Here is a 144,179-nt window from a genome sequence, read left to right as displayed (position 1 = left end):
ATGTAAATTACGTTTATGAATCCGGCCCAGTGATGGGAAACCTACTAAGCTGTAAGAAGTCAGCAAGGCCAAAATAGAGTTTAAAATACTGTTCTCCTTATGAAAAATGGCTGAATGCAAACAATCGGAAACCACTATAATGATCTATTTTGGCTTACGAACTGTGTTATTGATTGATATGCATAATCATAAGTGTTTTGCATAGAGCCGATTTCACACTTTATGGGCACTTTGTAGCACCTGACAATCTGCGTGCGGGAATAATAAGGAGACTTCCATTAAATAGTTTTCAAAATTATATAAATATATGAATCATGCAACTTCTGAAACCATTCCAAAGACTCCACCTTCAAACTCCCTCTATATTTGATATTCGGAAGTGGCCAAGAAAAAATTCTGGAAATGGTCATGCTTTGATGTTTTTTCATTTTGGTCCCACCTAGTCAGTACTTTTGGGTATTTTGGTGTAGGAAAGTGGGTTTTTGATGGGCGGGAGTACCATTCTCAAACAACAACCACAAGCCCTGTGAGGACGAACCACACACGCCAATAAATTAACCTGTGCTTAACCCTTTGTTAGCTTGGCACCAAAGCAGTCATGCTTAATGTAGAGGAAACGTGTAAAGTATTTATACAACACACAACCAGAAACGTGTAAAGTATTTATACAACACACAACCAGTAATAAAGTGAACACACAACACAAGTAAAATCCCACATCAATTTCGAAAAAAATAGATAACATTTGAATAAATAATACAATACCAAAACAAAGTTAATTCAGTCATTAGAACTGGAGGTAAGATGTTTTTTCAATTTTAGTGAAAAATAGTGCCTAAAAAAAATCAAAGTGTTAACCATGGGCATCTCATCGCGTGAGACTGGGACAAAACAGAAAGGGATGGCCAACTGCGATGGAGCGCAGTCTACATACAGGAAGTAGATTGGGCCCAGTCTCAGCTTACCTTTGGTCTTACAATAATTTTTTAAGGAAGACGGCAGAGAAGGTAAAGTTAAGTGGGGCAAGATAGCGAGCTGTGTCTGAGGAGGAGGTGTCATCATCAAGAAGCTGCTGGACGAAGTTGCTGTGACGATTTCTACCTTCAAACAAAGCTGCAGACTATAGTTGATGAGGTTGGATAACCTTCCGAAGAGGAGCCGCTGAATAGTGTTTGCTGCTGCGGAAAAAAAGGTAGCAGGAGCTACTGTGAAGTCAGGTCGACCGGCAATGCATTGTGGGAGAAACTTTAAGCAGGTAGTTCCCGGTCTCCTGTCAGTTCTCAAGCTACTTTTGGTGAAAGTCCGAAGTTTTTGTTTTTGGCTATTGGGCACCTTAAGCACCACATCCAAGAGTCTAGGACTTGGTGTGCACCACTTGGAGGCAAGGACTCACTTCAGGTATGGTCCAGATGCAAAATTCAATTGGTTGGAGATTTTTATGTCCGTGTAGCTCAGAACAGTAAGTTAGTCAACTGGACCTTAGAATTTTGCTTAATCCCTTGCCCAGGCTCCACAAGGTTGAGGGTGACAAAGGGCTGGAGTCAAGTTCTTTGTAAGTGTGCTGAGGCAGACCTTTGAAAAAAAGAGGGGCAGGGAGCAGCTCTGCCCCTCCCCTCTAATTAGGATAGCCCATCCTGCAAACACCCAATTACCCTTTGCCTCCCTGTCTTAGAGGAACACGCAAAGTCCAGCTGCCAACTAATCACAGTCATGTGGCCCAGGACAGAGGCACCAAATGGTTAGGACAAGAAAATGACAACTTTCCAATCTAACTTTAACATTAAAGAGGATTTCCAATTAAAACTCTTTTGAGACCAAACACTACAGCTCTGCCTGTTCCAAAACAAAAGGTATCACATATCAACTTGAATACGGTAACCCAATGTTTTCTGATGAGAGAGGTAAGCTTCACATTAGTGAAAAACAAATTTGGGAGGTTTTTACTACCAGGACATGTAAATTTAAAAGTACATGCCCAACTTTATATATCAACTGCACCCTGCTCTAAGGGCTCTTTTGGCCTACCATGGGGTGATTTATGTCTAATAAATGGAAGTTTAGGCCTGGCAACAGCAGGGCTCGAAAAATTCACCCGCCCACTTGCATTTGCGAGCCAGATTTAATTAGGGTGAGCTATATGTAGGTCCTACTCGCCCTTTCTGGTGAGTAGGAAGACAAACTGACTTTTGACCTCTGTCACTGAAATCAGAGCAAATGTGACAAGATAGCAAGATGTAAAGATATCTTTATTGCTCACAAAGTAAATGAGTAAAAAAAAATGCCTTTAAATCTTATCAGTTTGTCACATTTACTCACAGAGGTCAACTGCATTACAGTTAGGTGGAGTAGATTTTTGAAGTTACTAGTCTTGCAGGTCTAGCAACAATGTTGGGATTTTTCAAGCCCTTAAATGGGTTATCTTTTGAGGTCAAATCGGCATTTTAAAACTGCACAAAGGCTACATTGACAGGCCTGAGACAAAATGGCTACGTAAGCGGGTGGCAAAATAGGTGCTACAGACCCACTAGTAGCATTTAATGGGCAGGCCCTGGGTTCATGTCACACCACATTACTAGGGAGTTAAGTAATTTAAAAGTGGCAATTTGGTGTAAGCCAATTGTATCATGTTTTAAGGAGCAAACACAACCACTTTAGCACTGTATAGCAGTGGATAGCAACTGTGAAGTGTGCAGAGTCCTAATGCTAACAAAAACAAATTCACAAAGCAGGAGAGTGAAGGTCAATTGTGTGGGGATGAAACTGCAGAGAGGGCCAATTCCAACATTTGGCATTTCTCTTCTTCATAGCACTTTGCTTCTCCCCGGACTCTGCTGGGCTAACTTAATGTAGGAATTAGTTGAGCTTTCTTGTTGGTTCTCATTCTCTTCATAAGGGGAATTGGACGCTGAAAAATTCCATGTTATGTTCGGTTCTTGTATGTCTACTTCATCCAGAAAATGAAATAGCTGGTTTTTATTTGTATTGTTCTTGTAAAGGTAGAGTTCTCTTAGTATTTTGTCGTGATGACTATTTGATGAAAGATAGACAGAGTTTATGTCCTATTGTGCTTCATTCTTCTACATTTGGATGGTGGAGTGGAGCACAAAGGCCAGCAAATACTACTTACATTTTTTCTTGTAGTCCCACTTAATACAAGGTTTGAAGGGGTTTGTTGTGTTTCTAAGTAATCAACAGTTCATAAATTCATTATTTTTTAGATGAAGAAAAAAACACAAGAATTTAACTTAAGAAGATCAGTATCATTATCCCACCCTTTTAGTATACAAAATATATAAATGTGAAAAATGCGTCAGGAAGTATGGTCTATTATCCCCAAGAGATTCTTAGGATTTTTCATACGTTTTACACAGATTTATATACAGAACAGAAGCCGGGGGACCACATGAGTAATTTTTGGTTTCAACATGTATTGGAGGAGGTAGATCACAAGGAGGTAGATATGTTGGTGTAGTAATCTGCTAAATCAGATCACGTTTATTCTAATTTACCAATAATTCACATCTATGTAAGTTTATGTATTGTGTATCTTGTTGGAATGGTCTACTGCTGCTTAGTTACTACAGAATGTTAGTGTGGCACTCTTGAGTTGGTGTCTGTTGGAGCTGACTGCTTCCAAGCCTTCTCCTCTCCCATGTAACCAACTAATAAACTTCAAGACATCAACTGTATCCTGGTTGCTTACTACATTTGATTGGCGACGATCCTGGTTACATGGACTACCCAGCGTGCAAGTTCTCTTCAATCTAATTCTCCTTTACCATCAAAATCAAGCTTTCATGTTGTCATAATCTTTATCTACCAAGAATTTAAAGCAGTGCATCAACTCATGACTGGCTACTTTATGACCTACAATTCCAGCTTCATTCTACGATTCCTCAAGAGAGACTTCACGACTGCATCATTTACCAAGCAAGTAATTCTACATTCTTCGTTTTTATTTCACCCTCACTACCCGACATAAAGACTCCCCATGCCAGCGCTTCAGTACTTGTCTGACTACCATTGCGCTCCCCAGCGTATCAAATTTGCTTGGTATCATGTCAACTTTCCCTTGCTCTCTTGAACAATCTTAGCTACCGTCTTCGCATTATTCAAAGCGCATTGCCTTCTACATTCTTACCGGACATTTCTTGTGACGCGTAAAGACATCGCGCGCTCACATCATACACCATTTTATGCAAATCGTATTCTCTTTGTTCCTGCGTGATGAACGTCAACACGTGACAATTCCTTTGCGTCACGATCTCTCTGCGCATGTCTGCCGTCTTTGTTCTTCCTGCTGCCTGGGATCATACAGTGTTCCTAGTTGCTTAGCAACAGAACGACCACGAACATTGAGCACAGACAAAAAGGCTGCAACACTGATGCGCACAGCTCTCTTTCTACAGTAAAGCCACTCGTTATGAGAATTACCACAAATATATTTGTTTTACTGGAATTTACCTGCGCACTGCCTTTGAAATTAACGTTGATGAGCACAGCTTATTCGTCAGTGATTTTGATTACTTTCTTCCTCCATTTTCGTTTGATTCTTGCACAACATTTCAGTACTCAGTGTGTATCCTACGGTGACACACACACCTTGTCCTTGCAGTTGTGTATATCACGGTGATATACACACCTTATTATTATCAACAAACCTATTGTTTAAGTGTGCATTCTACAGTGACACACACCTCATCAGTTTACACTAGTGTACATCACGGTGATGTACACACCTCACTACTAAGTTCTCAGCCAAGAATTAGTCAATTTTGCATCCTCATTGTAACATTGAGTATTACATCATTTTCAGTTTTTATTCTAAATTTTTCTGCCCACTTCAATTCTGATACTCTCCTGCATTTTTTTTAAGTAGCTTATTATCGCTACCATGTGTACTGTTCAGTCCGTTAATCCACCGCCTGCATTTTTAGACTCTCCTGGAGAACCACCGATCAGATGGGAAGTTTGGCACGACGCTTTTGAAACTTATTTAGGCGCTACAGGTGTATCTAGATTTAGCGCAGACAGAAAGAAATATCTGTTACTACATTCTCTAGGTTTCGAAGGAAGATCTGCATTTAAACATTTGCCTGATATACCACAAGACATCGCTTTGCCGAATACAGAGAAACTGTGCTTAAACTCAATCTTCGCTTTGATAAACAACCGAGTCTCATGTTTCTCAGGCATTCTTTCTTTAAGAGAAAACAGTCAGAAGGAGAAGATGTGGATTCTTACATTTCTGTGTTGCGTAGATTAGCAGCAGACTGCAAATTCGAAAACTTTACTGATCAACTCATTAGGGACCAATTTGTATGCCATTGTAGAGACAAAAATATCAGACAAAAATTACTTACCATGGGTGATCCGTCCCTTGATGAGACCATCAAATTAGCTAAAAGTATAGAAATGTCTATGGTTTCTTTGAAAGAATTGGAAGATAAAGTAGTGGAACCTGTTAATGACATGAACCTCAATGCATCTGGCAAATCCACAAAAAACAGTGTTGGTAATGTCAGTAAGTCTTCCAAACCTAGCACTTCAAGTAATGCGGAGCCTACAGTATGTATAATATGTGGGAACCCAACTCATTCTAAAGGGTCACGATGTCCTGCTTCCAATGTCACATGCAACTATTGCAAAAAAGTAGGTCACTTCGCAAAAGTTTCTCTTAAGTTCAAAGGTCAAAAAATGTATAACGAAATCTACTGTATGCATAGTTGAGTCCGAGTCTTCCTCTGACTCTGAGATAGTTTCAGTAGTTTCGGATCACACCACTTGTGATGTTGTTGAAGGTGATCCCAAATCCTGTGTTGACCCTATTGTTGATATTTCTGTTGGTACCAGATGTGTCAAACTCTTAGTGGATTCTGGTGCCAAGATAACCATGGTCACTAAGAAATTTTTTGATGAAACTTGGGAAGGTACTCAACCTCTCTTTACTCCTGATCGCACACCCGTGTCATACGAAGGTCGTAAGATCGACCTCTTGGGTTTTTTTGCAGAAGAGATGTGCTTTAAAGGAAGGAGAATAAAAGGGAAAATCTATGTTGCTGCTACAGGGTTAAACATCCTAGGGTGGTTTCACCAAGGATTGTTTGGAATGATTCTTAAACCTGGAACCAAAGAACAGGTCCTGGTAGTTGGGTGTTCTGATGAAGTACAATCACTCAAAAACAAATTCCCTTCAGTCTTCAATTCTGACTTATGGAAAATTCATGGTTTTAAACACCGAATCATAGTCAAAGAAGGGTCCTTACCAGTAAAACTAAAAACTCAGGGGAGTACCCTATAGTATTAGGGAGGACTTAGAGAAGGAGTTGGCACAGTTATGTCAGAAGGGTGTGTGATTGAGCCAACAGAGTCCTCCCTTTGGCTTTCGCCTTTGGTCGTCGCTAGGAAGAGATGGGGTCAACTCAGGGTATGTGTGGACTTAAGATCACTTAATAAGGAAATCTGGGTTGACTCACATCCCCTTCCAAAAATTAATGACCATTTTGCTTCCACTAAAGGTACCAAATTCTTCACCAAGCTTGACCTGGCCTGCGCATATCACCAGGTTGAGTTGCACCCGGATTCTCGTCATCTCACAGTGTTTGTGTCTCCCCTAGGCACATTTCAATACAGACGCTTGCCCTTTGGGTTAGCATCTGCTGCGTCAGTATTTCTGAGGGTTATGTCCAACATACTTAAAGGGGTTGACGGAGTCTTAGATTTTCAAGATGATGTATTGATATTCGCCAATGATGCTCCTTCACATGACCTCATCTTGCACAAAGTGTTGGGCCTATTCCAACAACATGGGGTTGTCTTAAAACTTGAAAAATGCAAATTCTTTTGTACGGAAGTAGAGTAGTTAGGTCACATTCTCAGTCAAGATGGCGTTAAACGGGGGAGGAGCCAAGATGGCGACCGGGATGGCAGCGTAGGCTCCCGGCTCCGTGAATCTCCGCATCCCGCACAGATATCCTGCATGAGATCCTCAGCCTGCGCTACGTGCCCGTGTTGGTGATTGAGAGTGGCAACCGATCGTGTGATCCTGAAGCTTCTAGCGGCGGTACCGCCCGAGAAATGTTCATTTGAAGTTTGCGGCCTGTGCGGCCCTGGAGCCGGGACCTCGGGTGGACAACATGGCCGGGCGGCAGTTCAACAACAGCGGCCATTGGTGACCGGGTGGAGTCGGAATACCGAAGCGGCGCGAATATTGGCCTGAATCTTGCTGTGGTCGCTCCTATCACCGAGAATAGCGTGACGGGTGCATACCCGGGGTGACGATTCCAGGGGTTATCGGCGATCGCCTGGACCCTCGCCAGTGAACTGATCGGACGCGGCCTGTGGCTCGTCCCGATTTGCGCGGGCTGCTCCTGGTTTTCGCAGACACTGGCCCAGGGGGAGAACGACTGTCACCTGTGACCACACACTGGATACACTTTTTGCCTGCCTCCGGACCCTTGTTTGCAGTGACATGGAACTTGATGCGCTTGTGCCTGAGACCCGGTCCCAATCTGGGGTGGCCCTGCCCTGCGGCCATCTTGATAGGATGGACTCTATCATCCTGTACACTGGGTCGCAGCAAGATTGGGAGTGTGTGGCGCAGAGGAGCGTAGCGGAGCGAGCGCGGGGGGCCGTGCTGGGGTACGGTGACCTTCTCGATGCTCTCGGAGCCCTTCATTCCACCCTGGTTCACGGCGCCCGGGTTTTGGGGAGGAAGCTTGATGGTATTGCGTCAGCGTCGGAACAATTGCGGTCGGCCTGTCCCCAGGTACATAAGGCTCTGTCTCACCTTCCACAGGAGGAAAGTACCGTGAGCGCCTCTGTGAATAAGGGACAGATGGAATCTTTGGACACTGTGGCAGCGTGTGGTCGGCTGGCTGTGGGGTCGGTCTGTTCCGGAGGTTTTGGACTTGAGCGGAAGGTGGTGACTTTGTCCCACGCGCGGCCTCCGGCGATCCAGGCAATCTTCACGCAACGGTCGCCTGCTCTGGCTGATTCCTCCTTCCTGGACCTCGTGTGCGGCGCAGGCCCTGGGGCAGTACTGGGAAAGGTGATCTTCCATGACGATGACTGTGTTGGTGTTCCGAAACGTCCTCCCCACATGTGTGTGTCCCTTCCTGGTCTTCTTTGGACGCTCCTCTTCCTTGTAACCTTGGACATTATAATGGGTCGATGGGTATGCATTGGTGGATTCGCAAAGAGTGGCCAAGGATAAGGCTGATCCTTCAGAGGTTGTCATTTAATAGGCGGGCGGGCTTGGGGGTTGTGTGCTTTCACGATGTAACTAATAGTGTAGTCGGTGAATAATGCTCCCCATTTCTCTTAGATATGGCCGAACTTTTGCTGTTTACTGTTTGCGTTGGGGAGGAAGATATTGTGCGGGAGGGAGAAGCCGGGGGCATGGTTGAAGGCCCTCCTCCAGTTTATTATTACTCTCTCCCCTTTTCTGTTAGGGGGGGTTTCCTCTCTTTCCCCTTTTTCTCTGTTTCTTCTATATTTCGGGTCTGGTTCTGGGGCGACAGGCACGCTGCGGGGGGGGGGCCGTAGTCATCTGCAGAGGTGCAGGGTGGGGGGTTGGGGGAGGGGCTTCTATAGTCCTTTACTTTGTTTCTATGGCCTTCTTTTTCTTCTCTTATTCTTCTTTGTCTTTCTTTTCTGGGGTCAGTGCGGTAGGTTTCCTTCGTGGCCAATCATTGTTTTTCATTTGTGCCCCATTTCCGTGGGGTTTTATGGGTCCTAGGGCAGGAGACTGCAGGCGCAAACGGCTCGTGATATCCCTCCACATCCTGAACCTCCTGTTTCAGCGCCATTGACTTGATAGATTGCTATTTATTGTTGACGTTCACTATTCTGCCTGCTATTTTTCGCTGCTGAGAACTTGATTGGCACCTGATCCTTCTATCCTTTATTGTAAAATGAAAACCTTTTATATCCTGGTTTCCCTCTTGGGCTGTTCAGTGGATAAGAGAATACTAGCATGGAGAATCTGCTTCCCGAGGTGCTGCATGTGATTAGAATCTGCTTGCTGTTACTTTCACTGCTTAGCAACCGGCCCCGAGGGTTGTAGGCCCATACTTGTCTTTATTTGCAATGTCAATAAAGGTTTTTCAAAAAAAAAAAAAAAAAAAAAAAAATAGATGTCGTTAAACCCAGACCTGGTCTTCTGGAGGCAATAACTAATGCTTCCACTCCCACAGACAAAACTGGTGTCAAATCTCTCTTAGGCCTTTGTGAATACTACTCAAGGTTCATTCCCCATTTCGCTACAATAGTCTGTCCCATTAGCAATCTCCTTAAAAAAGGCACTAGATTTGTTTGGAGCAATGAATGTATGTCTGCTTTTGAAAATGTCAAAAATTTTCTAAGCAAAAGTGCTGTACTCAAGCCTTTTGACCCAAGTTTACCTTGTTGTCTAACAGTCGATGCCAGTCAGGTAGGGTTGGGTGCTACCTTGACACAAGTTGAGGATGGAGTTGAAAAAACGATTGGGTTTGCATCCAGAGTCCTGAGATCACCTAAATTGCAATACTCAGTTATTGAGAAGGAGCTATTGGCCTGCTCATGGGCTATTGAAAAGTTTCACCCATATGTGTGGGGAAAGCGTTTTCTGCTTCAGACTGACCACAAGTCCCTTGTCAATATCGTGGGCGGTAGTTTAAGCAAGTGCTGTACTCTCAGAACTATGAGAATGGTTACCAAGTTGTTACAGTATCAATTTGACATCAGACACATCTCTGGGGGTAAGAATGGGAGGGCAGATTTTCTTTCCCGTTTTCCTCCCACAAGTGTTCAAGAGGATGATTTTTCTTTTTCTGACTTTATTGAAGAGGATTGTGAAGATTGTCTTGTGGCAGGTGTTGACATTCCTGAACTAAGATTCTGTTCTGAAGATGAATGGAGAGATGCATTCTCTGATGACTGTTCTCTAAGATGTGTGTAATCTTGTTAGGAGTGGGTGGCCTAGAGAGAAGTTCTTGCCCCTTGCTTTACAACCTTTCTCTAAGATTGAGGATGAAATTTCAATGGAAGATGGAATTTTGTTGCGGAATGACAGACTTATTCCTCTTCATTTGTTTAGGAGAGGGATCATAGTTAGAGCTCATGAAGGGCATTTAGGATCCTCTTTCACTCGAACGCCGCGTTCGCGACATTTATTGGTGGCCAGGAATGGATTCGGAGATTGAGGACTTTGTTTTGAATTGCTGTATTTGCAGTTCATCAGACAAGTCTCTTAAAACTTCAGTTCCTCCTCTCATGCCTGTAGAATGCCCAGACCGTCCTTGGGTCAAACTGGGAGTTGACGTCATGGGACCTTATTCGACTCTCAATGGTAACTCAAGATTTATCTTGGTTTTGGTTGATTAGGCCTCAAAGTGGCCAGAGTACAAACTTGTTAGAGAAGCTGACACTAAGAGCATTATTAACTTTTTGAGAGAGGTTTGGTCTAGAGAGGGGTCTCCCGAAATACTGGTTTCCCATTATCTGAAACAATTTGTAGGGAAGGATTTTGAATCCTTCTTGTCTGTTTCTGGTGTAAAGCATTTGAAAAGTTCCCTCTATCATCCTCAAGGGAATGGCCTCGTCGAAAGGATGAATCGGGTTGTGGGGGACTGTGTGAAATGGGCGAAGGCCAGCAACCAGGATGTTCTCAAATCCCTTGAAAGCATGATAGGGTTTTATAGGACCACTCCACACTCTTCCACCAAAGTGTCTCCTTTCGAGTTAATGAGGGGAAGGAAGCCCATTACGTCTTTTCGTCCAGGGTGGATGTCCAAGTGGATTGATGTAGAATCAGATGTGCGGAAATTGATGTCTTTAGTGAAAGATAATGCTTCTGTCACTCAAGCTAAACATAAAAAAGGCTTTGACACTAAGAAAGGGTCGAAGACTTCTATCCTTAAAATAGGTGATTCTGTTAGAATCAGGAAGTCCGTGAATAGTAATAAAGGTGAAAGCAAATTTGGACCTCCTGTTAAAGTGATTAAGATTATGGGCAATGCCATTCAGGTTGAAGGAGGATTTTGGTGGAACTTATGCAAGGTTGCCAAAGTCAATTCCTCTGTTGGACAAGTTCCATCCAAGGATAGTGATAATCCTTCTCATAGCACAGATTCTGTACCAGATGATGTCAGTAGGAGCTCACGTAATGTGGTTAAACCTGCTAGGTATAGGGAATAAACTTTCATTTTCTTAAATTGCTACATAACTTATTTTAACAGTAATGTTTTTATTATATTACAATTACTATTGTTATTTTGTTTTCTTTGGTTTATTTTGTGTTAGAAGAAGGGGAGGTAATGTAGTAATCTGCTAAGTCAGATTACGTTTATTCTAATTTACCAATCCTTTTAGCCCTATCATAATGGAGGAGTTAGAGTTGGCTATTATTAGCATGACGCAAGGCGGCGGGGCCAGACAAGCTTCCTGTTGAGGTCTATAGGGCCTTCTTTATGGATATTAAAACAGACATGTTGGCCACCTTTCAAGCAGCACAAACTGGGAGGCACCACAATCTTGGGATGAAGCTAGCATTGTTATAGTTAGGAAGAAAGAAACCATAGGACTTGCCAGGCTCTTACCGTCCGATCTCGCTTGTCAACTTTGATGGTAAAATCTATGCTAAGATTCTGGCGAATCGATTGGCTAAGGTCATCTCTTCTCTGGTCTCCCTACAACAACATGGCTTTATTCCTAGCAGAGGGACTGAGTCATATTAGCAGAGTCGTGACCTTATTTGTTATTGTTTGGTGGAGACAAGGGATCTTGGGCTGATTCTTCACGACACCGAAAAGGCGTTAGACTTTGTTGCCCGGGACTTCCTCAGGGGAGTTTTGCAATGGATGGGGTTTGGTCAGGGGTTTATTCAGGCTATACAGCTACTATATCGATCTCCTGTGGACAGGATTTGCTCCATGGGGCTCGTGTCAGACCCTATAAAGAATTCTAGAGGTACACGACAGGGGTGTCCTTTGTTTCCTCCTGCTGTTTGCCCTATATCTTGATCCCTGTTTAAATATGCTGGAAAAAAGCACATTGATAAAACCATTTAGTGTTCAGGGAGATCACTACTCTGTCCTTGCATATGCTGATGATATAGCCATTGTAACATCGGACTCTGTCAGGGCTATGCCTGAAGTGGAACGCTTGGTATATGAGTTTGGAGATATGTCTGGCTATTAGTTCAAAAAATCGTAAACTCTGATCCTGTGCACAAACAACATTATGGCTAATGACTCTAGAGCGGTTAGGGAGGCAACGGATCTGGGAATTAAGGTCCGGGCTTGTTTGAAAGAGCTGGTCAAGGTCAATTGGGGGGCTATTATTGGTAATGTAAAACAATCTCTAGAGAGATGGGATTGTCTACATCTTTTGTTTGTTGGTAGAGCCAACATCCTCAAAATGAATATACTCCCCAGTGTTTTGTACTTCTTTAGATCAGTCCCTATGGAAGTATCTCGTGGTCAATTACAACATCTACAGAAATTGTGTGCTCAATTCCTTTGGGCTCCGGGGAAACCACGTAGGGCGTCACGATTTATGAATCTTGGAAGCTTTTTTTAAGGTGTGGAAAACTATTTAAAAAAATCTACAGATTGAGGGGTTAACTTTTCACACACCTACTAATGCTGCGGGGATACTTCCGTTGATTTTTGGGAACTAAGTCGCGGCTAGCTGGAGATGTAAAAGGTATCTCAAAAATTGGGGACTTTAATGAGGCAGGGGGGTTATACTCTTCCTTCTCTGACCTAGCGACTAAATATAATTTGCCAAAGAAACAGTTTTACATTTTTGTACAGATTTGGGATTTTCTGGGTAAACAGACTACTGTGATGACACCGCCCAAATTGATAGAGGCTATTAGGTACCAGGACAAAATAGGGGTTCTATACTAAATCCTTGTAACCTTTAGGGCAGATGATCGGGAGGAGTATAACCTCAAATGGGCCAATTGTTTGGGAAAACAGACTGTCTCTCTAGAGAAGGCGATTGCCATCACAGGTAAAGATTTCTTATCCGCGAATCTTAAGGCTTAGCACTATAAAACAATGTTCAATCTCTACCACACCCCAGCAAAGATGTTGAAATGGGGAGGGTGAGAATGATGGTAAATGTTTTCGGTGTGGTGTTCATAACGCCGATAGTCTCCATATATTTTATTTATGTGCTAAACTGGCACCATATATAGATCATATGGAGAAGTTCCTGACAGAGGTTACTAGTGTGGCTATTAACATTTCGGACTCTATGATGTTACTTGGGACCGGTGAAGATTTGGAGCAAGGGAGGCCCATGTACGAGTATCTGTATTTGCTCTTTATGGCTACGGCTGTAGCACAGTAATGAGTAGCTTTTCATGGCTGCAGTCTGAAGCACCATCTTTTGAAATGTGGCATACCCGGTTCTATAGCATATTTAATTTGGAGTTTAGTTTGAATTCTGTTAAAGGACCAAGGAAACGCAAATTGGGTCTTTATTTTTTTGGGGGGGGCGATATCTGATCATATGAATTTGTGAATGTGATTTTGCTGTAGTTGGGTATATTTAAACGTGTACATCTTTTGATATTAGATGTGCCTGCACTCAGCGATGTTTTGATACTGTAGAATCATAAAAATATATTTTTTAAAACATTATATCACAACTTTATACACTAACCTGTTAAAACCGAAATACATTCCAAATTATGACTTGAAAATCAGGTTTGAGTCAATTTCATTCAGATTATTCTTATAATCTTCTTTGAAATCCTTATTTTTGTCATTGAATTGAAGCTCTTAAATTCCCAATAATCTAACGCCAGACATTGTATCCAGGGCTTTATTATCTTGATCTTCTAGCAATCTACAGCTGAAGTGAATAAACTGGTACTGCTGATGTAGGCGAGCCTAGTATTTTATCTAAGGCTCTCTTATATAGAACTTCTTTCGAGTAACTGTTACGTTGTGGTTAGGATGAAATTAATTCCAAATTGTTTCAGATAGGTGATGGACTGAAATAAATTACCATTAGACCATTTATTAATTGTAATACAACATATTGTGTGCATCTGATGGTATGTATTTGCGGGAAACAATATGTTCACGCAACAAAATGTGTACTTAAAGAGTCACAATTCAGAATGTATTTCGCTTTCAACTGTCTAATGTATTGTAGTTCCCAGACAGGTCTGCTCCAGAACACAGCTCCCTCTCCTATCACTCATGGACTGTATCCTTCTCTTGTACTCTGTCTGTGCTCTGCATCCTGTTGGATAGGTTTGAGCTTTACAAATACCACATACATACACAGATACATACATGCAGACATACATGTATACATGCAACCATAGTACTCATACATGTGTTTTTCCAGGAAGAGCACAACATTCTCTATGAGGATTTTCTATATTCTCAAACTGCAGGATTGAATTTCTACAAGGAAAAACTAGTTGTGCTGGCATGACCTATAACTCTGTCTTTGGAGGTCAGCAGGAAGCTAGCACCCATAGACTTCAGAATATGTAAATCCAACAGGAAAGCCTTGTAGCTCATTTCCCTTTCCTTTCCGGAGTCTATTTTGAGTCTCCCTTTAAAGTCCAGCCATAGGAGAAATTACGTATGAAGGACAGGAGGCCACCCAAAAATGTTGTTGGCGTCTTGCTGATCACGGAAGACCATATATGGATAACATTTACATGGGGACTTAAGCCAAGCTGCCTCAAATGTGCATGGTTAAAATCACATTACAATTTTGGAGACAGTGGGAAAACATTTTCATTCAATATTGTTGCTTGTCTGGGTTCAATCCTGTCAATATTCGGTAGGTTTCCCTTGGCCCTAAGAGAGCACAGGTATAATGTCTTAGCAAATTGTCCATCTGTCAACATCTGCGTTGAGGCCCATTTTACCCAACAAAGGTGCAGTGTATGAGCATTAGGAACACTTGCTGTAGTATCTGCCTCTGACAATATAGCTATCTGACATATTACTATAATCTTTTAATCCTGCATGAGGGATCTCACCTTCAAGATAACAATCTGCATTGCCATGTGAGTCTTCTCTGTCAGAGTATATTTCTCCTCTGTAGTTGAATATAAATGATATTTCTATGCCACTGAGGTCATTTGTTCCTCATTATAACACAAATATGTGTAGCCTGAAGTGCTGGAAACCCCCCAAATTACTAGGTTTCAGCTAAAATGCCCTGTTTGTAGATATGCAATTTTAAATGTTTGTTTGCAAATCCAACAAAATTACTGTGCCAGGCAAGCATCAGTCCAATTTTTCTCAGAAAAGGTCATTCATGTAATGGTTTCTGCTGCTCAGCATGATGTGGCAGACTCTCTTCTAAAAATGTAAAAACCCCAAAAGGGTTTAATTTTCTTAATGTATTTGGTTGCTGCAAGATTGCAAATTTTGCTAGAACTTTTGTAGCAAACCCCTTACTTTCACTGGATAATTCATGTCCTGAACATATCACATTAAGGAAAGCAATTTTAGACTTCCTAAAACTAAGTTTGTATGCATTCTTAATCAAAATGTTTTTGTCTTCACATTTTAAATGTGCATGGAAGTCATCATTTGTACTATGAATATGATGAATGAATAATAATATGTTCCATAATTATTCTTGAAAATAAACCAGGACTGTTTTATATCCTTGGGTTATTCTCCTATACTGTAACCCCCAAACACGATTCTCATTAAATATTGTGATTCAGATAATGCATGTCTAAAGTTGTTTTATACATTTCACATACTAAATTTGTCATTAGTACTGTACTATACTATGAACATTTTGCACTACATATGGCCTGTGTGCAATTCAATTTTATGCAGGTCAATACCAAACAGTGGGAATTGTCTGGTTTGCCCATCGGAAAGAGGGGAGTGTTCCAAGTTGAGTGACACAGTGCTATCATCACTCCCTGATCTTGTAATTCTGTCTGGATCCCTTGTATGTATTGCTTAGGCTTTAATGGATATTGGGCTTGAACCTGTGGTTCACTACAAAGAAAAATTACATGTGGCATTCAGCCCATATCCTTACCAAAAGATTCCTAACAATTCAGGCACCTGTTTAAATCACATTATTGAACATTGTTTTCCCTGATTTCCTTAGGACCTACATCCCAGAGACGATAATGCTACAAAGATAATATCCTCAACTTGGGGGATATTGTTTACAAAGTGTGGTGGCGTGTCATTCTCAGATAGAGTGATGTCATAGGCTTTTGTAAAAAAATGTGACAAAAATATGTTTATCATGTGCAATATATTTCCCTCTACCTCTGTATCAATGTTGTATAACAAGAGGATTTACATATCCATCTGTTCGAGTTGCCGCCATATACTTCTGGAAAATTATTGTGTTTCTGCTGCACTGCCTGCAGACCCATAGCCAGTTACCTAGAAGAACTCTCATTTTGATTAGTGAGCTTTTGAGTCTGAACGTTTATTTTTCTTCTTTGCACTTTGCTTAGTGTTTGAATGACCACTCCGCCCTTTTTCAGGTTTAAACTGGTATACTTATCTGTTCTCAGATACTTTGGCAGCTTCCTCAGAATGCATCTCTAGGAAAGCCACTATTCTAGAACTCATATGAATAATGTGGGGAATAGTCACATGTATAGTGATTGGGATTTTTCAATGGTTCATGGTTCCTCAAACAATAAGCCTCTCTACATGTTTGCTGTTAAGGTGATCTAGTCAATGTTTTGGTGTATACTTTCTTTCATTATGGGAGTTGAATTTGTTGGTATTCCCAGTTTGGGGTTGTGGCCTAAGTGCATGAATACCTAAGGTATCATGACCTAAGGAGGTATATAATTCTTGATAATTTTAGGTAATTCATCCCTCCACTGGTTGGGTGGCATAGACAAAAGATGCTGGTGTATGCTTGATAGTACCACTTCGATTTGAATATTACTAAAAATAATTGAAGAGACTGCATAACAATTTCCAACAAGTTTCCTGTCCAAGTGAACCACCAGAACATCTTCAGGTTCATTTGGTATTTTATTGGGTCTCTCAGGTAACTCTGTTACAAATAGTTTTATGTGCATCATGTCATATGCACTTACACTACCAAATATAGATCCCTACGTAGTGCACGTCAGTTGATTCTATCATTCCCATCAGAAGACACATAGTCAGTATTATATGTATTTTTGGGCCATTTTCTGACTGCATCCTGCTGCTAATTGATTAGTTTTGTCAGTAATTCAGAAAGGGAATCTTGCTTCTCTTAGCTGCCACTTTAGCCATTACAGAAAACAAAAAAAGTGATGGGGAGATTGTTTGAATTAATCTCAGCATCTGGTTATTACTCTGGACTGCAAAGAAGTCCATTGATTTTTGCTAGCCAAGGTCTGCTTCATGTAGGAACAGACCAGTCTATACTGAAAATCCCAAAGTCCTCTAAATGGGAACACAAGTAGCCCTAGACTGTTTTGGCGTAGTTTGGCCATGTCAGTAGGGTGCAGCTTGAGTCTCATGGACACTCAGCCCAGAACTCATGTATGGGCATACATGTTGCACTTATGACATTGTACTGAGGAAAACGGGACTCAAGTTATTTCTCACTTATGAGGCCTATATAAGCTGAAACTGGTCTGGGCTTGCTTGTGTTCTGTCTGTAGGGGATCTGGCTTGGTAGTTCAGGCTGCATTGTTTCTATTAGAGCAGGGCTAAGACTGATTTGTATATAGCTATGCGCTATTTAGAGTGCAATTGTGTGTGAAAATGATGAATTAGAATGTGGGACCAACCAAACACCATTAATTTCTTTCAGTAGTCACCTTAAATTGACTCAAGCTATAACTCTCTGACATGTCCTAAGTAAATGGAAGTTGTTCAGTGGGTACATTTGCTCCCATCTGGAGGGGACATAATTCGATAGTTAGGGCTGTACTGGTCCTATTGGAGCAGGAGCAAACAATTTACATATGCCTGGTTTCTGCCTAGAGTGGCACAGTGGGGGAAAAACTATGGTCTGGAGTACCAGCCAACAATTGCCAGCAGCTGAGATTAATTCAAGCATTCCTTTTTTCATTTTGTTGTTTGTTGCTTAAATTGCCCTAAGTGTGACAGATATGGGTGCAATTCTCATTGTACAATAAAACTCACATGATAACTTACTAACGAGGACTAAGTCAGCCAAAACCACCCTGGGGTGGCTTGTGTTCCCTTCTGGAAGGGACCTTGCTGGCAGTTCTTACTGGAGCAGGGCCAAGACTGATTTGCAAATGACCTTTTTAAAGTTGCTAAAAACCAATTGACTGGAATCCGGCCCTGAGCGATCATCAGCAAATGAAACCATTCAATTCATTCATTCGTTACAGAACTTTGTTTTTACTTTTGCTATTATCGCATTAGTTGTCTATGGGCTTATTGATGATTCAGGAGCTATGAAGTGACTAGCACATTCACCCCCATTGTCTGTAATACATTTTGTCTAAGAGGCCTATATGCTGTCTTTAATGCTATGAACAATTGCCTGAATTCAAGTTTTGTGGTTTTGGATATGGTAAATATCTCCCTAACAAGGGCCATGTAGGTCTGGGAAGACTTTCAGGTCCCATTCTAACTGACACTACTACATGCACTATCTTCCCAATAAATCAAAGAATATATTTTTAGAAAAGTACAAGTATTTCCAAACTCTCATAAAGTGCTTATCTTGCTGGAATTCGAGATGGATTGTTTTTGGTCAAATGTCTGGTTTCATTTTCATTGGGAGCACATTTCATCCGATCAAATGATTTCAAAAGGATAAGCCTGACTAGCTGTAACAACTCATATTAGTTTGCCCCAGTAGACTGAAGCACTTGCTATGTCATGTATTTAGTCACATGACCCCACACAGTTAGCCTTATTTGAACTTCCATATCCTCCAGTTTACAAAAGATTGAGAAAACAAGTCAAAGTTTATTCAAATACAAAGGAAGCATTTAAATAGGTGAGCTGAACAAGCCTTCCAGCAGAACTGGGGATTCATGGCTGATCAAGGGGAGGATTTTCGGCTCTAGAATGTGGTCCATAACAGTAATCTGTTTGTTAGGGCCACATATGGGGCATCATGTTGAATGTCAGCCGTCAATCCTGACCACACCTGGCAGATTTTCATTGACACTATGCAAAGTGCTGGAATACCAACTTACCATTACAACCATGGAAAATGGAACGGTGGTATCTCTTGAGTCTACCCAGTGAACATTTGCATTAGGAATAACACAATAACAATTGGCAGACATAGAGGCTCATTTACAAGCCCTGTGAGTCTATCGGATGTCACTTTTAATGATGCTCCAGCGGCAGACATGGCAGAGCCATATTTATGAGGCCATGGAAAGCCACACTGTGTGGCTTTTCATTGTCTCGTAGATATGGTGTGAGGAAATGCAGTGCAAGTCACTGTGTTGCCTCAAACTGTGATATGAAGGTGTGCCATGGGTTTTATGGTGGGTGTTCCCACGTAACACGCATGGCATTTGACATGTTCCCAGATTTACAACATGCTGTAAACCTGGGAATGCTTCCCCAGGGGAGGCATAACGGTTGTTTTTTGCACCGTGGTACAAGGGTGCCTTCATTGGTACTAGACAGCTATTTATGCACTAGCACAGTAAAAGAGGACAGAACGCGCCGTATCTGATCGATACAGCGCATTCCTGCCCTTTCCTTTTGAGGTAGGGCTGCACAGCAGGAAAGCTAGCAGCGCTGCCCTATGCCAAAAATAAGCAAATGGGGCCCATTCTCCCAAGAGAACACACAGCAGACGTTTAAGTATTGATTTAAAAGATTTTATAGAAAGTCAATCCATGGCAAAGCATGTTTTGTATTTTGCAGAATATGTTAAAAGACATGTGGTGATTATGATTCTACAGAGACCAAGTATTGCAAACAATACTCAATGTACTATATTTTATGAATTCTCTTCTTGATAACCCCTAACAAAAAAACACGTTGTCCGTCAAGGTCTAGCATCATGAAGGGTGCATAGCATTTTTTGTATACCTGAAATCTAACAGCAGACAGCCTGGAGAAGACTGCAAGGACAGTGTATTTTTCTATGAAGCCAGTGTATTCAAGTCGGTAGCCTTGACAGAACAAAGCATAATCACTGTAAGCTGAAAAATATCCCCTTTCACTGAGGGAACTAAAAATGCTGCTTTTAAATTGATTATCAAAGACACTGTGAGAAAATGTCCTTAAGATTGCTGTTGGAGCATGGGGAAAAAATCATGTGCCATTTTACATAGGCTGTATCTATATACTAATATTAAAAGTATCCCTTATACAAGTATATGAATATGAAATTAAACGCACACTATCAAAACTCATAACACATAAAACACACACTGTAAAGTAATAAGAGTTACAAGCATAGAAACAGAAGCAACAGTCACGATTGAGAAACCGCATCTGAGGTCCTTAGGTCCTCACGGGCTGATACATAATAAGATTAATACCAAAATTATGGCAATCTTACCCCACGGCTTGACTTTGGCAACTATGTAAGCCTTTTGGGCACCTATATATTTAATTTATCAAAGTGTCAGGCATGATGTTTTTATTGTTATTTGTTCTTCATTACCATTTTTTTGGATGCTAAATGGAAACACATACATCACACCAATCATCTCTCATTAAGGTGCATGCTAACACAAAACACGCATACACACTGATCTAGCCCTCTCATACACACACACACAAACGCACACAAACACACACACAAACACATACGCATGCACACATACACCAACACACACCCTTATTCAAGGCCCATAAAGACACAAATATCAGTATTGTGACAGGAATGTCCCTTGCTTAGTGAACAGTCATGCTCTCCTTCCCTGAGTGCCCGACGGTGTGTATTTGGTAACCTGGCTTTTGACTTTGGCCCAGGCATCATGCAAATCTATTGTTTAGACAGATGCCTAGGCCTGCCCCTTGCGTTTAGTGATGTCCTTCGCCTGTCCTGTGACCTGGGGGGGGGAGGTGGGGGTGCCCCAGGCCCACCTTCATTGACATAGTGGGTTAATCTCCCTGTCATGGGTTTAGCATATAGAGGGGTGGTGGTAGCTAATTAGGTTTTGTGAGTCAATAGTTGTGGTCAAACCTTTTTATCTGCGTCACTCATGTAAATTTCCACTTCTATGTGGTTACCCAACTCTTAGCACTAACATTCCGAGTGTATAATGTGCATGTTTGTGTGTGTAGCCTTAGTGATAGTTGGATGGTATGTGTGAGTCATCCAGAGCCTCTGGGATCCATTGAGGTTGTGTCCAGCTTGGCATTTTATACAAGGTGGACATGAGCTTGTTTTCACAGACAATGGAAGCATTTTGCTGGCATTCCTGGAGAAAACTTAGACACTGGAGTGAAGGAAGAAGAGATAATGCTTCAGTGTGTGCCTCTGTTGTGGGTGTTCCAAGCTAGAGAAAATCCTGCTGTGAAAAGCAGCACTCCACTCAACATATAATAGTAGTAATCCACCAGCCCAGTTGCAGATTTAGTTTCGAGTTCCCTTTGATCAAGTAAGGGACCACTCTGCAGAGTGACCGGGGTCTCCTCTCCATCCAGAACTAGTGTGTCTGTCAGCCAGCTTCCTGGAGGAGAATTGGCATCACTTGAGTATATCCCTTGCTGGAAGAGCTGTATACCTGACCTGAAGGACCTAGAAGCTAATCACTCTGTTGAGAGGAGCCAGCCCACCCTGCAGAATGAGTGAACTGTCCAAGAGGAGAAAGGCGCTGCCTAGCCCCAGGTTTGGTGGGTCATGCAGGAGAGGACTGCAGAGAGTGAGCTATGTATCCTGATATCACTCAGTTATAATCCCTCCAACAGCAGTTCTTGGTGGAAACTGAGATGACTCACCTTATGATTGCCAAAGACAAGTCATGGAGTTATTCAAAGTCTAGCCTGGCCTGTACTAAGCTGCAGTGCTTGGAAGAAGTGCAGACTGTACAAAGCCATAGTGCCCAGAGAAAGCATGGCCTGAACTAAGCCACATTGCCCCGAATAAGTTATGCCATTGTGTAGCCTAGCTGACCAAAGATTATCAGAAATGAGACATTCGGAAATTTGCTCCACATGTGGTGGCTCCTCAAGAGGAGATTGGAACCTTGCAGGACTGCAATGATCTCAAACACCTGTTCATTGGTTCCATGTGTGATCCAGTCTTCTATGACATTCCTCTCTGGGTGCCCAAACACCAGCCTGCACAAAGTGAGTAGCGAGGGTTGCCCGAAGGACTTGGCTCATGACTAGGTCCTGCGGTCAACCCTGCCAAGGTAGCCACCCCTTCTGTGTCCAAAGTTTGTGTTCCAAAATGTTTAATATTTTACATTTTGGGAGCTGTTATGCATCAGAGATGAAGGGTAGGGTGAGTAAACAGAAGTCTCGCTCTTCAAATATTTAAAAAATACATTATGCTTCAAATTACTATAAACCTGTACATCTCCTCATGTTTAATCCACTGGTTTCATACATGCATTCACATCTCAATGCTCATTTATATTAGTCTGTTCCTTGGGAAAGGCTTTTAATACAACAGCTCATGCTCCAACAAAATGAAGCTCATGTGTGCCTCACTTTTGTCTTGAAAGCAAAATGTTACCTCTCTGGTTGTTCATTAGAACTACTAGGTGAAGTTGCATTTGATCACTACAGGAGATAACTGACAAACTGCTGCTCATGCTACACTCTGCATGTCAGAATATTTTACTGTCACCCGCCCAAATCATGCAAAGTAGCATAAACGGGGAGCATGGAAAACCCCACTGGAAGAATTGGTGGGGTAACCCGGGTTCTCTAATATTGCATGGTATTGAGCCCATTCACTTGAACAGGTCAAAAGATTAGCAACGCCAACCTCTAAGTATTAAATTCCACCAACTCGTCAAACTATAAGAAACAATCAACAGTACCAAATATAGTTGATAGTGATATAAGAATCCATATCAAAGTGTAGCTAGATCACTGTATTTAGGCAGGCATATACAAGCAGCATTCAAATGTGCATTGAAATCAAGACTATAGCATTGAAAATATTAGCAAATTTCAAAGCTAGACCTCTGTAGATTGTTCTCTGGTTGTTGAATATTTTGTGATGTCAAGATCTTCGGCTTTACAGGATTGTTCGTCGCCAGAGTTACTGGGCCAAGTGCAGAGTACATTTAGAGTTGCCAAAAGGTTGTGGATGGACGTTGCCACTGCTACTGCTCTGCTCAGTTCACCTAGAACCTGAGAGGGGGTGAGTGTCCTCCATCAGGTGCTTCAGCACTGCACATTTCGAACTGTTGCTGAGACCAGAAAAAGTTGCATGGCCACAGAGAAATGAATAGGGGAAGAGAGACATGAGTGCCCTAATCAAAGGCCTCAACTCAATCCCAGGATGATTCATGTCCTGTAAACAAGTGCGAGCACTGAACATCCACAATATGCAGTTTCTCCATAAAAAGCAATGCTTTTTCAGTCCTAGTGACCTCAACCTCTTCTTCACTTGCATAGTGCTTGTGTTGCACTGTGAATGTGTAGTAGGAAAAAAGTGTAACTTTAGCACTTTCCAGCTTGAAACATTCTTTTTTCCAAGCTTCTTTTAGAATAGTGGCTCAATTTTGGTAGTTAATGAGTTTGACTATCATTTGTCTGAGCAGAGATCCTAGAGGCAGCCACAGTGCTGCAACTCTATAGGCTTATTCCACAACAAAATGTGGGCATAAAGAATCCAAGACTATATCATTCTTTAACCAGCTCTTAATGAACCCTGTGCCACTTTTACCTTCAACAGCCTCTGGAAAGCCCCCTATGCAAATGTTATTGCTGCAGAAGCGACCCTCCACATCTTGCAGCCTGCCGTCCATACGGTTCAGCAAGAAGCTTAGGGGTGATTACAACTTTGGTGCAGTTGTGCCGGGTCTCCGCCGGCACGGCTGTGCCAAAGCAGTACAAGGACCACCCGCCTGATTGCGAGTTCAACTCGTGCAGGTGGATGGTCCTTTTGACTTTCCCACAGCAGTGCCCTGAAAAAGGCACAACCTGCAGCACAGAAAATCAAAAACCTCCAACTTGTGTGGGCCCCAGACCTTGCAGGGCAGTGTCATCAGTGATGTCATTTGAGATGTCACTGACCATGTCATGAGTGATGTAATATGTGACGTCATCAGCAGTGCATTGTGGGGGCACGAGTTATAGTTAGCTGAACTAACTATAACAGGGGAATTTCTAGGGTTTTGTACGAGGGAAATGTCCAGCTAACTATAACACCAAGAAACCTATGTTTTTTTCAGTGAATTTCTAAGGTTTTTTAAATGCCAATTCCTAACTATAACGCCCCTGAAACCTTTGGTTTTTTTCAGTGAATTTCAAAGGTTTTTTAAATGCCAATTCCTAACTATAACGTGCATGAAACCTATGTTTTTTTCAGTGAATTTCAAAGGTTTTTTAAATGCTAATTCCTATCTATAACTTATCTCTGAAGATATCATGAAAAGCATTCTTTTTTAAAAGTAGGGTGCACATTAGTTTTGTGGAAAAGCATCTTTGTGATTGGATAAGAAAAAGCAGTTTCAACGTGGAGTACATATCATAGGATAAAATTTGCTCAGCTCAACCACACCTGCTACTTGCATTTGGAAGGCACTGTTCGAACTTAAAACAATCGTCAAATTTTAACCTGCACGTGTCATTAAATGTTCAAGAAAATGTTACAAAAAAATATCGTAAAGTTTTAAAAAATTGATGAACTTTTAACCTGCACGTGTGGAAGAATATTCTAGAAAGTGTGTTGATAGAATACGTTGCACTTCTGACTTCTATGTGTTGTTGAATATTTAAAAAACGGTTCATATGGAAAATTAAAAAGAAACCAATAGAGAAGTTTTGAAACCTAAAAGAATCAAGGAACTATTCTAATTTATTCTTTACATGTATTTATGTGTGCAGCAACAAAATTATAGACACAACAGCACCAGGAAGAGGAAGAAGCAGGGAGTGGGGGGAGGGGGGAGATGGGCAGAATGGCACACATGCACAATTAAGTACAGCACAAGTATAGACAAACAATGTCCAAAATGAAACACACCAACAAGGAGCACAAGTCACACAACCCGCCAACATCACACCACTGAACGAGCATAAAAGTGAAAACCACGCTGCATTCATACAGGATGTGTACAAAGGCCAGTCGTTGGTGTTGTGGGATGTCTTTGACCGTGGTCTTCATGGATGAGATGCCCAGCGTTATGTTGCCAAACGGCTGCTCCTCACTCCCACAAGCCCCCACACTTTTGTACGGTGAGCTGTTGTATCTCGTGCACTCGTATGGCACGCCATTGTAATGCCTATTTGCGCATGTCCTGCTACATTCCAACAACATCACAGTGCCGTTTGGAGGTGGTACATGCCACTTTACAACATCGACTGCTGCGGCTCTTGTAACAGGCCACACCAGAACACAGAGACACACTTACCGCACTTCCTGTACACAGACATGTCCGTGACACCCCGTTCCCCTTGCCGGATAGGCACACCCCTCCAATGACCTGTGAACCCCAGACCAGCACACGCCAGTTGTGCATGCAGGAGGATGCGTACGTAGCTACACATCCAGGCTCACTGGCAAGGCTGAGGTGACAGCACACTGATGTTGCAGGGCTCGTGCCTATCATGCTAAGACAATGACCACAGGGACACACTTACTAAGATATGGGTTTGGGGGGCATTGGCGGTCCTGGAGTTGTTGAGATGAGTTTTCTGGCCCTCATGGGTATCCCTGTATCATGCTCATTGACTCTATGGCACCTGTGGGTGTTCTGGTGTGGCTCTTGGCTGTGTTCCCTTTCATGGTGCAGGTAGTTGTCCTGCTTAACACCAGCAGAAAGCAGGTGTAAAATCCCTGGTGCTAATGTGTCTTATCGACGGAATTTGTTTTGCATTGCAATTAGTGTGAAAGTTGTGATGTGATTTTTTTCGTATGCAGAACAATATACGAACTGAGCAGTGTATCTCGTCAAGATCCAGCACCTGACGCACTATTCCCAATCAATATAAATACAATGAGATTTCTTAATAGATTTCGTGTGTAAACTGTAAGTGCAGCCAATACCTCAGTGCAATACAATACAGGATTTTAGTATTTAGAATAAATCGCAAAGGTGCACCTCATGTCTTTTTGCATGGGAACGGCTACTCTCCATTTCATCATCAGCACTGTAACGGAAGTAAAGTTGAGATAAATCTAACACACTATTCAGAAGTTGGTGCAAACTACAGATATCACTGGTATTCCAGCGATAAGTGCCCCAAAATTTAACACCATGGTGGACTCCATCAAATAACAGTAATAAGAACAAGAAAGAGTCACACAGCAGTTAAGACAACAACCAAAAACATTATTAATTTTTTATTCAAAACTTTATTTTTTATAATAATAAATATATAAACGATAAACTATTTTCAAACTTTATATTTTTATTAACATAAATATAAACAATAAACTAATACTCAAAATGTAACAACAATAATACAAACAACAAAGCAGAACACTTCTGTGGGAACCACGGATGTCGACGACAGACCTGGAAAATCAAAAAGATTGTTAAAAAAAAAACAACATGGTATTCTTAACAAAATACCACAAGAAACAAATCACAGATATAGAAAATGTATACAGCTAACAAAATTTTATAAGTTTAACTTACAAAAACTGTAAATGTTGCCGCTTTAAATTATTTACCGAATCTGAGGAATTTTTTTTGCAGAAGGCACCACGCCCACAACGTTTTTCATCAGTGGTGAAGAAATTTTTCATTTTTTCCAAGGGGCAAACAAAGACCAATAACACCTTCTTCATTCGCAAGATTTGCCAAAGAGTTCTGTTACGAGGGGATCCTAACAAAAAATACTCGTGCAGCACAGCAAGTATGATGAAACACCTAAGGACCCTTCATCCAAACAATCTTGCACTAGAAGAGTGCAAACAGATGAGAAACACTCCTGTTCAGTATCTGTAAAAAAGAATCACAAATAAATGTATATTAATAACTTTCAAATGTATACTATTCCATTACTGTACAAACACATTTTATATAAAAACTGACTAAGAAACTATAGCCCTGAACCACAAGTGTGACGATCGTTAAAACACTACATGCATAGTGCATACTACTTTGAAGCAGTTCATGCCCTAAAGCCTACCTCACTAAAAGACTACATGCTAACTGACTAAATGATTACAGTACTATAAGGAGACACACTGGGTGAGTGACAGGGTGTTTGCTAGAATAGTATGAATACTAACTAGAGAATTGAAGGTGTGAAAGACAACTGTGTAGGTGATTAGAGGCCTGCATCAATACTGGATAGGCATTTTAAGCAGTCCATGTGCTAAGGCCTGGCACACTGCATGACTACTTGGGTACTGACTGAATGATTAGAGTACTGCAAGGAGAGTGCCTGGGTGAATTTATTAGGGTTTGGCACAGTGAATGGATTAGAACATGATGCTGAATGGGTCACTAGAGGAGTGCAAATGGAGTGACAGGGTGTTTTCTGGAAGTGAACGGATACTGACTGGGGAATTGAAGGTGTGAAAAACAAGTGTGTAGGTGCTTAGAGGACTGCATGCATAGTGGATAGAGGTTTGAAGAAGTCCATATGCTAAGACCTGGCTCTGTGCATGAATACTTAGGCAGTGACTGAATCATAAGAGTACTGGAAAGAGAGTGTCTTGGTGAATTTATAAGTGTTTGGGTTTTGGCACAGTGAATGGATTAGTACATGCTGTTGAATGGGTCTCTAGAGGACTGCAAAGGAAGTGACAGGATGTTTCCTGGAAGTGTATGGATACTGACTAGGGAATTGAAGGTGTAAAAGACAAGTGTATAGTATGTTAGAACACTACATGCATACTGCATAGACATTTGAAGCAGTCTATTTGGTACTTAGAAACTGACTAAATAATCAGACTACTTCTAGGACAGTGCTTAGATAAAACTTTTAAATTTTCAGTTCTGCCACAGTGAAGAGAATAGTACATGGTACTGCACCTTAGTGTCAAACCCCGACTCATTTTATCAATGCATAAGCAAAGACTAGCTTCTAATGCTACTAAAACTTGACAACATGAGAGGTTTTAAATTAGTTATCTGTCAGCAAATACACGATGTTACCAAATGCCTCTCTCACAGTGGTTCTCAAATGCACACAGACTCACAGTATGATTCTAGACAAGCACCACTATCCCTAGGAGTTTACCAAAACTCATTCACTACAGTGGAAGTGGTAAGCGAACTGCACACAATCTTCATATTTCAGGACTGCACTTTTATGTCAAAGCCTGACTCATATAATCAAAGCATAAGCAAAGACTGGCTTCTAATGCTACTAAAACTTCACAACATGACCGGTTTTAAAACAGGTATATGTCAGCATATACACGATGTTACCAAATGCTTCTCTCACAATCCTTACCCAAATGCACACAGTCTCACAGTGTGATTTTAGACAAGTAGCACTATCCTAGGAGTTTACCAAAACTCATTCACTACTCTGGAAGAGTTAATGGTACTGCACACAATCTACATATTTAAGTACACCACATCAGTGTCAAAGCATGACTCATTTAATCAACATATAAGCAAAGACTGGATTCTAATCCTACTAAAACTTCACAACATGACAGGTTTTAAAACAGTTATCTGTCAGCAAAAACATGATGTTACCAAATGCTTCTCACAGTGATCCCAAATACACACTAACTCACAGTGTGATTCTAGACAAGCACCACTATCCCTATGAGTTTACCAAAACTCATTCACTACAGTGCAAGTGGTAAGGGAACTGCACACAATCTACATATTTCACGACTGCGCTTTAGTGTCAATGCCCGACTCATTTAATCAACACATAAGCAAAGACTGGCTTCTAATGCTACTAAAACTTGACAACATGACAGGTTTTAAAACAGTTATCTGTCAGTAAATACACAATGTTACCAAATGCTTCTCTCACAATCCTTACCCAAATGCACACAGACTGACAGTGTGATTCTAGACAAGCACCAGTATTCCTAGGAGTTTACCAAAACTCATTCACTACACTGGAAGTGATAAGGGAACTGCACACAATCGTCATTTGAAATGTCATCAGTGATGTCATGAGTGATGTCACTAACCATGTCATGAGTGATGTAATATGTGACGTCATCAGCAGTGCATTGCGGGCACGCGAGTTATAGTTAGCTGAACTAACTATAACGGGGGAATTTCAATGGTTTTGTACGAGTAAAAAGTCCAGCTAACTATAACGCCCCTGAAACCTATGGCTTTTTCCGTGAATTTCAAAGGTTTTTTAAATGCTAATTTGTAACTATGCCTACAGATATAGGACATGTGAAGAAAGAAGAAAAAACGCACAGAAAGAAAAAAAGAAGTGCAGAAAGAAGCAACAGAAGTCCTCAAATACGAAGAAAAGTGCAGGAAGAAGGATAACGTGCAGAAAGAACAAACAGAAGAGCAGAAAGAAGCCTTGTTGCTAAATCATCCTGTACCCTCAAATTTTTCAGAAGGATACTGGTGGTAACTGAGTCTGACTAACCAGTCCTAGAGCCAGTGCTATATTAAAAGACACTCAGAATACAGTGAAAACACCTACATACACTAGGGAACACTATGTGTTGGGGTCCCCCTGTGATTAGCATGACCTCCTCTGTAGGCCCCTAATACATAATAGGGCAGGGGATTAAAACTACCTCTTAAAACGCGCCACAGGGCGTGTTTGCACACATCACCTCAGGCCCCGGCCCCTCACTTCCCCACTGTGTAAACACGCCCTGTGGCCATTTTAAGTTGGGAGATTAAGTCCCTTTGAATCCTGAGGGTCCCTAGGATCCAACTAGACCACTAGGTACCTCCAGTATGCGCCACAGAGCTGCGTTGCAGAGAGATGTAAAAAGGGGCACGGCCTAGACCACCTCTCTGCAACGCAGCGCAGTGGCGCTTACTGGTAGCACCTGGTAGGCTAGTTGGCCCCCAGGGTCCATCAGGATTGAAGGGGAATTATTTCCCCAACTTAAATCGCGCCACAGGGTTTGTTTGCACACGTTAACTCAGGCCCCGTCCCCTCCCTTCACCACTGTGTAAACACGCCCTGTGGCCGTTTTTAGTTGGGAGATTAAGTTCATTTGAATCCTGAGGGTCCCTAGGGTCCAACTAGCCCACTAGGTACCCCCAGTAAGCGCCACAGAACTGCGTTGCAGAGAGTTGTAAAAAGTGGCACGGCCTACACCACCTCTCTGTAACGCAGCTCAGTGGCGCTTACTGGAAGCACCTGGTGGGCTAGTTAGCCCCCTGGGGCCCTCAGGATTGAAGGGGAATTATTTCCCCTACTTAAAACACGGCATACGGCGTGTTTGCATATGTCACCTCAGGCCCCGTCCCCTCCCCACTGTGTAAACACACCCCGTGGCCGTTTAAGTTGGGAGATTAAGTCCCCTTGAATCTTGAGGGTCCCTAGGGGCAAAATAGCCCACTAGGTACGTCCAGTAAGCGCCATTGCAGAGATGTGTAAAAAAGGGGCACGGCCTGCACCACCTCTCTGCAACGCAGAGCAGTGGCACTTACTGGAAGCACCTGGTGGGCTAGTTGGCCCCCAGGGTCCCTCAGGATTGAAATGGAATTATTTCCCCAACTTAAAACGCACCACAGGGCGTCTTTGCACACGTCACCTCAGGCCCTGTCCCCTGCCTTCACCACTGTGTAAACGCGCCCTGTGGCCGTTCTAAGTTGAGAGATTAAGTCCCCTTGAATCCTTAGGGTCCCTAGGGTCAAACTAGCCCACTAAGTACCTCCAGTAGGCGCCACAGAGCTGCGTTGCATAGAGGTGTAAAAAGGGGCGTGGCCTCAGAACACCTGTCTGCAACGCAGCTCCCTGGCGCATACTGGAGATACCTGTTGGGCTAGTTGGCCCTCAGGGACCCTCAGTATTGAAGGGGAATTAATTCCCAAATTTCCAACTGGCCAGGGGGCGCGTTTGCAGAGTGCTACAAGTAGGGGGCATGGCCTCCGGTACGATGCCGGTCTTTTTTAAAAAAAAATTAAGAAGGAGGGCTGTGTGGCCCCCCTTCTTTTTCTAATTTATTGGCCCTGGGGACCCCATCCCCCAGGGCCTGCACCCTAATTTCTTTAGTTGAAAAAAATAAATTTGGCCCTCCCAAGGTCTTAATCGGCCCCGGGGACCCCAACCCCTGGGTCATGGCCTTTTTTTTGTTTTTATTCTTTAGGAGGGGGGCTGCGTTGCCCCCCTCCTCAGGCCACTTATGGCCCCGGGGACCCCATCCCCCGGGGTCAGCCTTTGTTTTTTATCATTTAAAAAAAATATATATTTATAGAAACACCTAGGACACGCTGGACAAACCGTATGTACCTATCACCATGACGATTTGCGTGATATTCATTAAAAGGCGACTATGCATACAATAAATCCACGTGGAATGTATTTACACCGCTAGTGAAGCTCTGACGTGTCTGACGCCCTACCGTGCCTAATCCTGTCGCCCCCGCTGGTGGGTACTCTCCAAGTAGACACCCTTGTCGTTTATTTATACAAACATGGGTAGCTATTGACGGGCACATTTAATACACACGCACACCAAGCCATTCAAACGGGACTCAACGAAAATTCGACCAAACTATGCAAGAAACCCCCCTCACGGTTAATAAAACACACATCCACCACCGGATGTGTAATACTTTTTATTTTACTCTCTGGATAGGAGACGAACCTCACTTGAGGGCCACAGCGTGCTCCTGGCTGAGCCCAATGCTGTGTTACACCCACCAGTGCCCGCCGAGTGCCACACACCTCTGTGTTGTATTCCACCAGCTACTGCGTATGCTATGACACTCTCTAGCCCATGTGCACTGTAACACAACCCCGTGAATATGTCATGCCACACTTGCCTTCGCACGGGTTATATTGCCCCATCTAACGTGCCTTCCTCGATGCCTATGTTATAACGCACAGCGCTATGCCATACATATTACAATCTGGGATCCATATCTTTGTCACAGTGCATATGCAACGTTACACTCCCAGCACATATTTTATATTACAACTTTACAGACTAGTTAGGTTACACAACACTGCCCTGTACACATTACACTCCAAGGCGCATATCGCATAACGCACGCTAGTGCCTGTGCTATCTCGCGTTCTCCAATTAATCTGTCATTGCGCGCAATGTATTGCATATTATATTTCACGCCCCGGTTCATCTTATATTACACTTTTTGGTGCATAGTTTATACCATATCTAGTTTATTTTCAATCGTGCTCTCAGGACTATGTTATATATAACACTGCGTCCACCTACCCTTTTCACGGGCATTACATTTTGCGATGGGGGTGGAGGGTCAGGGGGTGTTTCTGCCAGAGTCACAGTCACAAATGTCCTCTTCTTCTTGAATAAAAGTGAGATTATGCTGCATACTCGTTCATATTTTAAGTAGTTCGCACAGGCACACATTTTAAAAATAATAAAATTCCTAATCCCCACCTTCTCTGAACAGTTAGCTTGCTGCCCCATCCACCTCCTCCCTATCCTCTGTTGTCTGAATCCATGGACTAGCCTCCTCCCTCTTGCCATGCATGGTCTGATGTGCTGCCACTGCCCTCCATTTAGCATGATGTACCAGTCCACTCCTCCTGCCCTCCATTGTCCAATTCTATGGCCCATCATTGACCTCCTGCTTGGCCTCTGTGCTTAGCTTGCTGCCCCTATTCTCCTTCCCCCTGCCCTCCGATGTCTTTGTGCATGCCCCTGCTCCATCCTTTTTGCCCACCATGTTCCATGGACCTGCCACTCCTATCTACTCTGAGTGTTCTGTTGAGCTGCCACTTCCCTCCCACCTGCCTAGCATTGTCAGATGACTGTAACCTGTCCCTGCCACCTCCACCCTGCCTGTCCACATGCCATGCCCCTATCCCCTTCCTCCTGTCCTTCATGGTCCATTTTACTGCCACACCCTTATGCCCTCCCTGGTCTGTTGTGCTGCAACTGCTCCTCCTGCCTGCCCCGGGTGGTCTGTTGTGAGGCTCCTTCCCCTGAACTCTCTTGTCTGTGCCCAGGTCCTGACCCTCCCTTCTATCCTCCATGGTCCTTTGTGCATGCCCCTGCACCCTCCTTCTTGCCCATCATAGCCATTGTGCTGCCACTAACCCTCTCGCTTGCCATGCATGGTCTTCTGTGCTGCCATGGCCCCTCCCACCTTCCCTGTGTGGTCAGCTAGCTGCCCCTGACCACCTCCCACCTTCCCTCCATGGTCTGAGTGTATGCCATCATAGTCTCATTGTTGCTCTCCGTGGTGTGTCTTGTTTCTAGTGCCCATCCTGCCTGACCTCCATGGTCATCTTGCTGCCCCTGCCCTGCCCTGCCCCCTTGCCCCCAGCCCTCTGTTTCCAAGTGCAGACCCCTATTCCCTCCCTCCTGGCTTGTCTGTTCCATTGTAATGCCCCGGATCCGTCCCTCCTGCCCTTTATGGTCTGTTATGCTGCAGCTTTCTCTCCTGTCTATCCATTATGGTCAGCTAGCTACCATTGCCTCTTTCCCCTCTGTTCTCTGTTGTCCATGTGCATGGTCCTGTCCCCTCCCTATTGCTTTCTATGGATTGTTGTGCTGCACTCCCGTCCCGCATGCCCTGTGTGGTGTATTGTGCTGCTGCAAACCCTGATGCCTGCCCTGTAGGGTCAGTTTGGTGCACCTCTCCATGTCCCTCCTGTCCTCTACTATCCGAGTCCATATCTCTACCCCAATTCCTCCTGCCTACCATGATCCAATGTACCATACTTGCGAACATTTTGAACTTGGTTAGAGGGAGATTTTGAAAAAAAATGGGGTATTGATTTTCCCCTTTGAGTTACATTGAAAAAGAGGAGATCAGGAGACAGATCAAATAAAGCCCATTTGAGCTAAAAAACATTGGACGTTTCCTGGCTGAAACGGGTCTGTTGGCATGTAAGGTTGTACTACGACTGCCTCTACCTTCTGCCCACAATGGTCTATTATATTGCCACAGCCTCTCCTGCCAGTCCTGTATTGTTGGTTTGTTGCCCCTGCCCCCCTTTCTACTGCCCTACATAGTCTGTTGTGCTGCCACTGCCCTTCCTGCCTGCCCAGTGTGGTTAAATTGTTGCCTCTGCACTCTCCTACCTTCCTTCAATTTTCAGAGTCCGTGCCCCTGGCCTCTGCCTCTCAACAGTATCCCAATGAACAACTAGATTGCTAACATTCTATATTTATTACAAAAGTGTGGAACACCTGATGTCATCTTGATGTAATCAAAACTGTAATACTTAGAGCATTTCCTTTAGAAATTACATATATGAGAGGGTCTTATTTGCATCACAATTATGGTTAGTGCTCTAAAAAACTAAAACGAGGACATATTTTCTGAGTTTTCAAATAGCGACAAAGAACTTTTAAATTATTTGTAATATTTATGTTTTTTTATCTAGTTGACCACTTGATTAAATGTTGCACCTAGGGGAGAGGATGTGGTGTTACTTCCAGAGCTGCAGACTTTGCAACTGGGGAACCGGGTTAGAGTTTCTGCTTCAGCTCAACATTCTGTGATTCTGGTCAAATCACTTATTCTCCCCATATCTACAACCAAAATGAATTTGATCTTGTGTGATGTAACCTATGCTCATGTAAAGCACTCCAATACCTGACAAGTCTGCACTATATAAAACTGCAAATACCCCAAAAATAAGTGTTTTGCACACTTCTGTCATTGGGCTACATGTGGGCAACATCTGGGTGATATTTGTGTTGCATTTGGGCTCTTTTGTCTCTGGTGGCCATCTTGGGAGATTTATTTGTTATGAAGTTTCCTAATTTCCTCATTTACTGCAGTCTCCTCAATAGGAAATGCTTTCAGTTTTATACTTTGATTCCATCAAGAAGGTATTCAGATATGTCACACATTTGCCATATATTCTGAATGTTAGCACTCTAGTTGCTCATTAGATCACTGTAGTAAAGCTACTGCTCACCACGGAAGTCTGCAGCTGGCATTAAAAGTGCATGTTTCAGTCTGCATATCAAAATTTGTTAATGAAATAGAAGAGGATTTGAGAAGTCACTCAAAATGTGCCCTAATTTTTCTTTTTTCAGCACTAATTATAATTTCTATGGCGAAATGAACCCCCTCCTTGTGTTCCTTTTTAAATTAAATGTTTTCAGTGTTACCAGTTTATTCCAATCAAGATGGCTTCAGGTGTGCCATACGTTTATCATAAGTAGGACTGTTAGCGCTGTAGTTGTTCTATGGAACACTCTGGGAAGCTGCAGTAGAACACAAAGGAATCAACTGACAGTATCTGCCCTCCTTGGATGTACTTGTTTTACTGAGAATGTCAGACTTCATTCTCACATGACTGAGAAAGATAATGTGAATTTACAGAAAATATGCTCTCAGTTTAGCTTATAGATCACCTTCCAAACCTCTGTGGGAAAAGCATGAGAAAATAGTTCTCTCAAACATGATTCATGATATCCCAGCAGAAGGCTTTTTCACATGGTAAATATCACCTTAGAACACACCACAATTCCTAAAATGAGTATGGTACCATCAACAAATGATTTATAATGTAACTAAAGTCTTAAAACCTTCTATTAACTGCAATGCTTTTTAATGAGGTGCTATCATGTATATTGGTCCCAAGATGGCGTCCAACACTTCTTGGATGAAGTGCTGACAGCCAATCAGATCTCACGGTGAGATGTGTGGTTAGACTCCGCCCAGATATACATGTGATTTTACTTTTGATTTTCTCAGGAACTACTGATCGGATTTACACCATTTCAGCAAAAGGCATAACCCTGAACCAAGGGCTACCTTTTCTGCCAAATTTGGTGTAATTTCGTTCAGCAGTTCGGGCTGTAGCTGCGACTAAAGGTCCCTATGGAAAATTGCATGGGGAAAACACTTTTTGGGACCCCTTTTTTCTCAGTCCCTGCTTTACAATTCACCCTGAGACTTTCGGGATAGGAGCGGACCGGAGCGGGCCACGAGTTTTGAAAATTTCGCGAAGATTCGTCAACCGGCGCCAAAGTTATTCTACATAGAATGTTGCGGATTTCCTATGGATAATAGGTCCTAACTATAACTACCTGCCAGTAGGTAATATATATGTATATATATATATATATATATATATTTCTCCTCCGTTTGCTCAGGTATGCCCACCGCCTCAAAACCAGAGGGCGCGTAGACGAACAGACCTCCCAAGCACGGTCCGATAATATTAAGCAAAACTTCCTCCCAAAGTAGGAAAGCCGACGCCGTGTCTTATGCGCAGAGTTTTCTTTATTCAGTCAGCTAAAACGTTAGACGCGTTTCGCTTGTCCCGCAAGCTTGTTCACTAACAATTTACATAAAGTTTTTCCGCCATTTTAAGTGCTTAGTGCGTGCGTAATACGTGTAAAACTACTAAACAATAAAAAGTGACAACAGACTCGTAGTTCCAAGTTAACAAGGACTGCTAGGCAACTCAAAACGAAATAATCATGAATTCATCTCATATTGGTACAATCAATCTGCCCTTATCTTTGAAGTCAATTACAATTCTAAAATAAAATTGTTGACAATCTTTGTGTATAATACAAATTGTAGTATAAAATGGAAAAATAATTAGACTTGGGTGAGTATAAGCGCTGCTCAGTGGGCCAATTCTCCGTACACAATAATCCTACAATAGTTACATAGTGAGTACTGTTATTGTAACTATTGTAGGATTATTGTGTACGGAGAATTGGCCCACTGGGGCACAGCGTGCGCTTATGAGCAGCGCTTATACTCACCCAAGTCTAATTATTTTTCCATTTTATACTACAATTTGTATTATACACAAAGATTGTCAACAATTTTATTTTAGAATTGTAATTGACTTCAAAGATAAGGGCAGATTGATTGTACCAATATGAGATGAATTCATGATTATTTCGTTTTGAGTTGCCTAGCAGTCCTTGTTAACTTGGAACTACGAGTCTGTTGTCACTTTTTATTGTTTAGTGGTTTTACACGTATTACGCACGCACTAAGCACTTAAAATGGCAGAAAAACTTTATGTAAATTGTTAGTGAACAAGCTTGCGGGACAAGCGAAACGCGTCTAACGTTTTAGCTGACTGAATAAAGAAAACTCAGCGCATAAGACACGGCGTCGGCTTTCCTACTTTGGGAGGAACTTTTGCTATATATATATATATATATATATATATATATATATATATATATATATATATATATTACCTACTGGCGGTCGCCAGTAGGTAGTTATAGTTAGGACCACGTTTCCATAGGAAATCCGCAACATTCTATTTTGAATAACTTTGGCGCCGGTTGACGAATCCTCGCGAATTTTTCAAAATAGGTGGGGCGCTACGCTCCGCTCCTACCCTGAAAGTCTCGGGGGGATTCGTCAAGCGGGGGCTGAGATAAAAGGGGGGTCCCAAAACGCGTTTTTCCCATGCATTTTTCCATAGGACCTTTAGACACAGCTACAGCCCGAACGGCTGAACAGAATTACTTGAAATTTGGCAGAGAGGTAGTCCTCAGGTCAAGGAAGTGCCTTTTGTAGGTTTGGTGTAAATCTGTTCAGTAGATCCTGAGAAAATAGCATTTAAAAGCATATATATATGTGGGCGGAGCCTAACCACACATCTCATCCTGAGATCTGATTGGCTGTCAGCACTTCATCCAAGAAGTGTTGGCAGCCATCTTGGGACCAATATACATGATAGCACCTCATTAAAAAGCATTGCAGTTAATAGAAGGTTTTAAGACTTTAGTTACATTATAAATCATTTGTTGATGGTACCATACTCATTTTAGGAATTGTGGTATGTTCTAAGGTGATTTCACCATGTGAAAAAGCCTTCTGCTGGGATATCATGATTGAGAGAAAAATATTTTCTCATGCTTTTACCACAGAGGTTTGGAAGGTGATCTATAGGCTAAACGGAGAGCTTATTTTCTGTAAATTCACATTATCTTTCTCAGTCATGTGAGAATGAAGTCTGACATTCTCAGTAAAACATGTACATCCAACAAGGGCAGAGACTGTCAGTTGATTCCTTTGTGTTCTACTGCAGCTTCCCAGAGTGTTCCAAAGAACTACTAGAGCGCTAACAGTCCTACTTATGATAAACGTATGGCACACCTGAAGCCATCTTGCTTGGATTAAAGTGGTAACTCTTAAAACATTTAATTTAAAAAGGAACAAAATGAGGGGGTTCATTTTTCAATAAAAAGTATGATTAGTGCTGCAGAAAGAAAAATTAGGGCACATTTTGAGTGACTTCTCAAATCCTCTTCTATTTCATTAAAAAATTCTGACATGCAGACTGAAACATGCACTTTCAATACCAGCAGCAGTTTTCCCTGGTGAGCAGTAGCTTTACTACAGTGATCTAATGAGCAAAAAGAGTGCTAACATTCTGAATTTATGGCAAATGTGTGACACATCTGAATGCCTTCTTGATGGAATCAAAGTAAAAAACTGAAAGTATTTCCTACTGAGGAGACTGCAGTAAATGAGGAAATTAGGAAACTTCATAACAAATAAGTCTCCCAAGATGGCCACCAGAGACAAAAGAGCCCAAATGTAGCCCAAATATCACCCAGATGTAGCCCAAGTATAGCCCAATGACAGAATGTCCCAGAATGTTCTTAAAAACAACTAGAGCGCTTACTGTCTTCATTATGACAAAAGTAAGGCACACCTGAAGCCATCTTGATTGGAATAAACTGGTAACACTTAAAACATTTAATTTAAAAAGGAACACAATGAGGAGGTTCATTTTGCCATAGAAATTATGATTAATGCTGAAGAAAGAAAATGAGGGCACATTTTGAGTGACTTCTCAAATCCTCTTCTATTTCATTAAAAAAATTCTGACATGCAGACTGAAACATGCACTTTTAATACCAGGAGCAGACTTCCATGGTGCAGTAGTTTTACTACAATGATCTAATGAGCAACTAGAGTGCTAACATTCAGAATTCATGGCAAATGTGTGACATATCTGAATACCTTCATGATGGAATCAAAGTAAAAAACTGAAAGCATTTCCTACTGAGGAGACTGCAGTACATGAGGAAATTAGGAAACTTCATAACAAATAAATCTCCCAAGATGGCCACCGGAGACAAAAGAGCCCAAATGTAGCCCAAAATCACCCAGATGTAGCCCAAATATAGCCCAATGACAGAAGTGTGCAAAACACTTATTATTTTGTGTTTTTGCAGTGTTATATAGTGCAGACTTGTCAGGTATTGGAGTGCTTTACATGAGCATTGGTTACATCACACAAGAACACATTCATTTTGGTTGTAGACATGTGGAGACTAAGTGATTTGACCAGAATCACAGAATGTCGAGCTGAAGCAGAAACTTCAACCTGGTTCCCCAGTTGCAAAGTCTGCAGTTCTGGAAGTAACACCACATCATCTCCCCTAAGTGCAACATTTAATCAAGTGGTCAACTGGATAAAAAAACATAAAGATAACAAATAATTTAAAAGTGCTTTGTCGCTATTTGAAAACTCAGAAAATATGTCCTTATTTTAGTTTTTTAGAGCACTAACCATAATTTTGATGCCAATAAGACCCTCTCATATATGTAATTTCTAAAGGAAATGCTCTAGGTACTACAGTTTTGATTACATCAAGATGACGTCAGGCTTTCCACACTTTTGTAATAAATATAGAATGTTAGCAATCTAGTTGTTCATTAGGATACTGTTGAGAGGCAGAGGCCAGGGGCACAGACTCTGAAAATTGAAGGCAGGTAGGAGGGTGCAAAGGCAACAATTTAACCACACTGAGCAGGCAGGAAGGGCCGTGGAAGCACAACAGACTATGGAGGGCAGTGGAAAGGGGGGCAGGGGCAACAAACCAACAATACAGGACTTGCAAGAGAGGCTGTGGCAATGTAATAGACCATTGTGGGCAGAAGTAAGAGGCAATGGTAGTACAACCATACATGCCAACAGACCCGATTCAGCCAGGAAACGTCCAATGTTTTTAAGCTCAAATGGGCTTTATTTGATCTGTCTCCTGTCTACAATCTCCTCTTTTTCAATGTAACTCAAAGGGGAAAATCAATACCCCAGTTTTTTTTCAAAATCTCCCTCTTACCAAGTTCAAAATGTTCGCAAGTATGGTACATTGGATCATGGAAGGAAATGTGGTAGGGACATGGACTTGGATAACAGAGGACAGGAGGGACATGGAGAGGTGCACCAAACTGACCCTGCAGGGCCGGCATCAGGGTTTGCAGCAGCACAATACAACACACAGGGCATGCGGGACGGGAGTGCAGCACAACAATCCATAAAAAGCAAGAGGGAGGGGCCAGGACCATGCACATGGACAACAGAGAACAGAGGGGGAAGAGGCAGGACCATAATGGACAGACAGGAGAGAAAGCTGCAGCATAACAGACCATAAAGGGCAGGAGGGATGGATCAGGGGCATTACAATGGAACAGACAAGCCAGAAGGGAGGGAGTAGGGGTCTGCACATGTAAACAGAGGGCTGGGGGCAAGGGGGCAGGGCAGGAGCAGCAAGATAGCCATGGAGGTCAGGCAGGATGGGCACTAGAAGCAAGACACACCATGAAGAGCAACAGTGAGACTGTGATGGCATACACACAGACCATGGAGGGAAGGTTGGAGGGGTTCAGGAGCAGCTAACTGACCACACAGGGAAGGTGGGAGGGGCCATGGCAGCACAGAAGACCATGCATGGCAAGTGGGAGGGTTAGTGGTAGCACAATGGCTATGATGGGCAAGAAGGAGGGTGCAGGGGCATGCACAAAGGACGATGGAGGATAGAAGGGAGGGTCAGAACCTGTGCACAGACAAGAAAGTTGAGGGGAAGGGGCCTCACAACAGACCGCACGGGGCAGGCAGGAGGAGCAGTTGCAGCACAACAGACCAGGGAGGGCAGAAGGGTGTGGCAGTACAATGGACCATGTAGGACAGGAGGAAGAGGATAGGGGCATGGCATGTGGACAGGCAGGGTGAAGGTGGCAGGGACAGGTTACAGTCATCTGACAATGCTAGGCAGGTGGGAGGGTAGTGGCAGCTCAACAGAACACTCAGAGTAGATAGGAGTGGCAGGTCCATGGAACATGGTGGGCAAAAAGGATGGAGCAGGGGCATACACAAAGACATCGGAGAGCAGGGGGAAGGAGAATAGGGGCAGCAAGCTAAGCACAGAGTTTAAGCAGGAGGTCAATGATGGGGCATAGAATTGGGCAATGGAGGGCAGGAGGAGTGGACTGGTACATCATACTAAATTGAGGGCAGTGGCAGCACATCAGACCATGCATGGCAGGAGGGAGGAGGCTAGTCCATGGATTCACACAACAGAGGATAGGGAGGAGGGGGATGGGGCAGCAAGCTAACTGTTCAGAGAAGGCGGGTATTAGGAACTTTGTTTTTAAAACGTGTGTCTGTGCGAACTACTTAAAATATGAACAAGTATGCAGCATAATCTCACTTTTATTCAGGAAGAAGAGGACGTTTGTGACTGACTCCGGGTTCACTTGGCAGAAACACCCCCTGACCCTCCACCCCCTATCGCAAAATGTAATGCCCGTGAAAAGGGTAGGTGAACACAGTGTTATATAGAACATAGTCCTGAGAGCACGATTGAAAATGAAAACTAGATATAGTGTATGGTATAAACTATGCACCAAAAAGTGTGATATAAGATGAACCGGGCGTGAAATATAATACGCAATACATTGTGCGCAATGACAGATTCATTGGAGAGAGCGAAATAGCACAGGCACTAGCGCGTGCTATGCGATATGCGCCTTGGAGTGTAATATGCACAGGGCAGTGTTGTGTAACCTAACTAGTCTCTAAAGTTGTAATATAAAATATGTGCTGGGGAGTGTAACAATGCATATGCACTGTGACAAAGATATGGATCCCAGATTGTAATATGTATGGCATAGCACTGTGCGTTATAACATAGGCATCGAGGAAGGCACGTTAGATGGGGCAATATAACCCGTGCGAAGGCAAGTGTGACATGACATATTCACGGGGTGGTGTTACAGTGCACATGGGCTAGAGAGTGTCATAGCATATGCACTAGCTAGTGGAATACAACACAGAGGTGTGTGGCACTCAGCAGGCAATGGTGGGTGTAACACAGCATTGGGCTCTGCCAGGAGCGCGCTGTGACTCTCAAGTGATGTTCGTCCCCTTTCCAGAGAGTAAAATAAAAAGTATTACACATCCGGCAGTGGATGTGTGTTTTATTAACCGTGAGGGGGGTTTCTTGCATAGTTCTGGTCAAATTTTTGTCGAATCCCCTTTGAATGGCTTGGTGTGCATGTGTATTAAATGTGCCCGTCAATAGCTACCCATGTTTGTATAAATAAACGACAAGGGTGTCTACCGGGATTAGGCACGGTAGGGCATCAGACATGTCAGAGCTTCACTAGTGGTGTAAATACATTCCACGTGGATTCATTGCATGCATAGTCGCCTTTTAATGAATATCACGCAAATCGTCATGGTGATAGGACATGCTGGACAAACCGTACGTACCTAGGTGTGTCTATAAATATATATTTTTTAAAAATAATAAAAAACAGTGGCCGGCCCTGGGGATTGGGGTAAAAAAAATATAATTAGGAGACAGGCCCTGGGGGATGGGGTCATCAGGGCCAATAAATTAGAATAAGAAGGGGAACCACACAGCCCCCCTTCTTAAAAAATTTAAATAAATAAATGACTGGAATCGTGCCAGAGGCCACGCCCCCTCCTTGCAGCACTCTGCAAACACGCCCCCTGGCGAGTTGTAAGTTGGGGAATTAATTCCTCTTCAATACTGAGGGTCCCTGAGGGCCAACTAGCCCAACAGGCATCTCCAGTATGCACCAGGGAGCTGCGCTGCAGACAGGTGTTCTGAGGCCAAGCCCCTTTTTACACCTCTCTGAAACGCAGCTCTGTGGCGCTTACTGGAGGTACCTAGTGGTCTAGTGTGACCCTAGGGACCCTTAGGATTCAAGGGGACTTAATTTCTCAACTTAGAACAGCCACAGGGCGCGTTTACACAGTGGTGAAGGGAGGGGACGGGGCCTGAGGTGACGTGTGCAAACACGCACTATGGCACGTTTTAAATTGGGGATATAATTTTCCTTCAATACTGAGGGCCTCTGGGGGCTAACTAGCCCACCAAGTGCTTCCAGTAAGCGCCACTGAGCTGCATTGCAGAGAGGTGGTCCAGGCCGTGCCACTTTTTACACCTCTCTGCAACGCAGCTCTGTGGCACTTACTGGAAGCACTTGGTGGGCTAGTTAGCCCCCAGGGGCCCTCAGTATTGAAGGAAAATTATATCCCCAATTTAAAACGTGCCATAGTGCGTGTTTGCACACGTCACCTCAGGCCCCGTCCCCACTAGGGACCTAGTGGGCTAGTTGGACCCTAGGGACCCTCAGGATTCAAATAAACTTAATCTCCCAACTAAAAACGGACACAGGGCGTGTTTACACAGTGGTGAAGGGAGGGGACGGGGCCTGAGTTAACGTGTGCAAAAACGCCCTGTGGCCTGTTTTAAGAGGTAGTTTTAATCCCCCTGCCCTATTATATACTAGGGGCTTACAGAGGAGGGCATGCTAATCACAGGGGGACCCCAACGGATAATGTTCCCTAGTGTATGTAGGTGTTTTCACTGTATTCTAATTGTCTTTTAACATAGCACTGGCTCTAGGACTGGTTAGTCAGACTCAGTTACCACCAGTATCCATCTGAAAAAGTTGAGGGTACAGGATGATTTTGCAACAAGGCTTCTTTCTGCTCTTCTTTTTGTTCTTTCTGCACGTTATCCTTCTTCCTGCACTTTTCTTCGTCTTTGAGGACTTCTGTTGCTTCTTTCTGCACTTCTTTTTTTCTTTCTGTGCATTTTTTCTTCTTTCTTCACATGTCCTATCTCTGTAGGCATAGTTAGAAATTAGCATTTAAAAAACCTTTGAAATTCACAGAAAAAAAACATAGGTTTCAGGCACGTTATAGTTAGGAATTAGCATTTAAAAAACCTCAGAAATTCACTGAAAAAAACCATAGGTTTCAGGGGTGTTATAGTTAGCTGGACTTTTCACTTGTACAAAACCATTGAAATTCCCCCGTTATAGTTAGTTCAGCTAACTATAACTCGCGCGCCCGCAATGCAATGATGACGTCACATATTACATCACTCATGACATGGTCAGTGACATCACTGATGACATCCCTGATGACATCATCCTTGTGATAGAGTGGCAGACCTCCTCTCACCCTAATATAACCTTTGATACACACAGAGACTAAACTTTTCAAAACAATTGACATACCAATACCAGTTACAACAACCTCTTCAGTAATTCTAAGATCCACATACACATACACTCATTCACCAACAGTCCTATACAGTCACTCATACATGTATTCACTCATCATATGTACTCATACACCTATACATCCTGTTACACAATGCCACTCATCCATAGAGTTACTCACACATATAGTCACTCATGCTAATAAAGAATCAAACATACATTTATTTGCTTATACAGTTATACACACACCACCACACTTACTTCTACGGAAACTTACACATACTTAGTCTTTTAAACAATCACTTATAGAAACCCATACTTATTCATACAGGAACTCTTTCAATCTACCACTCTCACATATACTCACTTATATACACCAATCGTCACATATACTAGTTTAAAATATATGTAGTTACTCATAAAGACACTATTGAGACAGTCATTCACTCACTAACACACCCACACACACTCATCCACCCATAGTCCTGCACACATGCTGTCTTCAACACATACAACGAGTGAGTCACTCATTCATGCACCTATGCACTTCGTAATACCCCCCACCGAACCATGCAGACACTCAGACTGATACTCAAAAAAACAACTAATAACCTATATAGACACCCATGTAGCTACTCACCAACCCATGCAGCCACTTATACACAAAGTGAGAGACTGATACAGATATTTACATATTTAAACATTACTCACTAAGCCATGTATTCACTATGATACACTTAATCAGTCAGTTACACAATCAATTTTTCAAAAACAAATCATCCATTTAGACACTTATATACCCATGTATTCTTCCATCGACCTTGAGATATACATATATAAAACATATTTAATTTTCAGAAAAACACACATTCACTGGATGATGTCATTTGAGATGTCATCAGTGATGTCATGAGTGATGTCACTGACCATGTCATGAGTGATGTAATATGTGACGTCATCATTGCATTGCGGGCGCGCGAGTTATAGTTAGCTGAACTAACTATAACGGGGGAATTTCAATGGTTTTGTACAAGTGAAAAGTCCAGCTAACTATAACACCCCTGAAACCTATGGTTTTTTCAGTGAATTTCTGAGGTTTTTTAAATGCTAATTCCTAACTATAACGTGCCTGAAACCTATGTTTTTTTTCTGTGAATATATATATATATATATATATATATATAAAACATCTACTGGCGGTCGGCAGTAGATAGTTATAGTAGTTATAGTTAGAACCTAGTTTCCATAGGAAAAGCATTTTTGATGTGCTTATAACTTTAGCGTTGTTTGATGTATCTTTACGAACTTTTCCAAAAACATTCTTCTCTTCAGATCGGCTCCTATCTTGAAAGTTTAAGGGTGATTCGTCAAGGGGGGGGGCTGAGAATAAAGGAGGGTCCCAAAACGTATTTTCTCCATGCAATTTCCATAGGAAACTTTAGACAAGGCTACAGGTCAAACTGCTGAACGGAATTATGCCAAATTTGACAGGGAGAAAGGTCTTGGTCCAGAAAGCACACTTTTGCTGACATGGTGTAAATCCATTCAGTAGTTTTTGAGATATTAAAGGAAAATATATATGACTTCTACTCCCTTTCACGCAATCGTTTTTGCCACTGCAGGTAGGAGCCCGGACCACAATTTAGTGCTTAAGATTCGTTTAAATGTCTGCTCACAAGCACAGCACAGCCATTACACGTTTGGAGCCCACAGGCCCTTGATCACATGACGCAAATAGCAGTCTCTGCTGGGTTTTTCACCATTTTTTTCTTTTTTTCAAAAAAGTGCATTTTTTCTCTTTTAAAGTGACAAGTGCTTTCAACAAACAATAGTGGTATCGCATTTGAAATGGTTATGGACATAGAGTTACTTAATACACAGACCCATACGTACAATACATAAATTAGTACTCAGTTATAAAGTCAGTGTGACAATAAATATATAAAAATATATAAAAAGTGCCATAGACTTGATTATAATAGATAAATAACAATTTAAGAACTGCTTAAAATGTCTTGTGGCTAATCCCCTTTTGGGCTGCGGTTTTGTATCTGACATAGTGTCATAATTCGAGACATTTGGCCCTTGTGTGTGATGTGGGTATTTGCCAACAATAAACTTGGATATTAATAGATGCAACTATGTTGATAAATTGAACTGTATGGTTAGAATCATTCACAAGATGTTTGTATTTGCTATGGCCCTATCCTGATTTTGCATCATATTCATAACCAATATCACTAAAGAAGTTTTTTTATATATAAGTGTATATATTGTGACGTGTGCATTTGTGAATAAATAAATAAACTAATATCACCTACTATTAAAAACCCATAAGTGTGACTGTGATAGGCTCAAAGAGGCAGTTGTCATTTTTTACTGTTAGCAGCAATATTTCTTAATTCTCTTTTCTGATCGAAAGTGAGACTCTTACTCCTATAACTGTTATTAACAGGTGTAGAGATCCTCAGTTCCATTGAGACCCAAAGGTTGTTTGCTGTCTAATTGCAAAATATACCTGGTTTCCAGCAGTCTTAAGGCATTTTTTCTATTGCCCCCTCTTTTGTTGTATGGCACGCAATCAATCAAAAAGTATTTTAGGCCTTTGGGATCCCCATTGTGTGTTTCTTCAAAATGGCGTGCTACGGGGTATGTGTGATCTTTGTTTTTTATGGCTCTCAAGTGCTGGAGTATCCTTTTGTGGCCTTGGAGAACCGTGCTCCCAACGTATTGAAGGTCACATGGAGACTCCAGCACATAGATCACATATTCAGTTTTGCATGTCAGATTTCTATGTATAGAAATCTCTTTGTCACTGAAAGGAGTGCTGTATGCAATTTTATTTACTCCTTATTGACAAGCTTTTCATGATGTACACTTGAAAAAGCCTTTTCGCTGGTTTAACCAAGTGGTTTTTTTGCAATCCCAAGGCTCATTGTTGACCAGTTCATCTTTCATGGAGGGCCCCTTACTGTAAGTAATGGCTGGTTCGGTTGGCAAAATATGACCGATAATCGGATCACTTAGTATAAGCGGCCAGTTGTTCTTAATGATTTTCTGGATGGCTTTCGCTTGTTTTCCATATTCCATTATGAATCTGAATGTATCCACATGTACAGATTCTTGTTGGGTGTTACTGTCAGTTGTGGTATCATTAATGATCTGTGTTGTCAAAAGGCTATCTCGGCTGATTTTAATACTTCTCTTGATAGCCATTTCTATAGTTTTTTTGGAATACTCCCTCTCCAAAAAACGTTGGGTGCTGGCCACCTGGGCCTTGTGTAGATCATCCTCATTGCTACTAATGCGTTTTAATCTGAGCATCTCACCTTAGGGTATACTTTGTATGAGATGTTTAGGATGAGCGCTGGTGGCGTGTAAAATGGCATTGCCTGCAGTTTTTTTGCGATGTAGTTTGGTGGCTATAGTTCAATTTTTTATGTACACCTGTACATCTAGAAATTCCACCACATGAGCACTTATGTTGGCTGTAAATTCCAAGTTTAGATTATTGGTATGGAGATCACTTACGAATTCCTCCGCCTCCGGCCGGGTCCCCTGCCAGATGACGAAAAGTTTGTCAATGAATCTTAGCCAGATTTTAATCTTAGTAATGACTGTGTGTTCATGTTTTTTAGAGAGGACCAGCTCCTCCCACCAACCCATGTGTAGACATGCATAGCTGGGGGAGAAGCTAGCCCCCATCGCTACACCTCGCAGTTGTTGATACAGAGTGTTTCTATACATAAAGATATTGTTATTCAAACAAAATTCTGTCATATATTTAAGCATTTTGTTATGGTGTAAACAATGTGAGGGTCTCTGATCAAGATAATGTTGTAATGCCCTAATGCCATCATAGTGATTGATTGACGTATAGAGCGAGGAAACATCTAATGTAATTAACAAATAGTCATTGTTCCAATTGAAGTCCTTAATCCTGGATAAAAAAAGTCACCCGTATCACGAATATAAGATGGTAGCTGTTGCACAAAGTGTTGAAGAAAATAGTCCACATATATGGAAGTTCGTTCCAATAAACTGTTTCGTGCCAAGATAATGGGTCTCCCCGGTGGATTTTTGGGGTCTTTATGTATTTTAGGAATTTAGTATATGATCGGAGTTGTCGGATGACCATTACGTAAAAAGGAATGTTCATCTTGGGTCAATAATCCTGCATTTTTCCAGGCAATCAACTTCATTCTGTAGATGTTATAAGTATTTCTGAGTGTTAGTTGATCACTGTTGCAGTAGCAGTTTTTGTCTTGTAGTCGTTTCATTGCCTCATTATTGTAATCCGATTTTGTCCATAGAACTAAGTTGCCGCCTTTGTCTGAGTTGCGAATTACAAGGTCGGGGTTGTTATTTAATTTCTTCATCAATGAATGATATTGAATCTCATTGGTATTTTTCTTAGTTCTCATAGTTCTTTGTACTCTGTGATTGAGTTTCTTTATTTCTCCCACAACTTGTTCATGGAATATTTCGATTGCATCACGGGGCATTATTGGGTTGAAGGTAGAGGTTGGTTTAAACCTGGTAATTACCTCGTCCAACCACAGAACCCTACTGCACTCGACGCTGGAAAGCGTAGAGTGCAGTAGGGTTCTGTGGATGGACGAGGGACCCCGTGAGGAAGTGAAATTCCTGGCACAACGGAGGTTTGAACTTTTGTGATGACAGTGAATATTTATGTGAAGATCGCGCATGGAAGGGTCATGCCCATACAGAGGACATTGAATTGAATAATGGAGCCATGGAGGCATGATATGCTTAATTTCCCTCATGCGCTTTATCGGACTCGAAATCCCGGAATGCAACATGGGGATTGGACATCGGTCTAGAGAAAGCAGTCCTCTTTTACTGTCAAGTCGTCACATCCAATCACAATAGACTTACCTGTTAAAAACCGACATTATGACACAATGTGCAAGTGTTTATAACAAGCGGATGAAGGCAGCACGCCGAAAACGCGTTCCTTGTTAATAAAGACACTTCTGCTGGGGTCCCGTGAGTGCGGCGCTTCTTCTTTGAAACTGGAGCTTTGATATTGATATGGATCACCGCCATACTAGCTGCACCCGCGCACAAGAATGCGAATATTGCCCTTACGGTGAACTTTGGGAGCTTGATTTAAACCGGCAATTGCACCGCCATGCAGGAATCAGTGTACCGCCGCCGACCGATGTCGACAGTAATTCATACTGTTGGGGATGTGGCCTTTTGACCAGCTCCAGCGTCGAGTGCAGTAGGGTTCTGTGGTTGGACGAGGGACCCCGTGAGGAAGTGAAATTCCTGGCACAATGGAGGTTTGAACTTTTGTGATGACAGTGAATATTTATGTAAAGATCGCGCATGGAAGGGTCAAGCCCATACAGAGGACATTGAATTGAATAATGGAGCCATGGAGGCAGGATATGCTTAATTTCCCTCATGCGCTTTATCGGACTCGAAATCCCAGAATGCAACATGGGGATTGGACAGCGGTCTCGAGAAAGCAGTCCTCTTTTACTGTCAAGTCGTCACATCCAATCACAATAGACTTACCTGTTTAAAACCGACATTATGACACAATGTGCAAGTGTTTTTAACAAGCTGATGAAGGCAGCATGCCGAAAACGCGTTCCTTGTTAATAAAGACACTTCTGATGGGGTCCCGTGAGTGCGGCGTTTCTTCTTTGAAACTGGAGCTTTGATATTGATATGGATCACCGCCATACTAGCTGCACCCGCCCACAAGAGTGCGAATATTGCCCTTACAGTGAACTTTGGGAGCTTGATATATATATATATATATATATATTTATATTATCTACTGCCGGTTGCCAGTAGATAGTTATAGTTAGGACCGTGTTTCCATAGGAAATCCGCAACATTCTATTTGGAATAACTTTGTCGCCGGTTGATGAATCCTCGCGAAATTTTCAAAATAGGTGGGGCGCTCCGCTCTGCTCCTACCCTGAAAGTCTCGGGGGGATTCGTCAAGCGGGGGCTGAGAAAAAAGCGGGGTCCCAAAACGTGTTTTCCCCATGCAATTTTCCATAGGGACCTTTAGTCCAAGGTACAGCCCGAACGGCTGAACAGAATTACTTGAAATTTGGCAAAGAGGTAGTCCTCAGGTCAGGCATGTGCCTTTTGCATATATGGTGTCAATCTGTTCAGTAGTTCCTGAGAAAATCAAAAGTAAAATCACATACATATCTGGGCGGAGCCTAACCACACATCTCATCATGAGATCTGATTGGCTGTCAGTACTTCATCCAAGAAGTGTTGGCAGCCATCTTGGGACCAATATACATGATAACACCTCCTTAAAAAGCATTGCAGTTAATAGAAGGTTTTAAGACTTTAGTTACATTATAAATCATTTGTTGATGGTACCATACTCATTTTAGGAATTGTGGTGTGTTCTAAGGTGATTTTACCATGTGAAATAGCCTTCTGCTGTGATATCACGAACCATGTTTGAGAGAAAACTGTTTTCTCATACTTTTCCCACAGAGGTTTAGAAGGTGATCTATAAGCTAAACTGAGAGCATATTTTCTGTAAATTCACATTATCTTTCTCAGTCATGTAAGAATGAAGTCTGACATTCTAAGTAAAACATGTACATCCAACAAGTCCAGAGACTGTCAGTTGATTCCTTTGTGTTCTACTGCAGCTTCCCAGAGTGCTCTAAAGAACAACTAGAGCGCTAACAGTCTTACTTATGACAAAAGTATGGCACACCTGAAGCCATCTTGATTGGAATAAAGTGGTAACACTTAAGACATTTAATTTACAAAGGAACAAAATGAGGGGGTTCATTTTGCCATATAAATTATGATTAGTGCTGCAGAAAGAAAAACTAGGGCACATTTTGACTTCTGAAACACTCTTTTATTTCATAAAAACATTCTGACATGCAGACTGAAACATGCACTTTGAATACCAGCAGCAGACTTGCCTGGTGAGCAGTAGCTTTACTACAGTGATCTAATGAGCAACTAGAGTGCTAACATTCAGAATTTATGGAAAATGTGTGACACATCTGAATGCCTTCTTGATGGAATCAAAGTAAAAAACTGAAAGTATTTCCTACTGAGGAGACAGCAGTAAATGAGGAAATTAGGAAACTTCATAACAAATAAATCTCCCAAGATGGCCACCAGAGACAAAAGAGCCAAAATGTAGCCCAAATATCAGCCAGCTGTAGCCCAAGTATAGCCCAATGACAGAATGTCCCAGAGTGTTCTTAAGAACAACTAGAGCGCTTACTGTCTTACTTATGACAAAAGTATGGCGCACCTGAAGCAATCCTGATTGGAATAAACTGGTAACACTTAAAACATTTAATTTACAAAAGGAACACAATGAGGTGGTTGATTTTGACATAGAAATTATGATTAGTGCTGAAGAAAGAAACATCAGGGCACATTTTGAGTGACTTTTCAAATCCTCTTCTATTTCATTAAAAAATTCTGATATGCAGACTGAAACATGCACTTCTAATACTAGCAGCAGACTTCCGTGGTGAGCAGTAGCTTTACTACAGTGATCTAATGAGCAACTAGAGTGCTAACATTCAGAATCTATGGCAAATGTGTGACATATCTGAATACCTTCTTGATGGAATCAAAGTAAAAAACAGAAATCATTTCCTACTGAGGAGACTGCAGTAAATGAGGAAATTAGGAAACTTCATAACAAATACATCTCCTAAAATGGCCACCAGAGACAAGAGAGCCCAAATGTAGCCCAAATATCACCCAAATGTAGCCCAATGACAGAAGTGTGCAAAACACTTATTTTTTGTGTATTTGCAGTTTTATATAGTGCAGACTTGTCAGGTATTGGAGTGCTTTACATGAACATTGGTTACATCACACAAGATCAAATTCATTTTGGTTGTAGACATGGGGAGATTAAGTGATTTGACCAGAATCACAGAATGTTGAGCTGAAGCAAACTCCAACCTGGTTCCCCAGTTGCAAAGTCTGCAGCTCTGGAAGTAACACCACAGCCTCTCCCCTAAGTGCAACATTTAATCAAGTGGTCAACTAGATAAAAAAACATAAAGATTACAAATAATTTAAAAGTTCTTTGTCGCTATTTGAAAACTCAGAAAATATGTCCTCGTTTTAGTTTTTTAGAGCACTAACCATAATTTTGATGCAAATAAGACCCTCTCGTATATGTAATTTATAAAGGAAATGCTCTAGGCATTACAGTTTTGATTACATCAAGATGACGTCAGGCATTCCACACTTTTGTAATAAATATAGAATGTTAGCAATCTAGTTGTTCATTGGGATACTGTTGAGAGGCAGAGGCCAGGGGCACGGACTCTGAAAATTGAAGGCAGGTAGGAGAGTGCAGAGGCAACAATCTGACCACACTTGGCAGGCAGGAAGGGCAGTGGCAGCACAACAGACTATGGAGGGCAGTGGAAAGGGAGGCAGGGGCAACAAACCAACAATACAGGACTGGCAAGAGAGGCTGTGGCAATATAATAGACCATTGTGGGCAGAAGGAAGAGGCAGTGGTCATACAACCATACATGCCAACAGACCCGTTTCAGCCAGGAAACGTCCAATGTTTTTAAGCTCAATTGGGCTTTACTTGATCTGTTTCCTGTCTACAATCTTCTCTTTTTCAATTTAACTCAAAGGGGAAAATCAATACCCCAGTTTTATTTCAAAATCTCCCTCTTACCAAGTTCAAAATATTCGCAAGTATGGTACATTGGATCATGGTAGGCAGGAGGAATTGGGGTAGGGACATGGACTCGGATAACAGAGGACAGGAGAGACATTGAGAGGTGCACCAAACTGACCCTACAGGGCAGGCATCAGGGTTTGCAGCAGCACAATACACCATACAGGGCATGCGGGACAGGAGTGCAGCACAACAATCCATAGAAAGCAATAGGGAGGGGACAGGACCATGCACGTGGACAACAGACAACAGAGGGGAAAGAGGCAATGGTAGCTAGCTGACCATAATGGACAGACAGGAGAGAAAGCTGCAGCATAACAGACCATAAAGGGCAGGAGGGACGGATCAGGGGCATTACAATGGAACCGACAAGCCAGGAGGGAGGGAATAGGGGTCTGCACATGGAAACAGAGGGCTGGGGGCAAGGGGGCAGGGCAGGAGCAGCAAGAGGACCATGGAGGTCAGGCAGGATGGGCACTAGAAACAAGACACCATGGAGACCAACAGTGAGACTATGATGGCATACACACAGACCATGGAGGGAAAGTGGGAGGGGGTCAGGAGCAGCTAGCTGACCACACAGGGAAGGTGGGAGGGGCCATGGCAGCACAGAAGACCATGCATGGCAAGCGGGAGGGTTAGTGGCAGCACAATGGCTATGATGGGCAAGAAGGAGGGTGCAGGGGCATGCACAAAGGACCATGGAGGATAGAAGGGAGGATCAGGACCTGGGCACAGACAAGAGAGTTCAGGGGAAGGGGCCTCACAACAGACCGCGCGGGGCAGGCAGGAGGAGAAGTTGCAGCACAACAGACCAGGGAGGGCAGAAGGGTGTGGCAGTAAAATGGACCATGGAGGACAGGAAGAAGGGGATAGGAGCATGGCATGTGGACAGGCAGGGTGGAGGTGGCAGGGACAGGTTACAGTCATCTGACAATGCTAGGCAGGTGGTAGGGGAGTGGCAGCTCAACAGAACACTTAGAGTAGATTGGAGGGGCAGGTCCATGGAACATGGTGGTCAAAAAGGATGGAGCAGGGGCATGCACAAAGACATCGGAGGGCAGGGGGAAGGAGAATAGGGGCAGCAAGCAAAGCACAGAGGCTAAGCAGGAGGTCAATGATGGGCCATAGAATTAGGCAATGGAGGGCAGGATGAGTGGACTGGTACATCATGCTAAATGGAGGGCAGTGGCAGCATATCAGACCATGCATGGCAGGTGGGAGGAGGCTAGTCCATGGATTCAGACAACAGAGGATAGGGAGGAGGTGGATGGGGCAGCAAGCTAACTGTTCTTAGAAGGTGGGTATTAGGAACTTTATTGTTTTTAAAATGTGTGTCTGTGCGAACTACTTAAAATATGAACAAGTATGCAGCATAATCTCACTTTTATTCAGGAAGAAGAGAACGTTTGGGACTGTGACTCCGGGCTCACTTGGCAGAAACATCCCCTGACCCTCCACCCCCCATCGCAAAATGTAATGCCCATGAAAACGGTAGGTGGACGCAGTGTTATATAGAACATAGTCCTGAGAGCACGATTGAAAATGAAAACTAGATATAGTATATGGTATAAACTATGCACCAAAAAGTGTGATATAAGATGAACCGGGGCGTGAAATATAATATTCAATACATTGTGCGCAATGAGAGATTCATTGGAGAGTGCGAGATAGCACAGGCATTAGCGCTTGCTATGTGATATGCGCCTTGGAGTGTAATATGCACAGGGCAGTGTTGTGTAACCTAAGTAGTCTCTAAAGTTGTAATATAAAATATGTGCTGGGTAGTGTAACATTGCATATGCACTGTGGCAAAGATATGGATCCCAGATTGTAATATGTATGGCATAGCGCTGTGCTTTATAACATAGGCATCGAGGAAGGCACGTTAGATGGGGCAATATAACCCGTGCGAAGGCAAGTGTGGCATGACATATTCACGGGGTGGTGTTACAGTGCACATGGGCTAGAGAGTGTCATAGCATATGCACTAGCTGGTGGAATACAACATAGAGGTGTGTGGCACTCGGTGGGCACTGGTGGGTGTAACACAGCATTGGGTTCAGCCAGGAGCACGCTGTGACTCTCAAGTGAGGTTTGTCTCCTTTCCAGAGAGTAAAATAAAAAGTATTACACATCCAGTGGTGGATGTGTGTTTTATTAAACCGTGAGGGGGTTTCTTGCATAGTTTGGTCGAATTTTTGTCGAATCCCCTTTGAATGGCTTGGTGTGCATGTGTATTAAATGTGCCCGTCAATAGCTACCCATGTTTGTATAAATAAATGACAAGGGTGTCTACTTGGAGAGTACCCACCAGCGTGGGGGCCGTGATTAGGCACGGTAGGGTGTCAGACATGTCAGAGCTTCACTAGCGGTGTGAATACATTCTACGTGGATTCATTGTATGCATAGTCGCCTTTTAATGAATATCACGCAAATCGTCATGGTGATAGGTACATACGGTTTGTCCAGCATGTCCTAGGTGTTTCTATAAATATATATAGATTTTTTTTTAATTAAAAACAAAGGCCGGCCCCGGGGGATGGCGTCCCCGGGGCCATAAGTGGCCTGAGGAGGGGGGCAACACAGCCCCCCTCCTAAAGAATAAAAAAAAGGCCATGACCTGGGGGTTGGGGTCCCTAGGGCCGATTAAGGCCTTGGGAGGGCTAAATTAATTTTCAACAAATACAGTGACTGTATAGGACTGTTGGTGAATGAGTGGATGTGGATCTTACAATTACTGAATAGGTTGTTGTAACTGGTATTGGTATGTCCATTGTTTTGAAAATTTTAATTTCTATTTTTGAATGTGTGTATCAAAGGTTATATTAGGGGGAGAGGAGGTCTGCCACTCTATCACAAGGATGATGTCATCAGTGATGTCACTGACCGATGTCATGAGTGATGTAATCTGTGACGTCATCAGCAGTGCATTGCGGGCGCGCGAATCATAGTAAGCTGAAGTAACTATAACGGGGGAATTTCTATGGTTTTGTACGAGTGAAAAGTCCAGCTAACTATAACGCCCCTGAAACCTATGGTTTTTACAGTGAATATATATATATATATATATATATATATATATATATATATATATATATATATACACAGTGAAAAAACCATAGGTTTCACACACGTTATAGTTAGCTGTACATTTCACTCGTAAAAACCCATTGAAATTCCCCCGTTATAGTTAGTTAAGCTAACTATAACTCGCGCACCCGCAATCCACTGCTGATGACGTCACATATTACATCACTCATGACATGGTCAGTGACATCACTCATGACATCACTGATGGCATCTCAAATGACATCACTGATGACATCATCCAGTGAATGTGTATTTTTCTGAAAATTAAATATGTTTTATATATGTATATCTCACGGACGATGGAAGAATAAATGGGTATATAAGTGTCTAAATGGATGATTTGTTTTTGAAAAATTGATTGTATAACTGACTGATTAAGTGTATCTTAGTGAATATATGGCTTACTGAGTAATGTTTAAATATGTAATTATCTGTATCAGTCTCTCACTTTGTGTATAAGTGGCTGCATGGGTTGGTGAGCAGCTACATGGGTGTTTATATAGGATATTAGGTGGTTTTTTGAGTATCAGTCTGAGTGTCTGCATGGTTCGGTGGGGGGTATTACATAGTGCACAGGTGCATGAATGAGTGACTCACTGGTTGTATGTGTTGAACACAACATGTGTGCAGGACTGTATGGCTGGATGAGTGTGTGTATGGGTGTGTTAGTGAGTGAATGACTGTCTCAATATTGTCTTTATGAGTAACTACTTATGTTTTAAACTAGTACATGTGACTATTGGTGTATATAAGTGAGTATATGTGAGAGTGAGAGATTGAAAGAGTTCCTGTATGAATAAGTATGTGTTTCTATAAGTGATTGTTTAAAAGACTAAGTATGTGTAAGTTTCCGTAGAAGTAAGTGTGGTGGTGTGTGTATAACTGTATATGCAAATAAATCTATGTTTGATTCTTTATTTTCATGAGTGAGTATGTGTGTCAGTAAGTCTGTGGATGAGTGGCATTGTGTAGCAGGATGTATAGGTGTATGAGTACATATGATGAATGAGTACATGTATGAGTGACTGTACAGGACTGTTCGTGAATGTGTGGATGTGTATGTGGATCTTAGAATTACTGAAGAGGTTGTTGTAACTGGTATTGGTATGTCCATTTTTTTGAAAATTTTAGTCTCTATTTTTGAATGTGTGTTTCAAAGGTTATATTAGGGTGAGAGGAGGTCTGCCACTCTGTCACAAGGATGATGTCATCAGTGATGTCATTTGATATGTCATCAGTGATGTCATGAGTGATGTCACTGACCATGTCATGAGTGATGTAATATGTGACGTCATCAGCAGTGGATTGCGGGTGCGCGAGTTATAGTTAGCTTAACTAACTATAACGGGGGAATTTCAATGGTTTTTTACGAGTGAAATGTCCAGCTAACTATAACGTGTGTGAAACCTATGGTTTTTTCACTGAATTTGCAAAGTTTTTTAAATGCTAATTCCTAACCATAACGTGTGTGAAACCCATGGTTTTTTCAGTGAATTTGTACGGTTTTTTAAATGCTAATTCTTACCTATAATGTGTGTGAAACCCATGGTTTTTTCAGTGATTTTGTATGGTTTTTTAAATACAAATTCTTATATTAAACGTGTGATTTTTTTTTTTAATTTGCAAGGTTTTGTACATTTTTTTTTTTACTTTATATTCTCTTTAAACACTATGCTTACATTTTAAAAACTCTGCAATATTTTATTTTTTCTCATTTTTTTTTTACCAAACAGGTAAGATATATTAGTATAACACAGTGATTCTTTTTTTCAATTTTTTTTTTTTTTTTTTTTTTTTTAACGTGCGCGTACGGTAAGCTTACGGTAAGCGTACGGTTTGCATAATGTACGTAATATTTCTACTCTTTTTGCGTATGGTTACGCAATTTCTGTAGCCGTGCGTACTGCGAACGCGGCGCGTAAGCGCATACGCTACACGCGCACGTTACGCGGAAGTGTTGGGGCGTGCCTGTTATGCGCATGCGCGCGTGCGCGTGTCTTTTACCGTAAGCGCTCCGTAAGCGTAACGTACGCGCACGGTGGGTCATGTGATCAAGAAACAAAACTTTTGATTGGTTTAAAGTAGTTTCAGTTCTAGAACTCTCCTACACCACACCCATTCCCCTCATTTCTGCTTGTGATCCCTTAGGAGAAGGAGCTGAGTTGTCTTTGGGATACAATGGCAGACCAGCACTCCTCTTCTGAGAGTGAGGCTAGCAGCACCACCATCAGGCAGAGAAGGAGGAAACAGAAGAGCTCTTTTATATGGGAGTATTTTACTTTTCCTGAGGGCGAGAAAAAAGTAAATGCTGCTTTAGTGACTTGCAAGCTGTGCCAGCGTGTACTTTCTAGAGGTAATCCTAACAAGAAGTATTCCTTTGGGAATCACACTATGTTAAGACACCTTGAGGATGTACACCCTAGGACACATGCTCGACATACTAGAGGAAACCCTTCAGTAAGTCGAGCAAGCACATCCACAGCAGCTCAGCCGAGTCCATCTTCGGCAGCTCAGCTGAGCCCTTCATCTGTGGGGGCAGATTCACCTTTTTCTGGTCCTCTGGAAACTAACCATCGATTTGCGAGGGTTACAATGCGGTGCTCAAATTGCCATGGTCTAATTGTTCGTGGGGAGACCAGTGTTCCCCTAATTAACAACAGAATAGACCAGCACATTTGTCCTACCAGCTAATATTCCCATTCTTCCTTTCCTCTGTCCCTGCATGAACACAACGGCTCTTTTAAGAGCCAACCTTACCTCTCAACTTTTTTAAATTTTTTCTTTAAAACTTTTTTTTTTTTTTTACCGTACTGTAAGCGTATTTTTTTTTTTTTTTTTTTTTTTTAAAAACACTAAAAAACAATTACCACATTACAAGGTCCTTGAGGGATTAATAACGAAATACTGAAAATCAGTTTGAGGAGAAGTGGAAAAAAGGGACCATCTAATTTCTGACTTACCTGTCCCACCCAAAAATTTAATTATCAATTTAAATTTAATTGAAATTGCTTGTAAAAATGGTTTTATTTTTCGAAAATTTTCTTTCTCAATCTGAAAAAAAAAGAAAAAAGTATTAATATTTAATAAAACATTTTATAATACAGTACATGTATTTACATATTTTCAAAAAACAATTTTTGGCCATTTTTTTGCTGTTTTCAGAATATATTGCATTTCACTATAAATCGTGAAAGCAATTGCATTCATCACTTAACAGCGGGCAAAAAAAAAATAACAATCTCAAAGATTGTTTTAAAAAAGCCCAGAATCTCTTCTCACTTAAACATAACATTATAGAAATGCAAAATATTCAAAAAAAATATCATCTAATAACAATAACTATTTCTAAAAAATACCGTCTGACTTTTTTGTTTCAGAAGCATAATCACAAAAATAATATATCTTAAATAACTCCACAATACATCTGGTTACCTTTCCTTTAGGCCAAATGGTAATTTTAAAATTCTTTTTTGATTAAATTTCCAATGGTAATCCAATAAAATTCCAAAATTTAAATTGTACAGATGTTACCGATTCTCTCTAAAATTTTGGTTTCCGAAAGATTAATTAGGAATTAAATAAGTCCACAATACAATCGGTTACCTTTCCTTTAGGCCAAATGGTAATTTGAAAAATCTTTTTATTTGAAAATTTCAATGGTAATCCAATAAAATGGTAAAATTGTTTTGTACAGATGTTGCCAATTCTCTCTAAAATTTAGGTTTCAGGAAGATTAGATAGGAATTTGCTAAATCAAAAGGCAAACGTTGCTTAAAAACCAATTGACAATCATTACACATTGTCCAGCCTTTTTTACATTTTAGATAAACTGTGTAATGACCAGAAGTTACAGTAGGTCCATCATGGAAAATTATTGCAAAAGTTTTCCCTGAAATTGATAATTGCTGTCCTATAAACTTCTTTATTAAAGTATCCAATTTTGAACCATCAGCTCTACATCGTTGCATCAATAAAATTACATACTCTCCGTATTCCTTTAAAATTAACGTTGAAAACATGTCAGATTTACACTCACCGCATTCCATGCTATGATTAGCATCTTTAACTAATTTAGCAAAAGTGACTGTTTTACTCTCTGGCAATGATAAATAAATAAACCTTTCAGAATCAACATTAGAGCCACATGTATTGAAACAGTTTTCACAACTATGTTCCCATTTATAAGAGACACCAAACATATTTTCAATTTGTACCCCTTCTTCTTCCAGTACCTGAAGAAAATACATCAAGAATTCCTGTGCGTCTTGCTGTACATTTTGAGAAAACTGTGTACATCCTGAACAAACATCTAAAAGTTTTCTAATTTCAGTAGCACTTTCTATTTTAGTTTTATCATTACTCAGCTTTTCAAAAAGGAGACTCAACTCAGAACAGAATCTTTTTCTCTGATTTACTATTATCTGCTCTTGCAAACTTTCAAGATAAAATACAACATTCAGCACTACATTAGCGTAGCAGTTGACACCAGAGCTATTTTCAAAATGACAACCAACAACCTCTTTAACATTTTCCTTTTTCTTTTTGCTTGCAATTACATCACTCCTCTTTTTTTTCTCTTCTCTACATCCTCATTACAGACATTCTCAATTCTCCTTTTCCGAGAAACAACACGTTTTTCCAACACAGGATACTGACCTAAATGAGGAGCATAGGTTCTTCTTAATCTATTATACTCCTTTACACAATTTGCATCAGCACTAACTTTTGAGTCATCAAAGTCTATCATAAATAAACCAGATAATGTTTTCACTCGTGACAAAGCAACATAAGCCATACCTTCTTTGAACACAGTTGAACCAATGTTCACAAAAGCACAATCTACAGTCAATCCTTGAGACTTGTGAATAGTTACAGCATATGCTAGAGAAAACGGAAACTGTTTCCTACGTACATATAAGTCTTTCACAAGCATGAAATGAACTGTACAACGACAAATGTCTATAACTTCTTCTATCTGATCAAATTTTATTTATAAACATTCAATTCCATCTTTTTTCTGGTAATTAATAAAACCCACAACTCTTCCCATAGCTCCATTCACTAAACCTTTTTCAACATCCAAATTTCTCCTTAAAAATACTCTACAGTTCATGCAAACATATAGATTTTTTTCTAATCCAGCAGTTTTGGAAATGTTCTTCTCTAGTGAATCCAATTTATTTTTCAGTTTGCCTGTTAATGTAATAGTAATTCTTTCATGCTGAATTTTGTCCACTGCTTCCAATTTCCTAATCTCTTCCTTTTCCAATTTCAAAAGTTCCTCATTGAATATTGAGCATTCACGTAGAGTTGGCATTAAGCAGATGACACTTTTCTTTTCTGCAATGTTCTTGTATATTTTCTCTGCAACTATTTCTTCCTTTGGGAATAAATTATGTAGCAACCGACTCTGTAATGCTTTCGTGCCGGCTTCAGTGAGTAGTCCAATTCTGATATCTTTCAGAATACTTCCATATTCTTCATCGTTTGCTTGCCTCATATTAGTAGTAAGTTCCTTGTACTCAAAGAAGGACCAAATATTTGCATTACCAATGCTTCCCAATGACTTCTTTGTGTCTTCATGTGTCACAGTATTAAACACTGGTTGTCCTTTAACTGGAGTAAGCTGTAGAAGATCCCCAAAAACTATAACATGTTTTCCACCAAATAACACGTCATAGTCTGTCCTTAGAATTTGCTGCATTCTTAAATGCACAAAGGCAAGCATTAAGTTTGATACCATGCTCACCTCATCAATAATTAGAACTTGCATCTTCTTCAATACTCTTGAAACTTCCAAGCATGCTTCTCCAGTTAGCTTGTGGTATTGTGTTTTGTTCTCATGCTCCACTGGTAACATTAGCAAACGATGTAAGGTGATTCCTTTTATGTTATATGCTGCTAACCCAGTTGGAGCAGTAACCACACAAGACAAAGGTGAATCCGCTTTTTGCTGTAGGTAGCTTCTGATGACTTATATTAAGAAACTTTTTCCAGTTCCAGCTTGTCCGCTTACATACATCCTGATTGGTTGAAATGATGTGCATGAGCACTCTTTTTTTTCATGTAGTAATCCGTGATCAATTTTGTTTCTGATCTCTTCATAAATTTGTTGCTGCTCTTCATTCAGTTGTCTTTCCAAATTTGGTAAGTCTATTAATTCTTCTTGAGCTTGATTCATAGCCGTTTCCACTTCAGTCATAGCTATTGCAGCTTCATTTTCAACGATTGGTTGTCCTAGGGGATCTTGACTGAGTGTTCCAGAACTTTGGCTGTCTTGAGAACTGTCTCTAGCTACTTCAGCTGCAATTGTAGTTTCCTGTTCAATTTCTTCATTTAACATTTGCACATAATTTGTGAAAGTACTGCATTCCATGCTGTCTTTGCAAGTATTATAGGAATCTTCATAGGTTTGAAATTCTCCCAGTAGTTCGTCCTCTGAACGCCATGGTTTAAACAGTTGTAAAGAGCCAAGTAGTGAAATTCCTTTTTGTCAGTAGTTTCGCAACTGAGCTTCCTGTGATTAATCAAACTTCCTTTTGTTTGCTTCACCAAACATCCTTCCTCACCAATGACTTTATATTTTCCATTGTTGATGTCTTCTGTGGCTTTCCGTGAATAAATGTAGTTCTGCAGCACTTCATAGAGACACATGTTCTCTAGATGAAGACTTCTCTTTGGGTAATATGTGTCCAACATGTTTGTTTTCAAAATATCTGTACTTTCTGGGTCATTCTCGGCCAAATATTCAATTTCCCCAACAGATGTCAGTACCCGATTTCTCATTGCTGCAAGGCCTAAACTTGCCCAAATTATTCTTCTTGATTTCGAGTAGAGATTTGCAGAAGATAACCTATCTGAACATTCGTAGGATCCAATTTCTCGATGCGATAACATCTTTAAACTGAAACTGTATAGCTTCTTACTGACAGTCTTCTCGTGAGAAATCTCTTCCCACATTTCTTTCAATTCAGTTTTTTCTGATTTAGTAAGGTAAGACGTTACATATCGAGCAACAGCAATGGAATTGTCAGCTACATACTGTATATCCATGTTAGCATTCCACATGGATAAAAGGACTGGGTTGTAGTCATTTATATTTTTTGATTCTTCTTTTCTTTTTAGGTTGTAGGTATTCTTAGGTGATTTTCTTGTAATAGTATGTCTCACAGCTGACATAAAACTGTTTACTCTTCCTTTTGAAAGAACAGGTCTAGGAAATCCAAATCGACATTTAGTGTAGAATTTATCTTTGCTCTTGTATTTCCGTCGACAGTATTTTCCACACCGATGACTTTGGAAACGTAAAACTTGCTCCTTTAACTTTTTCTCTTCTGTGCTTTTTGGTATAGCACATGTTGCATATTCTTCAATGAAAGATAACACTGCTTCATCAGTATCTGTTCCAAACTTTGGGGCATCCTTGATCCACAACAGCATATGAATATGAGGAGCACCTCTTGCCTGGTACTCTTTTCTCCAAAAGAAATCCACAACTTCTCCAAGAGGTGGATTTTTTTTATTGCAGATGAAGGACATCATGGCCTCAAATCTATGATTGAAATATCTGCAAACATTAACCGGATCCAATGAGCACAGTTCTCCTGCTGTCTTGTATTCGATGTTTTTAATGTTTGAATTTGCCTCTCGTAGAAAATCCAGTAAATCATCCCAAGCGTACTCGGCACAGCTTAGGGTAAGGAACCATGTTGGAGTTCCTAAATTCCGTAACATGCATTTTAATTCACCATGGCATCGGTACCAATATTCATTTGTCCCACGCTGACAAGCCATCAGATTGATCAGTTGTGTTTCCAAATGATCATCTCGGTGCTGCACTTTCTCTATAAAATCCTTAGCAGACACATTTTGTAAATGTACTCCACTTTTTAAAATGTGATTTACTGCATAAGATAATGCAGACAAGTCGCTTTCAAATAAAAGATGGAACAAATAAGGAATACTTTGTCGAAATCTTGGATCTTCTGCATATAGTCTTGTAGTCCGATACTCAGAAGCTTGAATCTGTTCTGGACGTTCATCGTATCGTCCTCCTTTTCCTGTAGGAAACAGCTGGGGAAAACATAGAGCTTCCAAGCTCTCCTCCCATACACTCACGGGAGTTCCTTTTGCTTTCTTCATCTGAAACAGATCAATAGTGTCTCCCATAACTTCTTTTGAATGAAGAGGATATATGCTAAAATGTTCATAAATTTCTTCTTCCTTTGACTGGTCCACTTTTTCAATTTGTCCAGTTGGTGTTTCTGTGTCTTCTTGTAAATCTTCTTCTTCATCTTCTATATAAATTGATTCATACCATTTGTTATTCCTTTTCAAATACAAATTTGCTCTTTGTACTTTCCGTACATCTACCAGCTCCTGCCAAATCTTCTTATTTTTTGAAGGTACACCATTAACCAGAATAACTAATGGTTCAGTTTCCAAAGTATCTGCATCAATAGTTTCCATGTTTTTTTTCAAATCCAAGGGCAAATACACCACTCTACCTTTTAAACCTCTCAGTAAATCTGAAGGAGGTAATTTACCAGTTTTGGGCTCCATACGTACTATGGTCTGGAACGGATGAACACATTGAATGAGTATAGACTCATATGTATTTAATTCAGAAAGTTCGGCAGGAATAGCATCCAATTCTAAATTATTATGTACAGCTCTGGTTGGCATTCTATTTTCTTCTAACTTATTATAACAGTATTTACAAATACTCTGATCTTCACCCAATTCAAAACAATTTTCAAGAAATATATATGTGGCAAAATCCTTCCACTTATAATTATCTTCATTTTCACTTTATCTGTAGAGATCAACATTCCGGGTTTGTTTTTTATAATGAGTTCTGCGGCAACAAATACAAGTAATATTTGGTCTTTCATTAGAGATTATTGCAAATTTTGTCATGTGATTATTACATTTCTTACTTACAGAGGGTTCTACATTCTCTTCCACTTCTTCCTCAATAACTGTGTCATTACCTGCACTGTCTTGTTCTGGACCAAAGTAACTAAACTAAATTTCATCAGTAACCTTCTCTACATCTGATACTGATCCACGGAACAGAGCCCTATTCAATTCATCTAACTTTATTGCTGGACTTTTAGCAAAATACAATCGTCTCACAAACTTTCTCATTTCAGTATGATGAACAGCCAGCATCCTAAAATGATGAAAAACACTTTTACACACTTTTCTAGATAGACAAGCCAGAGAATGTCTCTGCAAACCAGTATTCTCTCTCACTCTGCATGGATCTAGACTTTGAAGCACCTTAATCTTGTGTTTAACACTTTTTTTACTATATTCTCTTAGAAACTCACAAAATTTATCAATAGATTCCTGACGCACAGTGCAAATACTACTACAATTCCAAGTATACACTGGGGCTTTAGGACGTCTCCCCATAGCCTCATCCGCCATCACTTGTTCCTCATCTCTTGGAACCATTTTCTCCTTCTCCATTATACAACCATTTTTCACTTCATAAGCACGACCTCTGGTGTCAACTGCATGCAGCAAACTATTACTTTGAAGATAACTCTCTTCATTAAAAAAAGGTTCACTACTTGAACTATGCATCCATTCTCCTAAAAACACTTTACAAAAGTTTGTTCTTTTCACTAGTCTTTTCCTTTTGCTTTGTGATTTCAGTACATTGACCATTTTATCTAATGTACGCATCCTGTTCAAAATTAAAATGAATAGTTTCCTTTTTAATTCTAAAGCCTTTGCTACAATGGCTTCAATTTCTTTTTTTCTCTTGGAAAATTTTGCTTTTTTCTTATATTTCTTCACATCCTTTATCAAATTGGACATAACTCTTCTCTGAAACATTTTTCTACGAATCTCTTTAAACGCTGTTTTTCTTTTTAAGTTAATCTTTATTGTTTCTGAAGGTATATTTGCATTAACTAAATGCTCAATGTTTTCCTGTTGTTTTCTATTTAAAACATTATTTCCAGTACAGACATTTTGTACATTTTTCCTTTTTTTGAAGATATTGTTTAAAAAATCTTTTGTCTGCTTACCAGAAGACTTTCTCTTTTTCCCAACATGAGCATCTCTAACTAACTTAGGTCCTCCAGTTGTCTTCAAATATAGATTTTTTTGTGGTTTTTCCTTAGTCTGGATTTTGTAGGCATCTTAAATTTTGTTCACTGCTCTTCAGCAATACCTGAAAAAAGCTAAAAAAAAAAATCCTTTATTTTATTTAAATATATTACTATATTTTTTATGATCTTTTCAAATCTTAAAATACTATGTACCCCTTTCCTACAAGTGAAAATCACAAAAACACCATCACAAATTAAATATCTAAAAACAATTCCTGTGTACACACAGAGTCATGATTTGATATTAGGCAGAAAACGAAATTTCTTTGCCAATTTGAAAGCACACTTACTACTCTTTTTTTGGCAAGTGATAAGTACTTTTACAGTCTGACACATTTTCAATCCACTTTTCAGATTCTGAAAACAGCACATGTCCAAACAGCTTTTTGAGACCAGGAACATGTGTAACCTGGGTGACTGACTACACTCCAGCAAGGGCAACCAGCCTTAGTGATGCTGAATGTATTTGCATTACTGACTGCAACCTCAAACCCCACTCGGTTGTGAATACTATGCATGATTCTACAGGATAAGCAGCTGGGTGTGTGCTAAGAGTCTGCTTCTGCAGAAAAATAGCTGCCCCTTTCCTACTAATGCAAATCTAAAATTACCAGAGTAATACACAATAAATGTCTGTCTATAATTCCTCTTTGCACACAGAGTCATGGTTTGATATTAGGCAGAAAACGAAATTTCTTTGCCAATTTGAAAGCACACTTACTACTCTTTTTTTGGCAAGTGATAAGTACTTTTACAGTCTGACACATTTTCAATCCACTTTTCAGATTCTGAAAACAGCACATGTCCAAACAGCTTTTTGAGACCAGGAACATGTGTAACCTGGGTGAATGACTACACTCCAGCAAGGGCAACCAGCCTTAGTGATGTTGAATGTATTTGCATTACTGACTGCAACCTCAAACCCCACTCAGTTGTGAATACTATGCATGATTCTACAGGATAAGCAGCTGGGTGTGTGGTAAGAGTCTGCTTCTGCAGAAAAATAGCTGCCCCTTTCCTACTAATGCAAATGTAAAATTACCAGAGTAATACGCAATAAATGTCTGTCAACAATTCCTCTTTGCACACAGAGTCATGGTTTGATATTAGGCAGAAAACGAAATTTCTTTGCCAATTTGAAAGCACACTTACTACTCTTTTTTTGGCAAGTGATAAGTACTTTTACAGTCTGACACATTTTCAATCCACTTTTCAGATTCTGAAAACAGCACATGTCCAAACAGCTTTTTGAGTCCAGGAACATGTGTAACCTGGGTGACTGACTACACTCCAGCAAAAGCAACCAGCCTTATTGATGTTGAATGTATTTGCATTACTCGCTGCAACCTCAAACCCCACTCGGTTGTGAATACTATGCATGATTCTACAGGATACGCAGCTGGGTGTGTGCTAAGAGTCCCAAAACACAAAATGATAAACACAACTTCAACAAAAGGAATTCCAATTCTATTATTCATTTCTTAATTTACCACATACATCCCCTCTCAAACTCATAACTCACCTTTAAAATTAGTTAGTTGTGAAAGAAATGTGGCACTCAAACAGCAGATTATCAGAGCCAGGATCTCTGTTCTGTACACCTCTCTCCTCTCAGCAGAACCAGATAATGGCAATGTTTCCCTCTCTTTTTCCACATATATACATGTTAATTTCAAATCTCAGTGCTTCCCCCTTTTTTTCAAATGTAATCACACATTTCTATTGGTTGAAAACCAACCCTTTTCCAAAAGTACCCTTCCCCCCAACTTGACTTCTGCCTAGTACCCTTCCCCCAACTTGACTTCTGCCTGCTACCATAGCAACAGCTCATGGAACACTGCTGTGTGAAGTCAGGTCAGAAGTTCACCACACAATGTTTCATTTCCAAAGAGCAAGAGTGCTTGACTTTTCTAACCTAACAGCAAATCCATAGTAATGTTCTTTGGTAACACATTTTTCTGTACCAATACAAAACATGCTTCTATAAATTGACACATACAGCCTAGTTTTTAGTGTAGAATGGTATGAAACAGCCAATGAGTTCTTTTTATTTTAAAAAAATATGTATGCCTCCATTTCCAAACTGTCTTTCATTTCTTTTTCCCATTCTACTGAAATACACCTCCTGAGTGCATCCAGATCTCCTTTGAAGATGTTCACAGTGTGGATTGTAGGGCACAGCTATGTCTTCTGGAGTGAAAAGTATGCAGAGAAAACAGGTATGGTGAGAGACCTTGCTTTGCCAAATGTAGACATTAAATGGATTGGTCAGAGAGGGTTAAAGTGGCACCAATTGATGCCATTGGTGAAATCCTTCATGCAAATCCAACACCCTGACCTCATAATAGTGCACTGTGGTGGCAATGACCTAGGCACTTTGACTGGGGCAGGTCTGGAAATGCTTATGAAGGAGACCTTTGCACAACTGTTTTCACTTTTCCCTAAAACTGCCTTTGTGTATTCTAACATATGCCAAAGGCAAAAATGGAACTGGTCCAATCATTTTTGTCCGCAGATTGACAAAGCAAGAAAGCACGTCAACAAATCTGTTTCTGCTTTCCTCCGAGACTATGGTATGGGTTCCATTTACCACAACAACTTGCATTACGACATGCAAGACATTTATAGAGGAGATGGTGTACACTTCACTGATGAAGGGAACAGAGTCTTCCTCTTGAACCTTAGACTCTGCATCGGTACTTACTTGTAGGTACCACTAAAAAATCACTTCATAAACACAACGGCTCTTTTTAGAGCCCCCTAATATCTAAACACTTAAATCTGAATTTTATTTCTTTTTTTATTTATTTTTTCTACCGTACGCGTACGGTAAGCTTACCGTACGCGTACTCCGCGTTTTTTTTTTTAAATTAATAAATGTTTTTTTTGTACTTTTGTGTCCTTCTTTGACCCCCTTTCAAATGTTAGGGGGTCTGTAACTCTTCCTTGCCCCCTTTTCACGTTATCTCCCTTTTTTTTTCTGTGTGAAACACACGAAATGGCGGCCGACACTTCCTGATTTCGTCCGATTCGAATGTTTACAGTCATGTGACAACCAATCAGATTTGAGCTCGCGCACGGCACCGTACGCGTACGGTAAGCTTACGGTAAGCTTACGGTAAGCGCACGGAGCGCGCTTACAGATATATATATTGATTTAAATGCTATTTTCTCAGGAACTACTGAACAGATTTACACCAGACCTACAAAAGGCACATCCTTGACCTGCGGACTACCTCTCTGCCAAATTACAAGTAATTCTGTTCAGCCGTTCGGGCTGTCGCTGTGTCTAAAGGTCCTATGGAAAAATGCATGGGGAAAATGCGTTTTGGGACCCCCCTTTTTTCTCAGCCCCCACTTGACGAATCCCCCCGAGACTTTCAGGGTAGGAGCGGAGCGTAGCGCCCCATTAGTTTTGAAAATTTCGCGAGGATTCGTTGACCGGCGCCAAAGTTATTCCAAATAGAATGTTGCGGATTTCCTATGGAAACAGGGTCCTAACTATAACTACCTACTGGCGACCGCCAGTAGGTAATATATATATATATATATATATGTGGAGCCTAACTCCCGGGCACGAGCTTGCCTCTGATTGGCTGCTAACACTTCAAACCAGGAATTGTTAGCAGACATCTTGTGCCTCGCATCGAGTCAAAATAAAACAAAGGTCCCGGGGGCAATTTAATATACCGGAGCTCTGTCTGTGCAAGATACTCCTTTCATGCTCCCTCTCCCCACATCAGCAGCTCGCAGCTATGCCTTTAGAAGCCAGTCCGTCGGCTCGCAGCTCTCTACCTCTGCGAGCCAGTACGCTGCTGTGCCTTTGCGAATGGACGGCCCGTAGCTCTCCCTCTGCGAGTAGAGCCCACGGGCCGCAGCTCTCCCTCTGCGAGCCTGGGAGCAAACTGTTGAAACTTGGAACTGTTGGCAGCTATTTTCTGATTCAGTCCACGTCAGCTTGCATCTCTCCATCTACAAGACATCGAGTCCGTAGTTCTACCTCTGCGAGGCAACTCTGAAAACATGCAGGAGCTCTGTCTGTGCGAGATACCCCTTTCACACTCCCTGTCTCCACATCACCAGCTAGCAGCTATGCCTTTCGAAGCTAGTCCGTAGGCTCGCAGCTCTGCGTCTGAGAGCCGTAGGGCACGCAGCTCTACCTCTGTGAGTCAGCCCAGTAGCTTCTTAGCTGTGTGTCTGCCAACAGGCCCATCGGCCCGTTGCTCTCTCTGTGCGAGTTAGATCACAGCTCTCTGAAGCATAACCCCCAACAACCTTCTCGGGCCCATAACTCTCCCTCTGCGAACCACCGGTCGGCTCGCAGCTCTTCGTGTGCGAGTTCTCAGGCCCGCAGTTGTATCTCTGAAGCCAAGACTGGAAATATACTGCAGGTCTCTCTATGCGAGATACCCCCTTCACACTCCCTCTATACCCACATCACTGTCCCGCAAGTAAAAAAAACAGTACTAATGACAAATAGCAGAATAGTAGTTTAATATTTAAAAAACCTTTTTGAAATTCAATGAAAAAACCATAGGTTTCAGGGACGTTATAGTTAGAAATTAGCATTTAAAAAACCTTTGAAATTTACAGAAAAAACCATAGGTTTCAGGGATATTTATAGCTAAATGGACATTTCACTCGTACAAAACCAGAGAAATTCCACCATTATAGTTAGTTCAGCTAACTATAACCCACACCCCCTCAATGCACTGCTGATGATGTCACATATTACATCATTCATGATATGGTCAGTGACATCACTGATGACATCACTGATGACATCTCAAATGACATCACTGATGACATCACTGATGACATCATCCACGTAAAAATCTAATGCACCTCCTCACCTAAATATAACCTTTGATACACCCACTCTAAAATACAGACTACCTTTTTCGAAAAAATAGACACATCAATAACAGTTACAAAATACGCACTCACTGACTGGTTCATAGGTCTACACACACATCCACTCATTCACCCATACAATCACTCATATATGCAGTAACTCATTAATGCAACACTATCATATGCACTCATACACCTATACAGACTCTCACACACTGCCACATATCCTGAGTTACTCACACAGCTAGTCAGTCATGCAAAGAATCAATCACACTTCCATTTACTCACCTATACAGTTATACAGACACCAGCTCACTTATTCATACAGATACTAACACATAATTACTCTGTTACAGAATCACTGATACAAATGCACACTCATCCATGCAGCCACTCTCACAATGATGTCATCAGTGATGTCATTTGAGATATCAGTGATGTCATTTGAGATGTCATCAGTGATGTCACTGACCATGTCATGAATGATGTCATCTGTGACTTATCAGCAGTGCATTGCGGAGGCATGAGTTATAGTTAGCGGAACTAACTATAACAGTGGAATTTCTCTGGTTTTGTATGAGTGTAATGTCCAATTAACTATAATGTCCTTGAAACCTATTGTTTTTTCTGCGAATTTCAAAGGTTTTTTAAATGCTAATTTCTAACTATAACGTCCCTGAAACCTATGGTTTTCTTCAGTGAATATATATGTAGACAGGATTAATTAATAATAGAAATGGATTGTACACTCAATAAATTCTGATCCCGAGGATGTTGGACTTTCATAATTATCACCAGAGCAATCATAGCTGGGGACTTTGTACTCAAATTGTTGGAAGATACAATGAGAGGAAAAATTATTTAACATGATATACTCATGTGATGCCAATCTAATGCCTCAATATTTCTGAGTTATTGATGGACCAGGAAATAGAATATAAGAGAAATGGAACATTGTTCTGTTCTACAAGCAGTTATGGCTGACCTTTGTCCTTCATATGTGAGAAAGTGGGTCATTATATGCGGTGGATTGATATCTATCAGAAGTAAAAATGCCAGTATTCTTGTTAGCTCCAGTAATAGTTTCAGTAATTCAAACCTAAGCTCAACTTCTGGGAGCTATGGCACAGAGCAGGCAGTCTTAACCTAATAAAGTGTGTAAAGTTCCAAACTGTTATAAAGTCTAAACCACAACAGAATAAAAATTCCTATCTAATGTATTGAAATAGAGAATATTATAATGAACAAAAGGACACCAAAATGAGAAAAATGCTACAAGGGGAAGCAGAGCTATAGATTTTTATTTAAGTTAAAAAAATAAATGCACCATAAATCGCAAAGCACGAATATGACCCTTGTGGCCGAATGTGATAGAACAGATACAAGCACCAGGTTGGTCCCAGTGAAGAAGTTACCTTCAGACGTAGACACTTGTACGGAGAAAAAGTTGTCGTCAATAAGTCCTCAGTGGGACAAGCTGCATCGTGGATCCTAAGCAGGGACAATGACAGCAAGTTTCTGAAGATGGAGTCCTAGTGCAGTTATTGATAAAGGCATGAAAGCTACAAGCAGGTGAATTCTGCAGTCTGTATCCGGCAAGGCCTTGACATCCATTGATGGTGCTCGATGTCGGTCATGGTGAAGCCCCCTATGTTTGGACTCAGATCTCCTTCAGCTGTGCAAGCTTACGAGTTGAGGTGAACCGCTGATTCAAAATAAATGGCTGGAGCTTCTGTGGCAACCCAAGACACTGTCAGTTTTCGAGGCAGAAATTTGCAGTTTGGGGACGGGGACAAGTAGAGTACATCCTGACACTAGCCAAATGTCCAGTGCCTGAGGGCACCACTTGGGTTTTACGGCTCAGTCCAACAGAAGCAACTAGTAGTATTCAAGGTAAGTCCATATATAACTAGTCATCTGTGCTCCTTCCAGGAAAGGGGCTTCTTACATCTTTTGTGTTCCTTTAGGAGAGCAGGAGGTCAGCCAACTGACCGTTGGATTCCCCTTTTTTTGTCCTTGGTACAAATGGAAGCAAGTCCAACCATTAGGTTCCTCCTCAAAGGAGTGCCCAGGGGTGCATGTTTATGCCTGGCACTAACTTGAGGTTAGGGTGAAACCTGGTCCCTCCCTAACCAATATGGAAAAGGTTGCATAGGGTAACCTTACCCACTTTGCAGCAGTTCCTGTGTGTCCTGCTGTAAACAATTCCACAGTGTCCCTCACTTCCCCTGTGCAGAGCCCCTTTGACAACCATTGAGTTGTAGCCGGGAAAATGAGAAAACCCTCCTCTGTAGTCACTCAAATACTCTTCTGAGGGAAGATTAACTCCCACTAGGATTGGATCCTGGCTGGCTAGGTAGACAAAAGGGTGGCAGGTCCAGGTGTTGGGTACATCTGCCAATGGCAGGGTGGCATCCTCCTACCTTTGAGTATATGCAACGAGATGTTCATAGCCCCAGACCATCCTCTTAGGGGAATGTCAACTTCTCCCAACACCCAAGGTATTTGTCTCAGCTCTGTGAGCCAATTCACAGCACCCAGGAGCTACACAGCTCAAGTGTGACAGTTGGAAGCTCAGGCAAATGGACTTCTAGAGACTTTAAGAAGGTTAAAAGTAATGTTTTAAAAGTATCTTTTGTAGAATATTCAGTACAAATCCTACTTTACCAATGAATTGGATTTGTAATAAATATTTTTAAAAGCACAAAAATTTACTTTTTATTTGGCTCCTAGGTGGACAGAACTTAATTACCTTTAATAAAGTATCTCAATGCTTTCCTGTGGAACAGCCAATCCTCCTACAGTGAAAATATTTTGACTTTTATTGAAGTATTTAAATATCATGCACTCTGCCGTATGGGCATTTAGAGCCTAATTAGGGGTGTCTTAATAATATTTAATATGTCCTGCAGTCCACAACCGGTGTACCCCTTTGGCAATACCACCCGCCCCGGTTAGTGAGCCCCCTGAAGGTGCCTTTTTGGGATGTACTGCACAGGTTCTGCGAGAACCCATGGAGCTCTTAGGGGAGCTGCAAACACAAACTTTTAACTGGGAAGGTTGGGTGCATACCGACGCTCCAAAGTCAGGCCTCTCTGTGTTTAGTTAAAGACAAAGCAGTGGCTTAAATTCACTGCTTTCTCCTCTAATGCGGTGTTCTTCCTAAGGCAACACGATCTCGTCGAGTTTGCGCTTGTGGGGTACTTTTTTAGAAATCTTGGTCCATGATCTAGTCTACCGTAAGTACATAACCTCAGCATGTGTTGCAGCATAGATCACAACTATGCGCTCGGTTGCTAAAATTCCACTTGCTCTCTCGTCCATGTTCATAGATAGCCTGACAGCTCTTAAGGGTCTTATAACTCTGTGCAGACTGTGCAAATGAGTTTCCTGAACTGCCATGTTTATGTGGGTCTTAGGGTTACCATCACTGATGCCCATGATCGAAGCAAGAGGCAGTCGTCATTGGTCCGGATCGCTATGATGGTATGTTGCTCTTCGCTGTTTTTCTGAATCACACTGTACTGGATTTTTATTTTAAGGTTGCGTTTTCAGTTTTTGTTGTAAGCCAGCACAGATATAAAGCTGGCAAAGAATTCTAGTGGGTCCTAAGTAGACTCCTCAAGTCCACACAAAAGTAAAGGTGCGTGTTTAAAGTTGAAACAGGCTGGTTGAAAAAAAAAGTAATAATCTTGCTTGACCTTGGGTGAAACAGCTTCCTCTTTGCAATCATAGAATGGTGTCATGTTTTATCTTCTTTCGAACTCTGCCCTTTCGACGTTTCTAAAATTCGAGGATTGCTCTAGCAAACTACATGTTTCTGAAGAGAAATAACTGCACCAGACACTTGGAAGGAATTGTCTTTGATTTTCAAAAGTTTCACTGTAAGGCGCAGTAATTTAAGCCCAAATCTGAGCATCACGTTATGGTCCTAAACTTTGAGGTCTTCTCTGTACTCCCAATCAATGTATAGATATTTATTGGAACCATTAACGCTCATTAATCAGATTGCCGCGAGTGAAAAAATGTAAAACAATTATAACTCATTTTAGCTTAAAAATATCCTGTAGAGAAAATTAGTATATCAACTCCTCCCAATATTTGCGAGATAGACTGTGCTGACTATGGATTTTGTTTTCAAATATTTGACTTTTATTGAAGCATTTAATTTAGGAAAGTTGTATTGAAAATAGCCTTATGGTGATTTTAAGATGTTATTTTCAGCTGTTAATGTGTCCACTGACCAATGCAGTATATGAAAGGCATTTACGTCACATTCTTACTGAAAATGACAAATAGTTTTCCTTATATAAATATTCTATATCAACTAATTGCCAATTTGTTTCCATGAAAAAATAGTTCAGCATCAAATTATTTCGCAATCATAAGTTGCTATCTGTTCCCAGTGCAATTAATCTGTGTCTTAATTTACCATCTTTTGAATGCTTCACGAAATTTCTGTCCTAAATTTTGTACATTACAATTGTAGAAATGTATGTACCTATGCCCATGGTATTCATGTACATAGCTGACCTGCATGTGTTTTCCTAACCATGTCAACGCTTACTTTAATCATTGCAGGGCTTAATGATGCAGATAAGCAGGGCATTTGATTAGCTAGTCATGTTCTTTTAGCAATATATTTTTTTTTAATTAAAACGTATTTCCCCCTACTTGCATTAACAGTGACAGTTAGTGACAGTGAGCCCCTTAGCCAAATATTCTGAACCACTTTATCCTGAAACACCGAGTTGTATGGGAGATGTGGAGCTGAGCTTAAGTGAATTTCACAATATTTGTGAATACCTATAAAGTTACGTTTCCTTAGGAATACCCAATAATCTAATCTCAGTACAAACTATGAAAATTTAGTTTACTTAACCCCAAATTCCTCTCTAAAGTTGGTTCGAAAAAAACAATGGGGGTACATACTGCTAGCGTCTCAAGTGGTTTCCTCGATAGAGGAAACAGGGTGGACTGGGAGCTGGATTCGAAGGTCCAGAGCCCGTGCTCCTAGGTATAAATCACAATATCACAAAAATAGGGCTTCTGTACCAAGAAGGGAAGAGAAAGAATCGAGACAGGTTGTGTGTGACTAGAGCAAGAGCACGGGGCAGTCAACAAGACTGTCTCATGTTGCCCTCACACATCCCCAAGGGGATGTCTTGCTTCATCATATGGCAGTCCTACTCGTCGGGCTGGCGCTGCAATGTCCTACCGGTCCCCCGATGGGTCACTTTAGCGGAGATCTTTTGTTGAAAAATGCCGGATGAGTGCAAGAAAGGTAGTATGTGAGCTGATGTAGTGAGTATCAAAATGTGAATTATAACTGATAGGGGAGGTCACAAACTGTTCTTTAATAACTAGACCACCCTGGCAGGGGTAAAAACCTTTTACAGTTGAATGCTACCAATGTGGTTGTTAGGAACCCTGGTAGTCAGTGTACTACAGTTGGGTCAAGAAAAGTACCCTGTAGTTGTAAGTGAGAAGCCTCCCTCTGGTCTCACTCTGAGTTATAAGCCAACAAAGTTTGTGCCTTTCTAGTGGTCATAAAGATCCATGGTTAAAAGTCCAACCTGTCGCGTAAAGGGGATAGAAAAAGAGAGGTTATCCAGTTCCTGGTGTGAGAACCTCTCATCAACCAGGACGTCCATTATTGTGGGCCAAAATATTGGTCTGGTACCAAATTTAGCATCCAGACACTAGACATACATATAAGACACACACAACATCGATATTTGGCTTAAAAAAATGCTGTGGCAGTGATTCCCAGAGTGGACCAGAGTGCCCGGCAGGTACTGAATTGGTTTCCAATGGCATCACACAAACAGACAAGGCACACAGTGCACTGATCGTTGGTTAACAAAAAAATAATGGCAGTAATTAATCAGGACGTGGTGTCAATGCTCAGTTGCCAGGCCATGACAGAGAAGTCTGGCATCTTCGCATAAGCAAGACACAGCACAAGTTGGTAACATGTTATGGCAAGCATGCCAAACAAAACAAACATCCTGGTTGTAGTGCACATCCACACTCAAGTGGTGCTCTGTGCACGTTTAACAGGTTACCGTGTTAAAAACACCAATCAGTTTGTCGTGTAGTTCCTAGGAATCCCCAGGACCTGCGAGTTTTGAATGACCTAAACTGAGGGCTTGGTGACCAACCCGCTTCCGGACACCCCCACAGGATATGTCGGCCATTAGACCAGCTAGCTAGAAGGTGCCACTACCACCCTCCTGTATCTCCTAGTGGTGTAGGTAGTTTCTGGAAACCACTGAACATGACAACCCTGGTTTCTCCGGCATCATGGAAAACAGTGCAGTACTTTTTGCTCAGTCACTCGTGCTTGTTTATTCTCAGAAAGTACACAGGATGGCGATGAGAACGTTTCAATAAGTATGTATTTGTCCAGTGTCAGTCTTGTGTAAACCATATTTGCTGCGCCAATTAGGAGACAGAAGCATACAAAAGAATTTGCATGTACCAATTTAGTAGACAGTAGATACATTTCTACCATAGTGCTGCGAAGATGAACATGTACAGTTCAGATAAAACAGTAGCACTTGTATTCTCCCAAAAATGTGTGCCCTAAGTAATTTGCCCAAATGTACCTAGCCTAGATCTGTATGTGTAGCATGTATATGTGTATAGATTTATATATGTGTATATGTAGCCAAGAATCTGCTAGGGAAGAACCAACCCCCTCACCTGATGGTAGAGAACGAAGGACCCCCGTCTCTGTTTTGAGAATGACACTCTGCAAGGGATGTCTGACCGCTGCATGCCAAAATTCAGCATGCAGGACCACGTGTCAGCTTGGAAGGAATGCTCTTCTAATTTGCAGGGGGGGGATAAGGGTCTTATGTACTAAAGTGGTCATTCCAGGGTCTCTTCTAGAATTGATATGCTTTGAAAACAATCACAAATGTTTTGAAAACAATCATATGTGTTTTTCTAAACAAGGTGTCCCTTGTACAGAATAATTATGAGGTGCCTGAGGACATGCTTATGTGTGGCATGTACAGGGGTTATGATAAACAACTAAGAGCCTTGTGTCGACGAAACAGGAGCAAGCTACTAGGTAAAAGTTTACCTGTTCAGAAACTTTATTGTTGTGTGGATGGGACAATGTATGTAAAAAGGGTATACATGACCGGCCTAGCCTAAGGGACATTACAAATTATGTTCACACATGTGAGCCCCCTGATGCGTGTCATCTGTATATTGTTGACATAGTGAAAGATATGTGGTAGATGCGTACTCTTATGTGATCAATAGAACCGCATCCACTCTCTTAGGGAAAATTGAGTGGGTCTTACCTAACATGAAATTACTAATTGCCTCCTCAGGTGAAGTGGAGGTGCCACGGTCGGTCGTGCTATGCTGAGAATAAGGTAAGTGAGCATTTTAATCAAGTCAGCCTGAAGGTCGGCATCAGTACTTACAATTCGAGGAGTGCAGACCCATTGTCAGTACCTACACTCATCCTCCGCGTATCCGGAATGAGACTGCAGGGGCCGTTGGAGCTCTATTTAACCCAGAATCTGTTCAGGCTGCTGCATCAGAGACACGTGCTGCCACCATGTCCCAACGCACATGCATGGCAGCCATCTTGGAGTGGTGGACTCGCCCGTGTTAGTGTTTGTGGTGCGCATGTCTGGTGGCCATATTGGGTCAGGTGACAGAGTTTAAGGTTAAAATCCCACCCATATTTGATTTCAGTGAGGAGGGCCCCAGATGAAAAAATTGTATATTCATGATATACAATTTAACAAATGAATGCCCAACAGCTCAAAACCGATAGGATCAAGGAGACCTATGGCAGGTTAAGTATTTAACCTTACAGTGTGGTGAGCCCCCAGGTGATGAAATCAAATATTCATGCTATATGTCGGACCCAAGGTGAAATGTCCATAATCAAAAAACTGATGGCATCTAATGATAGTGTATGGAATACGAAGAGCTTGGTGATCACCTGAGGAGTATCCAGGTGGTGTACGGGGTTTCATTTTGTCAGAAGGACCAACGATAGACCCCTAAGTTAGAGTAATGTGGGGATGTCTCATTTGTAGTTCCTTTGGCTTGATTAGAAAGTGGTGCACACCTGTACAGGAACAATGGCTTGTTACTTTGGTGGAGGGTCATGCAAGGCAACACTATATGGTACATGATGAATATGTGCCTAAAGTTCGACCCAAGGAATCTCGACAGATCAGGAGCTAAACAGCCAAAATAAGTTAATCGTTAATCTATTGGAGAGGATGCTCGACAAAAATGAGACAAAGGCACTTCAACTTGGATTGGGATTTTTTCACACCCTGCTTGAGGATCCATTTCACCTTACTGGCAAAGTGCATCAGTTCTTACGTAAAGTCCGATTACGCGCATTCTTCCAAAATGAACCTAGCCCTACACAAACAGATACAGGTGTAAGACCAAAATCAACCTTCACACCAACAGCTGCAATGACCCCGAGTGAATTACTGACGTTTGAGAAAGTCATACTTCAAGACGCGGTAAGACTGAAGACAAAGCATTACTAGAATCTCACTACCAAGATAAGGACAGCCCTAAACAACCTGATGCAAGATGACACCATCATCATAAAAGCGTCTGACAAGGGTGGAGCAACTGTTATTATGGAGATTGAGGACTATGACCGCGTTTGGCAGACAGGACACTCCTTCACAAACATGGCAGATGTTCCATCTGCAACGGTTTTGCATATCCATCTGGACATGCTTATGAGAAATTGAAACAGATCGTATTTAGAGCATGATACTCCTCTGCAAACATGGCATCTGCTGTTTTACAAGTGTAGTACAGTTTATAGCCATTGCAATACAGTGTGTAGAGGCTATCCATCATATTTTAACAGAGTATCGTGATCACAAAATTGTATAGAAGCGCAAAAGTGACTTGGTCAAATACAGTTGAAGGCAAAGCACAGGCATCATAAAAGATGAATACAGAAAGCACGTCAAATAATTTAGGGATCCGTTGTGAATTGGGCAAGTGGTGTTAATAGATAAGACAATGCTCATAAATCGATAACTTGAGTAGGAATAAATATGTGAGAATAGGAGACTTTACTCCACATGACATTACCCTGCATTTTTTACTCCGCAAAAACTTTTACAATGCAGGGCTTTACAACGCAATCCATTACAAAGCATTCCCCATTCCAACGCATTTACTATTCTAAGTCCATGGGGGCGTTACTTTGGGGAATGTCCTGTAACAGTTTTGTGGTGTAAAGCTTGCGTTGTAAAAGTTTTTGCGGAGTAAAAAATGTGGGAACGAGGGAATGAGATTCGATAATAATTCAACCCAGACCTGGAGTTAACTCTTCACTACAACTCCAGCAGGTCTGTGGTTGATCCATTTCCCTTCCCATCTTGAAAGTGGAGTTACTCCAGACCTTGGCAGGAGTAAATCTTGAATCAATTAAAGGTGGGAAAGGGGTTGGTTCAAAGTTTAAGAATTCAATCAAACATCTGTGTGTCTGGGCATTCCCGGACTTCCAAGGCAATTATGCGGTGCATTTTAATATACGACTCTGTAGGGACCGCTTGAGGAATATCAGCCACGCTGTGCTTGGCTCTTGCTGGTCAACATACGTTCTGTAGGAAGAACAATGTGATAGGATGAAGAAAATACTAATCCCTGATGAAGTCGTCTTAAGGTCAAAATGCATTGGCTGGGCTAGATTTTGATGAGTGGGGAATAAAACAAAAACTTTGGGATTCAACTGTATGCTCCAGTGTTTTAAAGGACCGAAAGAAGAATTGTTCATTTTGATGGGCCGTGTGAAATGTTTGATACAATACAATGAAATGTTGAATAAACTGTAATTTCCAGATGGGAACAGGTAACCAAATAATGTTTCATGTCATTGTAATTGTAATGAATATCCCTAATCTTTGGTTAAGTCAGAATTAAAATTGCAATTTTGAAAATGGCACTTTTAGAAAGTTAAAACAAGTATGAGAATGCATTCCTTCCCTTAAATTATTTTATCCTTTGATCCAAACCCTGTGTGTTTAAATGTGTGCGAACAGTAGCTGTGAAAACGTCCCTTATCACAGCTATTTAGAAAAAGTTCCCATAGGGCACCTTACTCACGCACCCGTCTGTCGCACTGTTGAAAGGGGAATAGATCCTGAGTAGACTACTTCCTCCAAAGTTAACCATATTTTTTACAATGTATCAATTCTGAAACCAATCCTTATGTCATACTTCTTCCAATTTATTTCATCACCATGGAGACAACATTATTGCGCCATAATTCTTTATTTAACAGTTTCCAATGCCTCCTGCTGCCAATCCAGGCTTTCAAACAGGGACACGTAAGGTCAATCATGTTTCAAAGTGGGCTCATTTCATTAATTGCATCCAATGCATTTCGAGCCTTGCGGCTCTTTGTCAGGGGTTCAATAAAACACATTTTTTTTAAAAACAGTTCAACTCTCTGCTCAAAAACGCTACTAATTGCGATGCCTGCACCCTGCCCTCATTGCCTACCCCAATCTGAACACTCCGAAAGCAATCCGATATTCACACTAAATGTGAGACCCCCAACATGTTTAACCCTCCCCACCACAAAAGATTCTGCACACAAAATTACAAACCAAATACAAAATAATCAACCACCCTGTGCAATACTTCAAACTTGCCTCACCCCTCTCGATTTCCCTATATTCATCAATCATTACACCCCAAAATACAAACAAAACCTCCTTCTCTATATCCAAAAGAAATCAAAACCTCTCCAATTTATCTTCTAAACGCCACAAACGGGGCAGCCTCACCTCTTGTTAGCACTTCCCTTCCTCTTCCCAAAATGCGTAATTGCACTCTCTGCCGATCTGACCACTTAAATAAATGCTTCCCCAAATGTGTCCAATTAACCTACGTGATTCACTACTAATCCCGTGACCTGTTGTTTCATAATGAACTCAAAATCCCACAATGCACTCCCATCATGTCAGAAACTAAAAACAGAACCGAATCATGCTCCACCCCCTAGTGAACCCACTTATATAAAAAATTATATCACATTTTCAATGACATAGAAGTGCAGCACATTTTAAACTCATACTCAAGAAAAATAAACAGAACTGCCATTCCACCCTGTTGTTGTAAAAATCATTTCATAATAACTTTGTGAAATCCACTCTGGATAGTTCTTTTTCCTCAGTCTCCGTGATGACAAGTTCTTAATCTGTGTTTAAACTTGAAAAACCTTGGGGTGCAAACAAAGTTTAGGACGATTCATTGCATAGCAAAAACAAGTAAGTATGAGAATGCACTCCTTCCCTTAAATTATTTTATCCTTTGATCCAAACATTGTGTGTTTAAAAGCGTGGAAACAGAAGCTGTGAAAACGTCCCTTATCACAGCTATTTTTAAGCATTTCCCAAAGGGCACTTTCCTCGTGCAATTTACCTTCTAAACGCCACAAAGGGGCAGCCTCACTTTTTGTTAGCACTTTCCTGCTGCCAAGTGCAATTCCTTCTATGGGAAGAAGTTGGAGATCAAGTCTGTGTTGAGGGGTAGGGTGATGAGGATGGCTACCAAGTAGCACAAGTCTCTCTTTGCACTCTGTATCCCCTTTTTGACAGCAGGAATAGTTCCTGATGCCTCAGAGAGTCATTAAAGCTGCCCTTAAAAAAAAAAAAGCAAAACAGAAGCTCTACGCTTTGTATAGCTTGCACATTTACTGTATATCTCGTGTGAGGAGTCATACATACACAAACATTTGATTGGAGATGTAGACAGAGATGGCTGGTGTACAGTGTAAAGTTTACTAACAGTAAACAAAAAAAATCAGAGTTGCTTTAATAAAAGCCTCTGTGTCCTAGTTCTTTGTTTCAGGCACACAGTAACTTGAGACTTCTGTTTTTTAACAGCTGGAAAATGTAACACAACTGCACATGTGCTGGCTTGGGTGAGGAATTACTCGACCTGGAAGCATTAGCAGTGTTGTGTCGTCCGGGTAGTGGGCGTGGCACTTTTCAATACCAGTGTATTTTCTTCATTTTCGGCAGTAAGCCCTGTAAACTTGGATGTGGTCCACAGTGCTGTAGACAAGAGAGGCATGGGTGACTAGGTGTCAGCAAACATGCTAGTATGCATTTGCTTTGATGGGTTGGAGGAAGGGCCTGCAGTATATTTGCCAGTTGACACACGTGAGTGAAGAAGTAATGGGTGAATCCCATATAGTTCTGGAAAGAACTTAACATGGCGCACTTTGCTCCTATAACAATCATTGCCTCGAGCAGCAGGATTTCACGGCTATGCATGGGGCCCGATGCCACCGTTTTGGCGCTGCGAGTACCTTTGTGCATTGGAGCCAGGCTGCAGTCCCAGCCCGCACAGCTCCATTAATTTTATGGCTGCCTCACGGGTTAGTAACAATACCGGGTAGCTGTTAATATATTTTGTAAGTCCAGAGAGTAGTCAAAATCAAGCAGCAATTATAGAATCTTGTGGTGTTTTCATGGACATCTGCATAGTATTTCTCGAGACATATGTCAATTACATTCCATTCCACTAAGCCAGCTCTCTTTTCTATATCCAAGTAATGTACACTGTTTGATTTGAGAGTTAAATGGACTAGATTTATGACCACTCCTCTGGGAGGGTCAGGGTAGGGGGTGGTTACACCCACTTCCCTTTGTCCATTTTCGCGCCAGAGCAGGGACAGGTAGCCCCTGAACCGGTTTGAGCCGGCATATGCACAGAGGAGCCTACTGCTCCCCCAGTGCAGGACTTCAAAGCACTCTAGGAGTGCACCCATCCAGCCCCAATACACTAAATCCTGTCTGGAAGGTGGTGACACCTCCCTGTGATAGGATGCCTATTGTTGGGCCTCCTCCACTTCGAGTTTCAGTCAGCAGCAGGAGGGCAGCCCAGTGTCTGTGCTGGTGGCATCCATTTTGTGATGCCAGGGCTCTTTCAGATAACTAACGTGTTTCCACAGTGGGTACATGTCGTCCCCTCTAGAAGGGTGGGATCATACTCCCACACCAGTTACTGGTGTGGGGGTATGATTCCAAGTTGTTCGACACCAAACACGACATGTTTTGATGCAGTCATTCCAAAGTTAGCATTTACCGGTAGGTTATAATGCACTTAAGGGTATATGGTTTAACCACATCCACAAGCAGCCACAGAGAATAGACTCTGCCAGCTGCAGAGGGGTCCTGCTCATGCAGAGGCACCCCCTCACATCGTAAACCAAGCACCCTGCCCTCAGGATTGATAGGGCCTGCCTTAGGGGTGACTGATAGGTTTATATGTGTGTGTATGGTGAGATATAGGAACCTATACCTCATTTAGGAGTGCTAACACTACCCCACCCAGGCTGCAGTAGCAGGCCTGTGGTGTCAGATTTAGTCTGCTTCCCAGGGGTGGCATAATACATGCTTCAGCCCCTGGTAGGCCTGTGAAGTACCTATGACCTTGGTACCTAAGGTACCATATACTAGGGGCTCATAAGGCTCATAAGGTAACACAGTATCCAATCACTAGTGCTTCTAAAATGCACTCAAAGTTGTTTAGAGAGAACAGAGAGTCTGGGGCCCTGATTAGCAGGGACCCAGCCAGACTATAGCCAGAAACCAGTGTTAACATCAGAAAAAAAGTGGGGGCAACATAAGTGCAGATCCTACTCTCCTACAAGATCTATGGACAGAGTGTAAACTAATGATAAACTGGCCTACACAAGAATACCCTAGGGATCCAAAAATGGGAGCCCCTGACGCGGAAGTAATGAAAAAATATGAACAAGTAATTGTTTTCCTGAAAAACAAGGTACCCTCTAAAGAGACTGATTGGGTAAAAATAGACCGAACTCATCAAGAAACTAAGAAGTCAGTACACACATACTATGAGAGGTTAATCCTTGCCTTTAAACAGTTTAGTGGAGATGAAAACTTGAGTGAGAAAGATCTAAGTCATTTCGTATTCAGATTTGTATATGGTCTACGTCCAGAAATTAGTGAAGTGATTAAACAGCATACAGTGGATTGGCAAAATAAGAAAACAGATGAAGTACTAAGACATGCAAAATATTTTAGTGATGAAATTGAAGACAAGCAGCGTAAATTAAAAGAAAAGGCTATGTGGGCACAGGTAAAAGTGGCAGAGAGACAAGAAGCTCAGCTGATTGAACAAGCAGATAGTGCAGGACCAACACCTAAATTTAATGCTGGAAAATGAAAGGGACAATTCAATATAGAAGAAGCCAAAAAGAAATGGCCATGTCATAATTGCGGAAGGATAGGGCACTGAAAATCCGAGTGTAAATTTCCCCCGAATACTAATAGTGATAATGCATCATTGAATCCGCAGGTGCAGAAAGAGGTGAGTTGTCAACCGCAGCGACAGCAGCAGTTTGTTACCCAACAGAATCAGGTGCCAAAACAGCCTTTTCCACAGAGCGTAAATTTGTCAGAAATACACTAATGAGACAGGATTATACAACGAAGAACAGGTAACTGAGCTGCCGCGCGATAGCGCTGTTTCGCCGTATTGCCTACAAGCGATGAGAGTGAGTCAGAAGAAGGTTATTGACGGTGCCGAAGGGAGGAAGAAGAGTGCGTACTTGGCGCAACTCTAGAAGTAAACCAGACAGGCTCTTTTGTGGACGGAAAGGTAAATGATGAAAATATTACTTTCCTAGTAGATACTAGTGCTACTCGATCAACTGTTAGGTCAGCTGATGTTAAGAACCTTCCTCTCTCGGACGAAACAATCCAAGTGGTTGGAGTATCCAACAGACAAATTAAAACGTACCTCACAGAACCAGTAAAAGTTAATATAGGGAAATTTTCCGAAATGCACCACTTTGTCGTGTGCGATTCAAGTCCTGTAAATTTGTTAGGGAGAGACTTACTGTGCAAGATGAATTGCACCGTATTTTGTACCCCTGATGGTATAACATTTGAGACCCCTGATGAAGACGTTCTGTATAAAATGACTATGGCTAATATGGAAACTGAGATTACTGAAGCCTTTGCTGTATTCAACCCTGATGTACTACCAAAAGAATTGAAACAGACAGTAAAAGCAGAAGTCTGTGATTTCACAGGAGAAGATGTAGGATTAATGAAAATCGTGGATCCCGTAAAAATAACAGTGAAGGAAGGAATAAGCTACCCAAACGTTCCTCAATATAAATTGACACCCGAGATAATTGAAGGAGTTACTCCCATAATCGAGAAAATGGTTAAACAAGGTATTTAGAGAGAAATAATGAGTAGTCCATGTAATTCAACAATCTTGGGACTGAAAAAGCCTAATGGAAAGTTCAGAATAGTGCAAGATTTGAGAAAGATAAATAAAATTGTTGTGTCATGTTGTCCTATTGTACCAAATCCATCTGTGATTTTGTATCAGATTCCACATGATGCAGAATGGTATACAGTGATTGATCTATGTCATGCTTTCTTTTCCATCCCGTTGCATCATGATAGCCAGCAAATGTTTGCGTTCCGTTTTGGCGAACGTATTTTGGCATGGTGCCGAATCCCACAGGGGTATACAAAAGACCCTCCATATTTAATCCGATATTGAAAAAGTCCTTAGAAGACCTAGAAATGCCCGAGAATTCAGTGCTAGTTCAATATAATGACGACCTACTTGTGGCGTCAAAGACTCGAGAAGCTTGTATAATTGACACCATAGCATTGCTAAATCAATTGGCAGATGGAGGACTTAAGGTATCCCCATTGAAATTACAATTTTGTCAGAAAGAAGTACAATATTTAGGCCACAAAATTGAAAAAGGACTGAGAAAGATAACTACAGACAGGATCAAGATAATAAAAGGAATGAGAGCTCCAATGACGCAAAGAGAAGTGAGAATGTTTCTTGGAATGGTTGGATATTGTCGTCAGTGGATCAGCCACGGCCCGTATAGGGCATGTTAGTGGGGCGGTGACGTGGGGCGGAGGAGGGGCAGGGTGGGGGGTAGCAAAATATGGCATTTGGCCGATTTCAGGTAAGTTATGAAAAAAACAAACTAATTTCGTTGCGCGCACTGCATCGTATTTGGCGATGCAGCGCGCGTAAGGAAATTAGTTTTATTTTATTTTTTTCGTAATTACCTGAAATCGGCCGTATGCCGCATTTTGCAACACCCCACCCTGCCCCTCCTCCGCCCCACGTCACCGCCCGCTAACACGCCCTATACGGGCCGTGGCTGCAGTGGATAAGTAACTTTTCCCTGATCGCAAAACCTTTGGTACGCCTGACGAGAAGTGATGTAAAAACCCCATTGACTTAAAAAGGGAAAAATTTGCAGCTTTTAAACAATTGAGAGACAGTTTGTGTGAAGCGACAGCATTAGGAATGCCTGACTACGACAAGGAGTTTTAGTTGTACTGCAGTGAGAAGAATGGATGTGCACTCTCTGTACTAATACAGAAACGTGGAAAATTGAGAAGACCAATTGCATATTTTTCAGCTATGTTAGACCCTGTAGCTGTAGTTGCCAGGTTGTTTGAAAGCAGCAGCTGCTACTTGTAAGAGTCTGGAACAGAGTGAAGGAATTGTGATGGGATATCCTGTGCGAGTGTTTGTACCTCATGATGTGGCCATCCTTTTACCAAGGAGCCGCACTCAGTTCATGACACATAGTTGGCTAACTAAATATGGGAAAGTCATATTAGGTGCAACGAATGTGAGCCTTGTGAGATGCTTGAATGTGAATCCTTCAACATTACTGCCTGATGCTGAGAATGTAGAAGTCAGAGACAATGTGGATCATGATTGTTTGGATGTACTCGATTTCTGTACCTCATATAAAAGATGTACCTTTGTCAGAAAGTGACTTTGTGATGTTTGTGGACGGGCCATGCTTGAGAACCGACAAAGGAATTCTAAGTGCAGCATATGCAGTATGCACAGTTGCAGCGGTAATGGAAGGATCTTACCTGAAGGGAGTAAAATCAGCCCAGGTTGCTGAACTTGTAGCCTTAACTAGAGCATGCAAGTTGGGAAAGAATGTGAGAGTGACTGTGATAACTGATAGTCAGTATGGCTTTGGTGTTGTGCATAATTTCGGTCAGATATGGCTGCAGAGAGGATTTCTGACTTCAAGTGGAACTCCTATAAAGAATGCTGAAGTGGTTGGGAAGTTGCTTGAGGCGATACAGCTGCCTAGGCAATTGGCCGTTGTGAAGTGTGCTGCTCACGCTCAGACAGGAGACTATGTCGCAGTTGGTAATAAGTACGCCAACAATATGGCTCAATATTGTGCTCGTAATCAGAACTCAATTAACAGGGCGAAAGAAAGGGAAATGAATTCTTGTCCCCTACTGTTTACTAACATTGTGAGTACCTGGGAAGAAGTGAGGCAATTGCAGGAAGAAGCAGGAGATGAGGAAATGAGACAATGGGTAAAAGCAGGATGTGCACCAAGAGGAACAGATCATGTGTGGGTCTATCGAGATGGAAGACCAGTCATGCCTGATAGCATGGTGTCTGCCATGGCACGGATGTATCATAGGGAGAGACGCGATGATTAGATCATTTAAACAAACATGGTACAATGCAAAAGTCAGACTTGTAGCTGAGAGCCTTTGTCAAAGATGCCTTATATGTCAGCAGTTCAATCCTGGAAGGAAAACAGTGGTAAGTCTAGGAACGGTAGGTCGAGAAGGAGGGCCTTTCACCAGAATGCAGATTGATTTCATTGAAATGCCTCCCTGTAATAGGTTGAGGTATGTTCTAGTAATAGTCTGCTTGTTTTCCAGGTGGGTAGAAGCATACCCCACAAGAAGAAGTGATGGAATTACAGTAGCAAAACTGCTTTTGAGGGAATTCATCCCTAGATTCGGGTTCCCAGTCACAATTGAGTCAGATACTCATGACTATTAGGAAAGAGCAATGCAACAACATGTTTTCATACCAGTCAACAAGTTGTTGCCTATAACTGATCACTTGGTGTTGGATTACTGTAAGGGGCTGGCTGACGCAGTTCATTCTGTGTTTCATCAGGTTGGATCGGATGCCACCACCCTTGAAAAGAAGCAAGCTCATGATCTGAGCCCAGGAGACTGGGTGAGAATTAAAGTACACAGAAGAAGGAACTGTCTGGTCCCACGTTGGGGAAAACCACAACAAGGGATTTTGACTACAACACCAGCTGTGAAATGTGCTGGAATAAAGAACTGGATCCATGTTAGTCACACGTTGAGAATTCCAAATCCAGTGGATAACAAGGAAGGAGAATATTTTGAGGAGTTAGAAACTAGTTCTGAATCGGATGCTGAAGAAGCAAGAACAAGAGAAAATCCTGAAAGGGGGGAGTCGGAGCAAAATTTGACCTTTGCCCCAGAAAATATTCCCTTGAGAAGAAAATTACAGATTTCAGATACCAGCTCAGACTCAGAGACTGAACAAGCACAGGTACATTGGAGAAAAGAGGAAAGCAGTGAAGAGACAATCAAAGAAATTGTTGATTAGGAAGTTCCTGATGGAAAGCTGAGAGAAGTTCCACCTGAAATAACAAAAGTAGATGAACAGGTGCCAGATACAGAGAGTGAGGGAAAGATTCTTGCGGAAGACCCCCGAGGAGATGTAGGGAATTGGCGCATTCAGTTAGAAGGGTCAGTTAGTCAGCAGGAAGATTGTGTGCAACAGCCACGAGGAGGGACAGAAGTAGGGAAAATAAAAGAAGTGGTGGAAAGAAGAACAGCTGAAAGCAAAAAGCAAGTTGAAACAGAATCAGAGGATAGTGATGAAGAAGTACCAGAAGGTCGAGTCCTGAGAAAGAGAGCATGGAGAGCTGAAAAGAATGATAAAGGAAATAAATCGAAAAGACCATCAAGAAATGAAATCTGGCCAAACAAAATAAAGAGATTGAGATATCTACTGACACAAGTGAATTCACCAAGAGCAGAGCAAGTGAATGAAGTATCTAGTCAAGAAAAATCGAAAAATTAGAAAATAACTACAGTAGAGGAAAACAAAAGAGTGAGAAAACCTAACCAGAAGTATCAGTCGCTGGAATGGTCATATGTGGCCCTGCCTGAAATAAAAGAAGAGGCGGATAGCCAAGAAAACCCAGAGGTGACTGTACCAGAAGTGGTTGAGGAAGACGAAGAATCGGAAATCCTGAGAGTTATCTTGTCCGATATTGGAGAAGAAACGGATGTTCAGGAAGTTATGTATAAAGATTATGAGAGACAAGTGAAAGACGATCAAATGCCAAACTGAACAAGACAAAAAATGCTGCTGATGTAAAGACAATAGAATACAGAAACAGACATAACTGATAGAACCAAGTAGGTGTTTAGAGCCTTGGGTTAGACAAAACTAGTTGTGAAGTAGAAGAGGCTAAGTCAAAAGACACTGATCATTTTTACAAAAATGGCAAACACAGAAAGTAGAAAAGCTAAATGTACGTTTCTTAGAAGGTGGTTTAAAATGTATTGTTGTTGTACAGGATTACTAATGCTTCTATGGAGTGTATTATCTTTGACGATATCATTTAAAGTCACGCTAGAAACAATAAAATGACATAGTGAGAATAAAACTAATATAGAGAAGAGTCAGAAAGTATATCCGACTAAAATAGATAGAAATTATCTTCATAAAGACAGGTCTATAAATCATTTTTCTAACAATGTATTTTCTAAACTACTGTATGAATATGTAAAGACAATGGATGTGAGGGATTGTTACGTCTGTATGCAGTTACCTGCACCTGTATAGGAGGGAGTGGCCTACCATCACATCCCAGTAACCTATGGAATAACATGTAGTGTAATAGCTAGTCTGTTTTACAAAATAGGGAAATTAGAATATTATTTTTCAGATGTAGATAACATATTTTCACAAGTACCTGCAGTTAACAAATTGAACAAAGTAAAGCCTGCAAAGGTGTTATGTGAATTTTTCTTAGAAACTAAAGAACTAACATTAGAATATATATTTAGAAATAATTTGACCTGCAGTTTAAAGAAAGAGGAAAAGAAGTTCTTGGATATGGTTGAAGAAAGGAGATTAAAAATGCAAAAGAAAGCATCTGAGGGAAGAGAGGAAAAGACAGTCTGGGATGTTGAAATGGAAAAACATTTGAAGGGAGAAGCTAGTCCAACTATGGCTTTAGATTGGCCTCAGAAAGGGATGTTGTGTAGTAGAAGGAATCAAACTGCATATGATAATTACTTTGTAGGTAACAGTGAGTGCCATGACACATACCGAATCATGGGTGGATGGGGATTTAAAGGAGGAAATGATCCAGTTTTTCCTGGGTTATATTTTATCTGCGGTAACAAGGCATATTATCGGTTGCCAGATCATTGGTATGGCACATGTTATGTAGGTCTGGTTTTCCCAAAGATATTCCACATTGGAAGAGGAGAAGATGGTGTACATAAGTTAGGTAGTCTACTAACACGTAGAAATAGAGAATCTTGGTCAGAAATTGTGGGAGACATTTTTGGAGCATTGATACCAGCAGTGGAATATCTCTGAATGCACATAAAATTAGAAAACTATCAACAGTAGTGGATCGCTTGTCAACAAGCACCACTGAAGGATTTTTATTGGTAAATACTGAAATGGTTGCCATGCATGCCATGATAATGCAAAATCGACTTACCCTTGATATAATATTGGCAAAAGAGGGTGGAGTCTGTGGAATGCTGAAAGTTCAACATTGTTGTACTTACATTCCGGACGAAAGTAAAGATCTGAAGATCTACATTAAAAATATAACTGAATTGCATGAGGAAATTGCACCACTGGAGGTTGAAAGTGTTTGGGAAAAGATTGGAAAGAAATGTTCTTTCATTAAAGATTTCTTAGTAAACTTAGGTGGTACATTTATAGGTAGGATCCTATTTCCATTAACATGTGTGATTTTTCTAGTATTAATTTTAAGACTAGGATGTTTATGTTATAAAAGAAAGAACATACAGAAAAAGTTAAAAAGAGAAAATTTGAAAGGAAGACAGAAAAAGAGACAAGAGAGGGAATTTGAAGAAGTAGAATTAGAAGAAATGAAAGATAGTATGTACAGAACAGCAAAAAGAGAAGAAATTGGGGAAACAGAAATGTGAATTAATCTAAAGAATTCATTTAGCTTTTCATGACAAATTGATACAAAATTTGATTGGTGTGGTGATAAAATCACCAAAGGGGGGATTGATGGAGCGGGTAGTGCAAAATTGTGTATACCTCCTCTATTCTACATGAAAATACTAATTATATAATCTATTAACTATAATATTATTAAACGAGTTTGCATGTTTATTAACCGACACTAATAATATTCGAATTACACGTGGGATTTGCATTTGCATGGCTAAATAACCTTTATAACTAAAATCTGTACGCATATTAACAATAGAATATGTGGTAATTAGAATACTGCATGATAAATGTTGCTTTTGTAATGTTGCCCAGGAAGAGGACCGAAAAAGTGAATATAATGACTTTAAATGTTGCTATACGCTAGATAAATACAAGCACATAGAGGGATCAGTAAGGGGTTAACATTAGATTCATTATTTCTATGTATTAATTACTCTTTTGTGTTTGTTTCGCTTAAGTTAGCATTTGGGCCTAAATCCAAGATGGCCGCTGACACCACACGACGAACTGGCCACTGTTCCATGAGGCGCGGAGTGAGCTGCACATGTGCAAGAAATCTCCTAAACCTTGTAGCGACCTCTGTACCGCATGTCCCCGGTCAAGGATGTAGCACGGGACGTCAGCCAAGACAAGAGAACAATCAACCTTACAATAAACCAGAACAAGCCGACTTTTGGATTAACTAAAGACCTCACCCCTCGAACTGAACTGAAAACTTAAAACTTACATCGGACGATCTCAACCAGCCAATCACGATTGTCCTAAAATATTACATTGTATCATCTTTACTTCATTGTATTATAAAAAGGGTAGTAGAATAGAGAGGAAAACCATGTTGTCGCATTGCCTTTTGCTTCCTATTTTGTGCTACATTACGTTGCGTTTTCCTGAACACTTGAAGGTCCGGATGCTGCCAGATCATTTGATGACTGCAAACTTTTCCTAAATCTACGGGCAATGATAGATGCTTGCACGTCTCTGGTCCTTTGCCGATCTTTGGGACTGTAACGTGCTGAGCAAAGAACTTTGAACTTTGGCTTGCTTTCGGACAATTTATGACAAAATTATGCAGTGCCAATGAATTAGAGGACTCCAAATAGCCAGATTAGGTAAATATGACGTTCTGCAATTTATTTAAAATTTGATATAAAACTTTCTAAACTTTGACGAGACAAATGCAAATTCAAATCATTATGAAATTTTAGATAAACAATTATTGATTAACGAGAATTAATGAGTTGTGAGTTTTATTTTGAGATAGATTCTGAAGTCTTAAAATGTGTTTTAGCCGGTTCTAGATCACCATCAACCAATCCAAATAATTTGGTCCATTGACCAAAGTGGGAGGAGTGCCTTGATGTTTTAGGATTAAGGATCTGTAGGCGAAAGGGCGTTAATGTATATTTTGTAAACGACTTTTCCTTCCCTATAGGTTATAAGGTGTTCCCCTCACATGTCCGGCGCTTGAATCACTCATCCCTCCTGTGTGTGCAGACCGGTGTGGAAGTAACGTGTGAGTGTTGGTGTTATGGGCCCCACCAATGATTGCATGTGTGAATGAGTTAGTGTGATGTCGGGTCTGTGACGCAGGGAGCATACCGGTACAGGTTATTTCCCCGTTGCTAGGGTTTTTTGCGCTGAATCTAAGTAGTGTGTCTGTATGAGTGCAGTGTTTAATGAGAGTTCACTGAGTGGGTAGGGACAGGTATGAGTGCAAGGTTTGTCTGTGTCAGTGCTGGGTAAGCACAATTGATGTGTGAGTGTAGGTTGAGCAAAGCAATGTGTGTCTATAACTATAGGGTGAAAGGGGTGACGTGTCTGTGAGTGTAGGATGAGTAACTTGCCTGCATGAGAACAGGAAGAGTGGCAAGTCTTTGTTTGTGAGTCCATTTGCTTCTTTTTTCTAAGAAAATGGTAACAAGCTTTCTTGAAAGATATCTTGAAGATGCATCAATTCACCTATTATTTCTCAAATTCTCTAGCAAGGAGAGAAGCCACCTGCATCCCCCACCCATGTTTGATACAAGCTCGCTCACACTTTATATTCAACTCACAGATTTCTGTCGCACCACTTTTAAAATGCATCAGCTGCCACTGGATGTAGACAGAGAGGGGCACATTTACAACAAAATGACACAATGCAGTGCCGCAAGCCAGTTTGCTGCACCACGCTGCACCATTAGGAAAGTTCGGGAATGTGTTGGATTTACAGCAAAACGATGCATCCCTGTACTTGCCTCTCTTCTGGTGCACAGTTGGCTGCCTAGCACCAAAGCAGGGACCCTTGCACCATGTTTCAAGGATGACTGCATTGTAGGAATGATTGTTTTGTGCACTAAAACAATCATTGATGGTGTTTTCCTCCTTGCAGCATACATACAAAGAGGCAAAAAAGAGGAGCAATAAAGGTATTTCTCCTCGTTGTGCCACCCTTACGCCTCCCCTGGGGAGTTGTAGGCTTTTGACGCATTCCCAGTTTTACAAATACTTGGAAGTCTGGGAATGTGTCAAAATCCATGGGTATTACGTTCGAACACCCACTGCAATGCCCATGGAAGGTCCTTATGAAGCAGAGTAAGGCATATTTCTTAGAAAATGACGCAGCTCGGCACTGCAAGCCATCTTGCTGCTCCAAGTTGCATTATCTGGAAAGTGCAGGGATGTATCATATTTACAGCAATACAAGACATCCTTGTGCTTTCCTGTGCGCTGGTGCAAAATTGGCTGCCTAGAGTCAACGCAGGCACCCTTGCACCATCGTGCATTCGTTTAATGCTACACACTACAAGAGCTATGTTCATTTAAAGGATTTTTAAGTTGTCATTCTGCTTTAAGATTCTTTAGAGGAAAAATTACATTTGGTTCACTTGATGCACACATTTTTTTACTGAGGAATTGGCAGTAAAAATCCGAGGTACATTTTAAATTCATTGGTAGTTAAAGCACAAAGGGCACTACCGATAGGAATTAAAAACCTTAAATAGTTTGCATATTTTCGTACAATGAAACAAGCTAGTTTCATGTTATCATCCAATTACCGCTAATTCAAGGTACATTTGCAACAAGGCCTGATTAACATCTGCACGTATAGGTAGCCTCCATGGAGCTGGTGAGGTAAAGTGAACCTCAACTCAAATAACACTTTGTGCCACAAAACCTACAAAGTGGAATTGACTTCCTCTCCGGAGGGACCGTGCTTTCTTTTCTGTTTGCAAATTGTGAGTTGAGATAAACATCTCAGCAAATGTAACACCGCTCTTTTGTGTCTGAACCTCCAGCTGATTGATATATATACACCAGTGCTTGAAATGTATTGCATTGTTCAACAAAAGAAATGCTTAGAGCTTTACACCACATGATTAAGCTATTTGATTACAGTCATATTTGCATTTTGTATGAAGGAAACTGAAATCCAAGCAAGCAAAATTATTCAAGTGTGCAAGGAACGTGAAGATAACTGTGCAATCTCTTCTGGGTAGATTGATATTGAATGAACTATAACAATAAGTCTATTTGTTTCCTGGGTGCAATAACTGTTATTTTTTTGTACAAATAGCTCGTGTACATTTTTACAATCCTGTTTCTCTTAAAATACCAACAATTTACAAATTGTGTCGTATTTCCACATTCAAAATAAAATGCACTTAGAAATGCTACAATCAATTTAATTAACGACTTAGGTTTGCTGATCAGTAAATTGCCTATTTCATGCGATGCACTAGTTCGAGTTATTCTGACCAATGAAATTTGGCAAAGCAAATACATTTAAGTTATGTTGCTTACTTTGTATGTAGTTCTCTCTGCAGCAGGCGCGGTTCCTGCATGAGGGCAAATGGGGCGGAGCACCACCAGTCTCAGAGGAAGGAGGAAGGAGATTGAAAGACTGGTCTGAAGCTGCCTGCAGCACTTATACTGTCTGGTAGCAGTGCAGCACGGCCGTGTACAAACACATGCTGCGCATGCGAGGTGGACGACTTCAATATCGCCCAAATCACGCATGTGCAGTGTGTGTCTGTGAGGCAGTGGTGAGGGCAAGCAGGTGTTACCTGATGCAGCTGTTTTTCCAGGGCTTCGGTCGAATATTCGGCTCGCCCGGATCTCTGATGTAGCTCAGAACATTCTGCTAAGATCCCGCCTTCTCCTCTGACTAGCTGACACTTGAGAGGGTCACCCTTTGACAATAGGAGGCGGATTTCAACAACTGCTTCCTGTGTTTTGTTCGTATTTCCCTCCTTCCTTCAACCATTTTCAGCCCGGCCCAAGAGAAACCTCTGGGAGAAACGCCTCTGATCAAGCTGTAAACAGTGAGTTTGTCAAGCTGCCTTAAAGGCCTGCCTTCCAAATTTACAGTCTGCAGTGAGCTAGCTGAGTATCCCCACCCCGTCTGAAGTTTGGGGTGTCAGCTTCAATGAAGTGTCTGTGTGGTGAGGCCCATCTCAGCCACGACTCTCTGGCCAGTCCAATAAAACTGACCACAAAACACTGCTTACTGTTTGCACCTCCAAATTTCGAAGGAAGCAATGCAGGATACACTCCGACCTCAGCAACAGGAATACAACCCATTTGAGCTGCCTTTTCAGTTGACAGTGTTTTACCAAACTTTCGCCTAACTTGGCCCAGGCAGAAAAGCCCCAGTGTGCACCAGCTCACAAAGTTAAACTGTTTTCCAATACAAATTTCACCTCTCAGTAAGATGTTAAACTGCACAAGCACACCTGTTGTGCGTCATTCGTTTACATTGCTTTTGCAGAAATGGTGTCTATTTTCCACGGAAAGGTGCAATTGAAAAATAAAAATGCCCAACGGACATTCATAAATAAATGTGGTGCATAGAGTATAGCAGTCATTCCATTCCAAGTTAATGTTTTGCCTACCCGGTGGTTTCAGAATGTAATTGTCCCCATGTATTGGGCGTATTTTCTTTTCCCAACAGCATAGATATCTGTGTCTTTTTTTAAATCTCTAGAACAAAACAACAATAGTAAGTATCTGTTTGACCCCATTATATAGTGCACGAGACCCCGTTACCTGCCTCTGTTAACTACGATACTTGTTTGAATATTTTGTGCATGCTGTTATTACATACAAACTTTCATTAAGACGTATTATTTGTTTTTAGGTTGATTTTTTCTTTAAACTCCAGACCTAAAAAAAAGTAGTCCTCTACAAAACACCGCAGGGATGACCCTTCCGTTGGAACAGGCTTGGATATATTCTCCTGCTTATTTCACTGCACTACATACATTCTCCTTGCCAGCCTCGCTTTCATACTTTCTGCTCATTGATTCCCACCAGCCTCTCCACTGACTCCCCTCTCCCTTCTTTCGTTTTCTTGCTTTGCTGGAGCAGAACAGCTACAGAATGTGCTATATTATGCCACATCATTTGCTTTTTCTTGCCACATAATTAACAAAACACCTCTCCACTTTTAAAGTTCACCGGCCGCCACTGCTGTGCAGGAACAATGAACACGTAAGATTCATTTGGACTTCGCAAAAATGCCAACAGGATGCAGAGGGTCCCACAGAACTTCAAACGTTCTCAGCCTTCCTAGTAGCACAATTGTTTTCGTTAGAGGCAAAACAGATCACAGCACACCTGCCTCATACATAAGGAAAGTCAGTTCATCACCTGAATAAAACTATAGAAATCAAACGATGGAAGGTGATGAACAAAGTATATCAAAAGTAACCCATGACAGAATGCACTCAGGGTTGTGATAGCTTCTAAATTATGGTAATACATTTCCATTTGATGAAACAAATATCCCCAAAGTGTATCATTCATGTTCACCATCTTTCAGCCAGCCAGTAAGGAATCTTCTAAGGTAGGGGGCCTCTTTAGCCAGTTCTATAAAGTAAACCGCTTTCACATGATTCTGCATTGGGATTCAAAGTTATTTCCAGGGCCGGTATCCAAGAGCTCAACATACTCTAAAACTACCATACTATGCTTTCTTTCAACAATTTTGAAAGGATCAATTACATTTCAGTTTCTCTTCTTGATCAGCACATGCTTCCTCAGAAAAACACCTTCCCTACCATTCTCTTTCTTCTCTTGACACAGTTCTTCTCATCATACTACTTCTTGTAACTTCTCCGATAATTTCTCCTCTTAGTAGAACTTTAATTGCATCCACATTCACACTGCCTAGAATCTCACCTCAGCCGTAATGGGGTATGTTTTGACTTTGGCATACTTTTACCCAAGCATGGGAAGGGGAAAGCCTTGGTGCCATTGAACGGTGCATGTGCACAACATGTTGCACATAAAACATGTCTATGGGGCATTCTCAGGTCATCCATCTATTCATAAGTTTGGTCAGCCAATTGGTCTAAAGTACATAAAGAGATGTCCTATGATAGGCAATAGATATTACCTTCAGGAACTCTTTCATCTTCTGCGATACACTACTGTCCATAATGATAGTTTCCAGTACCACCTCACAAGCAAACCTTGCCTTATAAAACTCCAAAGGAACACTGCCACTAGTGGAACTCACACATCTTGTAGTGACACACTTTGAGATATAATCAAAGAACAGTAAAACAAATGAAAGGAAATTGAAGTGAAACTGTGTATTTATAAAGCGCGCGGATACTCACATAGAGTGTCCCGGCGCTAACCACCAAACCGCAACAGACGAACTCCGCCCCACCAACCATAGTGTTATTGTTGGAAAAACCACGTTTTAAGTTGTTTCCTAAAGAACAGAAAGTCCTGAGCCAGTCTGAGATGTACAGGCAAGTCGTTCCACTGGCGAGCTGCTAGAACCTGAAAGGAATGTCCCCCTATCCGAGATCGGGCAAACTTGGGAATAACCATAAGGGACTGTCCGGAGGACCTTAAGACCCGTTGCGGCTGTGGAAACACCTCAAAGGAGCTCATGATGTCTAAGCCCAGTTTACACCATTTCTCTTCTGGGCATTCCACTAATGACAATGTAGGAGTCATACTACAGGAGATTTATCATTCTTAGCACACAGAATACAATCTCTCACCACCCTTTTAACCTGTTTGTCATCCATGAGCCATCAAAAATGTTACCTCTCTCTGGCATTAATAAGTTGTCTCCCCAAATGGCAATCATGTGCCAGGTTAATAATCATATCTCTTTGTCAATTGGGACAAATACGTCTGTCACTTGTCTTCAAGTCTCCCCGAAAATGAGCAACTCAACACTTATATTCCAATATTTCTTCAGTGGCAGTGTCAGCTTTCAGCGATTAGGACAAATTTTAACCCACCCTCCATGACCCTTACTGACATTTCATCCTGTTTTGTTTTTAAAACCTACTCCTTGCCACCCAAGGCATCTACTTGAACACACACTGGTATAGCCTCCTCCTCACTGCTGACTCCATCAACAAGGGCCTATGCCAAATAAATTGGCCAGCAATGTTCCAAGTACTGGGACGATACACCACACAGAAATTAAATGTCTTCAATCTTTCCATTCATTTTTTAATCCTGAACATTGCCCTACCCATTCATTTTCTTGAAATTATTTAGACTAAGGGTAACTGATCAGTCTTCACAAACAGAAGAAACAATAAGAAACTGTTTAAAGTGCTCAGTTGCTCTAGGGCAATCCAAAGTATACCACTCAATTACTGAGTAGTTTTCTTCTGATCTCTTCAAAGAACAGAAGGCAAAGGCAAATGTATGGGGTTAGCATTATGTCTATCTTCTCCTCACACTATGCAAAGCCCCTACACAATCCTATGACCACTCAAACTCAATGGTTGAACAATACTGCCAAATTTAAGAATGAAATGTTCGACCAATGCGAAAAATGACCTAACTTGGTCCATATCACATGTGACCTGTGCCTTCATTTGGATTTTGTCAACTTCTGTTTGGGGTTTATCCCCTAACCAATTTTCAAATGGTCTTGGTAGGATGCTGCCTTCACCTGGAATGATTATTCATCCCTCTTTATGTTGAGGAAACTAATTCCCAATTTTTTCAAAACGTTTGTCAAAACTCCCTCATGATCTTCTCAATCGGTGAATGACAAAAATTATGTTTCCTGAATAGTGTTTTTTGGCAAGAAAATGGTGTCAAGAATAGTGTAGCTACAAAAATATTGTGTAGTAGAATACTGTGTGTAAAAATATTTTTGGGTGTATGAAATATCATTTAGCAAAATATTGTTTTAGTTATTATCATTTTCTTTAACATAGTGGTAGTTACTATCATTTTTGAAATAATTTAGTATATATTAGTTATTATTTTTATTTTAGGTGTTAGTATTTTTAGTTTATCATTAAGGATTTTTGTAAAATCATATTTAGTTTGCTTAAAAGTCATTTTAAATTAAATAGGGCAGTAGCAGATTGTTGGGTTCGTAGGAGAGTTATGTAATAGGCTGGTAAATTCACTGTTTTATGTAATTTTTAATGAATGATCTCTTTAAATTTATAAAAGATTTTTACTCATGTAGATGCATTTATTATTTTGAATGTTTTTATTTAAGAATACATTTTTTTTTGAGGGAGTTAAAGCAGCAATTTAGAAAGTAGCAGGTTGTTGGTTTTGTGAGAGGATATAGTGAGGGGTAAAAATAAATATAATATGCATTCTTAATTTGTTATTCTAATATAAATGCTTAATTAGTTATAATTATGTAAATGTATTAATTGATTTAAATGAAATGTAATTATTTAAGTTTGAAAAAATGTTATTTCCTAGTTTATATTTATATGAAAAAGTCCTCTGCATGGTAAAGACATGTACCCCTGACCTGACTGCCCAGCTATATTGTTGTCTGGATCCAAAGTGCTGATTATCTTGTTATAGGCGAACACTGGTTATGTGTATATGCCATGACATAGCCTTGTCTCATGCATTGTGGTCTTGTTGCCCGAAGCACTAACCTCATAGTGGTGGAAGGTCACCACCTTCACCAGGAGTTAAGCAGCACGAGCAAGGTGGTGGCAGCATACCATGTAGTGATCAGTAGTATTGAACAGGACCTTTTGCCCTGTGTCACTACAGGAACACTCACCTTTATAAAGGTTGTGCAGCTGTATGCTTAACTCACTCTTGGCCTACTTCAGGTTGGATGTAGAGTGCTGCACAGCGCAGGAGTAGTGACTCTGCATTGGACGCATGTGTGCCTGGGAAGGGTACAGGACAAGGATTGTACTGTTCTGTGACCTGCTTTGGTGGTTAGTACAAGTACTGGGTCTATGTATGTCTAAGAAGAATACATTACATGAGAGATGTAATGCTGTGTAGTGTTGCGCAGGTAAAGCATGTTCTGAGTCTATGTGGGTTTGCATGAAGTGCAATACATGAGGGATGACGTGTTGTGCAATGTGCACATAGTGAGTGTGTGTGCTGGTAGTGTGTGTGTTTATAAATAACACACCCTGGTTACAGATATAAAAGTTTCAGTGGTGCACTGAATGCATGTGTATATGTAAGGGTACAATGCATACAGGTAACAGTGCTGAACCCAAAGTGTACTGTGAATGTACACTGAGTGAGTGTGCCTGCAATGGTACATTGCATGGGAAGCCCAGGCCTGCTTATTGAGGCATGAGGATGAGAGGAATCGCCCAGACAGATTTGTGTATTGTTGCATTCCTGTTAGCTAGGGTAGGGAAACACTGAATGGGAATAAGACGCCTTTGTTCAAAGTCAGTTTCCTGTGTCTTTGCAAGCAGGGAGCTCTCCAACATCTGTGAGACCTCTGGCAGCGCCACTCAGGAGAGGGAGCCTGCACTACTGGGTGCTACCACATGGGCCGATGCCAGCTCTACTCCTCCAAACTGAGCAGGGCTTGCGGGTGCTCGTTTGGAGGTGCCCACTATATCACTGTAATTGCCCGTGCTGCGACAGTGGGTAAAATGTGAACTGGGGTAGTTGGGCCCTGGGGGACTCGCTGCTAATGGGTCGGCCGGATCATAGGGGCTTTTAACTACTTTCCTAAAGAGTGAAAGGGAGAACTCTTGTGTACGGCCTAAAAGTTCCCATTTCCTGATGCGACCACCAGTGAATGGAAAATAACCACAAACGCGTTACACGAAAGAGGGTGGGATAGGGATTCGTCCCTACCTAAAGGGGGATTGTGTGGTTGCATCGGAATGTCAAGCTTTAATGCATATATAGAGTTAGAAATAACATACAGAAACAAGTATTTGGCTGGGCATTGATTTATTGTTTGAACTGTTTGCACTCTGAGTTATGAGTCATGTTCCCTGACCTGTATTTATATCACAACAACAACAAAATATCAGTGGGTCTATGAGCCTCAAAGAGAGCTCCTAAAGCAACTGGCACAAGAAAAGACCTTATGGTGTAATCAGTGGAAATCCTTCTAAAAGGACGGAATCCCATCACTCAGTGTGGTGACATGCTTCATCATCTGGGATATCCTCTTGGTTGCAACCTTGTGCAACCAAGTGCTACAACCCCCTCTTTGAGAGGGAGGAGCTCAGGGATGTTTTTAAATGAGATGGATATAGCTAGGATTTGCTACAATCAAACAGATATGAAGAACAATAATTTTTTAGAGCAGTGGTGGGCGCAGTGCAAGGAATGTGAGCAGTGATGTGCTAACTAATTAACCTCTTTGCCGCGTGGAAAATTCCGCCGCGGTGCGAGGGAGGGCATGGCTGGGCGTGGCGCTCAGGTACCCAGGACGGCTCCCGGCCATCATAAATCACGATGGGTGTGTGCTCATGACGGCCGGGAGCCGTCCGAACTTCGCCCACCAATTAATTTGCCCAAACAGGCAGGTAATTAGCCACACGGGCGGAGTGGCAACGGTCGGACGGCTCCTGTCCGTCATGAGCACACGACTACCGTGACTCATGACGGCCGGGAGCCGTCCTTAGCATCCATGAGGTTAAAATTGATTGTCAATAGAGAAAAAACTTTATTGGTAATTTTTAGATCTGGGGGTCTCTAGTTGGCAGGGTAGGTACCACTGTCCAAGTAGGGACCCTTGCTTCTAGTCAGGGAAAGGGGGATACACTGTTAAGATAACCCCTGCTCAACCTCTAGGTAGCTTGGCCTGAGCAGTCTAGCCTATCAAAGGCAATGTGTAAAGTATTTGTACCAACACTCACAGTAACACAGTGAAAACACCACAGATTTACTCCACACCAGTTTTAGAAAAATAATGTATCTTTACTAAAAACTTCACAAGACCAAATACTACAGACAAACCAACATATAATTCAAAAAGGTTACTTTAAAGATAGTTCAAGAGTTTGCAGAAAGTACTCCAGGATGTAAAAGTCAGTGTCCTGCACAATGCGACTCTCAATGCACAAAATGCGACACTCTCGTGCCCAACAGTACCTGTAGTTGCGATAAGGTTCCCAAAAGCTATAACAAGGAAGATGGCAAAGGCGATGCGATACTCCTGAGATCCTGGGGAGGCTTTGCAGCAGCCCTGCTTCACGCAGCAGAGGTGGATGCGCCGGCTCCGATCTGTAGGGGGAGGATGCGATGACTTTGGCTTTCGTTGCGTAGGTTTCTTAGGGGGAAGCTTCACGCACAGGTTCGATGCGACACTCTTCGATGTGGCACGATGCGCAGCGCAGCGTTGACTTCCGGCGCCGCAACTCTTGATGCGCCACGAGACGGGACTCTGCGTCGACGCACGCAGCGACTGGATACTTTCACGCACCGGCAGTGGTGCGGCCCGCAAACTGGTTCTGCGACGACCCTCGCAATGTCAGGAATCTTCACGCTTCGGGACGATGCTCGACGCACTCGGCGATGCGGGGACCCTGCGTGTTGCGATGGTGACGCGATTAAATTGTCCTCGCACTCTCGTTCTTGCGACACGCAATCGGATGATGCGTTGGGTACCAGTTACTCTTTTTCACGCTTCTGCTTCCCAGCTCCCAAACACAGCAAAACGACCTCCTGAGGCCCCAAGACTGGGCAAGCTCTCCAAGGCAGGTCAGAACTCTCTCAGCAGAGTTCCAGGGGAGCTGGTGGTGAAGTCCTTTTGTTCCTGGGACTTCCTAACAGGGAGCCAGCTCTTCTCAGGCCCTTGGAGATCAGAATCAAAAGAAGGGGACACAGCAAAGTCCTTCCCCTCTCCTTGGCAGCAAAGCAAAACAGCAAGCAGGCAGTCTTCTCCTCTTCAGTCCTTTTCAGCTTTCTCCTTGGCAGAGGTTTCTTCTTAGTTCCAAAGTGATCTAAAGTTTAGGTGTCTGGGGTCCTCTTCTTATACCCCTCCAAGTCTTTGTCTCTCTCTGTTTCAGTGGGGGGATTCCCCTGCTCAAACCGGTTCCTGGGTGTGCTCTGCCCTGGAGCACCTGGTTCCTTTCAGAGTGAGGGGCAGGGTCGTTAGACGCTCAGCAGGAGGTGGAGCCTTCTTTGTGCCAGCAGAGGCAGAGTCCTCAGCCTGGCCAGCAGGGGGTGGAGCCAGCTTTGTGCTGGCAGGGGCAGCCCTATTCAAACCCAGGGACTACTCCTCCCACCCATCTAAAGCAGATCTCCCTATTCACCCTGCTGCTGACTCATCCAGGCTCCTGGAGCCACCTAGCCCATCACATGACACCAGTCAGCCAACCAGCACACAGGCACACAGGAAGGTTAAACAGGAGAATAGCTACTTTCTAAAAAGTGCTATTCTCACACAGTGAACTTAAAAACCATCTTGCTAAAAAGATGTATAATTAAATTCTGAACACAGAGATACCAAACTTGGATTTTCTATCTTGCCCTTATGGGAAGATAGGCATGTAAACAGCCTTCCCCATTCTATCCTATGGGCAAGATAGCCTCTCAGCAGTGAAAAACGAAAATGGCTGTAATTCACTACCAGGGCATGTTACACACCTCAGTACATGCCCTACCTTTCAGATACACTGCACCCAGCCCAGGGGGGTACCTAGGGCCACCATAGGGATGCCTGACATGTACAGAAAGGGAAGGATAAGGCCTGGTCAGTGGGTGCACTGGCCAGGTCGACATGGCAGTCCTGGACTGCACAGAGGCACTGCAAGCAGGCCTAAGACATCATTTTAGCGCTACTCCTGTGGGTGGCACAATCAGTGCTGCAGCCCACTAGTAGCATTTGAATCACCAGCCCTGGCACACGCAGTGCACTTTACTAGGGGCTAACAGGTGAAACAAATATACCAATCATGGATAACCAATCAATATAACAATTTATACAGAGAGCATATGCACTTTAGCACTGCTCAGCAGTGGTAAAGTGCCCAGAGTCCTATTGCCAACAACCACGGGTCAGAAAAAATAAAGGAGGAAGAAGCAAAAAGTTTGGGGATAACCCTGCAAAAAGGGCCGTTTCCAACACAACCCCCTTCCAGCCTAAAGCCAGGGTAGACCAAGCGATACCTCGATGGGATTCCCTGCTTAGGGCGATAGAACACGGAAACTGGCCCAAACAGCAGGGCACTATTCCTGTTCTACGCCTTCCTGAACCCGGTTGGATCTCTCCATCCATACTCTCAGGGTCCACCAAGCCAACCCATGTGGAACTTTTCTCTTCATCTGTGGACACCACCTGTGCAGCACCTAGCCTTAACTTGCTCACAGGTGTGTCCATACTGGTAGACAGTACCCACATGGCCAACACAACGGTGTGGCCCAGTCCACCCCCAGGGTGTGACTCCTGCCCCCCTTCCAGGGGCAACCCTGTCCACCAGGACAACCAGCCACAGGGGCCACTGACAACTGTCAGTGATGAGAGCCAGGCCTCATGCCTGTCAGGCCTCTCTAACCTCTGTGGCGTCAGAGAGTGGGGGGCAGTAGCCCCAGGTGCCTGGCACCTTTCCTCCACTCTCCCTGCTGCCAAGTCAGTTAGGGCATCCTGACACTGGCCCGCCAGCCCAGGGTCTGTACCCTCAGGCTGACCAGAGGTCACGGGCGAAGCTCTCCTCCCCCTCACTCTCCTTCTGGGGTCCTGCCCTCTCCTTCCCGGAGAGTCACCCTCAGAACACAACTCACCCACCAGTTCAGGACCTCTCTCTAGCAACTGGTCTTCCAACCTAGGGTCTAAACCCTCAGGTTGCACCGGGGTCAGAGGCGAGGACTCTCTCCCTCTGCACCCCCTTCCAGAGTGCTGTACCCTCCCCACTGGAGTGGTACCCCTGGAAGCCAAACCGGTCAGGACACAGTTTACAGATGTCCTTCCCTCCAGGTCAGGCAGATCCTGAACCTGGCCTCCCAACCCAGGGACTAAACCCTGCGGTTGCACACCTGCCTGGCATGCCAGGACTTCTGAGGACTCACACAGTATCTCCCCGAGGGTGACACATGACTCATGTGTCTCGTGACAGTCTGCCTGGCGCAGATCTCCCGGCCCCTGTCCACCTGACAGTGCGTGAAGATCCCCCAGGACAGAAGTGGTGTCACCATGGTCACTCCTAGGGAACTCAGCCCTTCTGGCTGGTCCCTGACCCACTGGTTCTCCCACTGGGGAACACATCCCCCTCTCACCCCTCAGTCTGGACTTCTGCACCCTCCCAACTGGAGCGGTACCGCCAGACACCAGAACCACTGGAGCTCTGTTTACAGAGGCTCCAGGTTCTCCTGACACTAGGAGATCCTCCTCAAATGGCCTACTAGCACTGTCTAGGCCCCCAACCTGGTGTTCCATTAAGGAACCCACCAGGTCCTGAGACTGGGTTTCAGGCACCTTGGGACCCACAGTCCCACACTCACCCCTTCTCCACTGAGACAGGACGTGAGCCCCTACACCCCTCCCACTACACTGGGACCTAACTAGGCTACACTGAACCTCTTCCACCTCACAGGTCTGGAAGATATCCGGGCCACTCCTTTTGGGATCACTCCCCAATGCCTCTCCAGACCTTTTGACATCCAACCAAAGGTCTGCCTCCAACGCAAGCTCTCTGGAACCAGAGAACTCACACTCCACCGGGTGTTGGCATAGCTCTGGAAAACAGGGACTTAAAATATGCTCTCCAACAAATGAATCACACAGCCCCCCACAGTTGTTAACCAAGCTACCGTTTGCCTCACCCTCCAGAGCCTCACACAAGTGCCCCACACCACTCCCCTGAGATTGGCAAGACAGTATCTGACTGTCTCTGTCACACAACTCACACTCTTCTGGGCGGTCTCCACACTCACACACCAAGGTTTCTACCATGGGGGAACCCCTCTCCCTGTACCTCTCATCTAGGGTCAGTAGAGTGTCCCTCCCACCACTAGGAATATGGTCCCCTGTGCCAGTTCCCCAATCTACTTCAGGGACACTGCACTCCACTGGAACAACATCATAAACCTGAACCCCCTGGTGTATGTCAACCCCCTCCTTCAAGTCAGGTGCCACATCTCTGGGTGTTTGTACCTTTCTCTCAGCACTAGAAACTACAATCTTGCTGCCACCATCTGAGTTGGACTTCACCACCAACTCAGCAAAGCTCACTTCTTGAGCTACCCATTTTTCTTCTTCAGCTGAGACACTCATGGCCTCAAGCCTCTCGAGCTCCAAATCAAGCTCCCTCATCCTCAACTCATGAGCCAAAAGCAATTTTCTTTCCTCCAACGCCTTTTCTACTTCCAATTGCTTCACTTTCATTTTCATCATTTCTAATTCATGGTTTCTCACCCTTTGATTCTCCTCCAACTCCTCTGGAGTGTCCCCCCCTAATGGAATGGGAGCTGCCAGCCCTAGAGACTGGTCTGCCCACGGGCAGATCTTGGGGAACAAAACCATTCTCTTCATTTGCATCATCTTCCTCTTGGGCCTCCCACCAGGCCTTCAAGACTCTTTGTAGCACATCCTTTCTAGATCCGCTTTTCACAGGGCAACCAAGGTCTTTGCAGAATTTCTTGAGCTCCTCAACTTTGTATGAATATAAATCCGCAATGGAAAACTCCAATTATGCCCTCTCACTTGTTTTCACCTGAGACATGATGCTCTTGAAGAGTTACTCAAAAATAGAGAAATACAGTCTGTGGTTGTCTATTGGTCTGCACTCCTAGTGATGTACACCAATTACTGTGGGTCAAATACAAATAGAAGTTCAATCCTCACCGCTGACCACCAATGTTAGATCTGGGGGTCTCTAGTTGGCAGGGTAGGTACCACTGTCCAAGTAGGGACCCTTGCTTCTAGTCAGGGAAAGGGGGATACACTGTTAAGATAACCCCTGCTCACCCTCTAGGTAGCTTGGCATGAGCAGTCTAGGCTATCAAAGGCAATGTGTAAAGTATTTGTACCAACACTCACAGTAACACAGTGAAAACACCACAGATTTACTCCACACCAGTTTTAGAAAAATAATGTATCTTTACTAAAAACTTCACAAGACCAAATACTACAGACAAACCAACATATAATTCAAAAAGGTTACTTTAAAGATAGTTCAAGAGTTTGCAGAAAGTACTCCAGGATGTAAAAGTCAGTGTCCTGCACAATGCGACTCTCAATGCACAAAATGCGACACTCTCGTGCCCAACAGTACCTGTAGTTGCGATAAGGTTCCCAAAAGCTATAACAAGGAAGATGGCAAAGGCGATGCGATACTCCTGAGATCCTGGGGAGGCTTTGCAGCAGCCCTGCTTCACGCAGCAGAGGTGGATGCGCCGGCTCCGATCTGTAGGGGGAGGATGCGATGACTTTGGCTTTCATTGCGTAGGTTTCTTAGGGGGAAGCTTGACGCACAGGTTCGATGCGACACTCTTCGATGTGGCACGATGCGCGGCGCAGCGTTGACTTCCGGCGCCGCAACTCTTGATGCGCCACGAGACGGGACTCTGCGTCGACGCACGCAGCGACTGGATACTTTCACGCACCGGAAGTGGTGCGGCCCGCAAACTGGTTCTGCGATGACCCTCGCAATGTCAGGAATCTTCACGCTTCGGGACGATGCTCGACGCACTCGGCGATGCGGGGACCCTGCGTGTTGCGATGGTGCCGCGATGAAATTGTCCTCGCACTCTCGTTCTTGCGACACGCAATCGGATGATGCGTTGGGTACCAGTTACTCTTTTTCACGCTTCTGCTTCCCGGCTCCCAAACACAGCAAAACGACCTCCTGAGGCCCCAAGACTGGGCAAGCACTCCAAGGCAGGTCAGAACTCTCTCAGCAGAGTTCCAGGGGAGCTGGTGGTGAAGTCCTTTTGTTCCTGGGACTTCCTAACAGGGAGCCAGCTCTTCTCAGGCCCTTGGAGATCAGAATCAAAAGAAGGGGACACAGCAAAGTCCTTCCCCTCTCCTTGGCAGCAAAGCAAAACAGCAAGCAGGCAGTCTTCTCCTCTTCAGTCCTTTTCAGCTTTCTCCTTGGCAGAGGTTTCTTCTTAGTTCCAAAGTGATCTAAAGTTTAGGTGTCTGGGGTCCTCTTCTTATACCCCTCCAAGTCTTTGTCTCTCTGTGTTTCAGTGGGGGGATTCCCCTGCTCAAACCGGTTCCTGGGTGTGCTCTGCCCTGGAGCACCTGGTTCCTTTCAGAGTGAGGGGCAGGGTCGTTAGACGCTCAGCAGGAGGTGGAGCCTTCTTTGTGCCAGCAGAGGCAGAGTCCTCAGCCTGGCCAGCAGGGGGTGGAGCCAGCTTTGTGCTGGCAGGGGCAGCCCTATTCAAACCCAGGGACTACTCCTCCCACCCAAGGTTAAACAGGAGAATAGCTACTTTCTAAAAAGTGCTATTCTCACACAGTGAACTTAAAAACCATCCTGCTAAAAAGATGTATAATTAAATTCTGAACACAGAGATACCAAACTTGGATTTTCTATCTTGCCCTTATGGGAAGATAGGCATGTAAACAGCCTTCCCCATTCTATCCTATGGGCAAGATAGCCTCTCAGCAGTGAAAAACGAAAATGGCTGTAATTCACTACCAGGGCATGTTACACACCTCAGTACATTCCCTACCTTTCAGATACACTGCACCCAGCCCAGGGGGGTACCTAGGGCCACCATAGGGATGCCTGACATGTACAGAAAGGGAAGGATAAGGCCTGGTCAGTGGGTGCACTGGCCAGGTCGACATGGCAGTCCTGGACTGCACATAGGCACTGCAAGCAGGCCTAAGACATCATTTTAGCGCTACTCCTGTGGGTGGCACAATCAGTGCTGCAGCCCACTAGTAGCATTTGAATCACCAGCCCTGGCACACGCAGTGCACTTTACTAGGGGCTAACAGGTTAAACAAATATACCAATCATGGATAACCAATCAATATAACAATTTATACAGAGAGCATATGCACTTTAGCACTGATCAGCAGTGGTAAAGTGCTCAGAGTCCTATTGCCAACAACCACAGGTCAGAGAAAATAACGGAGGAAGAAGCAAAAAGTTTGGGGATAACCCTGCAAAAAGGGCCGTTTCCAACACAACCCCCTTCCAGCCTAAAGCCAGGGTAGACCAAGCGATACCTCGATGGGATTCCCTGCTTAGGGCGATAGAACACGGAAACTGGCCCAAACAGCAGGGTACTATTCCTGTTCTACGCCTTCCTGAACCCGGTTGGATCTCTCCATCCATACTCTCAGGGTCCACCAAGCCAACCCATGTGGAACCCTTCTCTTCACCTGTGGACACCACCTGTGCAGCACCTAGCCTTATCTTGCCCACAGGTGTGTCCCAACAGACAGACAGCAAGCCGCAGTGACCAGTGACACTGGTCAGGGATGAGACCCAGGCCTTATGCCTCTCAGGGCCCTCAAACCCCTGTGGCATCAGAAGGTGGGGGGCAGTAGCCCCAGGTGCTGGGCACCCTTTGTCCACTTCATTTCCTGTCAGGTCGGGTCTGACAACCTGGCACTGACCGACCAGCCCCGGGCCTGTATCCGGTGGCTGGACAGGAGGCTGGGGTAGGCTTTTCCATACCCAGTCCTCCTCTTCCTTGGGGCTCTGCACCCTCCCACCTGGAGCGGTACCCCCTTCTAGAATAGTCAGGGCACCTGCGGCAGGTGTCCTGCACCATTCACCCACCAGTTCAGGGGTTCTATCCTGCAACTGGGATCCCAGGTCAGGGGGGACACCCCGGACCTGGCCCTCCAACCTAGGGTCTACACCCTCCAGGTGAACCGGGGTCAGAGGCGAGGACTCCCTCCCTCTGCACCCCCTTCCAGAATTCTGCACCCTCCTACTCGGAGTGGTACACCTCCAAGACAAACTGGTAGAGACACTGCTTACAGATGTCCCTCCCTCCAGTTCAGGACCTCTCTCCAGCAACTGGTCTCCCAACCTAGGGTCTAAACCCTCCGGTTGCACACCTGCCTGGCATGCCAGGACTTCTGGGGACTCACACAGTATCTCCCCGAGGGTGACACATGACTCATGTGTCTCGTGACAGTCTGCCTGGCGCAGATCTCCCGGCCCCTGTCCACCTGACAGTGCGCGAAGATCCCCCAGGACAGAAGTGGTGTCACCATGGTCCCTCCTAGGGGACTCAGCCCTTCTGGCTTGTCCCTGACACACTGGTTCTCCCACTGGGGAACACATCCCCCTCTCACCCCTCAGTCTGGACTTCTGCACCCTCCCAACTGGAGCGGTACCGCCAGACACCAGAACCACTGGAGCTCTGTTTACAGAGGCTCCAGGTTCTCCTGACACTAGGAGATCCTCCTCAAATGGCCTACTAGCACCGTCTAGGCCCCCAACCTGGTGTTCCCTTAAGAAACCCTCCAGGCCCTGAGACTGGGTTTCGGGCACCTTGGGACCCACAGTCCCACACTCACCCCTTCTCCACTGAGACAGGACGTGAGCCCCTACACCCCTCCCACTACACTGGGACCTAACCGGGCTACACTGAACCTCTTCCACCTCACAGGTCTGGAAGATATCTGGGCCACTCCTTTTGGGATCACTCCCCAATGCCTCTCCAGACCTTTTGGCATCCAACCAAAGGTCTGCCTCCAACGCAAGCTCTCTTGAACCAGAGAACTCACACTCCACCGGGTGTTGGCACAGCTCTGGAAAACAGGGACTTAAAATATGCTCTCCAACAAATGAATCACACAGCCCCCCACAGTTGTTAACCAAGCTACCGTTTGCCTCACCCTCCAGTGCCTCACACAAGTACCCCACACCACTCTCCTGAGATTGGCAAGACAGTACCTGACTGTCTCTGTCACACAACTCACACTCTTCTGGGCGGTCTTCACACTCACACACCAAGGTTTCTACCATGGGGGAACCCCTCTCCCTGTACCTCTCATCTAGGGTCAGTAGAGTGTCCCTCCCACCACTAGGAATATGGTCCCCTGTGCCAGTTCCCCAATCCACTTCAGGGACACTGCACTCCACTGGAACTACATCATAAACCTGAACCCCCTGGTGTATGTCAACCCCCTCCCTCAAGTTAGGCGCCACATCTCTGGGTGTTTGTACCTTTCTCTCAGCACTGGATATTACAATCTTGCTGCCACCATCTGAGCTGGACTCCACCTCCAACTCAGCAAAGCTCACTTCTTGAGCTAACCATTCTTCTTCAGCGGAGACACTCATGGCCTCAAGCCTCTCGAGCTCCAAATCAAGCTCCCTCATCCTCAACTCATGAGCCAGAAGCAATTTCTTCTCCTCCAAGGCACGGGCATTCCTGCTCTCCTCCGCCGCCTTGTCTACTTCCGATTGCTTCATTTTCATTTTCATTATTTCCAATTCATGGTTTCTCACCCTTTGATTCTCCTCCAACTCCTCTGGAGTGAGCCCCCTACTGGAACGGGAGCTGCCAGCCCTTGAGACTGCTCTGCCCACGGGCAGATCTTGGGGAATAAAACCATTCTCTTCATCTGCATCATCTTCCTCTTGGGCCTCCCAACAGGCCTTCAAGAATCTTTGTAGCACATCCTTTCTAGATCCGCTTTTCACAGGGCAACCAAGGTCTTTGCAGAATTGCTTGAGCTCCTCAACTTTGTACGAATACAAATCCTCAATGGAAAACTCCAATTCTGCCCTCTCACTTGTTGCCACCTGAGACATGATGCTCTTGAAGAGTTACTCAAAAATAGAATCAAAAATAATACAGTATGTGGTTGTCTATTGGTCTGCACTCCTAGTGATGTACACCAATTACTGTGGGTCAAGTACAAATACAAGTTCAATCCTCACCGCTGACCACCAATGTTAGATCTGGGGGTCTCTAGTTGGCAGGGTAGGTACCACTGTCCAAGTAGGGACCCTTGCTTCTAGTCAGGGAAAGGGGGATACACTGTTAAGATAACCCCTGCTCACCCTCTAGGTAGCTTGGCCTGAGCAGTCTAGGCTATCAAAGGCAATGTGTAAAGTATTTGTACCAACACTCACAGTAACACAGTGAAAACACCACAGATTTACTCCACACCAGTTTTAGAAAAATAATGTATCTTTACTAAAAACTTCACAAGACCAAATACTACAGACAAACCAACATATAATTCAAAAAGGTTACTTTAAGGATAGTTCAAGAGTTTGCAGAAAGTACTCCAGGATGTCAAAGTCAGTGTCCTGCACAATGCGACTCTCAATGCACAAAATGCGACACTTTCGTGGCCAACAGTACCTGTAGTTGCGATAAGGTTCCCAAAAGCTATAACAAGGAAGATGGCAAAGGCGATGCGATGCTCCTGAGATCCTGGGGAGGCTTTGCAGCAGCCCTGCTTCACGCAGCAGAGGTGGATGCGCCGGCTCCGATCTGTAGGGGGAGGATGCGATACCTTTGGCTTTCGTTGCGTAGGTTTCTTAGGGGGAAGCTTCACGCACAGGTTCGATGCGACACTCTTCGATGTGGTGCGATGCGTGGCGCAGCGTTGCCTTCCGGCGCCGCAACTCTCGATGCGCCACGGAACGGGACTCTGCGTCGACGCACGCAGCGATTGGAGACTTTTCACGCACCGGCAGTGGTGCGGCCCGCAAACTGGTTCTGCGACAACCCTCGCAATGGCAGGAAGCTTCACGCTTCGGGACGATGCTCGACGCACTCGGCGATGCGGAGACCCTGCGTGTTGCGATGGTGCCGCGATGAAATTTTCCACGCACTCTCGTCTTGCGACACGCAATCGGATGATGCGCTGGGTACCAGTCACTCTTGTTCACGCTTCTGCTTCCCAGCTCCCTCAACACAGCAAAACGACCTCCTGAAGCCCCAAGACTGGGCAAGCACTCCAAGGCAGGTCAGAACTCTCTCAGCAGAGTTCCAGGGGAGCTGGTGGTGAAGTCCTTTTGTTCCTGGGACTTCTTAACAGGGAGCCAGCTCTTCTCAGGCCCTTGGAGATCAGAATCAAAAGAAGGGGACACAGCAAAGTCCTTCCCCTCTCCTTGGCAGCAAAGCAAAACAGCAAGCAGGCAGTCTTCTCCTCTTCAGTCCTTTTCAGCTTTCTCCTTGGCAGAGGTTTCTTCTTAGTTCCAAAGTGATCTAAAGTTTAGGTGTCTGGGGTCCTCTTCTTATACCCCTCCAAGTCTTTGTCTCTCTGTGTTTCAGTGGGGGGATTCCCCTGCTCAAACCGGTTCCTGGGTGTGCTCTGCCCTGGAGCACCTGGTTCCTTTCAGAGTGAGGGGCAGGGTCGTTAGACGCTCAGCAGGAGGTGGAGCCTTCTTTGTGCCAGCAGAGGCAGAGTCCTCAGCCTGGCCAGCAGGGGGTGGAGCCAGCTTTGTGCTGGCAGGGGCAGCCCTATTCAAACCCAGGGACTACTCCTCCCACCCAAGGTTAAACAGGAGAATAGCTACTTTCTAAAAAGTGCTATTCTCACACAGTGAACTTAAAAACCATCCTGCTAAAAAGATGTATAATTAAATTCTGAACACAGAGATACCAAACTTGGATTTTCTATCTTGCCCTTATGGGAAGATAGGCATGTAAACAGCCTTCCCCATTCTATCCTATGGGCAAGATAGCCTCTCAGCAGTGAAAAACGAAAATGGCTGTAATTCACTACCAGGGCATGTTACACACCTCAGTACATTCCCTACCTTTCAGATACACTGCACCCAGCCCAGGGGGGTACCTAGGGCCACCATAGGGATGCCTGACATGTACAGAAAGGGAAGGATAAGGCCTGGTCAGTGGGTGCACTGGCCAGGTCGACATGGCAGTCCTGGACTGCACATAGGCACTGCAAGCAGGCCTAAGACATCATTTTAGCGCTACTCCTGTGGGTGGCACAATCAGTGCTGCAGCCCACTAGTAGCATTTGAATCACCAGCCCTGGCACACGCAGTGCACTTTACTAGGGGCTAACAGGTTAAACAAATATACCAATCATGGATAACCAATCAATATAACAATTTATACAGAGAGCATATGCACTTTAGCACTGATCAGCAGTGGTAAAGTGCCCAGAGTCCTATTGCCAACAACCACGGGTCAGAAAAAATAAAGGAGGAAGAAGCAAAAAGTTTGGGGATAACCCTGCAAAAAGGGCCGTTTCCAACAGTAATCTATTGGTCACCAAATTAAAAACAGTGCAGATGCAGTTCTGAAATAATGTTTGCATAGGTTCAGAATCAAGGTCTACATGTTTTAGCCATTTAGATTAAGTGTAATTTAGCCTTCCTCAGGTCCTATATGATTATGCTACTGCGTATGTGAAATGTGAAGTGCAAACAATCCTAAAAATTAGGTTGAACCAATTACAACCTACCGACCTGATGTCTAGGTTCTCAGTGAATCATGGTGCAATGATGACACAGAGACAAAATGAAAGAAAAGGAAAACACCAACAAAAATTCAATACACGTGATTTCGGATGGTAGAAGTTACAACTCCTACCATCCAAAATCACTACCTGACAATTTGCCATATGGGCTATTCCTCTTCCTCCGGAGGAATTGCTCTACCAAAGATACATATTAGGCTCATGCTACATCACTCTCCAAACAACTTCAGGACAGAAAATATCCCAAAAATGTATACGACGATCTTTAAAAAGGGCATCTAATAACAACCGTGACGCCTTGTTGGATCCACCAATACAAAAACCTCCGATTCTATTGTGTAATGTAATCTTAGTAAACATAGAAAAAATTGCTATGTAAAAAAGGAATGCAGGGTATTTTACTGACATCCCTATTTAAATATCAGCTTCTAGTCCATTCATAATTTCCAAACATAAATAGTCAGTATTTTTTCTGAGAAATTGGGCAATCCGAACCCTTGGAGGTCTTTGAACAACTGAATCAATTACTGTTGTTATTACCCCTGGGAATAAGATTAGACATGTTTGCCAAGAGGAAATGAGGATGCTGGGAGGATGGTGCTCGTCCCATGAGGCACTGACACTTGAGATATGTGAGTACAAAGCATGTCACCAACTCAAATTTCAACAGCCAGTCATCCTTTTGGGATAAAACACTTAGAACCGTTACTTAGAATAACTTTTAGATAGTGTCTAATAAAAAGTTTTCTTCATCCCCACACATGTGACTTTATTAGTACTTTATAACTCAAAATGTGCATTGTGAAATCTGTTCTTGCTAAATGAAATGGTATATCTGTGGCTCCAAGCACTATATGCAAACATACATTATTGAGAGGGATGAGGGGAAACCAGGTGGGTAGAAAAGGAGAGGATTTAGAGGCAAAAAGGAGAGGGCATGCGAATGGATAAAAAAGGTGAAGTGCCTAGAAGAAATAAAGGAGGAGGTAGATGAGAAAGGCAATGACCATGACACTAGGGAGCAGTACTGATGGTGAGGAGGAGAATAAAAATGCCGATGGGTGTAGAGAAAGAAAGAAGATGGAAGATAATAGTAGGGACTGATGTAGGAAGGAAAAGGGAAAATAGGAAGGTAATGTTATCTTGTATTTTATATGGTCCTCCATGTAACAAATTATTAATCTTTTGAATGCGGTCAAATTGAAGCAAAAGCTGGCTGACTTTGCTAACTATTAAATGTGATACTTAGCAGGTGGTGAATCAGGCATTGGGCTGAGGTGTGTGGTGGTAACCTCTCTCGAGCCATTTCTTGCCACCAGCTTAATCCCTGTCACAGACCAGGGATGTCCTGTCACTCTTGCCTTCCTTGTATCATTCCATTCCCATGCCATGGACTTTGTCAGATACTGCACACTATCAAACTCCTGTTTCCTTTCACAGTCCCAATTCCTGTCACCCTCCCTACACTGTCACACTCTAAGATCCTTTCAACTTTCCCCTATCCAAGAAAGTTCTCAATGACTGCAACACTCACCCCCTCTGTCACACTCCCAGTTTGTATGTTAATCCCAATCCCTCTCGAACTCCCATGCTGCTCCCACACTTCCAAAGTACTGCTACTCTTCCATGCATGTCACAATTTCAATCACTGCCACAGTTCACTTCCTTGTCACACTTCACGTCCTTTTCACACACCCAACATCTGCCACCTGCCCCATCTCTGTCACATTCCTCTTCACTCTCACAATCCCAATTCCTGTCACCCTTCCATCTCTGTCATGGTCCTAGCCCCTGTCCCACTGCTGTCCCTGTCAAACCACCTGTCCCTAATATTTTGCATCCCCTGCAATGGCCCCCATCTCTGTCATCCTCCCATCTCTGTTACGGTCCTAGTCCCTGTCACGCTGCTGTCCCTGTCAATCTCCCTGTCACTTTACCATTCTGCATCATGGTCGCAATTGCTTCACACCTCCAATCTCTGTCACATTCCCAATTCGTATTTAAATCCAAATCTTTATCACACAATTATACATGTCGTTATATGATCCTAATCTCTGTTACACCCCCAAATCCTGTGACTATCCTACTCTGCTTTTCTACCATTGCCAATCCTTGCCACCTTACTAATCCCTTTCTCACTATCCCATCCCTAGAGAAAAAAAAACGAGTTGTCTAATCTACCATGAATTACTTGTTTGCTCCTAATGTATGAACCATTTTTAATATCAATAGTACCAAATTTTCAAACAATTTTCAAACATTCTCTGAAAATGGACATACCCCATACGTCATTATAATTTGTATAAATCTCTTTTTTTTTTTAAATGTAGAATTCAATATTAAAGTGGCAGATGTTTTTTAAAAAGCCACATCTCAACATTGGTTTATGATATTTAAGTGAAAACTGTACAGTTTTGTCTACTTTTCTACTTTTAACATGAAAACATGCATTCCCAGGCACTTGAACAGACACAAGGACACTAGAGGGGAACTCGGCCAAGTCCTATTACAAGGTGACCACTCCTAAATACATAAGTTAATCACTTGAACTGAAGGTGAGTGAGACCACCAAGATAAAATGTCTCAGATGTTATGGAGTCTTTTAAATCAAACTGGTGTCGCTGAGATATTTCAAATCTTCATATTTTCACTCCTCAGGCTTTTGTCAATGATGTGTATTTCAATCTCACACTGACCAGACTCGAATTAAGAGGTTTCAGTCAAGACTAACATGACCCCGTCTAGATTCAGTGGTGGTACATCATGGCTGTCCTTGTACATACCCTGACTAATGACCGAAAGACACATCTAAGACAGAGGTCCTGGCTACTCTGAGGTAGTTTTGTCTTATTTCTTTTGGTCAAATATAGTTGTATGTGGAGCGTTATTGTAGTAAATGAGTAGAAGTCTGGTCTGTAAGAATCCCAGTAGGCGCAGTATTCCTCAAGACTGGTTTATTCAATTTTCATATCCAATAAGCCAAATATATATATAGATACCTTCAGTTATGATATTCATGACTGAAACCAGTACAAGTCTAGAGATAACTAACTCAAGTCGAATACCACAAGTATGACCTAACATCATTCTAACCTAGAACGATAAGATTTAAAGCAAAAGTAATGAAACATCAATGTATGCATAATACTACATACCCCCTCCCAATATAATGAGAAAACAAAACAATCAAGAAAATATTGTGAAAATAATTAATATAATACATAATCATTAAATTTACTGGGAATCATTCAGATGCGATGATCACGCATGGGTACAACATCCAAAGAGATTGGGGACCGATTTGGTGAATTTATTGTTGAACCCAAGGCAGGGTTGACAATGATATTATCTGCATTAATGTTGTTAGCCAAATCCGGTCCAAAAAGAAAACTATCATCTTCTTTGTCACATCTGTTTGCATATATTTCCTTGAACATCTCAGCTTGTTTGTCAGAAATATTCACTACACTATTTCTATTCCACCAACCTCTGTTACCTAAAAATACAGATGATTTTGTAACTTTTGCAACTCTTACTGGTACGGTAAATTTAGATTGCCGTTTGCAAACTTTAAAAGGTTTTCTAATGATAACCCAATCATTAACATTGATAGATGAAACATGATGAGAGGATTTACTATCATAGAACTTCTTTTGAATAGACTGTTTATTAAAGACCCTGGATTTTACCTCATGAAGATCGGTCATGTTGTTCCTCTTTTCAAGTAGAGCTGAGCCTACCTCCAATTCATTAAACCAGTGTGGTATAAGTTTAGATTTAGCTTCTCTTCCTCTGAGTGCTTTAAATGGTGTGATTCCAGTCGTGGAATGAGGTGTTGTAAGATAAGCCCAGATTTTCGTTTGCAAGAAAGCTCCCACATCTACATTTGTTACCATTGCACTTTGAACCCCTTCTTTAATTAAACGATTTGCCCTCTCAACCAAACCCTTTGAGGAAGGGCTGTATAAAGCAACTCGAGAGTGTTTTATCTCTGCATTCTCTAGCAAATCAGTGAAACATTTAAGAAGTGAAATGTTGCCCATTGTCAGTGACGACATAGTTTGGGGTACCCTCGATTTTAAAAATATTCTGTAGAAATGAAACTGCATTGTTTGAATTAGGTGCCTGAACAAATTAATAATACAGCCATTTAGAATGGTAATCTATGGCCACAATGCAGTATCTTTTCTCCAGAGGCAGCAAATTAAAAGGTCCTGAAAAATCTAGAGCAATTTTGTCCTACGGAAAGTCTGGGAAAGGGACATTAATTAAAGGCTTCGTGTGAACCTTCCAATGTTTGTCTGATACAACACAAGTGGGACAATTGTCTATGAACAGTGCCACTTCTTTGTCCATTCCAGGCCACCAGTAAATGCTTTTAATGGTCTTAAGTGTTGCAGAAATTCCTAAATGACCACTGTGAGCAATATTTATCAACTTCTGTCTTAGAGATATAGGTGGAACAAACAAACCATTCCTCACGCATACTCCATTTTCAAACGATATCTGTTCACTAATTTGAGCATAAACTTTGATGTCATTACTTAAACTTCTAATGGCTGGCCACTTCTTTTATAAGAGTTTCGTCATGTTCCATTGCTGAAGCCCACTCCTCTTGTGATATGCTGCCATTGCACTTAGAGACAGCATCTACGATACCAACTACACAGTCTTTGTTAAAGTCCTCTTCACCTTCACTACAATCCAGTAAAGGTATTCTAGAAAGGCAGTCAGCACGTATATTTTTACCGCCCTGAATGTACTTGATGTTGAGATTATATTCCTGAAGTTTGGATAGAAGTCTAACTAACCTTGCTGAAGACTTCCCCAAACCAATACCACATAACAGTGAAATCAAAGGCTTATGATCTGTAAAAATGTCACAACATGTGCCCCAAATATATGTTTTAAATTATTGTACCGACCAAACAATGGCAAGTGCCTCCCGTTCAATTGTGCTGTAGTTGCAGTCTGCTGATGTTAAAGTGCGAGAGGCAAATGCTATTGTCTTTTCTTCTCCATCAATCCATTGTCCAAATACTGTGCCCAGTCCCTTCTGACTAGCATCTACTGACAGAAATGATTTTGCATTTGACACAAAGGGATGTAACGCTGGTGCATTCATGACTAGTGATTTCACTCCCTCAAAAACTTCATCATTCCACTCAAACTGTATGCCTTTTTTAAGGAGTTGTCTTATTGGTTGAATGACGAGCATAACCCGGTACAAATCTTGCATAGTATTCACATAAACCAAGGAATGATTGTAGGCCTTCTTTGTCTGTAGGAGATGGTGCATCACGTATTGCTTCTAAATTACAACATTTTGGTTTAATGCCTTCACTTGAAATATTGTGACCTAAATACTCCACGCTGTTGACCAGTAACTTACATTTGTTTGCCTTAACTGTCATGCCTCTCTCTTGAAAGATAGATAGTACCTTTTTAAGAATTGTTATGTGTTCTTCTTCACTCTCAGTATGAATTAGTCAACTTTTGAAATACACTTGCGGCTGATGCCAGCCCAAACGGCAATCTCAAATATTTATAGGCTCCAAAAGGAGTCACGGATGCAGTGAGAGCTTGACAATCTTGAGAAAGTTTGATCTGGTGGTAAGCAGAGTGTAAGTCGATGGTGGAAAAGAATTTAGACTTCCCTACTTTAGCTAGCATCTCTTGTATGATTGGCAGAGGATGGCAATCTACCAGAATATTCTGGTTTAAAGATCTTAAATCTACACATAAACTAAGGTCCTCATTCTTTTTTCCGTAAAACCACCGGACTAACCCATTCTGAGGAGTTAATAGGAGATATTATGCCTTCACCTTGTAAATTGTTGAGTAAAGTTTTCAATTCCTCTCTGATACTAAGTGGTACTGGTCTCACTTTGTGTATTATTGGTGTAGCATTCTTTTTCAATATTATATTGTGTTCGTATCCTTTCGCCACCCCCACCGTGTCTTTGAATACATCTGGAAATAGGCTTATAATGTCTCCTACCTTCATGTCAGATTGAATACTTGCTACAAAGTTGGAAGTGGCATCACCAAGTACTATAGGGGGATTTTGCCCAGGGCGTAATATTATGCCCAGGAAAGCAAGGTCTTTCCAACCTATAATGTCTCTTCCTCTAACAGCCACATATATCTTCATTTTAACAGCTCTACTGAGGCATTCTACTTTGTCCCAAAAGTAGCCTAGGAGATCTATGTCTTGTTCTCCAAATGCCTTTGGGTTGATATCAGGAGCTATCAGTGGCATTTCAGTCTGTCAAAATGTGTTGAATGTATTATCTGCAAGAATAGTAACAGGGGCTCCTGAATCAGCCATTGCTAATATTGTTTTCCCATCAATGATCATGTCAACCAAAGGACCCTTAATCGGTTTCCCCAATGATTCTGGCACTTCAATGGTGACCACCACATTTGCAAATTGTGACGTGCAATCTTGTACTTCTTGACGCTCTAAATTAATATTAGACACTTTAACTCTGTTTAGATTGACATTCATGTTAGTTCTGCAGGCTCCTTGAAAATGCCCAATCTTATGACATTTTGTACACTTTTTCCCCAATGCAGGACAACCAGGATTGATCCCTATGTGGCTTCTTGAACCACACCGGAAACAAACTAATTGTCCTCCTAGAGGTTGGTTTTTGTAATTCTTATTCTTGTAATACGTTTGCGTATTATTGATGGCACATATTGTATTATCATCAGAAACTAAGCTCACATTCGAAGGACATGAAGCTTGTATGGCTGTGTGTGTAGGAGAGCTTAATAGTTGGTTGGACTGACCAGACAAAACTTTGGACGTAACAATCGACCTCTCAATGCTTTTTGCTATGTCAATTGTCTCGGCCAAAGTCGGATTGCGTGAGGTAAGTAGCCTCTCTTGAATTTTCTTGGAGAAACAATGAAATACAAATTGATCTCTAATATAAGTATCAATATCAGGACCAAATTCCCATTTTTCAGCTAACACTCTCAGAGTTGCTATATAGTCTTCTACTGATTCCTCACAAGATTGCTTACACATTGCAAAGTTAAACCTTTCTAACAATACACTTGGTGTATCAGAATACTGTTTGGCCATACGCAATTTCCCTTCAATATAAACATTCCAATCTGAGTCTCCTGAAGAAGGTGCAAGATGTCTTGGTAAGTTAGCGAAAACTCTTCTACCAGCTGTGCCCAGATGACTCACTAATAAGGCCAACTTCCTTTCTGCGAATAACCATCTGCGTCGATTGCTGTTAGATAGTTCTCAAAGTTCCTAAGCCATTCTGCCCATTTGAGTTCAGGTTTCCCTGGTTTCAATAAAAATGGTGCTGGCTGAATGACACCCTGACTTGAAGCCATTTGTAAACAAAAGAAACCTTGCTTTTGTTGAAAAGTAACAAATTCACAATTCAATTTTTTTTTCTCAACCAAAACATGGGATTAAATTTATAGTTGGTTAAATTGATAAGTTCTGCGCATCAAAGTCTCTTCCAGCTACATTGCAAACCTCAATCCAGAAGACAAAGGTGTGTGAATCACCGTGTTCACACAAAAAAAACTGTACCTTTATTTTATGAAGACTGAACGTGAAATTGACTCTTGTCTCGATCGCGGCATTCAGTTGAGGCTTTAATCGAAAATACGACCGATTATTCAGTCGTTTACTTGTGAGGAGAACTCTTTTCCCAATTTAAGATGGCCGCTGACGTTTTTACACGTAATACGTCACGACGTCTCCCAGAGTGTAAAGTGGCAAGAGGAACGAGAGGAAGGAACATGGAGCACATGAAGCCAAAGCGCTGGAACGCTGAAGTCAAGAACGAGTCTCGAGTGTGTGCCCAGAACGCAGCCTCGAGGTAATGTCACTTGACTCAATTCAAATGATGCCAATTGGCAACTGTCTCCAATTTATCCAAAAAATAGATCGGTAGGATAGAGCGATTCTGTAACAATTTACGACCCGACTTGCTTGGCTTCCTTAATTCGAAAAGAACTGCGTCACGGCAGATTAAAGTCAGATGAAGTGTAAAATCACCAATCCACCAAAACAAACCGCTCTCCCAAAAAACAGTATGTATTAAATCCTCAACCTCTCTTGTAGTAATAAAAGCCGCAGACATACCAGTCTCCGTGGAATGGTCCAATAGAGTTCCATGTATGCACGAATTTGGATGGAAATTAAACTCGCACCCCACTTCTGGTACCAAATTGTAGTAAATGAGTAGAAGTCTGGTCTGTAAGAATCCCAGTAGGCGCAGTATTCCTCAAGACTGGTTTATTCAATTTTCATATCGAATAAGCCAAATATATATATAGATAACTTCAGTTATAATATTCATGACTGAAACCAGTACAAGTCTAGAGATAACTGACTCAAGTCGAATACCACAAGTATGACCTAACATCATTCTAACCTAGAACGATAAGATTTAAAGCAACAGTAATGAAACATCAATGTATGCATAATACTACATATATGGAGTTCCTTATTTGCACTCTCATCTAGGAGTCAATTCACACTACACCAACTCAGCTTGGACCTAGCTGTATGAAAATCAGTCTTGACCCTACTCCAATGGCAATAGTTCAGCCTCAGCCGCCAGGCCAAGTCCTCTCTGAACTGGAATACAGCAACCCAGGGCTTGTTTTGCCCTGTTTGGGGCTGTTCAGATGGGTATAAATTATCTCCCATGGCACAGTGAGCAGTGAAGTACATAAATAAACAGTAGCTGAGAATAATTAAAGCATTCTACTTGTTTTATATGCTTCAACGAAGCTACACCCATCTGAAGAGCACCAACCAGGGTGAAACTGGTCTTTACTTGCTTGTGTTCCAGTTCAGATAGGACCTGGCCTGGCAGTTCAGGCTGGAGCATTCCTATTGGGTATAGGGTCCGAACTGATTTGCATATCCGTGGCTATAAAAATAGGTAGCATGAGTGCAAAATAACAATGGACTGGCACTCCGCCCTGAGGAATTAGCAGTGGCCATAATAAATTCAAGCATTCTACTGATCACTTTTTTTATTCTTCACTGCAATGCCTTAAGTTCAATGGGTATGTCCAGATGTGGGTCCTGTGCTCACTGTGTCACTCGAACCAAGCTACTCCTGACTGAAAAACCCTAGTTAGTGTAAAACTGGTCTTGTGTTGCTTGTATTCTGGTTCAGGAAGGATCTGGCCTGACAACTCATTTGAGACTGTTCCTACTGAAGCAGGATCAACGCTGATTTAAATATGGTTGAGTCCAAACTGGGGTGGCATGGTGTGCAAAATAATGATAACTGAGAAGGGACCCCAAAAGCTTACCAGTGTCTGAGATGAATTCAAGTATTCATCCATCCCTTTTTTATATAGTTCAGAGAATGCAAACATCCACTGTAGATCTGTCTTATGATTCATGCAAACATTGAAGGATTTCTCCATTCCCGTGCTGTCTCTCAAGTCAATGCTCGTGCTCTGAATACCTACCGCTTTTGAAGTGACCACGAAATACTGGTATTGTGCAACTTGGGCTAGATTGTGTCATGTCATTTTATGATTTACCCTCCCGACTGTACTAACCTGTTTATTTTGACAAATATGTTTTTGACAATGAAAATAGATTATGACTTCACTATCATGTGCAGTACTGTTGGTATTAATATTTGTTTTCAAAATGGAGATATCGTGTCTAAACAGGTGAAACCTGCAACCAACTATTCACACCCTCTGGCACCAATACCTTCCTCCATCACTGCAGCAGTTCCCTTCACAAATACTTGGAAATTTCGTTGTTTTCTCCTATAGGTAATAACTAATGTTTCAGGCATGTATTATGTTTGCTGTTTGGGCAAAGTGTGCAAAAGGTCAGGGATTGGGGACTCCACAGATGATGGATGTAGAAACCGATCAAAGTTAACCAATTTGAGTTGGTGGGTGCTACTGTTAAAGAAAGAAGTAACCGATTTTAGACTAGTACCTCCTTACAAGAGTGGATCTTCAGTTGGTTGATTTAGTAGTATTGCTGCTAGAGCTGGTGCTACCCTGGCTCCATGTGTACTCTCTCTTGTTTTGCATTACCAGCTCTTCTGGATTTTATGCTGTTTTATGATGAAGACTGCTGGCAGGTGAAAAAGAGATAGGGTATTTGTGATTTGTATGGATGCACCAGAAAACCTGAATTATTGCCTTTTCAGTGCTGCTCTTGTAGCAGGAATCAATACCTGGGACTTTGGAGCAGTTTCTTATGATTTACTTGGTCTTTCATCTGACTGCAGATGTCTCCTCACAGGATGTTGCCCTTGCAGTAGAGATGGGTAGTAGTGTACCAGTTTGGGAGTTTGTCTGGGTCTATTAAATGAGACGTTAATGTAAGTCACATGGCAAATGACCTAAGAATGTCAAGCATTGAGAGGTAATACTTCAAGAGTTAAGAGTTTTAAAGAGTGATGAAATGATGAGGCTGACCTTGGATGAGGTGGATTGCAGCTCTTTGAAAGTGTTGTTATGGTTTAAAGTGAAAATAGATAAACAGGCAATAAGACATGTTAGCAAAGTAGATCACATCGGCTGATATTGAGTTTTTTTACCTGTGTACTGAGAGTTTACTTTTACTTGTATAAGATAAAGATGCTTCCACATGGGTAAGAAAAACACATGCCCCCATCACTAAAGTACTCCACCAAATATCACCAATCCTGATATACTTGTCGTCTGTTGGAAAACAATGTATGACACAAGGGGCTAGATTTCCTAAGCCTTTGCATAGCTCTTGTCTCATGCAAGGCGGCACAGGGAAACACAAGGACTTATTTGGAATTTACAAAGCCACACAAGGTCTGATTTTTGTGCCCTAGTGTGGCTTTGTAAAGAATGTAACACAATGCTACTGCTTGCACTGTTATGTTACATTTCAACTTGGAAGGCCTTCCATGGTTGGATTGTGGGTATTCTCAAATAACTAACTATAAAAGTAGGAGTAGTTCCTAATAGGCGAAGTGATCACAAGGTGGTGAAACCACAAGCCTTGTGATACTGTCACAGGGGGACCAGAAGGTCAGACCTTAATGCCCTCACACACCTGTTAGGGTGTCATGTTTCATAATTGGGTGTTCCTCGTCTGTCCGGCGTTGCAATGCCTGACGGGCCTGGGGTCTCTTTGTCGGAGATCTTTTGATCCAAATACACCATTTGGGTGAATGCATGAGAGTGGACTGTGCGAAAGTGTGTCTAGTGAAAAGTGAAGTTTGTCTAAAATGGACTCTGGTGCCCTAAAAGCAATTGTTTATGGGGTAAGGGTACCAGGACTAAATAAAAACAGTGGTGCTATCGTACGGTCACTATGTACCTAGACAGCTATCAGCAGAGTGAGGTCGACATATTTCATGCCTTGATTGCCCAAAGGGTCAGTTGGCATTTCATCAGGACCAAACAATAGTGATTAAGTTCCCGCTAAGGGGCATGAGACCTCCTTTTTAATAAAGGATGGCCACTCAATATGTACAACACTGCACATGAATGGTTGCAGTGCAATAGTTCCACCTAAGGGAAAAAGAGAGACAAGAGGTAGAAAAGCACATGCAACAGAATTAAAATAGGAACCTCTATCCACAACGCAGAAGTACAAATTCATTTGCTCATTATTATGTGCACTCTGAATTAATGGTGTGCGTCTTCACGACTAGCAAGTGAGATTAAAGTTTTTATTAAAATACCTCTAAGCAGGCACTCGTGTATGGCGAAGTTCACATAATATGCTTTTGCAAAAGAATTCAAAATCTTGGCAAATTTCATGTTAAAGAACCTGCAAAAACAAAAGCATCATGATTGATTTTTTGTTGTTCCCATGCATTCACAGTAAATTGTACTGTAAATGAGGCGTTTGCCGTAATTTCTTACAGTGAATTTTTCTATAATTAGACAAAGAGGCAACATGGTGCCTTTTTGGGAACTTTACATAAGACACGTAATGCTAAATTTCTGAAACTACACAAATGACACCAGAGTAATGTAAATGTTGCCCTGAAATAAGTACAGCTCGTGCAAACAGGCACTAACACCAGTTTCACTTTACCCGACGCATTTCATTCAGCCAAATGTCCCATTCAATGGACATCAGGCTGCAAAGATACATATTTTCCTATTGTTACCTATTGCTGCACCAGCTTTGAGAACCAATTATAAAACATTATAGGAGTTGTTAAAAATTACATAATCTCTTTTTCCGGCAGCCAAAAATCTCGCTCTGACCAACCAGCTGTGGGGAAATAAGATGCGCCTTTCTTCCCCTCAATTTTAGAAAACTCACAGATCTAAAAATGTTTAAAAAAATTACCAAGTTGTGCACAATTTGTACTCGATTACATATTAGCGCAAGAATAATGAGAAAAAAAGGCGTTTGCCTTTTGCTGTTGATTTAACACAAGCCATGAGCCTAAATGACCTCAAACAGCAGTCTTAACTAGTGTTGGTTACTGCAAGGTTTTGTGATTAGTAAACAGGTAGGGTATTCTTTAAATGTAAGGACAAGTACATCCACCATACGTGACCTCATTGTGTTAAGCTATTTCCTTACAAACACATGCAAAATGCACACCGTCCAGTGATGTTTCCCATTAATAGTCCACATTATTTCTGAAGGTGACCAGGTAACATGAGAGCTAAGCGGGTTTACCACTCCAAGCACACACATCACATTGTAGTCCATTTCCATCTCTTGGCATTTCTGTGAGACAGGTTACAATCAATATCCCTGTTAGATCAATAAAAAGGCCAGACACAATCTCCAGTTGTCTAGTTCAGAAGTTGCCAAATTATTAAATCCTGTCACAGCTGACTTTGGACTGAAAGATGATCTAAAACGTGATGGAAATGGCATCAATTTGTCACAGAATTGAAGGGAATGCATCACTCAGGAGTGGTTTATAGGATTTGCTCGTAGAGCTGTTGATGTTCCATAGACGTCAATAGGACTCCAGGGTCCACCTAGGAACTTTTGATTATTAGACGAGCACTCCCGTTACAAGACCTCATGGAGCTCTGATGGATGGACAGGGCTCCACTGAAAGAAGATAAAGTGTTTTCATGGAGCCCATTTACAGTAAAAGAAAGTGTATATTTAAACTTCAGAACAATTTTTTAACATTGAAAGTAAAGTTGTTCAGAATTTCAGGTAGGTTCCTTTAAAGCAAGCTGACCAACCTATGCAAACCACACTTAGGGGCATATTTACAAGCCAGGCGAGAAAATTATCGCCACTGTAGCGGCAGAAAACTGCCGCTAAAACGGCGATAATGGGCTTGATAATATGCTCTATGGAATTCCAATTGAAACCCATATTAGATATGAAGGACGTCTAACATGGGCTTCAATTGGAATTCCATAGGGCATATTATCAAGCCCATTATCTCCGCTTTAGCGGCAGTTTTCTGCCGCTAAAGCGGCGATAATTTTATCGCCTGGCTTGTAAATATGCCCCTTAATTTTTAACGCTTTTAGAAAAAAAACAGCTAAGCACTTCTGTCTATTATTATTATTTTTTTAGGTTTACCGACCGGAAGGTATCCGTGCGCTTTTTAAGAGCACCATTCGTGTTACAGACGGACACATTTATTTTGTTAGGCACAGGGAGAGTAAGTGACTTGGACAGAATCATAGGACGTTGAGCATCCCTGCCAATACTCAAATCCGGTTCCCCAGCTTCGAGATCTCCCGCTCTACTTATTTGGCCACATGAAGCTACTGCCAGCATTGTGGTAGTTTACACCAGGGCTCTCGATTAGTTATGCTCCTGTGCTTTAGAGATTGAGCTCAGTTTCAAATTCAGGTGTGATGGTATTTTGAGTTCTTAGTCGGCATGCACAATGCTGTTGTACAGACGCCTGTGCAAGTGCTGCAACTGACAGGAAATCAGAGTGGAGGAATGTGCAATATATCTGATATCTGACAAAAAGTCTGTGCCAGCTGACACAGAACATTTAAAATGTAATAGCTGGGAAGTAAGCATAGAAACGTTTGCATTTGCATTTAGGCCGTGTGAAAATAAGGAACTCCACAAGAAATTGTGACACATTATATAGCAAAGACAGGACATGCAAAGTAGGCAGTCGGTCTATATAAACAGAGGTGATACAAGGTGATAGACCTGGCATCTTTAGGTGTGTTTCCCCTGTCTCATTTGCTCTCTGACCTCCCGGTTTTGACTCTGTTTTTGCTGGTTTAGTGCCTGTACACTTTCTCACTGCTGTTCAGTGTTAAGGTGCAATTGCTCCTGTTGTAAATTGTATCATGGATTGGTGTTTCCATGATTGGATGATTGGCGTATTTGATTAACTAGTAAGTCCCCAGTAAAGTGCACCGATGGTGCCAGGGCCTCTAAATCAAATGCTGCTAGTGGGCATGCAGCAAAGATTGTGTCACCCACATGAGCAGCCTCTAAATGTAACTCAAATATGCAAGTCCAGGATTTCTGCTGCACAAAAAACGATTTTGCTTGATTTAATAGTGCAAACATTTGCTCCATGTATAATAGGAATCTAGCCCACATGTGGGGTAAACAAAACCCTTGACCTGCTTGTTAGTTCACTGAAAGCATTGTCCCCAGAGCAGGGGGGGGGGGGCAGGAATGTTTCTCAATTTATGTTCAAAAACTCACTTTTCATAAATGTATTAAGTAGGATTTGATAGTGCACTGTCATGTACAAACAGCACATTTTCAATGGAAATGGTTACAAACCTTTTCACTAACATGCAGTTTTACTGATAAATATATACGTTGTCTAAACAATAATCTGTGGTAATTGGGTGTCAGCAAAAATGTGTTTCCCTTGCACATCACAAAGTAAAGTGTTCTGATTTGTTTTCATCATAGTAAAAACATTTTTCATCATTTACCCAAACTGTAAAGCCCTCTATAGATATGTGAACCATACACCAGGGGACCAGGATTCTCTATTTGTTATTATATCATATAGAAATGATGCTCAACTTCAAAGGTGTTGTGAAGGAAAGGGTTTTTGCAAAACATGCACATTCAGCCATGTCATTTAACCGGTTTTGCACTACAAGGAGGGAGGATTGTAGACAAGGAGCTGGGGGGCAAGCGGGGGGATAGCTCGTATTCGGTGGCCAGGAATAAATTGGAATCTAATAAGCTTTCTATTTAACACCACTGAAGGGGCTCCAGAGCTTTGAGTTTCTCCACTTAAAAAACACGACATCCGATTATGCCATTGTGCCACATACAGCAAGCTTGAGTATCTCTTCTATCCTGAGGACAATCAGTTATTCTGTGTGCCAATTAGCAAACAAAGTTGTCTCACCAGCGGCCAGTTTGGGAATTCGCAGGATCCTGCAGGTTATTTAGGCACACAACACTAAGTAATCCTGCTCATAACCCTCAAAGTCTGAAGACATGTTTGCACTTCAGCAGGCATCAACAGTAGCACTGACAATTTGAGCCACTTCTCAGTCTAGTCGCGAGTCTTGCGCTGTCAATAATGATACAAGTATTTACTTCAAGTGAGAGTGGGGGTTGACTTGGGGGAGGATTGGAAGGCAACCAGAGGCATTAAAGGAGGCAGCCCCTCCCCTTAAAAAAAGATCAGCACACTGGACCTAGTCCAGCCCAAAAATAGGTCATCAACCGCTTGGGTTTTTTCCCCACACAAATGAGAAAGATTTGTGTGGGAAATAGCCTAATCTAGCAACACAGACTGAAATGTCAAAACAAACGACATTGGCAAGCAAGTACTTAATGTTGGGGGTTAAGAAATCTCATCAAAGGTACACATGACTATAGTGTAAATTTTCAGTAGAAGGATGCGTTGCAAGAATTTAACATGTCACGTTTTTGTGCACATGCGTATGCACTGAAGGTTCTCTACATGGAAAAGGCACGGTAGAAATGTAGTTTTATCTTGGCATTTCTGATTCGTTTTTTTTACAGAACATTTGAGAATTGCTCAGTATTCTCTATTTTTGTCAGTTAGGTGTGCTATGAATACTTTAAACCTAACACCGCAAGCCTTTATGCCTGTCGAAGGTGAATTTTTAATGCAATGGGAAGAATGGAAGGATTACTTTTGCATGTATATCTCAAATTTCAGTGCAGAGAATTTAATCTGTGAAACAAAATATTCAATAAAAAACTATAGTCTGGTTTCGGGAGGTTTGTAAATCTGTAACCAGATTGACAAGAAATTAAGACAGGCTGGAGATTTTTTTTATATATCCCCCTTCAAAACATCTGCATTTGTTTTGCACCTGTTCTTTGTGTGGAAGAGGATAATTGTTCACTTTTCCAAAGAAAGCAGGAAAAGAATTGGAAGAATATGGTTGTGCTTGGGAATGATGGAAGTGACATGTAATTTTTTTGTGGAACCTCTAGGTAATTCCATGTAATTAAGATATATGTAATTACGAGTTACGCCCACGCCTAGAGATTATACAGAATTACGTGAGAAGCATAATTCTGCATATAGCTCTATTTTCCTAGAGCAAAATGCCCCCCTTGCATATAAAATAGAAGCAAAGACACATTTTGCGCTAAGAAATAGCTCTGAATGCACAAGAACACAAATGTGCACACTCAGACGTAAGCTTAGTTTACTTTATGAATATTATGTAATCCAGTTAGAGCTAGCCAGGTGCTTGGCGCTACCTAATTGTACTCATCATCACTTGCTTAAGCTGATTATTTAAGAAGTCATACAGACTCCTCTGTCCTGTCACAAAGATAGTGGTAGTTGTAATATGAGATAGTGTTCTATATGCCTTTCTTCATGTAGCTCATACAGTACCAACAATCTCCCATTGATGTGTAATGTGCATCTATGCATTGAAAGGGAGAATGAGTAGGCCCATCAAAGGGGGTTGAGAAGCAAAGATCTTTCTTAGCAATGCATTAGAAGTTCCAAATGTAGTTTAGGAAATTTGGAGAAGGGCTAAGGTTTAGGAAATTAGGAATAGGTCAACTCCATAGTTTTACTATAGGTGATCCAATTTAGAAAAATACATGTTTGCTCTGCCTGTCAAAATATTTTTGGGGAGATTAACTGTACCAGTTTTTTTCTTTTTTATTACCTTCTTTATTTCATACATCAGCACCAAAGGGCAAGAAGAGGGCATTAGAGGCGGGTCCGGGTGAATGAAGCAGGGGCAACCACCACCAGTGCTGTGGTGGTTGAAAGTACCACCACCAGCGCCGTAGCCGTGGCTGGCGGATCTGCTGGGCCTAGCTGGGCCTAGCAAATACTCATGTTAATAGTATTATTATTTCCCTAACTTTTACCTCTCCCCATTCAGAAAAAAATATTCCTTGTTTTTTTACACTGTTTCTGTCTCCTTTTTTTCCGAATCCTCTTCACTCTATTCAATATTTGTTAAATTCTTGCTATCCCTGTATTATGCTTTTTTCTATATTTCATGTGCTGACTTCCTCCAGTCTGTACTAGTCTGTAGCTTCCTTCCGCTTTGTTAGTAAGCTTTTCCTCTCCTTTTCGTACTCTACTCTGAAGATTACATGCCCAAGTAAGCTATTCCATGCATGTTTGTTGAGAAGGCATTCTTTTTCTTGCTCATGCTCAATCAGTAAAATGAGAGAGTGGCCATAGTCATAGTGGATTCTCCCAATGTTATGTTGTATGTATTATCATTCAGTATACCAACAGTTTTGATGACAGTGTGGCATGGTAGGAAAGTATTATGAGGACGGTCCAATTGCATTTGCCAGCCAAGATCATATGCCCTTCATTGACCATTTTATTCAACCCCTTCATTGTGCTTCAATCATCATTGCTCCGCCCCTCCATTAGCAAATGCTTTTGATTGTCTTCACTACCTTGGTTTTCTAACATTGACAATCAACAGAATGTCCAAAGTGAAATTTTCACAGAAGATAATGTTAACCGAACTGTAGTGATATGTTGAGATTGTATTTTGTTCAAACAAATAATAATAAAGGGAGGTGTTTCTGGCATCTAAAATGCATACTATTTTCTCTAGCTGAACCAACCATCAGTGTCAAGGTCAGCATCAGCACCAGTGCGCCAGATGTGGAGGCGGTTGGAGGGTGATTCCCTGCGGCGGCAGGGACTGGCGGTGGTAAGTCACATTGCTTGCCTATTGCCAATTACTAATATACTCACTGTATTTGTCAAGCGAGGCAAATATGTATCTTACCCATCATCCTTCATCACTTCCCTACCCATGCCATTTCACCACCCATGACCTAATTACAGCATGGTTCAATTTGGCACTGCAGTGTTGGCCGTGCAATGTGCATCTGCTTCAGTTAATACAGAATTTGCAAAGTTGCACTGCAACTGTAAACTGAAAACACAGTGTGTTTCCCTTCCCTCCCAGTGCCCACTCAGTCACCTTAAAAGTACTTCACTGCTTTATTCTTTCCTAAGTTCTATTCAAACCAACACATTTTTCTGGCCAATTGATTATTATATTTCATGGCTTCCATAATGGACTTACAACTATTCAATTTTTTCCCTTTCAACATTTGGCAACTGCAGTGACTGACTGTAGGAAATTGGGTTATTGGTAGGGGTAAGTAGGCACCTACCACTAGTAATAAGTCCACTAACATGGTACTGGGTCTTTAAAACGGTCTATTGCTTACCTCTTGGTAGCTGGCCCGAGCAATAAGGCTCAACTTAGGAGAGAGGCGTGTAAAGCATTTACAAAACACCAATACAGTAAATAGGTAAGAAACAAAACTCACAACAAAAATCTCACTTCAATTTATAAAAATAATAAAGATTATTGAATATTTTAAATGAGACCTAATTGACAAAACACCAATGTAGGGAACCAGAGATATACATTTTTAAAGAATAAATACTTTCTAGTGCTTAGAAACCAATAGAGCCCACTAGGCACATCTGGTAGCACTCGACTGAAACAAAGTCAAAGTTTCAGGCTGAACGCAATTGAGCCCTGATCGGCTAAACTAAGCAGAAGGCCCTGGCTAAAATTTTACCTTTGCACTTAGAAAGATTTCTGGAGCTTTTGCTTGCGAGGGCCCTTGACCCTCCGAATCAGACCAGATTTGGTGTGTGTTGGCAGGCTCGACTTTCCTCAAGGATCTGGTCGAATCCTGGAAGTCCAGAGGCTTCCTCAGGACAAATCTAAAACACTGACCAGGTTGCGGTTGAAGGTGGCCATCTTGACTCTTGCGGTCATGTCAGTGACCTCATAGAGATTTTTCCCAAAAGTTCTCCAAAAATCTTCCAACTTCTGGATGTCCTTTTGGAAGGTCTCCTTATAGGCTACAAGTGGCCAAAACCAAACTTCAAGGGTCTGGAATATCCTATATGATCCCTGGACAGTCTGGATTTCAGTTGCTACACTACACCTGGCCAAATCCTAAACAAATCAAATGGATGCACTCTAGGAGGAGAACTTGTGCTGAAGATGAAGCAGGTGAGCTCCATTAACCTGTAGCTTGCAGGGAGTCCACTGCTTGCTCCTTCTTGAAGCAAGGTACATTCTTGAGAGCTGTAGTGCAAGAGTGTGCAGCAGGTGCTGTCATTCAGAGTGCAGGCCCTTGAGTGCAGCTCAAGATTCCAGCAGGACAGTCCTTCTTCTCGTAGTTTCTGGCAGCAGCACAGAGAGCCTATGCACCTCTCACATATTTAATCTCAATTCTGGGCATGAAGAGGGGGGCACCCTTGACCAATAGGTCAGAAATTAAAACATATCTACAGTTTTCTTGCAAACAGCACAATGCCTATGACTCTGGGATCTCAGGAAGCCATGATTAACCCTCACTCTTCCCCCCTGGAATTTTTCAATCCTGTTACAGCGGATCAAATACTGGTCCAACTAAACTCAATAAAAAACGGTTCCATGTCGGACCCTGCCCCGTCTTATGTGATGGCCACCCTGACTCCTATTTTGCTTACCTCAATCACAGGGCTATGTAATTTCCCTTTACAGTCAGTCACTATTCCACATAAATGGAAAACAGCACGTATCAAAACCCTTCTTATAAAACCCTCTGCGGATCCTCTGGACATTCTAAACTATAGACCTATATCCCTACTCCCTTTTATATCTTAAATTCTAGGGTCTCTGGTGACTCATCAACTATTGTCCTACCTTGAATCCAACAGCCTGCTGGATTCTTCTCAGTCAGGCTTCCATGCATTTCATAGCACAGAATCAGCCTTAATAGAGGTTATCGATACCATCAAACTCGTCTTAGACCAGGGAACGTCAGTTATGCTGGTTCTCCTGGACCTATCAGCGGCTTTTGATACCATCTCCCATCAAATCTTAGTGCAAAGATTGGGGGAGATCGGTACCACAGGCAAAGCCTTGAAATGGATGGAAAACTTTCTGTCTGAGCACACCCATTAAGTTCAGTTGGGCAACTACTCATCATCAAAATTCATAGTCTTTGGCAAAGGGGTGCTCCAAGGTTCATTTCTGAGCCCCATTCTTTTTAATATTTATATGGCTCCCCTGGCAAAACTCATTCTGTCATGTCGCTTTGAAACCATCTCTTATGCCGATGACACAGAAGTGGTCATTACTATGGATCCTAATTCGACTCTCACCTAAACAACATTCAAGGATCATTTGCTAAAAATTGCCTTATGGATGGCCATAAACTTTCTGCAGCTTAACAAAAATACAACGGAGATCCTTTTATTCAGGAAAGCCCACTCAGACTGGTCGGCAGACTGGTGACCATCAGAACTGGGCTCACCACCTACCCCCAAAAATATGTAAACAACTTAGGAGTCCACCAAGATGAAAATCTCTCCATGAGTGAGCATGTTAAAAGCATCTCCAGAACCTGTTTTGGCCTCATGTGCATTCTTAAGAAAGTGTTTCAGTGGACCCCTCAACAGGCCAGGAAAACTTTAGTCCAAGATCTGATAGTAAGTCACATCGACTGAAGAAATGCCTTATAGGTGGTAATAAATGAAAGCCTCTTTGCCAGGCTCCACATGGTGCAGAACACAGCGGCACGCCTTATCTTGAACCTCTCTGTTTAGTCTGTAGAATTCTGCATGGAAATGGACCGTTTTACCTTAAAAACAAACAACAGCCATATATTCCTGTCCACCAGCTCAGATCTGGCGATTTATTACTATAACGCCCCAAACGTATTCTTATGTCCAGATGTGGGAGTTGTTCCTTTTAATTTCTAGCTCCGCATCACTGAAATCAGCTATCCTTGATCATCCGCGCCTGTCCCAATCTCACTCTCTTTAAAAAACGTCTGAAAACATGGCTGCTCAACCTTTAACCCTGCCATCGTACTGCGATATGTCCACTGCTGTTATGGTGCCTAGAGATCCCTTCAGGGATCATGTGTGCACCTAATACATAAATAAATAAATCAAATAAATAAATGGGATGCATGGTGCAAGCTAGGCACTTGATCGCTTCCACCAAAGTGTGGCATCTTCTTGCCCCAGAAAGCACTATTCCACCAAAATCCATCATTGCTGAAATCTCAGCAAAGCAGTAAGAGATGTGCAAACTAAACTAAGAGTGTGGCTCATTTAGCTGAACATTCACTGCTTATATCTGGAAATATCTTCCTTAAGGCTCCCATCTGGCAGGAAGAAGGGGTGGGCCTGGCTGGCATTCTTGCCATTCTTTGTAGCTCATGCTTTATGGCCCATCCCCCTGCTCAGACCACTTATCACCTAAACAAGGCAGCCTGGCTAATCCTGTTAGAGCTGACCAATCAGGGGAGACTGCAGGAAGGCTGGATTTTGCTTACAGACAAGAAAGTCCTATAACTTATTTTCTGTGCAAGGTATGATAAATGTGACCAGGGTAAATGGTTGGATTTATGAGTATCATTCCTCCAAGTCTTTAAATGATATTTCAATCCCTAATTATCAAGAATTATGCATGCATTAAATATTGCAATGTTAGCCTATGGGCTAAGTATCTACACTGGGGAAATAACCTTTTGCAGAATCCCCTCACCAGGGTTTATAAAACATCTTTTTCAAGGGCCCTGTTGATAGTTACATAACCCCTGACCCTGGGACACCTAGGTGAGACTTTGGGATTCCTAATATGTAAAAGTAAGGTAGAGTAATTCTTTACATGCCCATAGCACCAAACTCAACTTTGCAGTGAATTTACATTTAAAAGCAGCCCTGCAAGGCAAAGCTGCATTTAAAATGACAGCTAACTACTTATCAGTGCACACATGCAAAGTGCATAACATCTGGTGGGCTTTTAAACCTCCAGGTCCTATTATATACTGGGGTATTAAAGGTAGATTTAACCACTTGCCCTATTATCTAATAGGGACTTACACCCTGTTACATGTGAGAGTCAGTTCCTACCAGTACCAGTCAGCAGGAAATGGGAGTGAACAGGCCAAAAAGGACAGCTTTCTAACACTGACTATAGGAGAGTAGGATCTGCTTCACATGGGTACCCCCACTTTTTGCTGGCGTTTCACTGTTTTTCGACCTTAGTCTGGCTGTGGCCCTGCTAATTAGGACCCCAGCCTAGCTGATTCCTCTCTAAAATGGTTTCCATGTACATTAGGTACATTTCTAATTGGATTCTGGAGTGCCTTATAAGCCCCTAGTATATGGTACACTATGTACCTAGGGCATAGGTACCTCAGAGGCCTACCAGAGGCTGAAGCATGTATTATGCCACCCCTGGGAAGCACTCCAAAATGACACCACAGGTCTGCTACTGCAGCCTGGGTAAGGTGGTGCATGCACCCCTTACTTTGGTATAGGCTACCTATATCACTACCCTTGCACACACATATAAAACCTATAAGTCACTCCTATGGCAGGCCTTAACAATCCTGAAGGCAGAGTGATTGGTTTTTATGTGAGAGGGTGCCCTTGCATGAGCAGAGCCCCTCTGCAGCATTCGGAGTACCTCCTCTGATGCTGTTTGTGGTGCAGCCTGACCATATACTCTGAAGTGCATTATAACCTCGCGGTAAATGCTAACTTTGGACTGGCTGCACGGAAACATGTTGTGTTTGGTGTCAAACACTTTGGAATACTACCCCCCACCAGTTCTGGCGGCGGGGGTAGCATTCCACCCTTCTAAAGGAAGAGACATGTTCACACTGGTCTACTCGGTAAAGACTTTCTAAAAGCCTGGCATCACAAAATGGATGCCACTGCCACAGACACGGGTCTGGGTCTGGCCTCCTGCTGCTGACCGAAACTCTGGCAGGGGAGGCCTGGACAATAGGTTTCCTGTCCCAGGGCGGTGTAACCACCTCCCCAGACAGGCAGATGTGTATTGGAGCTGGGCGGGAAAGGAAATTGGTGTAACCACACCTCCTTCCAAACCCTCCCATAGGTGGGTCTCTAGAGTATGTCCAACCCCCAAACTTAGTATAAGTATGGGAACCCAGTCCTTGAGACTTTAGATTACCCTGGATGAAACTCTGCAACATATATCCTGGACCTTCGACTTTCTATTTCAACTAGAAGACGGAAGAAATCTCCCTTGGGGTCAAGGAGTGACTCCCCTGCTTGGCAGGCACCAAAGAAGCTCCCGCCGGACGCCGAAATCTTTGCATTACCAGAGGTGGATTTCCAGGCTTCCCGAGGCTACCCTGAGTCCACAGCAAAGCTGAGGCCCGTGGCTATCGTGGGCGACTTGGAACCGTGACCCCTGGACACTGTGATCTTTTGCTCGTACATCATCTTCCTGGTCTTCCTCGAAGTTGTGCTTTGGGCCCGAGTAGCCCCATCCTTGGGCATCTAAAGCACCGAAGACCTCTGGCCACCACTCCACGAGTGACCCGTGGGCCAGTTTTCAGTGCGACTGCTCGAGGCTCCTTCGCGATCGCTAGCCCATTGGCTAGTGGGTCCACGCAAAAGCAACTCCGCTTCTGATTGGGCTTTCCTGGTTGCTCCAGACGTGCCCCGACTTACCCTCACTGGGTTAGTCCCCCAGACCTTGCTGGTCTACACCAACTTCCTTCTTCTATTTCCACTTGACTTGCCGTTGACAAGGCTTGTTGGGTCCATTCGGGTCGCCGATACTGCAGCACTCGACAGACTTTGTGGGACAGCTCGAATCCAGCTCCTGGTCATCGTCGATGCCTCCTGGACCTTGTGGCTGAAGAGTCAAGACACCAGTCAACTCACCTAAAGCACCCGACATCTGTGGGCATTGGACTTTCGTGCCCCTGGTCACTGGTAAGTGACCCAGACTCTGTCCCCTCTGCTTTCAGGTTCCTTCCATCCTCAATCCAGTATGGATCTCTTCGGACGCTTCTCCTCTTCACGGCAGCAGCACTTCTTTGCCAGCTTCCATTAAAAAGAGCGACGCGACCCGACACCAAAAGACACCTATGCACCCGGCTTCCCTGGGTGAGGTAACTCGAGTACTCTGGTGCTCCCGTGGGTGTTGGCTCTAGACACCTCTAAGTCCAAAAGGATTCACTTGTAGTCATCCTCTAAGTGTCCTTAAACTCTTAATTTCCAACTGCGACATTCCCCTTACAGGTTGCCCACTATAACTAGTGGACAGCATATATCAGGCCAACTTCTCACACTGACTAAGCCAAAGTTTAGGCACATGATGGGGATCAGTGACAGCCCACTTTTCTAGGGTAAAACGTCTACCTACCTGGCCTAATACATTTAACTTTCCTTTCCTTACTGCCAAGCAAATTCATCTGTTGAAAAATAATTGTGGTGGAGGGCGAGGACAAGAGAAAAGTGGGACTGAGTGCCTGATTTTGAGTTTTGCAAATTGGATACTCTGTGATTAACGTACCAAATAGAATCTATATATCATGTTTATTTCCCTGCTATGCAGTGCATCGTTTTTCCCACTGTCTACTTATGGTAGACAGGATATCTGCATTTTATACATGATGGGTGTGACGTAGTATAATTATCATTCATCTGCCTCCTTGGAGTCAGGGTAAAATTGAAAGGCATTTGGAGAAGAGCAGGGCCATTGGAATTAAAGTAAGATCATTTTCTATTATAACTGCCCCAGCTGCAGACTGCAGAGAGTAGCAAACAACCCAACACACTAGCTAGCATGACTCCATTAATTTAATACAAGAATATTTGTACTCCATATGCATTATGCATTACTCATTAATGAGAGGTAATTTATTTTTATTTTTCCACGATAATGGGCCAATTACGATGTTGGTCAGAAAGCCTCTGACTGCAATCACCGTCGGAGGCTTTCTGACCGACATGGTTGGTTTGCAGTCCGACTGCCCAATTACAATGTCGGTGGTCGAACCTTAAACCAGCCGGTCATTCTGACTTGGTACAGACCGGCTCTCTGAGTCTTCCAGCTAGTCAGAACTGCACCGTAATCTCCTATAAATGGCGTTTTTGCCGTTGGGATTAGGATGTTGGTTTCCCACACCGTTTCCATGACTGCCTTTCCCACAAAGAAAAGCTTTCATAAAGCGACTTCCTTGCTTCTGTGGTCCACTGTTGGTGGTCAAGGAGGTAGCTAGGGTACCCCCCTGTAAAACCCTGCACTGTGTTGCAGGAAACCAATGGGGTGCCTTCCACAGGAAGCAGTGTTTAACATACACACCTATTTCTTTATAGGAGCCTGTATTACAGCAGGTTTACGGCCATGACACAAGCTCTCATAGAGAAAAGTTAGTATGCGACCAAACAGTGTTTAGTCACATCATAATCAGGCGTCGGAACTTCTGACCGGAGGTCAGTCGGTCCCGAGTCCGAGACGGTGTTGGTCGGACACAACTCCAACTGACATCTTAATAAACCCCAAAATAGTATGTTTTGTTTTTTACTAGGATATCCTTTAAAAGAAAAAAATCTCACCCTGGGCTATATTTAATAAGAAATTATGCAGCGCGGCGCTGCAAGCAAATCTCTCATCCAAAAAACACAGGGATGAACCATATTGATAAGAATACAGTACATCCCTGTACTCACCCCGTGCCAGTGCTAAAAAAGCTGCCTAGCGCCAATGCAGGCACCCTTGAGCCATGGTGTAAGAAAGCCTGCATTGCAGTGATGATTGTTTATGTGCAGGAAGGGACACCTTCCTGCACATAAACAATCATTGATGGCAACTTTGCTCCTTCTATGTTTGCTGCAGAATGCACATATAGAAAGAGTCAAAAATGAGGGGAAAGTAAAGCATTTCTCCTTGTTTCGCCACTCTAACACCTCGTTTTGAATGTTGTTAGTATTTGGCGCTAAGCCAGATTTACACATCCTTGTAAATCTGTGGCATTGTCGAATAGCCATGGGGTTGTGTGGATACAGCTACAGCAACACCCATTACATTCCTCCTTGACACAGAAAGCTGCGTGAAAGGGTATGATATTTACAATGCGGCGATAAGCCATGCAAAGTGACTTAGCTCTGCATTGTAAATATGGGACAGGACATTGCACCACCGGAGCTTTGTAAAAAAGAGATGCTCCAGTGGCACAAAGCCGTTGTAAATATTCCCCTCTTTTTTAATCTGGTGTTATTCTGACTTAATTTCTTCAGCCAGTCAGTGCTTTTATGTGAGGCCTGTGTGGGCAAAAAAATGGCCCTGTGACTCTCCTAATAACATCAAATTCCAATGGCCCCCTAGTGGACAGCAATATACTGCTACTGTACCACTATGTCATTTTAAACAAGTACTTGCATAGATCATTGTTTACAATATATTTTTCTTTTTTTTTCTTTCTTGATATAACTACTCCTGCTGGTACACCACCAAGATGCAAGAGACAGCAGCCCAGCTGCAGGACAAGAGGTTCGTAGACTATCTGGGCTGTATGTCAATGGCTGGTGGCTCTGGAGAAGGAGGCGGCTGAGGGGACGGCATCTGTTGCTGCCCCGGGTCCTGTCCCTCCAGTCAGCCGCCAGCACGTCCATCGTCCTGGCAACAAAGCTATTCAGACATAATATCAAGTTTTAAATATGAAATATTGAGTTTAAAATATCAAAACATGAAAATATCATCAGCAAAAATATAAATGTCAAGAAAATAAATTTGAAGGTAAGCAATATCGATTTTTTTAAATATCGAAGTTATTAATATCGTTTGCAAAAATATAGGCGTTTAAAATATAATTTTTTGATTATTGGCATGTATTTTACTATATTCTTTAAAAGTATATGATGTTAATTTTTTGTATAATTATTTTTTATGATATTTTATATATTTGTTGAATACATGTAATTTAATTAAATGTTGTGAATTTTACTTCCATAGCGGGTTGTGAGTTTTGTTGGAGTATAGGGTGGGAAGTGATTTAATTATAATAAATTAATGAATATTTTTTATTTTGCCCGGGAGGCTGCATGGAGTTCCACGCCTCCGTGCACACCTGAGGTTTCCGGCTCCTGGCTCCTCCCCTCCCCTTCGAGGTTGTGCGGCAGAGGTTGATGGCAGACGGCGGACGGCGGTGAAGGACGCTAAGCGTTTCTCTGATCGAGCTGCTTCAGAGCTCCGCAACTACGAACTTGTCCGGAACCGGAGCGGCTCTCATTTTCACCTTCCTTGTGGCGCTGAGCGTATGCGGTTTCACGGCCGTGGCCATGGTGATGTTTCCGGGCTGATTTGCAGAACAGTGTAAAGTGGAGCCGTTTTTTCTCTTTGGTTGGTACTGGACGCCGGAGAGGTGTTGGAGAGGACACTGGTTTGTGTTAAGCTCAGTGCTTTCGCACGTTAGAGCAGCCGTACTTGGTGATTTGCACTTGGGGAGTCTTACCTCTGCTCGGGCCGTGGAACTGCTGGCTCTGGCTGCTGTCTTTGGATCTCGGTGTTCGTCACTCGATGGGTCGGCAGGATGACTGGAATTAAAGGTATAGCGGCATTGGGCTCAAACTCCAGGTATTAATTAATTCACTGCTGCCCCCGGTTTTTTTTTCAATATGGGGAAGTTAATTAATACACGTAAAGCAAAAGCGCTTTGTGTCCAGGCCAGAGAAGCAAAAAACGCCGCCAAGTTATTAAACAAAAATACCATCTGCGATAAAAGCGAAGTAGGGGAAAAGATTGACAGTACTGGAAGCTCGGATGAGTTGGAGGAGTCTTTCGTGGAGTTTTCGACTCCGATTCCGGATTTAGAGGACTCTCGAAGGGTAGAGGCTGCACGCTCTTCCCTTATTCAGGGTACTATTTCTAAGCAAGATAGTTTCATGGATGTGCTAAAAGGTGCTAAACCATTCCCTCTCTTTGATAAAAAAATGCAGCACTTTGTCAGACCAATCCCGCTCAAGTATGTTCCTCTCCCTCTTCCTCTTCCTTAATCATTCAACCCCCAAATTTTCTGCATAAGCCTAACCTCTCGGCACCTTCAACAATTTCGACATCTCCACTCAAAGAAAACTTTTTGGCACACTCTCTGAAAATTATGGATGACACTCAGAAAGAGGCTTT

The sequence above is a fragment of the Triturus cristatus genome, chromosome 4_2 (genome assembly GCF_964204655.1).
Source record: "Triturus cristatus chromosome 4_2, aTriCri1.1, whole genome shotgun sequence".
Taxonomy (NCBI): domain Eukaryota; kingdom Metazoa; phylum Chordata; class Amphibia; order Caudata; family Salamandridae; genus Triturus; species Triturus cristatus.
This window is presented reverse-complemented; position numbering follows the sequence as displayed.